The 144,179-nt window shown below is 45.0% G+C and overlaps 1 protein-coding gene and 2 long non-coding RNA genes across 10 annotated transcripts in view; all 3 read right to left on the bottom strand.

Moving 5' to 3' along the window:
- LOC128853163 (uncharacterized) overlaps nucleotides 1-15,933 on the bottom strand; it is a 27,280-nt gene extending 11,347 nt beyond the window's left edge. Inside the window, exons 1-4 of one of the 4 annotated variants that reach the window (XR_008451485.1) lie at nucleotides 15,802-15,933; nucleotides 15,061-15,164; nucleotides 13,170-13,226; nucleotides 11,742-12,565 (exon numbers count right to left, since the gene is read on the bottom strand). This is a non-coding gene — a long non-coding RNA (uncharacterized LOC128853163). Of the gene's footprint in view, nucleotides 1-11,741; nucleotides 12,566-13,169; nucleotides 13,227-15,060; nucleotides 15,165-15,801 lie in introns of those variants that run through there. The other 3 variants (XR_008451483.1, XR_008451484.1, XR_008451482.1) reach the window with 3 other exon arrangements.
- Nucleotides 15,934-23,122: 7,189 nt separating this feature from the next.
- LOC128853164 (uncharacterized) lies at nucleotides 23,123-54,022 on the bottom strand. Of its 4 annotated transcripts, XR_008451488.1 has the most exons (6): nucleotides 53,777-54,022; nucleotides 53,193-53,385; nucleotides 49,979-50,088; nucleotides 49,627-49,769; nucleotides 37,335-37,428; nucleotides 23,123-23,164 (listed from the first exon to the last, which is right to left on the bottom strand). It is a non-coding gene; the product is annotated as an uncharacterized LOC128853164 (long non-coding RNA). The 4 variants fall into 4 exon arrangements; XR_008451487.1 differs by lacking the exon at nucleotides 37,335-37,428; XR_008451486.1 differs by lacking the exon at nucleotides 23,123-23,164 and having other exon boundaries at nucleotides 33,694-37,428.
- A 14,084-nt stretch (nucleotides 54,023-68,106) lies between these two features.
- Nucleotides 68,107-142,942, bottom strand: LOC104069031 (gamma-aminobutyric acid type A receptor subunit theta). 2 transcript variants are annotated; one of them, XM_009572000.2, is made up of 9 exons: nucleotides 141,990-142,942; nucleotides 137,885-137,973; nucleotides 115,210-115,277; nucleotides 92,325-92,545; nucleotides 78,193-78,275; nucleotides 73,827-73,964; nucleotides 72,062-72,214; nucleotides 69,137-69,393; nucleotides 68,107-68,650 (listed from the first exon to the last, which is right to left on the bottom strand). In XM_009572000.2, exons 1-9 carry the CDS (start codon nucleotides 142,067-142,069, stop codon nucleotides 68,273-68,275), a joined length of 1,467 nt encoding a protein of 488 aa, XP_009570295.1. In that variant the 5' UTR covers nucleotides 142,070-142,942; the 3' UTR covers nucleotides 68,107-68,272. The 2 variants fall into 2 exon arrangements, with proteins under 2 accessions (XP_009570295.1, XP_009570296.1); XM_009572001.2 differs by having other exon boundaries at nucleotides 69,149-69,393.
- Between the last annotated feature and the right edge of the window lie 1,237 nt (nucleotides 142,943-144,179).

Raw genomic sequence — 144,179 nt, 5'->3', positions numbered from 1 at the left:
AGCACTGGCAGATGGATATTCCAATAAAGGCGTCACTAGAAGATTAGAAAAAATAGTACATGACACAAAAGCAGGCATCTCTTGCACACAACTTCTATTTTCTCTTCACCATCAAGAAGATTCTGTTGATACTTGAACTATTTCAGTATTTTCAGCAAAATCAAGTTAGTCAAAAATTGGCGCAGGCTTGTTGTAACTTCACAGGTTATTCATACTCTTGTGTAAATCTGTGCACATGAGGAGTTGTCCTATTGATGTTGTTGTGCAAGTTTTCTTCTTTCTAGCTGCATCCTACCTTAATAAGAAATCACTCCTATGTACAATTTCACAGGCATTTCCGTGCCCCCAAAAGAAGGAAAATTTTAGGCTAAATTATAAAGATATTGAACAGATAAGATCTCTGCTACATTTCTGTTGGAAAGGTAATTGCTCATTGCTTGTGATTCCCTCATAGATAAGGAAAAGGGAGACCATCTTCATGCTCAAGTGTTTATGCCTGTTTCTTTTCATGACTCAGGAACACAATGCTGAGTAATTCCTATTGAGATTATTGGGAGTTTTCCTTACACTCTAATCTGAGATATTGAAGTCAGCAACAATCACTGACTAATCATTAATCCTTCTACAGAAAAAAACCACCAAAACAACAACAGCAACAAAAAGAAAGGCAGAAGGAAAAAAACTCTGAAGAATTCCAGAATAGTCACAAATCACTTTACTATAATGTATGTTTTAAATGTAATCATATGAAATCATACTTGACATTAATAATATTGGTTTAATGTGGTTTGCCTTAAAATGGTCTTCATACCCCATGCTGTCTAGTTCACATTCACCTGGAATAGCCAGGGATAGACAACTAGTTTGAGGGGCAGCCAGATATGGAAGTTAGTCATACAACTTGGATTGTGTAACCTGCGGCTGTATTTTACATGATCTCATAAATAACAACCAGCTTCTGCCTGTTCTTTGTCCTTTAAATTCATATAAGACCTTATGTATGCACACAGAGGAAAGTAAAGTAAGAAGAATGTACTACAGGTGGGAGAAGTTTTGAGTGTATCGTGTATTGCATTTGCTTATGTAGAGGAACAGAACTATTTTTCTTCAAAAGCGTGTATCACAGATTTCAAGTGCAGGCTGTAATAGACACAAACAAGAGTTGTATTCATTCAGCTGTGGGTTTCTCCTGTTCACTCCTCTGCATTCTCTCATCACTCTCAAAAATGAGAAACACATTTCCAAAGGAGGGGGGAAGGAATGAGGAGGCACTGGGTTTGAGCTTTTTCTATGCAACCCTTGCTTTTTCACGATTCATTAAACCCTTTCTCCCTCGCGTGTAATTGGACCTCTCTCATTTACATGCATGAGGGATGCATAATTCTGAGAGAAGTACTGTGGTCCAAAAAAAAATAAAATACAAGAGGAGACGGCCCTTGGGCCCGGGGTGCAGGAGACACGGGCAAACTTGGCAAAAGCAAACCACATAGCGGTATTGCATGTCAGCAGTGAGCAAGCTGATCTCGCTGCACAGTGTCAGTGCTGTGTGGGGAAATGAAATGCTGCTGAGAAACCTTTGGGCTGCCTCAACTGACCCCACGACTGGGGCTTGCTTCAAAACCAATCTTTGCAGTGACCTCAGCTCCCCAGAGAAGTGCTGTTCTGTATCTGAGGCAGCAAACAGCTTGACTGCCTGGGATCCTCTGCATAGTGGCACCAGAGTAATTTATTATTACTGATAGAGCACTCGGTGCCGCTGTGCAGTCTCCAGGGCTTAAATCTCAGCCACTGAAGCTGAACTGGCAGTTTTGGGGAAGTGAAAGAAAAGATACTCTGCTTCTTTCTTTTTCTGCACTATGGAAAATAACTTTTCATATCCAATAGATTTGTCCTTCCAGGACAACATCAGAAGTTTAATAGCCTTGTTCGCTCTTTTTATTGTGGGGGAAAGTCTCTGGCCAGAAGGTGAGATATTTTAGTTGGCTTTTTACTCAGTTAAATTTCTGTTTACTACTAGTACTACACCCCATGCTTAGCAGAAACTTTTCATCTCTTCCTTTGCAAAAGCTCTATTTGGCTCATCTCTACCAGCTCTAAAGCTGTTGAGCTGAAGCTGAGCTCTAATATCGTGTCTTCCGCTAGTAACTACTGATTTGGCAGTACGGTGAAAATACAATGAAACTCGTTATGATCTAGAGACTGAATGACAAAGTTTGTTGTTTAAGACTATATATTGTGTAGGCCACACTGTGCATGGGTCAGACAAAAAATTAGGCACTGATACCTGCGGTGCAGGAGAAGAATTGCTGTCTCCCTGGGAATATCGATTCTGTCCCGTGTAGGCAGCTCTGCCGGTGGCTGTGCTTTCCAGCGCTCCCTCGGGGGGAACAAGCAAGAATTATGCTCTTCTGGTACAAAGAACTCTAGTGGCATTTTCTGACTGATACTATGGGCAAAGCATAACTATCTTCACATTTTGGGTGAATTTGTTGCAATAGAATCGGCAGGGCATGGAACCTAAGTAACTGACTTCAAGAGACAGCCGTTGGCTTTACGTGTCTTAAAAAATAATGCTTTATAGCAGTAATATTTGCTAATTTTCAAACCCTTAACAAAAAAAAAAAAAAAAAGAATGCGGTATTACCCTACGGTGTAGCAAATAGGATTGTAGCTATTGTTAAATGTCAAAACTCACTTCAGATTTTTTTTTTTTAAATATTGTTCTAATTATATTTTATGAACTAGTTGAGAATGTTTGATTTAAGTATTTGGCTTAAAGTTGGGTATTTAAACACCCTTGGGGTTAATAGTTCTTTGCATGTTGTGGATGGGAAAAGTTTTTTTAAGGAATGAAGTAGAAAAGCATACATAAATATATTAATGAGAATTTCTTCTAAGCTCTTGCTTTTTATCCTCAAGCCCATCTTTTAGCTTAACTTCTATTTAAATGTTGAAAGAAACTAGGAAATCCCTGCAGAGAACAGTCAGCCACACTTCTGAATTTCAATGCGTCCTTCTAGAGGAGCGCCTTTGATTTTAAATAGTAACGTTGTTGCTTTAATCAGGAGACAATCTTTATATATTAGTTGTACTGGCCTATAATTGTAAGAGCTAAATGATACACAAAACTGGATACACATCTTTGCAGGCCGATTAATGGGGAGGACTGAAAGCAAAAGTAAACACTAACCTTACAAAATAAAAGAAGTTAAAAGATAAGTGTTAAGGACCTTTTTCTTTTGGGAGAATAAAACAAGATTTAGTAGCTTTCCACTTAATTTAAATGAAAAGAATCGCTACCTTACATATTGCACTGATAATGCGGGGAAGAGAGAAAACAAAACCGTCTTTGTAGCAGTGACACCTCCCATAGTTGTTGTGAAGAAACTTTTCCCCTTGGTATCTGCTAACCAATTCTAATTAATGCTGCACATTCCTCCACTGAAATAATTTAATGCACAACAAGGGGGGTTAAAAAAAAAAAAAAAACAACAAAACACACAACAAACCAGAGGGGGAGAGAGAGAGAGAGAAGAAATTCTCAATGCTGATGATTGCCCTGTTCGAATTATGGGAGTGAAAGCCCCCGTCCCCCCTAACCTACTGTCTATAAAGCAGAGCTTTGAAAGAGAGCTGCGAGGTACAAAAGCTGTCAATCTCCCCTGCCCCGAAAGCCTGGGTTCACATGGATTCAAGTGACAGCCCTCCTCCTCCGCACACAATACATCAATCTGTCTCTCCCCCAAGCACCCACAGCCCATTGTGTGAGCCGCAGGTGCCTCATATAGCACCCACGGCCGCCCCCCCTGCGAACCAGCCCTGCACAAAGGGGCCCGCGCAGGGCGCAGGCGGCGGCGGGCAGATGGGCAGGGTGCTGCCAGCGTGGTGGGGTTGCTTGAGGGGTAGCTGTTATTGAAAGGGTGTCTCTGCTTCAGACTAGCATCTTCCCCTGGCTTGGGCAAATCTGGTCACCCGCCAGCGGCAAGGGCTGATGTGCGGTGTTTGGTGTTTTACGTTCTGGCATCTCGAAAAACTTTGGGTGTTGCAAGTGGATTGAAGTATTTTCTAAAGTATTGGTAAATACAGATGCACGGGTTGCTCCTGCACGGTGCGCTGATCTGTAAAGGGGCTCAAGCTCTTTCCCCATCTTTTTAATGGCAAACAAGCCCTGGCAACGTGTCTGTTCCAACAGCCACATCTGTTCAGCACAAGGGCAGTGTTAGCCCCCAGCTGTCCAGGCACTGAAGGATGGTCCTGGAGGGCTGTGCTGCTGGTGGCCCTAAAGGAGCTGAGTGCCCATGTGATACTGGGCTTTGGCTGGTGAAGATCTGGCTCTAATAGCATCCCAGGTTTTCTGTAGACCTCAAGTAAACTGCTTTGTCACTTGATGTCTCAGTTGTCTCTATGTAAAATGGAGTGGAGGTATTTTTCTCTTCTATTGACTCCTTTCGTTGTTGCTAGAAACTATAAATTCAGGGAGATGATGCCAGCACAGGACATTTCTACTATAAAAAAAACAAACAACAAAACCAACAAAAACCAGTGGCAACAGCAATGTAGATGATGAATAAGACTTGTATCCTGTGCTACATCCTGCTAATGGACAATGATAGAACTGATGCTGTTTCATCTTCTGCTGCTTTCTATGTCTGAACTGTGTATGTTTTTCCTTCTCTTTAGATCTGCACTATTGAGTCAAGTTCCAGATAGCCATGGAGTCAGGAAACTGCACAAGGAAACTGGATCTGGAGGAGAGGGATCTCATCCATGCACATGCTGTTACAAGTGATGTATAACTATTAATGTTTTTTTCCCCCAACACTTGAGGCACAGATGATCTATTCTGATCACCTTCAGTGGAAGTACATAGCCTGCTATGTAAATCAAGAAGTCTTGTAAGCTCAGAAGGTGCTCAATAACCTTGCCTTTATTGAAGTTAAAATTTGCTTGAAATAAATCTTTCAGTTCTCTTTCATATATATAAACCAAACAAGAAGGCAAACAAAAAATAACTGCACAAGCTTGATGGCTTTAAGTTCCTTTCCAGATAATTTTATTCTAAAATGTCCCAGCAAGTCTCTCTCATTGCCAGTGACACACATCCTCAGCCCAGGAAGGACGTGGAACTGTTAGAGCAAGACCAGAGGAGGGCCATGAAGATGTTCTGAGAGCTGGAGCACCTCCCTTATGAGAACAGGCAGAGATAGTTGGGGATTAGCTTAGAGAAGGCTCAAGGGAGACCTAATAGCAGCTTTCCAGTACCTAAAGGGGCCTACAGGAAAGTTGGGAAGGGGCTCTTTATCAGGGAGTGCAGTGATAGGATGAGGGGTAACAGTTTTAAGTTGAAAGAGGGTAGATGTAGATTAGAAATTAGGAAGAATTTTTTTTTTACTGTGAGGGTGGTGAGGCATGGGAACAAGTTGCCCAGGGAAGTCATGGATGCCACATTCCTGGAGGTGTTCAAGGCTGGGCTAGATGAGGCTTTGAGCAGCCTGAGCCAGTGGAAGGTGCCCCTGCCCATGTCAAGGGTGTTAGAATTAGATGATCTTAGATTGCCTTCTTACACAAACCATTCTATGATTATTTTAGAACCGTACCGTCACCTGCAGGCTTTGCTGAATGATGACGACATCCCAGAGTTCAGTAGCACGACTGTTATAGCAGTGTGACTCCTGCAGCACTGAGTTGAGTGCAGGCTAATTGCTGAAGTATTTCCTTTGCTTTTGGTGAGGTTTTGCTTCAGTGATTGCGAATTAAAGTGACACTGCAATTCAAGTCAGCAGAAAGAAATTATGCTCTCACTGCTTTGATCTTGGTCCTTAGATAGATAACTCCTTAAAAAGAAAATGGAACTGCTGACTAATTTGGTACTAAGCATCAGTCAGAAACAAAAAATTGTCAAATTGCAGAGGCTGCTTGTAGGTGTGATGATAACATCTGTCGGTGAGTACAGGTAAACATTTTCTGATTCTCCTGCACCAGCTAAACATGTTCCACTTTGCTGGCTGAAGAGCTACATTTCAACTTTCATTTCAGATGCATGTCTTAAACATGCCAGCCAGAGCTGTGGCTAAGAGGAACAGCGGTGCAGCACAAACAAAGCCAAGGAGGTGAGCCTAGTGGCAAAACTGTTTTGAGGGGAAAAAAAAATCACAGATGTAGGATGCCACCTCTGTTGTGGTGAAGCATGAATCTAAGCAAATGAACAGAAACAGTTTCATCGCTGTTAACTTTTTCTCAGTTTAGACTGACAGGGCACCTTCAGGAACATTTTGAGTCTCCTGTTAAAATAGGTGACAAAAGGAAATTCGTGCTGGCCTTGGCTTATCTCAGCAATTTCTTACAGTACACGATCAAATGATCATGTTGTCTGATGCCTATAGATTTTTTCACTCACCTTCAAGACTAGATGAGTGGGATATTCAGTATATCTGAACATGACAAAGCTCATCTACAACAGGTTTCTACTGATACCAATAGTAAATGTTCTCTGCCTTCAAGTGTAGGACCAAGTAATTAAATTGGAGGCTTACAACAATTCTCATGTTCACTTCTGGGAATGCTGCTGTCAAGTGGTATTTTTTGTTTCCTTTTCAGGGCTCAGTCAGCTCCAAAATACCATGCCTATTTTGTGTATATGACCTGTTATTGTTGTTACCTATTATTATTATGACTAAAGTATTTTAGTATTTAATATAGGTCATTAAAGACAGGGATGCCAAACCTTTTCTGGGACAGGGCAGCAAAATTATCTAGGTAGCATCAAGCTTTCCTTCTTGACCTCAATCTTAGCTTTAAATACTTGTGGCCACAAACGACATGTAAATGTTTCCGTGAAGGCAGTACTTCACTAAAGATTTTAGAGAGAGACACACCCTTTTGCCTTGAGCAAGGGTTCAAACAGGTGAAAAAAATCTGATGTGCCTGGCTTCTCTGTCCTGGTTATCTGCACAAGAATTTAGGGTCTAGCAGTCCTGGCTAAACAGCGCTCTGAATCAAGCTTTATTTTCCTGAACTTAAACACCTTAGGAAAAGTTTAAATCTATGCCTGGAATGGGGAAAAGCAGTCTAAATATGACACCTCTCTTTGAAGGTAGCTGTTATTGCTGAGCAACAAATTAAAAAAACTAGGCTAGCTCTTCCAAAGATCTATCTGCTTTTTTTCTTATATAAGCAACTTCTTGCGCACAAACAAGTTAAAAATAAAGGCAACAGCCTGGATGTGAAGATGAGCTTAACTCATTTGAAGTGTAATTCGCAGTAAGGAAACTGGAACTGAACTATGGAAGTGATCCATTAGCCATATATTCAGCTCCAGCACAGTGTTGCAGACAGTTACTGCTGGGCCTTAATTGCTTCTGTTAACATCATATTCTAGAGCTCATTAGTGATAAACAATGTGTATTAGTATCAATCAGACAAGAAGTAAAGATTAAGGTGGAAATCCATTTGCTGTGATGGCCATTAGTCAATTCAGAGCTGTTGAGTGATGCTTGAGAAGCTAATATGAATTGGGAGAGTCAGTATTTCCTCAGGCAGAGCTTCTCATCTTTTTGTGAAAATTTCTTTGTCTAAAAAAAGTTACTTAATGAAAAGTGCATGCTTGAAAAGAAGACATGCTAAGTACTGCCCTACTGGTATCCTCAACAATTTAAATCATAAAGGGTGGATTGGCTCTGATAGGAGCACGTCCACTTTAGGATGATTGTGATGCTTGTCACACTGGTAAATTTGGCCCAGTGTTGTCAACTTAAATGTTTCCAAATGTAGAGAGTTCTCAGCTTTAGTTCCATTTCTGTCAGGTCACTTGCTTTCTTTTTTTTGTAAGTGACTGAATGCTGGGATTTCTCCAGATGTGTCTGAATGAAAGCACAATCTGTAACTCTGTGTTCTTAATTCATGGTAGGGAGATCCCACAAATAGCCTACCATCAGAGGTATGAACATGAAATATGCTGCTGGCACATATAGTTATCTTCACACTCAGAAGCTGAGATAACTTCACCTTCTCCCTCCTTGCTCACCATTTCTTTTCTCCTGTTTTGAATGTCTTTTTCCTTAGGATGTAGAAGACCCACGTTGATGGCAGCCTGGGTGATCTGTGGAACAATCATGGTGTGGGCAGTGGAAAAACACAGGCAGCAGCTTCAGTCCTGCAGTGGGGCTCCTGTTCTTGGGTCTGGAAGAGTAAGTCACATCCACCCATCTGGCATTTGTTCTTCCAAGAAAAAGGATGAAGTAAAGGGAGGGAGTATATCTAGTAAATGTGGGGGGAATGGGGTCCTAGATATTTGAGTTTGAGTACAGTTCTTGTGTACACATTTGTTGCAGAAGGATCTGGAATATTTTGAGAGTTCAAAGGAACCTCAATAAAGGAACTTAAAGGCTTTAAGGTTAAATGTGGGGAAACTGCTTGGTTTTAGTTTATTAAAAAAATTAATAGAGCGCTTGATAGTAACTCAATATTTGAGTTCTGGAAAGGAGGCATTGAAATGTGTGTTTATAAAAGACCTAGCAAGATTTAACAGCTAAAAGCAGAAATTTGCTACCTTTAGGGAAGCTGCCATTCATTACCAATAAGGGGATTTGACATTGAAAGGTCTTGCTTGGGTGAGCTTATAGAGTATTATTGTTTGGAATACATCTCCAAGATATAAATTAATCAACTTCTGGCAAAAATTTTGCAACCTGTATATGCAGGAGGTCAGACTAGACGACCAAATGCTGCCCCTCATAGCCCTCAGAACACAAACTTCTCTGCAAGTCGTAGAAGTGCTAGAAGGTCAGCTGGATGTATTTGTGCAAAATTGCATGTGATTTCTCTTGACAAGTTTCACGTATGAATCGCCGGTCCCTCACCAAAATAACTCAATTTCTCCTACATTTTTTGTATTGCTAGTTGTGATGTGGTTAATCTAAAGAAATCACTCCTGCTGTGAGTCTTCCTGAGGAAGTCAGCATCTGTTATCAGAGATCACCTACTCCTGATGCTCAGTGTCTGCAGCGGTTGTTAAGTATTTAGGATGATAATTGCTAACGTCAGAATAATGGTCCCATGTTTAGCCTCGTTTCTTATTTATTCTCCAGTACATTAATTCTTTTCTCTTTTCAGCAGAATGAAGAAGCCCTTTCAGTTTACAGGAGGCAGCCCAACTGATCCACGTGGCTGCACTTGTCAAACCCCTGGACTGTCAGAACAAAAAAATGCCTGAAGTTACCTTTCTCCCTTTCCTTTCCACAAGGCTTTAGGTGTCCAACGCTCATCTCTAATCCTGCCTTTATTTCTCCCTGCTGAGAGCAGGGGAAGACACTTTTTCTCAGTGTTTGGTTTTCAGCTTGCACCCAGGGAGCAGCTCTCGTATTTGTAGAGAGGGAGCGCCACCTGCTGCAGATATCACACTGAGAAAGATGATTTGGGGCAGGCATCCCAAATGCATTAAAATACCTGTAGTATTTTAATTTAACTCCCCACCAGACTTTTTCAGAGCTCAGGTATAGCCCTCCTTATCTGTCACTGATGTCTAGGTGCTACAGGAGAAGAAGCACTGACGGGTTTACTACAGTTTGACTAGGAGGAAAAGGAATTCATTGCATGTGAGTCCTCCTCTGTTTTGAATTTTCAAATGTAAAGAATTAAAAAAAAAATATTTTAATTATATATATATTTTTTTTTTGAGCAGCAGCACTTTCGGATGCCTATAGTACTGCAATCATTCAAAACTGCACGAGCTAAAATGAGTACCAAAGATTCAGTTCTGCTGTTGTGTAACCTTAGCTTTAGGTGGATCATTTCAGCAGGTAGAGAGCAGCTAATCACCACTATTAATCAGGAGATAAATCTTAGCTTATATCAACTGGGGGTAATTTTCTGTTTGAAAGGCTGAATGTAAAAAAACCCCGATCTGTTAAAAACTGTGAGTCAAGACCCTCCCTGCAGCATATGGTCTTGCAGACAATTTGATCAATGACTGTCAGAGCTCTGAGGGCACTAATAGGCCTTAACAGCCCTGAGCAGCCTCACCTGTGGCTTCCCCTCCACACCCTGCCCATGGGCTCAGAAGACCATTTTAAGCCCTGGACTTTTGGTATCTGCTTGAGTTGCTCTGCAGGTCTCTGGCTCAGCCTGAAAGTGGTCTGAGAGATGAGCTAAAAGATAGTGGTTTATAGCTGCTTCATGTTACCAAATCTTAGCAGAGACCTGACTAACAGTTTTAATATAAATGCTGATGCCTCTTCATTCTTCTGTAGAACTCATCTCAGACAGTTGTGAAAAAGGAGAAGAAACTGTATTTCTGAGGTGCAATTTGACCACTGCTGTGGTAAGAAGCCAGCAGTTGTGCTGCGAGTCCTGGATCATCTTCCCTGCCCTGCAAAGCCTGCAGTTTAGGATGTACTGCAGCAATAACATGGCTGCATGAGGAGAAAAGGCAGCTTGCTGCATTGTTGCAGAGCAAAAGTGATACGGAAAGAAAATTACAAATTACAAAGCTCAGTCCAAACAAGGAGGTCGTGAGGACACCTCTAACTGGTCACACACTGAAGGATTGTAACACCTTGTCTGGGACCTGGAACTGTTTGGTCCATGGAGTAATTCAGGTTGGAAGGGACGTCTGGAGGTCGGTTATCTGACTGCCTGCACCAAGCAGGTCTCGTTCTGGCAGGTGGCTCAGGGTCCTGTGCTGCTGTTTTACAGCTGCCTCATGTTTTGAAATATTGGAGTTCTTTCTTCAGGCCTTTGTGATCACTGGACTGCATGGGGACTAGTAGGGGTCTTGTGTGATGTCTGGGCTATGGGATGGCATGATGTGACACCTCCTGCACGGAGAAATGAAGCTGTGACCTTCCTGTGGCGAAGCCACAGAGCAGCTGACAGGCAGCACAGCCTCTGCTGTCCTCTTTCTTTTGACCAGGACGGATTCCTGGTGGGGTCTGGCTTAGCACATGTAAGAGGCGAGGCACTTTTCACCAGCAGATCCAGAGGCAGATGCTTTCCCTGTTTGCAGCAGGTATTCTAAAAGCGCCTTGCAATGATCTTTCGTTCTTCTGCCATCGTGTGGTAGAAGGATGCGAGACTGGTTATCCGCTGTGCATGGTAACAGCTTGATTCTCTTAGAGGCAGCTTAATGAATAAAAGGTCTTCTAATAAGGCTCGGCTTCCTTCCTTGCCTCAATCCTCTGTCAGAAAAAAGGGGATTTACAAGATTAAGGCAGCTCTCCACTCCCTGCGAGAGCAAGAGAGTACTGGAAAGACTTCCTCAGCTTGGGATAGAGGAGTTTGGGACCCTGGCCCAGCAAAATCCAGGGTGCAAGGGCTCTAAGAGCCTCCAGCAGCTGAGCTGTGCAGGGTATTGCTGTGGGCTGGGCTGGTGGGGAAGCACACATACTTCCTTAGCCACCCTGGAGATGCAGCAGTGCTTCAGCTGTAAAGCATGGCTCCTGCGGAGGGGAGCCGAGTCCCACCCCATTGGGACTGCTACAGGGTAGGATATTAGAAAGCCAAGTCAAGGGAGTGCCTGCTAGTACAGCCCGAGGGAGGTGCCAAGCAGAGAAAGACAGAAGCCTTCCCAATGTTGAGGTTCTTGCCAGCAATATCAGGTGGCAATGACTGCAGTGTGAACAGTAGCCTATGTGAAAGCACAGGGAACAAGCCCTTAGGGAGGCTCATCACTGGCATCCCGATCTGTGTCATACACGAGTGACACTGGTTAAAAACATGGGCACTGGTGTTGGTCCTGTATGTGTGTAAATAGACAAAATTTGTGTAAGAATGCACGAGTGAATTAAACCATGTCATTTGGAGATACTGTAAATAAATAGCACTCCTACAAATGCTACAAGTCCCCCCCCCCACTCCTACAAAGCAACAAAAAGTAGATGGGGCCTTAAATTTCCAATATTTGTTCATATTACAACAGTGCTAGTCATACTGATTTATTACAGTGATTGCAAATAGAATGTATTAGTGTAAGTAGCTGGAGTTACACTTTTATCGCTTCTGTAGAAAGAATGGGAGAGCAAGGTGGCACAAGAATGTCATTTGTAAAGGGGGTGGGAGGTAGGGAAGGAAACAGCAGGAGGACACTTCCTTCCCCAGCTGTGATGGGCTGAAAGAAGGGGAGTGATGCAGCTGGGAGATGAATGAGACCGTCAGCTGCTTCCTCTCAGCACTGGCAGCACAGCAGTGTGATCTTTCCAACAAGGACCTGGGTGAAAAGCAGGGGATGAGGAGCCTTGTGAGCTGTCCTTTTGTAGGCTGAAAGCTGGGATTCTTCTGCTGTATCTTAAATTAATCAGGTGTTGCATTGTCTTAGCTGTGGCTTTCTCCAAATCTCATTCCAAAGAGTGGAGCTGATGCAGCATGTTGCTAATGTGGGGCTCGTGCTTACCTGTTCCTCAGGGACCAGCTCCACAGTGAGGGAAGCATAGGCTGCTGGAGGCAGAGCACGGGAGGCAGTCCAAATGTGCTGTGAGAATTATGTGCTTTAGGCCTGCGCTTTATCTTCTGAAGACTTTTACTGATTGGCAATGAATGCAAGCTCCAGCTACTGCTTCTTCTGAAGGGTTATCTGGAAAACAAGCTCAGTTACTCTTTGGTGCTCCACTTGAAGTATCCCCAGGTGGCCACAGCAAGTACCCCTAACATAAACACCCCTCCCAACCCATCAGCCTATGACAAATCATGTCCAGTGTGGTGGTACACCTCTTATTCCCAGTGCAGTGCAGCTTTGAGCCTCAGTTATACCCTGGATCCACGAGGTAAAAAGCACAGGGAGTTCATGACATTATCCTCTATAGATTCAGAAAAGTGTCTGTTGAACAAGTGCCTCTTTTTTTTTTTTTTGAAAAAGCTGTCCTGCTGCTCATGCCATACAGGGCATGGAGGGGCGGATCTCAACAACTTTGCAGTGATTCACAACCAGCTACAGGTACCCCAACACCAAGAGGCTTTCGCCTTATTCCCACCTCTCTGTCACCACTCAGTGCATAGTCTGTATATACGCAGACCTGCTCCAAGTACACAACAGTCACTGCAGAACTATGACTGAAAAAAAGAAAAAAAATAAAATAATAATAATTAAAAAAAAAAAAATCTTTCTCCTGCCTGACAGCCACAACTACAAGGTGGAAAGAAGATGCATGCCCTTCACACATCTATTCTCTTCATCTCACCTCTAGGATGTTTCTTAGTAAACTGAATAGGTCTGTTTTCCTGACAGCCTCTCTTTCCTGAAACAGAAAGTCATACAGTGCTTCAAACAACACAAAGAACCACAAGTCTTTATGCCTGAAACATTTAAGTATTTGGACATACAAGCACTAAAAGCTTTCTTTTAACTTCTTCACTCTAGAAGGTGAAGGATGGAAGACAGGTTGCAGACCACGACTTAGCTTAAAAGCAGCTCACTATTTCACCCCAACGAGCCTGTAGCTCCAGAGCCCCTCCCAGGCATTACACAAAAACACTAGTCCGCAGATCTTAAAGCTCTTCACAGAGCACTTACTGCCACTGTGCTGCAGACAAGAGGCTTGGCTCACTGAGCAAAAGAAGATCTCAGAACACAATTTAAAAGCTAAATATAGTATCAGGATGATAACAACATTCCTTTAATAAAAAAGATATGTTATTTGCCAAAAAATGTATAACTTTCAAATGAGAATTTGATACCTGATGATATCCTTTTCAAGTACCTATGCTTTCAATTCCTACAATTGCCATCTTGCCCACTATAAAATCCCAAAGGCTGTATTAACTTGAATTAAACTGAGAATCTTTGAATATCTGTACTTAAGTACAGGTACCTGAGGCACAAAAGCCAGTGATGTTGGCTCCCTCAACATCCTTGTGCTTGGCAGTGATCAGTAATTTAGCTGCTCAAAATGAGACGTAATAGTCCACTGCTGTGACTTCCTGCAGGACACAGAGCAGAGCTAGGTCTTCATTCTGAGTTTCCTAGCAGCCAACACACAGCACACCACAAAGCACGTTGTAATTCAGCTTCTCAAAGCAAGAGGGATCAGTGTCACAGGCTTGGCTAAAGGAAAGTAGAGCTCTTCCACCTCCCTGTGATAACTGCCTTCAATGGCTTTATTCTCTGCTTCTGGTTGGCTGAGCTACTTCTGTTTAGGAGGGCAGAGATACAACTGCCAGGACTATTATTCAAGATGACGTTTGCATCCTGAGTGTCTTCAGTTTCACCTTTCCTCTCTGCTGTATGGCCCTGCCTTCCCAAAATGCCCACTGCCTCTCATGAGAAACCAAGCTGACACACGTATGAAGTTCCCCATCTTCCACCCCAACTCAGCTGACATCAGTAACTGCTTTGCTTCTGAATACCTGCCTCTCGCTTTACAGTCAAGTGAACCCCTTGCCATGCAACAGCGTATTTGATGCATTATACTTTATGACAGAAATTTGGAAAGTGCCCCAAAGTTATCAGCTATAAAAGCAACTAATATGACAGTGGACGTTTATGCAAGCATTGCTCCAAGCAATGAGACTGGCAGCTCATCAACAAGGAACGGACACCAGGCACTGAAATGCTTCACATCAAAAACCACGTTCCTAAAGAGGATGCTAAAAATAGAAAAGCAAACCTCTCCTTCCAAAATGTACAACTCCCTTAGTGCTACTGAACATTCCATGTTCCCAAAGCCAGTGTAACTGATGGGTATGTGCACTGAAGTCAAATATGAAAGGTATGTGTCTTTCACCTTCTTTCTTAAGAGTCACTCAGCAGAGTGATTTGAGGTTCTTGAAAAAGAAAGTAGCCTGGACCAAAAACTCCCCAAACCTTCCCAAGCTCCTTCTGTGGGCCTAACAAGACATGTGTTCCAAATACAAATACTGCTAAGCTTCAGCAGCACTGGTAAGCCACCCAGGTAGGGGAGCTGAGAGCACCAGGAAGCAGGAGGGGTGTTTCTCAGGACAATGCCTATGATTCCCTCCCTACCAGAGGATGTAAGTGCAAGTGGAATGAAGAATCAAAGCTCAGCTCTGATCTGGACTTACTCAGCTCAGTGCCTAAAGTACAAATCAAGTATGTCTGAAACATTGACAAACCTTTTTCCATGTGTTCTTTGCTGCTGATCTCTTCTTCCCAAGTGTTTCTTCCTCGTCTGCTTTTCCATGGTTTCCTATAGAGAACTGCTCAGTAGCACAGGAAGCTGAAACAGAGAAGTGCAGATATCTGACGTCTTCACAGTTCTATTTCTTTTTTTTCAGGAAGTCACCCAATTTGTAGCAGCTATTTCTTTAACATTGAAGTGCAAGTCTAGGAGCACAGGCTCACGCTATAAAGTAACTGAGTTGGCACTTGTCAGCTGATATTTAATTGCTCACCACATACACAAAGCTTCCTACCACTGCCAAGATAATGCATCAGACTGCGTGACTGACACAAAGGCATTTTGCTTGATATCTTGAATTTGCACAGTGAATGACTGCCTCATCTGATGAGCATGGACCTGGCCCCTCAGAGGTGCAAGAAGATTTGTCTGCCACGGTGGGACTGCACTTGGCTGGCAGGTGGTTCTTCATTTTCTTTTTCACTTTCCCAGGCAGTTCACTCCTGGGGTATTCGCTGTGATTTCCATTAATGGCTCGAGCAGGTTCAAGCCAAGGACAGGTATGTTCAGATCAGATTGTTTCCAACTAAGATTATTTTTTTCAGTTTTAATAAAGTATGGTCACAGAACATGCATAGGATAATCTACTACTCTGAAAATGGACCACACACATATATTTTAAAGAATGGGACACAAATTAGCAGAAATTATATTCACGTTACACCTCAACTCTCACCTTGTCTGTCTGGAGACATATTCTTCACGACACAGGAGTTACTGGCTTTCCTCTGAGCTCCTAACTCACATTCACTGACACAGGCAAAAGTCTTGCTAGACCAGCAGTGTAGGTTTGAAGAAGTTTGTGCCTATGGAAGGGTAAGAATAAAACATATGTTCAGCTGGCACTATCTTCACTTTAGTAATTATTACTTTTTCTTCATCCACAAAAACAGGCAGCTTTCAGGACTAGTTTCTATGACCCCAGGGTCACTATACTTGCAAGCAGAGCTAAATTTAAGTCAGAGGACTCTTATTTAAAGAAAGAAAGAACAAACAGCACAGAAAAAAGGGGGGAAAAGTTTGGACCCCAAATAAATTCATTACTGTACTAACACAACAATCTACAGTGGTGTAGCTTAGCAGGAAGGGACCAGAGGCTCTAGGAGGCCAGTCCCCTTAACCAAGTCACCACTGCTGGCAGATAATTGAAAATCCCAAAAGGCTCCCACTCCCAGAAGAACCAGATACCTGTTTTCTGAAACCACTCAACACAAACCCTCTCTACGTAATGAAGGAAAAATTACACAGATTTTGACTTAAGAGATGCTAATGCCAGAGACAGTGCCCTGAGTTGCAGTAGGCCTGATAGAGACAGAGCAATGATGCCACTACTGCCAGGATAATGGCATGATGCTCCTGCCCCTATCCGGGACAGGTGTATGGCAGGAGTTAGCAATACCTCACACTGTTGAATCACAGAGACAGGGAAAATGAACACCACCTCCAACACCGTAAAAACAGATCTCCAGGCAAGAGTTCACATAGGTTACTACTAAAGTGTAGGGGTCTGAGTTTGGTTCATCTGGTTATTCCTAAATTCAGCAGATTTCAAGAATTTGAAGCAGCATGGACTTCAAAGTGCATTTGCTAAAGTAGCTAACATGGTAGGTCCAGTATTGCCACATCCTTTGGCCTTAACCTGCCATATGGGGCATGTCTGCACAAAACAGGGTACTGTTGTTGTGCATAAACCTGCAGTGGATGAGAGAGAACAATCCATAAGTACAAGACTTTGTGCTGTTTTTCAGTTGAAAAAGAAGTCTGGGAATTTGGAAGGCTGTTTTTTTTAAAAGCTGCCTAGCATGTCAGCAGAAAAAAAAAAGAAGAAAAGAAAAAGAGAATCAGCCTTTTGCATGTGATTCATGTCTAAAAACACCCACGCACAGCTCATCACGCTGACCTCAAAAGACAGAAATGCTGCACCAAGACACTTTCAGAGAGGGAATCCATGGGCACTAAACCACAGTGAACAAAGAGCCCATGAATTATCAGCTCTTAAGGCTAATCTGCAGAGCAAATATTAATACAATTAGTGCTGATCCTTGAGTCTCATTATTTTCAAGTTATACTGAATATTTTGAAGGACAGAAACTTGTTACTGCCTCCAATAGCTCTGAGCTGGGAGAAAAAAAATCTAATAAATCAAGGAACCATTTCTTTTCTCTCTGTGCAAGCAAGCATTAGCTCAGTACAGCCAGAATGGCTGAGATGATTCTTAGTGTTTTTTTGATCATGCTGTTCCAGAAACACCATTCTTCCAGCTTTCTAAAAGTGGGATTGCCCATGACTGCTTGTTCTGTTGTTTTAATCTGTTGTATATTGAGCTAGCCTAGAGTTACTGAAAAGGGAAGATCTGAAGGGCCTGTTAGTGTCCTGTACTCATGCTCTGGGTGCCTGCACAGTAAAACTGTGCTTCTAAAGAATTTCACATGCTCCATTTGTTGTTCTGCCCAACGCAGGCAGGAAGCTGTTCCTGTTTCCATAGAAGAGAAGAGGTTCTGTATCGAGCTATAACCTAGAGCAACAGGCCAGCCAACAGGCTTGTCTCATCTCTATAATTCCCACTGAATCCAGGCAAAGAAAAATCCTTTTTCTTCATCCCATCTAGAAAAATAAAGTAGCAGCCTACTGGTTGGAATGAATTTGCATGAATAATTATGAAATATTTATCTGTGATTTAGAGAGTAGTCAGATACCAAGGTTTTTCAATCTCTTTTCCCACTGTTCCATGTGTTCTCAGTCAGTTGCTGACTTCTCCATAAATTTTTGGGCTACGTGTAAGGTGAACATGTCCATCGATGTAGAATCACTGGAGAGTTTGCACACAGATGATCATTTGCTCAGTACACATCTGAGTTGCAAATTGTAGCTCCGCAGAAGGTACAACTGCTCTGCCAAGGACTTAACAAATACCAGGCTTGCTGAAGATACAAAGACTGGGGCTTTCCAGGTTTTGAAACACCCATTCCTCCATGCCAGCCAGTGCTGGGTTGGGAGTAGGTAGAGAACTGTTGCCAGGCACAGCTGTGGATCCCACAACCAATTAGAATGATAACAGATCAAACTCAACTGATATAAATGTGGTCCTACCAGAGACTGCCTTTGAGTGGTTCTTCTTGGAGCAGCAAGTCTATGACTAGAAACTCTTCCTTTAGGACTACACCACCACCCAAAGAAACTTCCCAGGTTTGCGTGACCTCACCCTTCTTTCAGCAAGGGATTATTTCTTCTGGATATATTCTTGAGTGAGCCCTCACCCCTTTGGGGGAGTGATTATGCCTTCTGGGTACCCTTGAGAAAGGGATTTTCATTTACAAGTGAGAGATTGTGCTCATTTTGAGACATCCTTCTAGAGGTTTGCTCATGAAACAGGAATTCTTAAGTCAGTTGTGTAGTAATATTCACTCCTGACATCCAGACTTGTGGCTTACTTTGTCAGAGTGCTAAGTGAATTTGGTTGGAATGAATACTCATTTTGAGTGGCTGGTTGTTCAGTTTGTGGGTGCCTCAATCCCTCAATGTTCAACCCAGCCAAGAAGGAGTAAACAATAGTAGATTGTAGCTATGTTATGCAAGCACTGTAAACAGTGGCATTGAACACATCTGTCCAGAAACAATGAGTCTGCTGAAATACACTGTCCAGCTACAAAATCCACAGCAAGAATATCCTTCAACCATAGCTTCAGCCCTTTGAAGATAGGGGGAACCTCCATATCCTCAGGCTACCAGAGTCACAAGATATCCATAGGTAAAAAGAAAAATCCTTACCATTACGGCCTAAGCACTGTCTCTCTCCTCACCTCCCAAGCTCTGCAAAGTGCACTTCTTGGAGTTACCTTGGAATGAGATGACTTGCATATCAGAATAACTAGCTCTTACAACTTATTCATACCTTATCTGAATCCATGATAGTTTTTACATCTTTAACATTGTTAAACTGGGAAATTCATGACCTAATAACAATTGTGGTTCAAAAACAATGTGTGCCTGAAGGTAAAACACTTTGTGAAAATATGGAACAATATCAACATGCAAAACTTTTATTCCAAAAGATGAGTGAAACCCAGTTAGCAATACCATGATGTATCCATTTAGGTGTTTTGTAAGAATTAATCTTTTACATTCCAAATACAAACTCTAAAAAGAATTTAAGATGTTTGTATAGAATAAAAATCAGAGGATGACATAAAATTCTAAGTTTGAGAGAACATTGTAATGAATCACATGACTGTCCAACAGTCCTAGTACATCGCTTCTAACAGGAGCTGCAAATAAATGGAATGTAAGGGCAAGGCAAATCCATGAGATACTAATAGTCTCTAATATTTTAAAACCCATCCAGCTCATGTGACTGTGAGGTAGATGTGATTGGTCTGTCTTTAACAGCCCTAGTAGGAATGTCTTTCCTTAATTGACTATTTTCCCTTTAATCCTTTGTAAACTTTTGCTACCTGCAATGTCCCTTGCAGCTTCCAGTCAAGTGAAGACCACAGCCTTTTCCTCGCTTCCAAACTGCTCCCATCAGTTTTATTTGATGCCTCCAGATGCTTGCAGTAAAAGAGAGGTCAACAGTCAGTGTCCAACCACTCCCTCTATTCAGCTCATGTGTATACATGCTGTGCACATACAGATGAGATATTGGAGTAGATATTGGATAGTATAACAAAATAGATTCTGGAATTCAGTATAATAATATAATAATATAAAGTCTTTTGGTAGACTGATAGCTCATCCTCCCCCCAAGTTGTCAAAAGGCAAGAAGTTTCAAAGGCTTCATTTTCAACATTTCTGCATGAAAAACAATTTAAAAATAGCAGAATTTCCTTTGATACAAAAAATCTTCTGCTTCTGCTAAACAGTGCTGTTGAACAAGCACGTTCTGTGGCACTTTTCTTCCATTGTTTCTTTGCAGAGACAAGCTCTGTGCTGTCCCCTTTCCAGGTGACGTCTATTACCAGAGAGAGGATGTGACAGGCAGTTCAGAAGTTTCCTTTTTCACCTACTCAAGAAAGGAGAGCTCTGAGGCTTTGCAGTGCTGAAATGATTTCTTGCCATTTTCTCTCTTTGTGTTTAGCAGCAGGTTTCACCTCTGGTCTGCAGCACCCCAGGGAAAATACATACTACTTGTAAGCTGTCAAGACAGGGTAACTCACTGAGGAAGTCATAATCAGGAGGCTTAAATTAGCTGTACAGGGGGCTGCATCTTCACTGGAAAATACTTAGGTATTACATACTGATCAAAACTGAAAACAGAGAGGCAAGCCCTAGATGCAGTGGCTAGCAGAGAAATAACAGAAAAAACATTTTTTCTTCTCCCTCTTACGTTGTGAAATACCGTTTCTCTTCTCTTAACTTGTGCATACTATTAGTCTCTATTCTTTTTAGCCAGAACAATGCAAAGGCTTCCCCCTCATGTTTGATATGCGTTGTTTGTTTTTTTTGTTGGGTTTTGTTTTTTATCCTCATTTGCCCCTTTTCCATTTCTGCAAAGAGCCTTCTTGCATGGAAAATGGCAGCCACCTGCTTCTATTGTGAGGATGCTCACATTTGCGAGCAGCCACTTTACTGAACACAACTGCCTTTGGGCAGAAGCAGGCCCAGCTGGGACCAAGATCTACAAGTGGACAATTAGCAGCCAAGTAGTGGACTAAAGCTGGTTATTTTTATTGCTGCCCTGAGGAGATAGGTCAGGCAAGGCAAAACATTAGTATAACCAGCAAACTGTAAGCATCTAAAGCTTCTGCAGGCCTTGAAAGGCTCATGTGCTATGTTTCTGCACAGCACCGCATAGCAGGAAAATGTTTTTATCATCATACTTGTAGCAAGAAAGCCATTGAAAGAGAAGCATGAAGGGCCCTCGATTATTATCTTTCTGTGCCTCTGTTTTAAAAACAGATTTTATATTTGTTCTTTGCTCACCATGGTATGATTTTTCAGCATTGACTGCCAGCACCACAGGTCACTGGTGATGGCAGCGTGGCACCTTCCAGTTGCACGTGGATGAGGTAGATGGTGACCCTCTGTGCTAAACCCACATATCCAGAAACAGCCCAGAGACATGGGGTAGATTCCAAGTAACCATCTGTTCAGTCCTGCTGCCAGAGGAGCTGAAAAGGAGGTGGCCACAGTTTTCTTATGCTTCTTCATGCATCAGCACCATCAAGCAGCGTTGTTGTTTGGCAGAGCTGGACTCCCCATAAGGTAAGGATGTAGATCAGAGGTCAACATGATGGAGAAGTAGCCTTAAGCTGTGGATATGTCAGCATGAAACTGCAAAACCTGCTGGCATGACTGCCCCCACCACAGATGTCTGTCTGGCTGGACTTCGCTTCTTTCCAATTTTTGAGTGTGTTTTATCACAGGAAACAGGACATTAGAGACTGAACTGGAACCTGCTCGTCTGAATCCTCCATGTACAGTTGCGACCGCTTTTGAAGCCACAGTGACACCACACGTAGTGCCAACCTAGAAGCTGAGTTCCCAGAATAGATGCACATGATTTTTTTTAAACCTATTGTGATTCAGAAAACTTCCCTTTTTAGGTTTTGCCTCATCTGTTTGCTATAACTTGCTCACGGTTGCTGAGACCCAAAGAGAGGCTAGCAGTTAACATAGGCTAAGATTCACAAAATCATTTGAAGTTAAAGATCATTAAGAGGGAGACAAAACCTTCTACATGGCTTTTATTGCCTTAACCTCATGTCAAGATGAGAGGCATAAAAATGTTATGGAAATATACAATATTTCATTGTAATGCAGAGAAGCTCTTCCAACATATTATGTATCTATCACTGTGAAAAACGTAAGGCACCAAGTAGATAAATGTTTTTGCTTGGCCTAAAAGAGTCAAAGGCTGAGAAGGGGGGGACAGACAGAGAGACTTGTACTCCACTTCAGGAGCATGACTCATCTCTTCCTGCCACAACTGCAAGGAATCAACTTGGAGAAATGGAATTTGGGTGAGAGCTTCACCTGAACATACCTGAACCATATGCATCAAAAGTGATATGAGGAATTAAAATCTACCCAACCTGTGGGTACCTACAGCTCCATTGGTAAAATTCCCCAGCAGCCAGGGTTCTCCTCACAAGCTGAAAGTTGCTGAAGGCCCAGGGTGAATTCAGACAGCACCCCCTCTCATTCCTAAAATCCTATGGGACCTCCTGAGCCCATGACAATCCGCAGGGCACTGACCATTTGTCTTCTCAGACAGACCAAAACTCGCCTCACTTCTAAACATCTGTTCATTCAAAAGATGAACATCTCTACCACAATCAATGAAGCAAAAACATCATAGAGTCCAAACAACAACAAGCATTTGGCTAAGAGGTTGGTGGAGATTATGTACATGTAAACCGGAAGCATTTATTTTTCTTTCTTCCTAGTTATTTACCGTAAACCAAGAACATGCAGTGATACAACACCTGCAGAAACACTCACGTGCATCCACTTCTCAAGGAACTTGCGAGCACACCCAAGGACTACCTACCACTCTAGCATTTGCAGAAAGCAGTGTTAAGTAGAGAGAGATCAAAACTTAAGCACAGAGCACAACACAAAAATACCCCAACTTTCCCACCTGCCAACCAACAGTGAAGCACCTTATCTTTTCTACTCCCATTCAGTTCTTCCCGTTTCTCCAGCTCAGAAATAGCAGCTTTGCTGAATACTCGGAAAGAAAGTATTAAATGGTGAATTTTGGAAAGCAGGGGGACTGCTTATTCAAGTGTTTTTGCATACATAGTGGTTTGCTTTATAGATCACAAATAGTGTGGAACACTCGAACTCCTTTACGAAATGCCTCTCCTTAAAGAGATGTACAAGAACTGCTCCCTGCCCACCTCAGCCCTCCTTCATTCACCTCCTTACTTTTTCTGAAATTCAGTTTATGCAATTTCAGATCACCCATTACCCTCTGTAACCCTGGGTCAAGCAGAGTGAGACAGAAATGAGAGAAAAAAAGAGCTGGGGAACAAACCTTGATGCACTTCATGGGATGCATGCAGCAAGCGTCTTCTGTGTGCAGCTGGAGGTCTGTGCTGTATCACAAGAAAAAGCAAAGGTCAGAGTTAGATGAGGGTTGGTATCTAAGACAGGAATTTTTCTTCTTTTAAAACTGGTTTGTCAACAGATGGTATTCGTCAGTTCCAGCTCCATTTTGCTTCCGATTTGGAATCCTCACCCTTTCATACCTATAACTAACTACAGATTTACTGTTCTATCACAGTATCTTTAGAAACAAGAATGTGTCTTTCACTTTCTTACTGTTAAATCATGGTAGTGTCCCCCCCCCTTTTTTTTTTCTTTAACTTTTTTTTTTAAATGGCTGATGTTGTCATGGTGTCTCTCACTCCTTTTCCAGCCTTGTTTCCCTAGTAGTCTTTTGTAAGAGCACAAAGTCACAGACCAGCCGCCTATTGCACAGTTACTTAGCTGCTATGATTTAATAAGCCGTCAACAAAATAGTTTGACAGATAAATCACATTCCATCAATCGGCACTTTTTTTGTTGGACAACAGAGTCAGCTATGGCACATCCTGTGCAGATGAAAAGAATGAAGGACGTCCTGCCTGTAAACCAGGAAATTCCCAAATGGATCCACATAGCCATGAAAGCAAGACCTCCAGAACAAGAGGAGTGAATGGTTTCCAGTGAACATCTCTGAAGCTGACAGCCTTTGGTCCTAAACAATTAAAGAGCAAGATTATAAATATTTTGAAAATGAAGCCTTAACCACACCTTTTCATTACTGTAGAACATGCAGCAAGAACACAGTCCTCTACCTAGAACAATTTCTTTAATTTCAAGAGAACTGCAGTGGGCTACAGGAGATAGTGCAGAGTTTATAGAAGTACACCTCTAGGATTATTTATCTCTGTGTTAGAAGTGAAGGTCTCTGCCTGGTGACTTTCATGTTGTTTCAGATAGGGATTCTTGGAAGATTTCAATTTCAGATCAAAGATTTATGAAATTTATATTAGTAACAGTATAGCAAGACTGCAGGTGATCTGTCCAAAGGCAAATGCTATTTGAGGACAAAACTATTTTAATCCAAAGGGGTTTGTTTTTTATAAAAAATATAGAGGAGATGTGTACATTAGAAATGCTTAGATACACACCTAGACTGGCAGTCAGGTTAAAAAGCAAAGTTCAGTACGTTTACTTATATGTTACACTTCAAAATTAGTTTTACTAATTGCAGAGATAGTGCTTGTTAACTTAAAGCAGTACAGAGCCTGCAGTAAGGTCAAAGATGGAACATTCCTGTGCTCTATGCAACTCCTACTAATCCCTGGCAGGTTTTCATCTCTCTGTCAGGGAATCATTTCAGGAATGGGGCCCATTCACCCCAAACACCTGCTAGTCCAGACATGGCAACATCATTTACAAGTCTTCCTGATTTATCTCAGCAGCCATCCGGTGCTGAGCAATTTGATCTTAAAATCCGATGTCAAGACACTGATGTCTTAGCATATTCTGAACCCCCAATCAGCTTCCTCTCTGTCTTAATTATAGGATAGTCTTCTTCCAGGATTTGTTTGCTGCCATCAAGCTATGCTTTCCAAGAGACTGAAACATGAAGGGAGCCATGGGTTGCAAAACAAGTACATGTAATCCTTTTCAAATGGAAATTCAGGGCTGAATTTGAGGGCAGCTAACAATTTGAGGCAACATAATTCTAACTCAAAGATAAAATTAGTGTGGGCAAATAAATAAATAAAGGGAGAGCAAGGGACTATGAGATTACATCATGCAGTCTTCTAGATTAGCTGTAAATCAGATTCAAGACTTCAGTTCCCAGGGCCTGCCACTAGATGGTAATAAAAACTAAAGTAATAAAACTGGCATGGCATTAACATCTCTGCCAACTGCAGCCCCAGGAGTTTCCCAACAGTACATCATCATCCCTCTATGCCCGTGAGCCCAGAAGAAGCCACTTGTCCCTTCAAAGTGCACCAGACGGATGTTACCTCCTAACCACAGCAGCTTGCAGTAGTTGGGCTCTTCAGCTGTGCCAGAAAAGCATGTTGCATAGGGGTACCTGCCAGTGGGGCTGTGGCACGGGCACAGCACAGAGCTAATCTCTGTTATAATCACCTGTAGGGCCCTGGCTACACACCACACAGGAGCTTTAGGCAAATCTGTTCCACATTCATGCAGACATCCACCTTCCCAGTAACTATCCACACTTTACACACTATTCCCAACTGAGCTGGGCTTCCTGACCTGCAGTTCAGAGAGGGAAACAAGTTTTCCCAGATATGTCAAAGAAATAACTAGGAAGGACTGCTAGGCTTTGTGTCATGTTAGTCCCTTCTAGCCTGATTGTGGCTCAGATAACCACTCTTCCACTGCATTTAGGGGAAATACACCACCTTTACTCTCTGCTCGCAAAGATCCCCATTTCTCTCAGATTACTTAATCTACTGATAAATATTCAGTAAACTAGAGAAAATTGCAGCCTTCAGCTTGCCTGGAGCAGATCTCGCACCAGACATTGAACCCGGCCTAACTGGACCCTTTAGTAGTGTGGTGTCCTTTTGGGGTCCAAGATCCTCTGAGACAGTCTGGGACAGAGACAGGCTTTAGGCATGAAGGCTCATGACAAAGCTTGAGGATGTCTAATGAGTGCAATTTGCTAAACAGTCCCCACCTAAACAGAGCTTCTTAAAACACTAGGTACCCATGGAAAAATATTGGATACAGCCTAAATGCCAGTATGACCTCAAAGCCAGTTCAGAGCTCTTCTTTCATCATCTAGTCACCAGTAAAGCCACCGCTTTGGCAGAGACACTCACATGGATGCACCTGCTTTGACACTTTCCTCACCAAAGACCAATCTCTTACATTTTTGTCAGGTTATTACCTTGTGGTTACCCAACTAGTTTGGTATCCTTTAGTCAGTTCTGGTGATAGGAGTGTAGGGTTCACCTCTCTTCTGCTGTCCCCTGTGGCCTACTCGTGGGATTTTTCCTTCCTTTACATATTTTTTGGCCAAAATCTGACCTTAGCAGAACCATCTGACTGAGAGCTTCAGGAACCTATATTCTCTTCAGATGCAAGATGATATGCATAAGGAACGGGAGAGATTTGCTGTTGCCAGATAGGGTCATTCATTACATTTCCTGTAGCAAGGCAAACCCAGTGTACAATGGTCCTGAGGGAGACAACAGAGGGGTTCCAGGAGGGAATACTTCCTTTTTCTCCTTAAGGAAGTTGGCCACAGAGCATCCCTCTCACTATGGCACACATACTCAGGCAGGGCCTCCATCTACTGATGCTTCCACAGAGATTACCATCTCCCTTTAGCATGACTTGAGTAGTCTGGAAGGAAAATCTTAAGTAGAACATTTAAAACATCGAAATAAATGGGACTGCTCAAAGCACTGCACTGCTAGGAAGGTGTCAGGAGCTAAATTATTCTAGAAGCACTGAACCATATGCTGTCAGGAGCAATCCTGTGTTGGCAGAGAGAGGATGGACAAAGCTGTCCTATAGATCCCTTCTTTCCATCCTAACATCTATAATTTCTCTGTTAATGACTTGTAATTGTGTCCTACATGTCAGGACACATTTTGATTCTTTGCTTGATAAAGCACTGGGGCCAGTAAGATCATTCAATTAACTGCACAGTCCAATACCTCCCCCAGTGCCAAAACCTCCGAACCCAAATCAGCCAGGATCGTCTTTCTGTACCTCTGCAAGGGCCCAAGGGGGAAGGGAGCAGAGCAGAGAGAAACATTCATTCTGCTCATTTAAAAATGTAAAACACATTCAGGACTGCGTGTAATAGTGTTGTAAATCTTATTTCCATAAAGTACCTCCAGGGCTAATTCACGAGACATTAATCATATTCCAGCTTCTCCCAGCTGTTAACTCATCTGCAGGGTTTTTAATAAAAGATTTTGTGTGCATTTTCAAGAGACAAAATCATACCAACAAGGGCTGGTCTACTCAGAGCAGAAATTTCCACCGTCTGCAACAAAGGCCACCTCAGAGGCTCCCAAACTCCTGTCTGGCAGCTTTCTCTTCACTACTGAGCCCTCCTCAGCTCCAATCGGGGTTGCCTCTCCCTCCATTCAATGACACCCTATGGTGATGAGGTTTGGCTAAGGGACAGCCAGTGATATATTTCCAGGTCACTTCCTTCAAGTGCAATCTGATTTATTCCCAGCAGTTCATTGGCATTGCTCAGTGGCAGAACCCTTAATTATTCCTTTAAATCTCATTTCAAATTCTAAGCACAGCCTCCTTCCTCCCTATAGCCTCCTAGAACTATAACCTGATCTGTGGATAAACACACTATTTCCTTTTATCCCACTTGTCTGAAAGCTCTTCTATCCAGGAAAGGCCTCGCTTCATTTGTGTCACATTGGGGAGGTGACAAGCTCTCAAGGGCATGGAGTCTGCTGCTTTGGGGACCAGGGGACAAAATTGTCCTTAACTGGAGAATGCCACAGCACATCCAGAGAGGTGGGGTACACCTATTTAAAATGCTGCATGCAGAAATTTCCCTCGGCAGGACAGCAAGTGACTCCGAATTGCAGCAGGTTGACCAAAGACTGGGGTGCTGCATTACAATGTCTTTTCAAAGTCCTCCTCCTCTAACATCCCCCACAGCCCCAATACACAGCCCCACCTGCATCCGCTCACTCATCCCACAGTCCTCATCAAGTTCTTGTCTCTTTTTGCTCCTCACAAAAGCAGCCACACAGACTGATAGGCTTGTGCCTCCCCATTTAACCTACTTTAATTAACCATTTTTCCTCCAGGTGAGCCCAGGAGAGTGGGTTAGGGCTGGCCTGCCAGGCACCAGGTCTCCCCTCAGCCCCTTCTTCGTCAAGCTCCTTTCCATATACAAAGCCAGATTTGGGAGGATTGCATTGTCTAAGTCCACCCCCTAAATCAGCTTGTTGTCTAATCCTGTCTTAAGTGTACTCCACATTCAAGGGAACGTCACTGTGGTTGCAGAAACCCCTCTCTCGCTTTCCTTAATTACACAGAATAACATTAAACAAACTACAGGAGCTCAGTTGTCAAAGGAAAGTGGCAGAGGCCCACCAAAAGCAGTCTCCTCTTCACCATGAAGGCTGTGAAAATTAAAAGCCAGGAGCTGTCTGCTTTCACCAAGAAGGGAGAAAGCTAGGCATCTTCCCAATATCAGGACAGGCAGTTTACAGTAGGGGCATTGACTCAAGATAATATTCCCACCTGAGAACTCAATTTTTCCTTGAGTTATTTAACCATTTCAAACAAAACCCCAACCCAACCAATTTAAAAATATAAAGTACCACTTCACACTGAAATGTCCAGGCACTTAGATCTTTTGTTTTCCAAGGGAAACATTTAAACATTTTCTTTCCTTTTCTCAGCTGAAGTTAATCAGTAAATCTGCCTCAATTCCTTGAGCTGTGTTTTTAGAAAAAGAAATCAATGGTGTCACCAAATCTAGAAAATTTTTCTTTCATTTTTAAAAAGGGATGTGGGTAATAGAAAGCCAAATTAAGCATAGGTGGGACCGCATTCAATTTAGACAGAGCCACAGTGAAAAGTGAGACATGTCTTAGATTTTATTGGAGGAGAAGAAGCGTATATGTTAGTAGTAATTGTTAGTGGGCAAATAAAATCTCCATATTTCAGCCTGTGCATCTCTCCTTGTAGTTTTTCCTTAAAGACCAACTTCAACCTCCTACTCATACCATAAGAAGTTGCAGTGTCACTGTCCTTATAATTCACCTCTCCAGTGATTCTGGATGTGGAATGGGACTAACAGCTCTTCCAAACTTCCCTACCAGCTCATTTGCCAGCTTGAAGAAACCTAATGGCTGGTTTAAGGCTGGGTGGGATTCCACTTGCTCATAAAATCCAAGCATTCCTCAGTCTTAAGTGAACTTTCAGGCAGCTCTATTACAAGCTATGCAAAAACAGCGAACACCTGGACAGGCCATTGAAACAAGGTATTGTCCTTACTCCTCTTGCAGAACTGCACCGAGGCTGGCTGCTGCTGTACAATAGAGACAGATGACCAGTATTTGCTGGGAACAGCGACCTGGTTTTAAGCTGCACTGAGCACACAACCCAGAGGAGGTCTAACCTCACCAGCGAGACATGCAAATGTGTGTGAGGATAAAACAAAAAAAAAATATTTGAGCAAATCAGAGTCAAAATGCTGATCGCTGCTGCATTTCAGGTAAGAAAGTACGATCAGTTCTCCAAACCTTGTCTGTTGACATCTACAAAACTCATCTCCTCAAGCTCAGCACTAGCACAAACGCATCCCCCTGGGATTGCACCTTTGTTTCTTGCTCTGTCTGCAACTCTCTCCTCAGAAGAGCTTGCACTGTCTCCCTCCTCTTTAAGCCTTTTCTTTCTACTTCTACTACTTCATCTTTTCTAAGAGCCTTCTGTCAGAGATGACAGTCCAATACTGTAACTATTCCAGATATGCCACTCTCCAGAGAAAGGGGAACATTTTCCTATTATTAGAAGCCTCTCTCCTACTAATCCATTGCCCATCATGCTGCAGGCCCCACTCTTCCTTCCTGTTGCACTTCAGCTTAATCTTTAACAATATAAAACAATGTTCCACAAATACCTCATTAAAAGCAGAAAAATTCAAGAGCATGCTATGTAGCACCCTGACTGTATCACAGCTAAAACGTGGTCTTGCAAATGATACAGACATTAAAAAAGCGAAAATCAACAACTCATGATTCCTTTTCTCATGTTTCTTTTGCTTTCATTCCGAAAAGATGATGGTTTTGTTCTGTAGGTTCCCCACTGTCTTACACAGCCTTTTGCTAGGAGAAAACAGACACTCCACTTCATTACCAGACAACCTATTCACACTCTGAATTTGTTTTCTGCACTTCACCTTGGAAAGTACCATTCGTACCACTGCTATTATCTGTGTACTTCTTTTGAATAATAGAAAAGCCAGCATTAAATGTCATTAAATCTATGTAATACCAGTAGTTACCTTCATGCTTTCCACCGCACGTAGTGTCTGCACTTCCCTTTTCCCAGCCCCCCCGAAGAACAAAACCGCCTCAAAAAATCCCAACCTATCACATATTTGTCTGCTCACAATAATTATTTCGGAGTCCCATGGCTGCATCTGAAAAGAACCACCACGAGTTCTGTGAGCAGCTTAATTCGGTCATCTTGGATAATCCATTTGTTTTCTTAGTGTTATGTAGTTTAGATTGATTTTGCTATTATTTTCAGCTCCACAGGAAAGAAAATTGGTAAATAACATTTTTTTTTTTTTAAATGGTGACAATCGTTAACTGTCAACAGATCATCAGACAATCAAACTGCCACCAGCAGAGATCAGTCTGTAAGGAGCGAAAAGACCACAAGCCACATAGGCACCCTCAGGCCAGACTCAAGAAGAGTTTGTAGTCAGTGAAAGCAGCAAAAGCCAGACAGCCCTCCCACTTCTGGCCCCATACAACCATGGAAATCCAGATTTCCTCTGCGAAAAGAGGCATTATGGGCCCATAAGGCTGCAAGATGTCCTTATACCACTGGAAGGGTGCAGGCACTCATAAGACATAACTCTGAGCCTAACCTTCCCCTGCAAAGCTCTAAAGCTGTGTGGTCAAACCCTGTACCCAGGCGTGCAGCAAGCTGCCAACTACCCCACTTGCAGATCACCTGTTGGTACCGCTCTGTACCGCCTCAGTAACACATCCTTGAGCACTGGTGGACAAAATCAAAACAGGCCCCCACTCCGAGTTCTGGACCTAAGACAGAGCCAAAACCAACTTTTCTGTTGCCCGAACCACTTCTTATTATGCTTTTTTTTTTTTTTTTCCCCCCTCCAAGTTTTCTTGCTCCTCCTGTTCCCCACTATCTACCCAACATATCAGGAAAATCTTTAGCTGCAGCTACAGACCCTTGTCTTCACACTGAACCCTCCTACTTCACCTAACTAATAAAGAAACACAGCACATCCCAACACCTACCTGAAAACTTACATCAAAAAAAGCACTCTCCAAACTCCCCCAGCAGCCTCCTCTTAAAGCAGCCTTGTGCCGGGCTCTACCCCTTTTTGCTCTAACTCACCCCAGCTGTGGCAGGCAGGGCTGACCCTACAGGGCTGCTGAACAACAGGGTGATGGGCAGCTGTGTCGTATGTGAACAGCAGTTGTTCTGAGATGAGGCACTCCATAAGCGTAGAGGGTGGGCAATCAAATCTTTTTCCTCTCCAAATTTAAGATTTCAGGAAATCAGGGAGAACTATACCTCCTGTTTAGAAAACATTGTTCATGCACCAGCAAGACAGGGCTTGATGCTCCTCTACTAAGTAACTGCAGGAATTGTAAAACAAGGCTCCTTCTGCTGCTTGCTCCCAGGATTAAAATCATTTAGGGACTGGGACATAGTTCTCCTAGCAACAAAGATCCTTCTCTGTACAGTTCCTAATTCATGAGATGTCACAGCTATTTATCTGTCGTCTTCTATCCTTCAAGAAGCAATCCAATCTCCATTTCACTCCAACCAGCCTTGCCATTTCATGGCTCAGAACAGCACACATCCCTTCACTTACTGTTGCAATCTGCAGCACAGCTGCACAAAGGACAACACTCTTAATTTCCCAAAAGATCATCTGAAGTCTTTAACCAGGCCAAATACTTTAAATAAACACGTGAAGACATGTCGCCATTCTGGGAATTCTTCAACACAAATGGATGGATTGATAGATGCAGTAGATTAGTTTGGGTACAATAAGATCCAAAATGATACTCAAGTGATTTAAGCAAGGAAACCACATGCAATGCACTGCTTAAAAAAAAAAAAGATTGTGTTCTTGTCAAGAGCATCAAGATATTCTGATACTAACTCTCTCCCTGCATATACTTCACATACAAATAAGCCCTGCTACCATCCATGGTCAGATGGCCACCAGTCCCTCAGTGTTTCTCTAAGGGAGTGTCATAGGGCAAATTTTGTTCCCATGCACCACGGCTTACCTCAACACCAGGGGAGACTCTAGTGGAACATTTCCAGTGAGGCCAGTGTAGGACTGACAGCACAACCAGCTTTGTCCAAGGAGAGATTTGTACACTGGGCAAGGAGGACAAGCACCGAACACCATGGCTTAATTTTATGTTCAGTCAGGCCTTCACATCTCCTTCTCGCTCAGCTCCATATAATAGTCTACCCTTTTCCTAAATATTGCTTTGAAAACAATTCCTGAGTTTATCCCGGGAGCTGGAAAGGGAAACTCTGAGGCTTCTTTATCCAGCCAAGCTGCCTGCTCTACCCCAGCCCAACTCTGTCTGAGGGCAACATCTCTCTCCCAAGGGAGACTTTTGAAGACCTTTTATACCGTGACATCTAGCGTCCAGCTCATGTGCCTTGTTCTCGGATGCCAGCCTTTCACTCTGTGAAACTGCAGCAGTGCTCCATGCAAAGGGGATGGCATCTTGGCAGTCGAGTGACCACTGATGACTTTTGTTTGCTTCTTCGTGGCATAAAGGTCATGTTCTGGCTGGGAGCTGACACTGAAACCTCAATTTACCTCCTTCCCAGCCATTTTACCAAGTCTTCTGCTCACTAAGTTATTGCTGGAATGTTTTGTGGGGAGAGGAAGGACTTACTTCACCCAAATGCCTGTGTGGCTTTCCCTACCAGGGCACTATCAGCATCCTTGCTCTTCCCTTGTAACAGCATCTTTTTTTGTAGCACTTATCTCTCTTGGGAAAACAACTAGTGTACATGCTGATCAGACAGTCTGATAAAGGAAAAATTACACATATTACACCAGAAAGGGAAATGAAAGATTTTTTTCCCAGGCCTCTGTCTGCACTAACAGGCTTTGGTTGCCTGGACCAGCCTCATCTGGGATCCACGCCCATCACCCGTGGGTTTAACGGGTATATTTCAGCTCTGGCACAGTTTCTAGCTCTGTCTTCAACTACTCCTGATTGAACTGCTGCATGGGAAATAGCTTCCCTTCCCTGACGGTGACCACAGGCTCACCAGAGCCTCTTGCTGCCACCAGTCTGCTTTGTGCAATGGGGTGAAGTTGCACCCTGGCTGGTGAGGGTACTGCTAGCACTGTGGTCACATTTAGCTTGGTTTTTCTTTACTTGGCTTTCTTTTCTTGATATATTTCATGGTTATACAAGACGGGAAAGGGAGGAAGTTAAGGAGAAAAACCTGCCCTTGTGCCAACACTGTCACTGAATAAACAGCAAAGGCTGAGCCAGGATGTGATGGTTGTTTGCAGCAAGCAAATCTAGAAATTAAAGGAATAAGTCACCTGGGGAGTGGGGTATACAATGAACCCCACTTTCTACTGTCCTGTGCAAAACTCTTTTACTGATTCTGGAAAGATGAAGGGGATTAGACCAGACGGCTCATGCTTGGTGGTGAACATACAAATAGCTTGTGGAAAGCTGCGTTTGCAGGGTGCAGCTCAGCTCTGGTGAAAATCTCTGGCAAACTCCTACTGCTTTCAATAACATGCATTGAGAAATCCAGAAACACCAGGCGCTTTATTGATATAACTTGATGGATTTGTCAAACATATTTTTGCAATTTTACCAGGGTTTTATGTGATGCAGAATCATAAGCATTTTCTGTGTTTGATACAGCCTAAATGCCTTGAATTGCGTATAATGGAAAGCTGAACTTTTGCATGCTGGTGTCATACCATATCACGTTGAGGCAGGGAGTCTGGAGACAGCACGTGCCAGGCCTAGGAAAAGAGCAGTACACCATGGTGGGACCGTACTCTGTGTATGAGTCTTGAGTTGGGCTAGTGGGGGGGCGAACTGTACTGGCTGTGTTGCTGGCTTTGGGAGGATGGGAGCACGTCACTGGGATCAGTAGAGCTTCCTTGTATTGGCTTTGCGAGTTGTCATAGGAAAAGTGTTCCCACCCCTTGGCAGACAGTGCAGGGTTTGTGCAAAAAGCAGTAGGGAGAGGAGGAGTCCTGGGCAGCAGGGGTGGATCACAGCAAGGAGATGGTTGCCTGCAGACTTTAAGGGATAAATGTGTCTTGCTCTGTCTGATGGTGCGACTTTGGGGTCTAAAGAGAAGAAAACTGTCCCAGAAGATATAGGGAAGGAAGTGTCAGACCTTGCTAATTGTCCTGTGGGTGAGGGAGGGGAGAGCAGCCATGCTTTGGAAGATACAAACGCTCCTGCAAAGTCAAATGCATGCTGAGTCCAGAGGAGATGTGTTTACAGTTCCATAGGTGAGATGCCGGTCCCCTGGGTCCATTACTTAGGGCTCTTCACAACCCAGCTCTGTCCCTAGCCCTCCTCATCCCTGCTGGCAATGATGGCCCTTCACAGAGAAGGTCCTCAGTGTAACTCAGGGTCAGATCCCTCTTGCAGGAGATTTCTTTTGCTTTCTGCATCTCCTTTTGCAGAATGCAAGGGTTCCTTGATTACTGCTGTATTTGAAGACTTGGTTGAAGAAACTCACTTTCTTTCAGCCAGTCCTAGTAAGACTCCCTCTTGGAGAAATTTATTTTTTTCCCCTCAAGTAAGGCTTTGGCTGACACAGCTGCTCTGCTGCCAGAGATGACAAGCGGAGAGGAACATGGACCCGGACATGAAGGAGGGGCAAAAGGAACAGTAATGGAGAGCGGCAGCAATGCAGTGGCTTGTTAGCTTTGGCATGAGCCAAAATTGAAATGGGTACATGTGGGAAGAAAGGTCAAGGGCAAGTGAACAGCACAGAAGCTGCTGAACATCTCTGGCAAGACTTTGTACAGTTGCTCAGAACTAGCACTGCTGGTGCTATTGAGAGAATATTTCAGGCTGTTATTAGTCCTTGAACCTCGCAAGCCTGGCTGCAGAAGTGGAAATGGGGCGGGAGCCGAGTTTCTCCAAGATACAAAGCAGAGCCTCTGACTGCTGCTTTCAGAAGCTGGTGATGGGTGGTTCTGGTCTCCTCCATGCCTGTGACTGAGGTCAGACCCTGACTGGGCTCCTTTACAGCCCATAACTAAGACCATCTATGTTGCATTGCATCTCTTGTCTCCACGGGTATGACAAAGATGTATATGCTCATAGGGCATGAAGTCATGGTCTCAGACATGCCTACAGTACACAGGACAAACCACTGCTCTGCCTTCTTGTCAGGGAACAAATGAGGACACTTCCGAACACATGTGAGGTCTATACTTAACACATAAGCAGACTTTATGAACTGAGAGATATTGTCAGTGTTCACAAGGAAAGGAACTGTTAACTGGGAACAAGCAATGGCTCTTAGGAAGGCAGAACAGCTTTATGCTGGAAAATCCTTCTGCATCACACACACATCCTCCTGGCTGGTCCCAGCCAGAGACTTTCTGTGGTCTTGATAATGCTCAGTGGAAAGCAGAAGAGTTGGAGGAGGCGTGGGTGGTCCCTGGACAGCAGCGCAGGTGTTAGGGGCTGTAGGAACTCACTTGTGCTCATTTCCAAGACTAACCCTGGCTCTTGGACTCAGTGCAAGGAGCCTCAGACATCAGCTACATTAACAAGTAGGCTTTAATGGTCCTCAGCAGGCAACCTTGGTCCTGCCAGACTTCCTGCAGCACGGTTGGGAAGATCAAAGCTGTCATGTGTGAGTTCCAACCTGACTGATGGTGATACGGGGAACAAACACTATTAAACAGGAGGGGTAAGGCTCTGCCTATGCCTTCCCTGACAGTCATGGGAGTTTGGAGAGCAGCTGGTGTTGATTTGACGTTCTCTCCTGGGTTGGGAAGGATGAGGAGCAGGTACAGGAGGAATTGGTCCCCAGCCCAGTTTCACACAGTGCTATGTGGGAGTAACAGCCTCATCTCCTGGCACTGCAGTTTTCAGTCCTTCCCTCTGCTATGAGTTCATGGGGACAGTCTCTCCTCCTCTCTCCAGACCCCACTCTGTAATTTGGAGGGGCATCACGCTGCACCCTGAGCTTGAGTTTTTTCAAACCCCTCACTGGGAACCCAAAATAGGGATGGACAATTTTCCTGCCTTGATCCCACTTCTGATGCTGACTTTGTAACAGGCACTTATCATGAATTAATTATGCATTATTAGCATCCATTATTCATTCCTATTATGTGTACATACACGTGTGGCACTGAATAATGAGGGAATTATGCCAAACAATTAAATGGCCCTCCACCAAGGAACAGCCTTGAGAGGAGGGAGTGTATCATAAACAGAGAGGGTTTAGTGAGGACTGGCATCAAACTGGATGGGGGATGGAGGCAAACAGACTATACAGGAGGAAAGCCAGGGCAGAAGGCAAGAAACTGGAAGAGATGTATGAATTATAGCTGGTTGAACAGCCATGTGAGTGGCTGAACCTAAAGCAATCTGAGGAAATTTGGGTCAACCATTTTGGCAAAACAAAATAAGACCATAGAGATGATTAAAGTCAAGCCTAAGTGGCTCCTTCAACAGAAAGAGAAAAATATACTTTATTGTGTGGTCTGGTTTTTAATGCTAGGCTTAACAAAATTTGCATTAGTTCTGAAATTTTTAAAGAGGCCATTTCAAAACATTTCAGTTTGATGTCAAAACAAAAATGTTTCACCATGTTCTGCATGCTGCTAGCTGAAACTGCCCATGGAATTTGACCCCAATTTGCACACAGGTTGGGTCTACCTCAAAAGGGAATGTTTTCAGAAATTTGGCATTTTTTTTGATCATTCATGGTGTGGTGGGGAGGGAAGAGGAAGGAATCATCCGGTGCTCAGAGGAGAAAAGCAGATCAAGCATCAGAGCTCAGAGCTGCAGTTTGTGTGCAAAACACTGGTGCTGCAGCAAAGCTGGGGAGGGGAAGCTCAGGTTTTCAGAATGCATCTCAATTGCCACATTCCCTATTTCTTCTTCCGGGAATCCTCTTCTTTAATAAACTCATTCTAACAAATTGATCACAGCCTCTTTGGTACTCAGCACACATCAAAGCCATTTTTAAGATTGAAGAGAACACTTTGTGTGAAAAATAGGAACCAGTGCCAGACTTTGTAGAGATCTAAATCTACCTCAGCTGTAATACAATTGAATCAACTTGTCTTTTCACATGCCCTCTACTTAATATCTCTATGGATGTCTGATTCTGAGCTTTGGTCAGCGCTGAAACTGAAGTCCAAACACCTCCAGAGACAAGGACCAGTGGGACTTTGCCTATGGTGTTCCCTGTAGGCTGTGTACAAGCAGAAGAACCCCTGGCAAGCTCAGATCAGAATTACACTGCACTTACCTACCCAATGCAACTTGGAGACATCTTGTTTCTGTGCTGTTTGGGGCTGACTTCAATGGGCTGAGTCCAGCAGGACAAGTACATTAATGTAAACCTGCAGGGATTTGGATAGATGAGTGCTTGGTTGGGTCGAGATTACTTCTCTTGATACTTTCCAGTTGTTTTTTCTGTGTTGTCAGTAATGTGTTTGTACGAGCATAATTCTAGTGAAATAACTACACAAGGAGTAACTTTTTCACAGAAGCATCCAACATGTTGAAGTCCTTGTTTTCTAAACCAATATAATTAAATCAGCTCCAAAAAGAAAATCAACAAATGTCTAGGTGAACTTTAAACCCACACTTTTAAGTGACTTTCATTAGACCTATGCAGATCCTGTAAGGATGGCCTAATTTCCTAGTGTAATTTAGTCTGAGCACATGAGGAAAACATAACAATTAGCTCCTCTGCCTCCAAAATAAACACTTCTTAACCCAAACTGAGAACACCCAGACTGGCATTGTTCACTTGAATCAGCTACCAGTACAGACAACTGGTGCAGGCAGAACCTGAGCTATGTGGATAAAGTTTGCTCTCCATACAGCAATGACCCACCCAGCTCTTTCACCTGGCCCATGTTCTTGCAACAGTCCAGGTAGTCAGCTGTACACAGGAAGCAGAAATATAGGGATAGGTCTTATCCTAGATTGTTTTCCTGGCATCCAGTTTAAACAACACTAAGTCTAATGTGTGCTTCCCCTTCTGCTCTGTCAATAAGGCTGTCACTGAGAAAATTGTTTGCTTTCTTCAAGGAGTTTGGAAAGGAGCAGCTGAGGTTTGCATTAAGAGGAACACATCCAAAGGGAGAGAGAGGTCCAAGGCTTAGAATGGCACATTTGCCTGTTGCAACTACAGCTGGGTTTTGTCACAGTCGAGTCCTGTGGGGTCTTAAAAGTCACTTTTCCCCAAAATGCAAGAGCTTTTTCACAGCTGCTCAAATTCCCAGGGTGATGAGAGCTGAATCAGAGATCCACACCCTCCCCTTTCTGTTCCTTGTGCTCTCCCAAACCTGCATCTTGCATATACCCTTTCTACACAGGATAAGGTCCATCTGCACGAAAAAGTTGCATCAGTTTTACGTAACATGGAGTTGAAGCCAAGTCAGACACCTGCACAAACCCTCTTCTTGGCACCTCTTGTGCCAGCTTTCAGTGCCCAGAGCATCTCCTGCTGCTCCTCAGCAACAGCATTGCTAGTCTCAGGGCTTCATAGCCAGCCCCAAGAAAGAGAATGGCTGCTCTGTATCTCCCCTTTGCAGTCCTACCTCCCTAGGTCATCAAGAATCTGGTACTGACTGGCACCATTTCCTTTCAGACTCAGGAGAAGGGTGCCAGGAGCATCTCTCAGTGTCCTCTGCTGTGTGGCTAAAGCAATACTGCTGCCACTGCGAGGGTCTGTGCAAGCTCCAGTCATGGTCACAACCGCAACACTACGTTAATAGATAGACAGGGATGCAGAGAGCAAAGCAGGAATCCATCTGCCCGCACCACGTGCCTTTGGCTGGCAGGAGGTCAGCACTGTGGGCAGATGCAGGCAAACCAGGGAGCAGAGTGCGCGGAGAAGCCAATGATGCCTTATCACCAAGATGTTTCTTGGGCATCCCACTGAGAGATCAGCTCTTTGTGGGAACAGCAGCAGCATTTTGCAGGCCTGGGACCACAGAAATGAGCTGCTGGCAGACTGCTCGTGCCCAAAGGGACTGCAGAGAGCTGGGTGGGTGGCTGACAGTCTGGGAAAGGAGCCATTCAGAAGTAGAGAGAAATAATTTTTCCAGTTCAGGTGTGGTTTTGATGTTTCATATGCATTTTTTCCAACTTAAATGAGGATGAAATTTTCAAATGGAAAAATAAGCTCTAAAATGAACCAAATAAGCACATTTGAGCTACCTGAAACATTGTCCTGGTAATTTTTGTGTTCCATTTCCCAGATGATTCTTTAAATGTCATGTATTTTGAGCTATGACTGGATATAGATTTATGGTAAAAGATTGTTCTTTTATTTTAGAGCATGTTTTTATAGGTTTTTTTGAATTTTTTTTGAAAATGTATACTTTATTGAGACCTTCCCTCTTTCAAATCCACTTTTATCATTACAGAATTGTCCTTTAATTACCAGAAAAGAAAAGAATCCACCAAGACACCAACAACCCCTCTCTGGCTTCCTGCAATGACTATGTAAGGCATAGACCTTGACTATATTCATCTACCCAAGGGACCCTACATCTAGATTCCCAAAGGAAATGAAGAAGTCAGAAGCCTGTGACTTGAAAGTCATCCTCAGTTAGTTCAAAAGTGCTTGGTAAATGAAGGCTAAATTTCAGCTTCATAATATAAGGTGAAGGAGGGCAGACATAATTTGCTCTGTGGGTTTTACTCGCTAGCAAGGATCAAAGGTAAAAAGAAAACCATGGTTAAAAGCAAAGCTCCCAAATCCAGGAAATCCTGGATTTGGTTTATAATAGGAGAGAACAAAGCTGGTAGAAGACCAGACAGCACATTTGTTACAGGGAACTGGTCTGCTTTTGTCTTACTGCCCACCTGAGGCTCCTTGAGAAGCATTAGAGCAGCTCCAAGAAACCAAGAAACAAATCCCAATCAGCTTGGTGCTGCACAAATGCAAAGGAGAGAGACTGCCTTTCTCTGAAAGGCTTGTGGGTGCACACCACTCGCTTTGCAGCAGCCACTGCTGTGCTGGGCAGCGCTCTCAGGAACACTGCATCCTCCTTGGTCCAACCTCAACATGGTGGCAGTCATCTCCCAATCCTGGTGGGGACAGCTGGAGCAGAGCAGGCACCATAAGCAGTGTAACAGTGGCATTTGGGGGTGAAAAAGCCTTTCCTGCTTGGCAGAGCAGTGCCCGGCCTTAGCGCTAGGTGCCTCTGGCAAGCTGGGGGCCTAAGAGCTTTTTCATATGTATTTATGGAGATGCTGTGTGGCCATTCCTCTGGTGACTTTCCTCACTATCACATTTATGCAGTCTCTGACCCCTCTTCTTGTACTCCCTCCTCTGTGTCCTTGCCACTGCCCTGCTGCCGGTCTCCCCCTGCACACCAGCTCCCCTCCCCACCCCAGCCCTGGGGTTTGGCTGATGGGGAGCAATACTTTTTAGTGAAAATCCATGAGACGGACGGCTAACGTCTCTGGTGAGGGTGAGCGCACAGGACACTGAGCTGTGCCATTTTCCCTCCAACCTTGCTGTACTTTTCATTTTTGGGTGGGGAGGGGGATCTGGGAGAATTTAATTTTGCTGCTTTAAATGCATGTAGGCTCATCTGCAGCGAGAACATTGCTGTGGTCATTAAAAACAAACAGAGTACGCTGACTCCCAGCATCAACACCACCACAGAGGGACAAGGCGAGAGCCAGCAACCCTCCAGGGAGCTAATGACTTTTCTGAGATGTAGACAACTGGCCTATTTGACCAAGGTGAAGACACTGTCCAGACCAGCCAGTAGGTAAGGAGCCCAGCCATCTCCAGGAGAACAGGGGAAAGACCAAATCATCTGTCCCCAAGACAGAAATAATCGGTGCAAGTTCCTCAGCTGGAATGAAAGCATTTTGTTCCCTGGTCTTCCCATCATCACTGTTATTTCATCAATTTTTCAAAGACAAAGCCACACCGACCTGGTCTAGTGATGATGGCAGCCTTATGTTGAGGTTGGCCTCTATGGCGCCCACATTCAGTGCCTAAGGCATGGAAACTTGGGGACCACCTGAAGGGGACCCTTCACCAGACCCTAGCGAGGCTGGCCAGGCATCCTCAGCACTGCCAGCAGCGGAGGGGCAGAGGGTTGCCCCGGGTTGGGCAAACCCTGGACTCGGTGGGTTCTTCTGTAAACCCAGTTTTGCTTGCAACCTCCTAGCAGAGGAGATCATGACTGAGATATAGCAAGTTTAGACTGTGGTGTGGTAAGGTCCCAGATTAGCAATGTGTTAGCAGAAATACACTGGCACCATGCAAGATCAAGCAAGAAAGGTCAGATCTATTACATCAGCTTCTATTTTGGTAGAAAATGTATTAGCTTTTAGCATTAAAAAAAAATAATCTCTTGAGGTTAGAAATTTTGTGGTATTTATGGGAAAAGCAGACCACCGCTGTCTTGCTTTTCAGGAATAATTTTGGATTTGTTAAGGTTCCTCGGGTGTCCAAAGCTAAAAATACTTTTTGGGTTTTGGCTGTTACTGCTGCCAAACATAAATCAAAAACAAGTCCTCCAACAGAATCTCATTAGGAGCTGTTTAAAGGTCAATTTAAAGAGTCCCTGCAGGAGGGATTATTAAGTTTGTGTTAGGGCCACCTGGTCTGGAGCTTGGCACTGATCCGGAGAGGTGTAAGTGCCCCTCCTCCTGCAGAGTGCAGGCATGCTCCCTTGTCCTGATGCCCACCAGAGCTGAGATCCATCTATCACTGGGCTGGAGCAGATAACAAAATAACTAATTAAATAATCTTGGTGCCCCACAGGGCCTGAAGCTGCTGCTTCCCCGGGATACGTGTCAGCACTGGCATTTGGAAGCAACATAAGCACGTGGAGAGAGAGCTGAGGGTAGGGAGGGAGGAAAAGTGACAGTGCAGATGAGCTGCAGAAGCCATGGTGGGACATCACAAGTTCCCCCGAACAATCTGGCATATGCAAAGAAACTCATTATAATGAATTCCAAGTCCCAAATTTACATCTTTGAAGCTAACATCGTAAGGGAAAAGGTTAGCGTATTCTTTATTTGTTTGTTCATTTTCCTAAGTGGCAGCTCAGACTAGAGTTGACACCAGAAAGGCAAGCACTGAATCTGGACTAAATATTTCATTTCCACAGATGCTGACATCAAGTTGGTTACAATTAATCTCTTTTGCATTGTTTATTTTTGCTGTTGTTTTATGTTGTTTGCAGGATTTCACTTATTTTTTTTATTATTATTTCTTGTTTTTACTCAACCTTCTGTTAAATTTTGGGGTGGACAAGGGAAAAGATGACTGAGCTCAAAAAATTGACTTGGAACTGGAACAAGGCAAGTTACAAGAAAAAAAAAAAAAGCCAAGGAAGTAAAACCACACTACTTTTGCCTTTCTGAATATTTTCATGTGGTCAGCCGATCCACCTCATGCAAAGGTCAAGGAGGGCTTTGCTCTAATTCACGGCAAAGAAGAAATTTTTCTCAAGTATCGCTAGAGATGAGGTTCAAATTTAGGCAGAAGGCACTGCAGCCAGGGACACGGTAGGCTTTTCAGCTTCTCTTCCCTGTGCTGTGACAGGCATCAGTGATGTCAGAGAGCCCACCTGGGACACACTTGGCTTTAACAAGACATGCTCTTCTGTGGCACTGTGCCTCAGACATGCAGGTAACACATTGCTTCTGGTATAATCGGCAAAGGGCAGCTGAAGAAAGAAACGATGCTGAGGAGCCACAGCTTCCTTTTGTTATATTTCAGAGAATCGCTATGAAAATTCACATGGGAAATTATACTTATGCTTCAATGCAGTGAGCAAAAGCATCCCATTTCTCTACCCTGCACTCAGGCTAAATTCAGCTCTCCCTGACACTGGTATCTTTGGAATACATCTACTGAACTTATTCTGGATTTCCACAATGGCATCTGGGAGCAGAACATGGGATCTTATTTATTTATTAAGGCTGTATGCATTTGAAACTTGTTATGGTAGGAGGAAAATTCCCCACATACTTTATGCACAGTTGTGGAGGATTCAGTGCTACATCCAGAGGAACAGAGCCAATTAGCAGAGACAGGGCTGCAGCCGTCTGCGCATTGCAATCCTCCTGTGCTGCTGCTGAGAGCGCCAGCTTCCAGGAGATCTGACCAGGGTCTTTCCTGGCTGAGGAGCCTTTGACGTCGGCGCTGATGCTGAGGCAAGGGAGACACGGATGGATTAAAATAGCACAGCTATTATCAGCTTCACTCAAAATTCTAGTTCAATTTAAATTCATTTGTCAGGAGAACAAGAAAACTGACTTTTTTCTTTGAGCAGCTGTTCTCCCTCCTGACTGCAGAAGAATCTTAGTGCCAGGAACAAAGGAATCCAAGGCCTCATGACAGAGGCACCATTTGGCTCACAGGGATGCTCCCAATTCTTTCCAAACACAAGTAATTGCTGATGGCTCTAGCTGCATGTCCCACTGGACAGCAGTGAGATACAAGAGGCCAACCCCGTCCTACTGCCCCAATTACTTTTGAGGTAAGGAACCAGCCCACACAAAGAGAAGTCCCATGGGCATGCTGCAGTCAGAAGATATTCTTTGAGCCAGGAACTGGAGTTCCAGTTTCACATTCATTTTGGGGCAAACGGATTTCTCTCTTCTGCTCTCTCACAATTAGGAAAAGTTTAGATCTTGCCTGAGCAACACCTAGTTTTGCAGTAGTTTGACCGGAAAAAGCACAGGAGGTGGCTTGCGGGCTTCTGAACAAAGGCAACCTACTCCCACGACTTGGACCTCAAACTTTGGCTCTTGTTTCAAGACAAATTTCCATCTCTTTGGGAAGATCATGTAGTAACAGAAGAAAACCTCTCCCCAGCCTCACACAGCCTACCTCCAAGTTTGAAGTAGGATAGGATCTACTGAGTAGCAGCAGCAAGGGCTAGGACCTGATTAATTGTTACACTGCTCCCTGAGTGCTCAAGTATCACTGGAGTGGAGAACGCTTCCAGATCTGAAACCCACTACCAGTCCTCCGTGTGCATGTGCCAGAGCCAGTTTCTGCAGCTGTGTTCAGACTATCCTCCCCACCAAGAGGAAGGCAGACTCAATGCTGGCTCTGCCCTCCCTCCTGCAGTAGTACAGCCCCTTCCTTGAGCACCTCAGACCCCAAGGTGCCAGCTGCTAAACAACAACAAAATGACAGAGAGACCCGCGCCAGCACCCATAATCTTCCTTCCTGGACATGAAAGTACTCGTTCACTGTTATCCCCAAGCAATGAAATAACAGGAATACGATGACGCAACTCAGAGACAACTGTTCCTGCTTTCAGTATGAGGTACCTTTACACCCTGTGCTCAGTGCTGGCTGCCTCCAGCTCACAGCACACGAGCAGGACTGAGAATTGCTGGCAAGAAGAAACCCAGCCAAGGAGCAGTAATGGCAGAGACACAGCTAGACTTGGTATTGAATGGGGTCCAGGCCGTGTACACATCCCACAGCCCAGCAAGGGGGCTTCACGAACACAGACGCTCCCTGCAGCAGCTAACACTCGGCTCAGGATTTGGGGTGGTGAACTCCTGTATCCCATGTGTGAAACGAGATCTGACAGTGGGGGAACAGGGAGAAGCATGGGCAAAGGGTAAGGAAAAGCCATCACAGACAACCGCCAGTGGGTTCACAGTACCTCTGCCATAATAGCTACAGGCTTCCTCAATTGCACCCCCTACCCCCAACTCCGCTTCCCACCCCCAATCCCAACTTCCAGATCAGAAGATATTTTCCTTTCTCCTCCCTCCCTTCCCAGTGGTAATTCTAGCTGAATTCATGAAAAAAAAAAGAACATGTTTCACACACAGCTGCCCATCTCCAGAGACCACTGGAGCGAGAGTGGGAGCTGCATCGCTGGGCACTTGGCAGCGGAGCCCCCGGGACCCATCCTCCCCTTCCTTGGGGATGGGGCTGTTCTGCTGACGTGCTCAGCTGGGCATGAGAAGGCCTTGTTAGGGATGGAAGACTCCCGCAGGCCTGGCCACGGCGCACACAGTGTGACCCCAGTGCACCCCTCACTCACTCTCCTCCGCACGTCTCTGAGGAGGGATCCAACTCCTTTCAACCCTTACAGAGCCATCCGTCATCTCCAGCTCAAGAAGGACCCGTCCCAGTCATGCACACCAGACCTACAGCACACAGGCAGCCTGGGCAGGGAAGGGGAATTTAAAATAGGAAGCTTAGGGTTTTATTTGATTTGTTAAGTGCTGCAACTACTTTCTAGTATGGAGCTACTAAGCATGAGAAATGTCTGTTCTCCTCTAGAGACTGTCATGAGGTTTGTAGAGAATCACTCCCCTAAGGATGGGTTTTGCAGGATGGTTTACCATCCTGAGCACTTGGTGGAGCAGCCCTTGACTTCCAGCATCCACAGTTCTCACTCTACCGGTCCCTGCTGCACTCTGCAAATCTCTTGTCTCTGACATGATGGTTATGAAGGTTCTTGCTAGATCTGCTCCTTGCCATGCTGGAGTCACCTTACTCACTATTTCTGATGTGCTCTAGGACTTTTCTCTCCATCAAAAAGGAGGGGGTGACATATCACCATGTCAAGGGGTGGTGATGAGCACAAGCAGAGGGCTATCAAGGACTATTCAGCTGCTTAAAAGATAAATCTGGCAGATGGCAGTGATTTTGACCAGGTCCACACCACCACTGACTACAGCTCTCTGTGGAGCAGAGCTCACAATGCAAATTTTGGGTGGGAATAGATGCATTTATCCATAATGGCTCGTAACACTGGCTTCTCTTTGTGAAGCCAGTGACTCAGTGTCCCTGAATCCTGATACAATGAGCTGGTCCCTTCTAGGTGGCCCAAAGTAGAGCTGGTATCAGAAGCAGAAGAGCACTGACTGCACTTGTAGCTAGTTAGTGCCCCAACACTAACTCCAGTGACCCTATGTTCAAGACTCTTCCCCAGATACCATCTTGTGCATAAAGAAGTCTCCACTATGTGCTTTCTTGCATGTCAGAGACCTTAGATTGTTCCCTTTCACTGGTCAATCAGGTAACTCAAGTGAGATTTCACCCTTTCAGGCACAAGAAGTGCCATGCTTTTTTGGTGCAACCTTGTTGGTGTGCCAATTGCCACCTACACCTGCCTCAGGAATGCAAGCCATGGGCTGCTAGTTGCTTGTATGAGAGTGTATGAAAAGATCAGTGTGATAGCTCTTCAGCTGTCCTCTTTAAAATGCAGGGACCTCACCCTTGGAAAACTCTCATTGGTGAAGACAAGGCCCCTGGCTGCTTCCTCTAAGGAACGATGCCTCGCCCCAGCCCACACACTTGCTGCAAAGCCACACAAACTCTTTGCCAACCCATCTCATTCAATTAAACCCCAGAGTTGTTGGGCCAGAGCTTAAGAAGTAACCAGGGGAGAAGAAAACAGGATTATTACACCCCTTTGGAAAAGGTTTGTTTCTTGTGCAGGGAAAGACCCATGCTTCCCTCCGTCATCAGCTTTGGAGGAATTGTCTGCACAATTTTGGTTTAGTATTTCCAACTTCTCTCTTTTCAAATTCTTGGGCCTGCCAGACCTTCCGCACTGGAAAAAAAACCCTAAAATAAATTAGAAGAGAAAGGGAAAAGAAAGCACACTGATCCTCCAATTAGCATGGAACACTTAAGCAGTCAGATCTTTGCATTTTAATTGTAATCACTCTAAACACAAAAAGCTGAAGCGACAAACCCCACAGCTAATTCCAGCTGATTAAGTCATCCCCCATTCCAACACTTGCGTATGCTTCTGGTTTAATTCCTTGGCCTCTGGACACAGCTTGCTGATAAAGGCAGTGTTTTATTTTAACTCTCCTCCACCCAAATCAGTTTGCTTCACTAAATCTTATTCTAGAGTCATGTCTGCATGCTGAAGTTCTTTTCCCTGGTCTAGACCACACCCTTGGGTCTTGTGCTGCCAGGGACATCCCCAGCACTGAAGGCTCGTGGGGTGGAGTGAGGAACAGGTGAAAGCAAGACAAGAGCCAACACAGAGTTCACAACATCTCAGAATAACTCAGGTGGGAAGGGAGCTCTGCAGGTCTAACCCCAAACCAAAGCAGGACCACCTTTGAAGTTGACTTAGGTCCTCAGGTCTCTCCAGTCAGATAACGGGTATCTCCAAGTACAGAGATCCCACCACCTCAATTGTGAGACTGTGACTAGTAAAGCGGGGACAGACATCAAGAACAGAAAGAACTAGGAAAGCTCTGTGAGACTCGTACAGAGCCCTGTAACACATTTGTTAAAGAGGACAATAGAGAAGCAGAAAGAAGGTGTAACTCTAACGTGACATTATGTAGGAAAGTCCCTCTGAAGTGGAGCATGAAGGGCAGAACACTCGGGGCCCCACTGCTTCATGACAAGATGTTGTTCTGGGGTAACCATGGCCCTACTTAGAAGGAGCTACTGTTGAAGGACCCACAGGACCTGCATGACCTCTCTAGTCCCCGTTATTCCTGTTGCTTCAGCACAGGAGCCAGCATGAAATGTCAAGTTGGTCTTCGAGTTTAGAAGCAATGAGGTGCTGTGACTGTTGTACAGAGCTCACAGAAGGGTTTTCTTTCTTATTGTTCCTTTGTAAATTAGTTCTTTTAATCAAAGTGTTCTTTCCTAAGAGCAATTCTTTGGAAGCAAAAGTATAAGGAGATGTGAGGGCTCAGCTCTCCTCCATCACACATCCCTCAGGTCCTACAGCTGGGTACAAAAGGGCTGGTGCAGCACAGTTCACACCAACAGGCAAGGGAGAAATAGGTTCCTGGTCATCACCACTCCACAGGACAAGGGATGTCACCTCAGTTCTGCCAGTTCAAATTCTGCAAGGGCTCAACTACACTTAGGATTAGGTATGTCAAACATGCACTTGAAAACATATTCCCTCTCTGCAGAGGGGATGGCTCAGACTCTTTATGCTTAGTATATTGTGTTCAAGAATGTCAAAGCCCAAAACCATGGACAATGCTGAACTTTCATTTCCTGTGTTGTGCTCACTCAAACACACTATTTTATGTTAGTCAAAGTAGAGGAGTGATTCTCACAGAAAACTAGATTAAGAATGTGTGGTTTTACACTGATTCAGTCATTTCGTACAAAAGGGTTAATTCTTTTTTTAGCCCCATAGGAAGCAAAGAAATGAAGATGCTAGCTAGACTCACAGAATTGGAGCAGGAGGAAAAGTCCTGATCATAAGCTCAGCAGTTACGGTCAGGAAATGGGCAAATTCAGCTCCCTCCTCTGCCCAAAAGGGTTTGAAGCAACAGGTCTCACATGTCTGGGATATGGAGGGTATACCAGGCTGCTCCACTTCTCTTATTCTGATGGCTTTCTAGTTACATGAGTAATAAAATATTCACTATTGCAGAAGGTAGGGGCCACAGACTGCACCTCCAAAGCAGTCCAGCAGTCCAGCTCTTCTCCAGCAGCAGGTGGAGAGTGGGTCTGACCTTGCACCTAGGAAAGGATTGAGAAATAGTAGGAAATAGGCAGGCTCAGTACTCTCTCTTCCATTCCATTGCCTGCCTTTATGACCTTTTTGGGTGTGTAACACGGAAATTCCTCACCTGTAGGAATATCACGAGATCACCCCATGCTTTACTTAGTAAAGGTCCTGACAAAAGGAGCTTTCTGACCAAGGAGAAAAGAAAAGAACCTGCATCTCCTATTCCTTGCTAAGTGGAGCAAGGGACATAGCAGGGCAAATCTCAAGATGTTCAGGAAAAGGCCACATATACTGAGCAGTTTTCTCGCTCCACAGACCAACTAGAGCCAGACCAGCAAGATATGCAGACTTCTACTACACATACTAAGTAACCACATCCAGGAGACAACTTCTCAAGTCTTTTTGCCAAGGTCTCCCCAAAAAGCTATTTCATCTACAAACAACTGAAGAGCAACCCAGGCATCTGGAAATACCAATCCTTCACCTCCAATTAGGCACTAAGTTAGGACTCCACTGTGAGCACGGCTGGGGTGAGGGAAATCAGGTATCCTTTCATGATCGAAGGAAGCCCACTCTGTTTCTCCAGTCTCTCTTAGCCACTTTCCTTCCTTCTTGGTATATACTTACAAAAATAAATCATTCAATTAATCAGCCTTAAAGGAGAAATAAAAACCCGAGGTAGGTAATGGATTTTAACGTAGCTGTGTTTCTAGGGACAGAAAGCCAAATCAATTACTGGAGCTCACCATTCATTCATCTACATTAGCAAGTGCATTTATCTGCTGTTCTAGGCCCTGACCACCCATGTGCAGTGCCTGCAGGAGTTAGGCATGGCATTTAGCAATGCCCACTGCCTTCACAATTTCCACTACTTCATGAGCAAGAAGACAACAGACCTCAACAGTTTCAATAGCAAGAAACACCCTGTGCAAACTTGAACTCTAAAGTACTAAACACCGTGGAGGACATTTGGCACACTGCAAGAAGTCCTTTACACATTTCAAGACTTCCTTAGAGAATTTCTGCCACGCCACCCCTTCTCCTAGAGGTCAGGGCCTCTTGCATTCCAGCCTTGAAAGGCAGGGCTTTCATCAGATGTGTTTTTGCTTTCTCAGGTTTTACCTTTTTAAAGTGAGGAGTTGTTCCAGCAGTCCTGTTACCAAATGCCACTAAATCTTCTGTGATGATGGGAAGAAGCAAGAGTAGAGCTGCTCCATGAGTTGTGACGAAGTCAACCAGTCACACACTATCCAAACAGAGCAGGGCTGGCAATGAGATCAATCACAGCCCAGTAACTGTAAGATGAGTGCGAAGCAAGGAGAAAAATCCAACACCAATCCCACCAGCAGCACAGCTCATACCAGAATTAGCTGCCATGTGAGGCAGTTCAGACTAATTAAATCCTGTTAGGCATGCATGGCCTTGACACAGGATAGCAAACAGCACGACTCAGGTGTGCATCCCTTGCAGGTACCTGATTTGCTTTGGTGGATTTCCCTGCTGGTCCCCAGCACGCAGCCTGCTGCAGGAGGGAGGCACCACACCTTCTGCAGCTCACTGGGGTAGCACAGTTGTTTCAAATACCTGCCAAGGAAAGAGAAAAGCCACCCTCCTTTCTTTCTGTCTTTTGCTTTAAGGTCCCTGTGCCAAAGTCTGGTGCGAATGAAGGCGTGGGGAAAAGGCAAAGCACAATAATGAGCTAAGTCCCTACACCTGTAATGGGGAGAGGTAGGGCTGGGTTCACAACAAGCTTCTACACCCTGGAGACCCAAACAAGAGCAAAGACTCCATGGGCAAACTTTGTATGTGTGTGAGTCCATCATGGTATGGAAAAATTCACAGTACATTAAACAAAACAAAGGTATCCAGCCTGCCAAGGGGCTCTAGCTGCTGCGGCCCAATTAGCAGTTACTGGTACCAAGTTCTTTCCACTCCAATATTACTCTTTATTTCTTTCTTTTCTAAGCTTAACTGATAACTGTACATCTCCTGCTTTGTTTCATTCATACTCTTCTCCTCTCTTTTATTTCTTCCACGTGTTTTACCTTTGTATAATGCATCCTGTCTTCTCCTTTTGGCTTTTGGCTGAAACACTTAACCAGCTGAGGTTTTCCCTTCCTAAGATATTTCCCCTCCTCCTGGAAAGCTTACAGCAGTGCTGAGGCTGCAAGCTTTGTCCCTCTTAGGAAGATGCATGGAGCAGGTAGGGTTGCTGTCCTGGGACTTTGAGATACTCTCAGGTTAATTTGTGAAATTAACTTCAGACTCAGCAGCTGCTGCGGCTGCTGGTACTTCAAGGGAGAAGGAAAATGCTGATGGTAAGAGCTGCCTCTATGATTTATGAGCCATATAGGAACATCTAGCAGCTTCAGAGAGCTGCATACGGAAGAGGATTTTCCTGCGAATGACCTTCTTTAAGAAAAGGTACTAGGCACATGTTTGAGAGGAAATTGCAAAAGAGTTCCTCAGTGGTGAGCAGTTTCATCATCCTTTTGCCTGTCAACACATCAACCCCCTCCCTGCCAGAAGGAATGATGACAAAGTGGTGATCTGAAGACACTTTCAGGGAAAAGATCCTCTTCTGTAAAACACTGTCCACTCACCTCTAAGGTCTGTGAAGAAGATGCTTTTCATTACCCCAGCACCTCAGCATGACTTTGTCTGTGATCTTTACGTAGCAGCAAGTAGGTCAATATATGTGCAAATATGTAGGGTGGTGAGAAGATGGGTGAAACGTCCTCTTCTGTTTTATCCCTCTTGACACCCTTCTGTGGAAAAACCTTTTCATACAATTAGGGTGATCCAGGGTGCACAACAGCTTCTGCTAATGGAGCACTCACATTGTCATCACAGGTTGTAGGAGTTTCTCTTCAAATTACACAACAGATACCTAATCCTGCCTCCAAGGACAATGCAATGATTCCCCTAATTCCAGCTGGGCATCTCTACCAGCAAAGAACGTTGCCTGGTTGGGATGAAAGCTCTATCTCTCTTCTTTCTGAACCATCACTGGAAAAGGAGCAAGTTCTTCACTGCAGCAGGAATCCTTGCAAATTCCTCACCAAGACAACAAATGCCCTCTGATTCTGTCACACTCCACTGGATAGAGGTCTGCACCAAGGGATCTGAAGACCTGAATTCTACATTTCTTTTTTTCTTGTTTATACCATTCTTGGGTGCCCCCTTGTACTCTGCTTACGTACCTCCTGGGGCATTCACATGCTCCTATAGTGTGAATTGTCATTACTGTTTTGTAACATGAAGCCAGGTGGAAACTTTATCCAACAAAAATGGAAAAATGAGCAGTCACGTACTTCTATGCCATCCTTGCTTCCACTGCATAAATATTTCTTCATCCAGCAAAGCTGATCAGAAGCACTGTTGCAAGAGTCTCGTATGATCCTGGAGGTCTTTTCCAACCTAGTAATTCTGTGATTCTGTGATACAAAAAAGCTAAATTCTCTGGGGGTGGGGGCGTATATGGGGGGGGGGTTACACATCTATGAATGTTGCAAGTGAGGGGAGCTCAGGAGATTTTGGACCAGGTGCAGAAATACTATTAGACACAAATATTCAGCTATCATTAGTTATTTGCTTTTTTTCTTCTCCAAAATCTTGATTTTGCCTTGAAAGCTATTACCTGATTAATAAACATTTAATGGCAAATTCCTTTAATTAATCTTCTGATAACAGGCTCCAGCAGTCATATTTATAAGAGCTTGTCTCTATGACAGAAACTTATTTTTTGTTTTTAAATGCAAACACAGCCCTGGATGTATTCCCATGAATCAAAGAACATGTTGTTGTTTTTTTTTGCAGAAGGACTTAGAAGTAGGCTCATGATTAATTCACCAAATTAAATTAAACCAGTTGGCAACTCTAATCTAAAGTTGGCTCATTTTCACCCATCTGACTTCAAAATGGCAGAATGGATTTTGCTCAAACTTGAGAAAAAATAAAAAAAGAGCTTGCCTTTGGGAAAAGTAACAGAGACCAGGAATATAAATATGAAATAGTAATAGTATTTCTGTATCCTCCTTGGTAATCCAATGTTAAGGAGAAGAACCATTTTGCCAGCAGCACTGCATGCACGTGCATGGCAGGGGAGGGATGTCTTTGTCACACAACAATGATGTCCAGGTGCAGAACTGAGATGTCACAGCAGCTCCTGCTCCAGCAGGAATGCAACTGGCAACACTCAGCAGAGTGCTGACTTTCCACCCCTCTCCTAAAAGAGGCTCCAGCTGTACCAGCAGCACCCGCCTTTAAAATAAGTATTTTAACAAACTGGGCGGTAGCTGCTATTGTGATTTTCACAGCTCACTGAGATGGTTGCATCTCCACATAACAGCTGAAAGATGAATCCAATTGAAAATTTACTCATCATTCACCAATAAACCCACAGAGTGAAAGCATATACAGTGCGAGGATGTGAGTGGGTAAGGATTGATCTACTCTGTGGGATCGACTACATAGCAAAAGGGCCATCTCTAAACAGCACTGCTGTGAGCTCTGTATCATGCCACCAAAACACTGACTTTCCCTGCATGGGGAGAATTCTTTCCTGAGGGCTTGTACAGCAGAAGTTTTAAACATGGAGCACAGGGAACACAACCTTGTATCTGCCATATTGGTGATACTGCTTCTTATTTTAATGACATACTTTCTAATTGGTCTTGCATGTTTACCTGAGAACACCTCCTAAGAGAGTGGTGTGAGTGCTAAAACTGAATTCTTCTGCTGTCACATGAGTGCAAACACCAGGGTAAGGGATGGGTACATGTTTTTCCATGTAGTGCATAGAGACTGAAGTCAGACCATTCCTTGAAACAATATGATGGACTTCAGGGAGCTCTTCTAAATCCTGACTTAGGACCTGACCTACAAATACACAACACAAATGATGCAGAAGTGACTTTTCAGTCCTAAAACTGAGATAACCACACAAAACTACTGCCCGTAATTGCCTATATAAATCACATTTTTAGATAGGAACTCATCTGGAGAATATTTTTCAGCTCCAGAACTTGCTGTCCTAATTTTTTTCTTCTTTATTGCAAGGCCAGATTCCTGCACTCTGCTTAGTATGATGTCAAAACTTCAGCAAACCCTTTAACCAAAGCTGGTGAAGACCCTGCCAGGATGCCTGTCAGCAATGTGTATCACTGGGTTGTTTGAGCCCAAGAAGGCTAACTAACTGCCTGCTGGTTTGTAGCAAGCAGGTTTTACAATATATTTTGTTTTCTCAAGTAGCCAAAGGCCTCTAACCTACCTGTTTTGAAGGTAATGGGTCTTCAGTTGCATGGACAAGGAGCCTTTATTCCTTCAGCAGACACGTCCCGGGATGCTGAGTTACTTTTCCCTTGTGTTTGCAGCAGCCTGCCCAAACAGACCCTACAGCCATGGAAAAGCCCTGTCTTCCTACGTAGCCCTTTTGGCATAAGAAACAGAGTGAGAGAGCTGGCTGTTGGAAGGGAACGTGGGCTATCTCCACACAGTTCGTGACTGAACAGCCCTGTTTGGGGGAAAAAGTCCAAGAGCAGGATTCAAGGTTGAATCCTCTGGCTGATATTGCATTTCCCAGGGGTTGGTGAGAACACATGGAACAGTTAATATTTAAACTGTTGACACAGTGCCCGATTTAGACAGCTGCTTCAGCGTCACCCTCATTTGGAGAAGTGTATTGTCTGGGGGAAAGCCGCATGATCTAAACAGCAAGTACAAAATGTCTAGGCTCCCTCAAACCACATGTTTGGGTTGCAGCTGAGCCCGCTCAACTCCTTCTCTCCAGCCAGAGAGTGACTTACAACAGTTTTTCAGCACAGGGTCTATTAGATGAGAATTCACAAGACAACCAACTATAAAATGTTGTTCTTATTTTTACCTTCAAAAAAATGCATTTTTTCAAAAACTGTTAAAAAAAAGTGAAATAATAGTCATTCAAATGAAATGCTTTTCAGCTGCCTTGAAATAAAATACTTTATTTCATTTAAGTTTGAGTATCCATCTCGCTCTCAATTTTTCTTTTTCTGAATTTCCTTCCTTCTGCCTCTGGTTTCCTGAAATTAGTCAATGAAAATTATCTTGATACAGGTCAAAACATAATTTATTCTTGGACACAAAATGCTCCAAAGATATATCAACAAAAAGTAAAACCTTATTGACACTGAAGATTTCATATGGATTAAAGACATTAGTTTGAAAATTCCAAACCAAATATTTTTTAGAATTTTTGTTCTTTCTCAAATTTAAGAGGCTATGTATTCACTTTAATGCATGATAATTGGCAGATAATGCACTAAACTCTGCCTTGTTACTACCTTCCAGGCTTGTGGAGGTTGATCTGCAGTGGTATTTCCTGAAAATAGAGTTAGGAGAGAGTGTGTTGATATGCTGTGATTGCATGTTGTTGTACGAACTGATCTTGAGAATTTCTTCCTTCCAACAGCAAGAGAGTTTCCAGAATAAACCAATCTGAAAATGCTATTAATGTTTTTACAAACTTTGCATGTCACTTTGGATATTACTATTATGCAACTTAAATGTCCAAGCCATTGAAAAGTCAGAAGAACTTGGATGCTTTAATCACTTAAGGGCCTTTGAAAATGTAGAGCTTTGTCATTATTTGAATATTCAATGTTTATTAGCACCGTTAATGATAACAATATCCCTTCTGTTATTAACAAAAAATCCTTTCAGTAACCTGTAACAGAAATGGGCAGGAATCAAAGTTAATGGGGTGTTTGTTGCTGTAGATCTACCCTATCTGGGCTTCCAGGACGTTTGGGTTTGTACTCTTGCCTCTTCCTAGGATATAGATTAGTATAACAAAATTGCTGAAATTCTAATCTAGGCAAAATATTCTTCATCAAAAGACAGAGGGAAGTTATCATGGGCAGCTGTGACCCCTGAAGATTGTCTATGGATGTGAAGCGATTATTAGCACCTTGTCCCGAACAACAAAGAAGAAATCGTTAAAGCCTTTTCCCTGTTCAGTATGACATCTTGCCATGGAAACCCAGGGGACAATAGATTAAACAGAAGAGAACAGGAAGGTAGAGTGAGAGTAACGGGGCTAAAATCTCACTTTAAATTAAATGAGATGGCTAGATGAGTTTTTCCAGCGGCTAAACATATACACATTTATCTCTTTAATAAAATAAAGGCAGGAGGGAAAAAAGTAACACAGAAACACTCTGGAGTGGCAAGTTAGCAGGTACTGTAATTCTCCATCACAGCTTGAAAAGATTTTAGTTGTGCTATTCTCCTCTGCCCTATTCTCTCATTACTTAAGCATAAACACAACAGATACTACGCACTTACTATTTCTCTTTTAAAGCTACCTAACAATTGGCTTCTGTTTCTATTAGGAGCAAAGCCTCTTCAGCTTTCATGTATGATTTTGGTGAGACAGACACCCCCAAGAGTTTGGATATCCAAGCCTGAAGTCTGGATGTCTATGTCACGTGTTTGGTTTCAAAAAGTTTCAGCTTTAAGCAAATGTGGTGTCAGTGGGAAGGAATTCCAAGAGAAGAGGGCAGCAATGTTCCCAGGGCCTCTCCACTGCTGTGTCTGGGCTAAGAAAAGGCAGCTTCTCAGCTCAGCAGGGCTTCAGGGCTTTTAAACACAAGAACTGTCCTAATAGCTGGTGAGGAGAGCTAAAAGTTGAATTGTCATATTTGAAGAAAACAAGGTCAAGATTTTATACTATATATGGACTTCAGTGAAAAAAAAGATGCAAAGGCAAAAAAGCCTTCCTCCCCATTACCTGCCAAATATCATACAGTCAGTTTGCTGAATAGGTGGTGGCTTCAGTGGGTGTTGGAGAGGGGAACAAAGATAGGTTTTCACATGTTCAGTATTGAATGCAGTTCCTAGCATGACTTTTTTCCTGACTTTTCTTCCTAGCACCAGCACTGATCCTACTGGCAGTAAGTCCTAGTTAAGAAGAGATACAGATACCTGAACGCAGAGCTGGAGCATATCAGGCACTGTACTTTTTCCTCTTTTCCTGCCTGAGTGCAGGGTAGACAGCACGTCTCTTCTTCAGGGATGCAAAGACGGTCCCATCAGGGGCAAGCAGACTTCCAGCATCCCAGCAGCATCCCTGCACTACTCACTTTCCCTGTATTTTTAATCTTTAGATGTATGCTTACAGTGTAAAGCCACAGAGGTGTGGAACAGACCAAGCTGTGAAGAATGCAGCCTGCATAGATCATAGACACCCAGTGCAGCTGCAGTTCCTCACCACTTTGGGGTGGTAAGACTACTTTACACCACAGGGAAGTGGAGTTTCAAAGCAAGCTCCCTCCTTTTACTTGCTGTCACAGCTGATGATGCATCCCACCTCTCTAACAGCATCCCCGTACAGCCCCTTGATGGGTGATGCTGACACACTCACTCACTCACTCTGCAACAGCTGTCCAGACAGCTTTCCTTGCACATCAGAAAAACTTCTAGATGACCTCAAAAGGCCAAGCCTTTTAAACTTTAAAAGGAAATTTTGAAGACTCAGCCTATTAAAATAAAATAATAACTCAATGCCTTACTGTAAGCACATCAGTCATTTCTGAAAATGCTCCTGTCTAATCCACTTTTGATTAGCATTGCAAAGTCTAGAAGTGCTTGAGTACTTTATTTGCTTGTGGAAATAAGACTCAAGGGCCTCTGAAAATGTAATCTTTGATCTTTGTTTTTCAAAGTCAGGGCAAGTTACTCACCTTATGGTGGAAAAATAAGAGCGGGGATTTATTCTAATATTCCCCTCTGCTCTAGGCAGTGTCACCGAGTTTGTGCATGTCCCAGCTCTTGGTTTGACCCAGCAGAACTCTTGGGTATGCAGAAAACTTTGCTTAAGTCTTAGCAAAGTCCTTAGGACACACATTTCAAATGGCATCACTACAGTTATGTTTAAAGTTAAGGACAAATTCAAGTCCTACGGATGGTACGGTTGATTTGCTTTGCAGAGACCACTAAGACAGATGCAGCCTAAAGACAGTGCGTTGAAGATGGAAACATGTAAGAACACTCAAACCAGCAGAAAAAAAAATAAATGACTGTTTCTCCTTTAAAGGCTGTATTTTATAAGTGTTACTTTTGTTCTGGGTAGGAAAAAAAAGCAAACCCAAAAGCCCATGAAAGATTCCTAACCAATCAATAATTAACAGCGTTCAAGTACATTTATGTCCACATACAGCATTTGTTAAAAAAAGAAATATTTTTGTGTTTTAACACCTTTCTGAGAAAAAAAAAAGAAGAGAAGAAATTAATGTACACAATACATTACTTTGGCACTGGTATGGACCATTTTTAAAAACATTTGTTGTTAGTATTTATAATGGTTTGTACAAAACTGTAAACTATTTTCAAGTCTGTTTGTTTTTACTTTTGCTCATCATCACCTTTCAAAAACTGTCACTGCAGGAACAAAAATACTCCAAACAAAGCCCCAAAATAAAATCAAGGCAATTCTCCTTGCCCCTTCCCACCCCTCCCCTTGCCCTCCTGCCCACTGTCCCTTAAATAAGATGAAGGAGGCAGTTTTTGAAAGCACCCGGCAGCAATTGGTGAGCACGGCCTTCCTGGGGATGCTCCCAGCTACACAGCACGGGCTCCAGCGCCTCGCTGCCTGTACTGAGAGCAGAAAGTGCCACCCACCAATCACACCTCCCCACCTCTAGAGTAGACAAAGATGGCTCTTTACGTAATTTTATTTTATTTCTTTGTTGTTTTTTCCCTTTTTAAAATTTTTCCCTTTTTTTTATACAAAAATTTCTACATCTAAATCACTTTGCTAGAAACATTATTTTTCTTTCCTTTTTTTTTTTTTACATTAGTTAAAGCAGAATCTGCTTTTGTGAAAAAAAAGACAAGAATCAAGGTCTTATTTCATGCAGAAAATGCAAATTAAAGATCATAAAAATGGGTGATTTGTTCTGTTTTTTTTCACTGTTTTTTGTTTCTTTTTTTTTCTTTGTAACACTGTACAGGATGCAACGCAGCCACTCGAGTATGTTAAGATGGTTCACAGCAGTCCCTTTCATAGTATACATTGACATTGCCATTGATCTCCCTGTCCTGTTGTCATTGTTGTTCAGTCAGTTGTTTGTCTGAATGTCAGGCTACATAAGAAGTCCCCAGTTAGAGAAGACGTTGACACTTCTTCATCTTTGAGAGGAATATGGTTTGGTGCAGTTTGAGAGCATGATACATTGGCATAAATGATCTAGATTTTCCTGGGAAAGATGCCCTGGCCTTCGAGGTCTAATCTTGTTTGCTTTCATACCTCTTGGCATAACATCCCTGTAGTGAGCACGTCGTGAGACGGCGTTTGTCCTTCAGAAACCAGTTTCTCTTCTGAAAGGGGATGTGATTTCACACAAAGACATAATATTATGACATGCCAGGCAATGGAAAGAAAAAATACCACAGACTGGACAACGGTCCTGCCACCAGTGTCATGTGTACTTGCCAACGGATGGGATGTTTCTGGGTAACTCTTGAGGCTTTTTTTTTCCTCAGTTTTCCTATTTACTTCTCCAGCACCTAGCTATTCTTCTTTACAGGTGTTAGAAACTCTTCTGTGACAACTGTTGAGCCTTTCTAAGGGGTTGCTCTCTGAAAAACTTCTCTTTAGGCCTGCCAGGAACATTGGTCCCAACCCAGTGAAGTTGTTGGATCCAGGCATGATTTTAAGCAGATGCACAATTGTCAGGACTGCTTCTGTGCTCAGACTTGAGCAAGAGATGGGATTTGCTTGACTGGGGCAGTGTGTGTGTTTAATACCACCATGTTATTCTGCTTTGCTCATGCGTTTCTTGCTTCAGTGCAATTGAAATGGGAGAGGGAAAGGTTAGGGCAACCTCACTTCCCTTGCTAGCCTCTTCGTTCATCATCACCGAGCCTTGGCAGGGGCTGAAACTCAGTAATTTCTGCCCAGTCTCTGCCTGTGAGACACTCCGGGACACATATTCCTTTTCTCTGCTTCCAAATTCATTGGACGTGAGGCTGGTGAGATCTCTAACCACAGCCCAGGAGTGCATGAGCAAAAGATATATTCCTGTTCAGAACAACCCTGATGGGTGCCCAGATGTCCCTGAGGCAGGTGGCAGAGGTCACCAGAATGCCAGGTCCTGTGGGCCACTGTCTCTGGAGAAACAAGATTAAGCAGTGCCAGCGATACCAGTGCCAGATCTCTCACAAGGTGCACCTCCTCTTTGGCCTCCCACGTGACACGTCACGTCACGATATCACGCAACAGCCAGCATTGCAGTATGAGCAACCTGCTTGCCTCCTGCACTCAGCACTGAGACCCTCTGGTCTCTTTGGGAATGGCCATTGCCTCGGCAAGGCCTGATGCTGCAGCAGCACAGGCTCCGTGGCCCCGGGCACAGCCAGGGAATGGCAATGAGAAAGAAGAGATCAATCAAATACACTGTCTCTTGCCGGTAAAAATAAAGAGGACCTTCTCAAGTATTGAGTGGGGTTGAGCAAGCCCATCCCAGTGTGGTGCAGAGCATCCGTCAGCGAAGAGGCAGTGCCAGTTCCTTTCTCTCCAGAGAAGAGTTGAGATCAGTCACAGAGAGAAATACCTCTGCTAACCTGATACAGGGCATTCTGGATGCTGAAAAACAGGCCACTGCCCCTTGTCTGAGTCCCCAAGAGGCATCAGCATCACCGCAAAGGCAATCATATTGTCCTCGCTGGCCTGGCTTCTCCTCAGCCTGTTGGCCCCCAAGGCCTCCTCACCAGGCTCAGCAGCTCCAGGGCTATCTGTGCCGCTGACCCACATGACAGGATACTCAGCGAAGCACACTGTGGTCAAAGACATGTCCAGAGGGTTAGGAAAGTCAGAGAAAAGATCTTTGACTCTCCTGCCTGGTCAGTCTGTCCACTGGATGCCCAGCAAGGTCCCCCAATAAAACCTGGACACAGCATCTCAATATGGTAATTAACCCTGGAGTTGCTCCACATAATTGAGCTACCACAGCATGGAGAGCCAGGAGGCATTAGCCTTTACAGAAGGCAAACCAATACTGATCTACCGTTTAAAACACATACTGGAAAAGAAATAATCACCGTCTTCAAAAAAATAATGTTACTCACCACTGTGCTATCTCATCCTTTCTGGGGGAAAAGTCTGCCAGCATAAATGCCAAGCTCAGCTTGTGCAAATGATAAAACGTGCATGCCTGTATCACAAATGGGTCCCCACTTTATTATACACATATTTAGCACTACTCTGTAAGTGCTTTCTGCCTGTGACACAGGCAAGTTCTGGTTATCTTAGATAGGAGCAGGCAGCCCACAGCACGGAGCTGGGAACTGGAGGTTTGCAGTGGTTTGAGTCCATTGTCTCCACGGAGGGATAATTGACAGCATAAGCTTTGTTGGAGCAAGGGACTGCATTTTCTTCCAAGGTTTTCGAGTCTAGAGCACAGTGAGGTACAGGAGCTCACGCTAACATGACTCCTCCTTGTTTTGTCTCTGCAAAACACCTGCCCTTGCTTTCCCACCAGTCTTGCTTGGCCTGTTTATTGGCTAAAATGGCTGAGACAGGGTTTTATGGCTGCATCATACTGATGCACTCTACCTGGAGTGGCAGCTGCAGCTTCAGTCTTGCTGCTGAAGAATGGCCTTTCCTAAAAAGACTGAGACATCCCTCTGGTCTGCCTTCCATGTAAAGTTTTTTTTTTCTTTTAGCCTCACTGCAGTACCGTAACACAAACAGTACAACATTCATTGGCCCAGCTGCAGAAAGAAGCCACACTTCTGCCCCATGGAGGCAAGACTTTTCCAAAGCACTTCTCCAAAGCGCTAAGCATAAGACAAGACAGAGAAGCAAATTCTGATATAGCTTTTAACCTTCGACACTCCTCCCAGTCCAGACAAAAGTGAACTATAACACAGAGGGTTACCCATATGTCTCAGACCTACTATCATCATCATCCTTGGCATTCCCCATCACTCATTCCTTCTCACTAGAAGCTTCATGGAAACCAAGTGTCCCTCAGCCCAAATTCAATCAGTGCCTTACACTTAAGCCCACTTATTTGTACTTCTGACCTTCTATTCTTCTGAAGATTTTGTCTCTGCAAGGCCAATGGCCACTAAAACAGATACCTAAGCTTAATGCAAAGTCGCTGCTTTGCACCCTCTTCCAAACTCATCTTTCACAAACAGCCAGGAACTTACAGACTCTATTGAAATGCAGAAGGTCTAAGATAAATCTTTTTATGTGGAAGGCTTTCTTTTGTACCTCTTCTAAGCAGCTGGGCATTTCCTAGCACTTATCACTCCAGACTAAATCATAGGCTTGAAAGTAGCAGCAGCAACAATAGCTTCTCAAAGAAAGTTCCGGCTCATACTGCCTTTACTGCATCTGCGCTTCTTCATTTATGCAAGTGATACCTGATATCACCTTCACTCCCTTCACTACATCCCAACATACGGTGAGGCTTAGTGCAGGCTGGCTCTGCAGGGAGAGACCATGTGCACAAGATATTAGGGTCTAACATACACAGCCTCTTCCCATTGGCTTCAGGGACAATGGGGTCAAACACTGAAAAGTTACTTGCATACCATTGCTTCCACCTCTACTCTCCACTGCTTTACTGCGCTTGGAGATGGATCAGGGAGCTAGTCCTGGTGGGCTGCACCTCCATGCAAGCACAGGCACAGGTTTGCCCTCCAAGTCCTGTGAGAAATGTCTGTGGAAATGTGTTATACTATCAGCCTGGAGGACAGTGCTTCTTTATTACACTTGTCACCTTTCAGCTGCTCTTTACGTCTGAATGTACAGAACCATTTTTATTTGGTTTACATTAAGACATTAGAAATCAAACATTTTTCTTTCAAAAGAAAAGAACAAAACCAAACAAAAAACAAATGAAAAATAAAACCCAAGCCCAAATACTATATACATCTTCTCCTTCCCAGTCTCCGCTCCCCTCCCTCCCACCCTTTTTCCCTCCCTCCCAGCATCTGCGATAGGTCCTGCTTCCAACACATAGTTTGCACATCTCTCACCCAACCCAGGTCCCCGACCCAATTTCCACATCTACTGTAAAGACAATCCACCCTGCTTGATAAGCCCAGTCCCATCTCCAAGAAAGCATTTGGTGTCCCGCATGGCATTTCTTGACCAGTTGGCTCTGATCTCTGACACCAGGATAAGGGTCAGCTGTTGCCCCAGCTTGGCATGGCAGTTGCTCCCCTATGTATCCCAGTCCAGCTCCTGCAACATTGTCCAGATGCAAATGATTGTCCCTGCCTAAAGCAACTGACTTCATACTGACGGCAGAGCACCATGAGTCTCCCTTCTATTTCCCTTGTTCCTGACCTCAAAATCTCCCAGAGACTGTGGTCTCTGCCCTCTGGGGACTGCTGCCATGGCTGGGATTCCTTGAGTGCTGCCTGCAGCTGTTCCCAGCCTGTCTGACTCCGTAGAGGTCCCCTGTTTTCAGTGCTCTAGTTCCTTCAAACCTATTGTATTGCACTTTTATTTTCACTGCTTCTCTCCCAATTTGCTCTGCTTTTGAAGTTACAGCTCTCTCCCAACAACAACCTCTTCCTCGTCCAATCCTCTCCATTAGGATTTCAGTAACCACCTTCCCTAAAGCCACTGTTCTTTGGTCTGCAGCTCCAGAGGTTTCTCATCTGCCTGATAACAGCTCAGAGATTTAACATCCCTTCCTCCTCTCCACAAAAAAAGAAAACAAACCCAACTTCCTCTGTACCCCTTATCTCCCCCTGACAGAGCCTCTGGAGCAGATCTGGTCAAACAGACCAGCCGGATAAGTTCCCTGCATGGCTGTTTCTGGGAAGTGGATGTGCTGTCCACTGGACAGAGGAAGTGCCAAGCCTTGGCAGGTTTCCTACTTATTTGCAAGACATAAGCTGCTGGCGTGGTGTCAGATGTGCATGCAAGAAAGCTGGATGCCAGTTAAGACCTACAGTTCTGTTTGTGTCATGCACTGTGAACTTATCCTATATACATTACGGGCTGGTTTATGCCTGAAAACATGAATATAAAGGTATATATTTGCCTTTTACCTTAGTAACCAAAGCTTTACTTTCACCCATGGAATAGCAGGGGTTTGCTACCAGGGCTCTTATTTTCCTCTTTTGCTCTTTCTCTCATTCTCTCTTGAGTTCTTAATATTCAAGGTGAAGGGGGGATAGGAGGTGGACAGGTAGGATTACAGTCCCAAGGTCCTAGTTCCTAAAGGTCCCTGAGTGACAGCACTGTACAGTATCAGAAAATGAAGCAATAGAGTTGTGTTGGCCATGTATATCCTGAGAGAGATTTCATTTGTATTTCTCCTCTTCCTTGTCCTCCTCCACATGCCTGCCTTAGGCAGGGAAAAGTGCAAAACGCTCTTGCCCCGGCCCAGGTCCCTCAGTCAGCCTAGAGTGTCCCTCATTCTGGTGTTACAGCCTCTACTAAAAAAATTAGGATCCAGAAAGCACTTATCCTGCCCCAAGCTGCAAACTGACCAAGCCCAGATTAGAATTGCCTCCTGCACCACTGCAGCGAAAGACAGACACAGCTCCGCTTTGGAACAGCACTCACACTCTTTCCTCCCCCTTTCCCCACTGCTCTTCATGAAGAAAAGGTGGACAGTAGCAGGCACATAAACTGCAACATAGAAACCTATCTTTCCAACAACATGAGCTTTGTACCCACTGCATAAGAGGTTCATGCCTTTCCTTTCCTCATTCTGGCGTCGGCTTGAAACCTCTGAGCCTTGATATGATTAAAATGCCTTTTTTCCTGCACTATCTCCTTCCTGGATCACTGGACCTAAAAACAAGACATGGGTTTGTTGCCTTTCCTAGAGGTGAACACAGACAGCTATGGAGAGGGGAAATGGAGATGCCACCTCGAGTCTGGAGGAGGGCATTTCTAAAGGCCTTCAGCTTTCTCCCCTCACCCCTGTACAGGAACTAATTTTCTATTACCCATCTGACTCACAGGACATTCATTTGTTCTTCAGCATTCTGCCCCATCACCAGAAATTATAAGGCAGTTCCTGAACTCTGAAAAGTCCTGACTGCACACTCTTTGGCAAAGATTATTGTGTAGGACCATATAGTCCAGATGTCTGGATATACTACGACTGACTCTATGAAGTAAAACTGACCTGGTAATACCAGCTCAGAAACATTCAGAGAGAGAAACTAGGATAACTCCTGATAAGAAAGAGAACCCAGCCAACAGAGAACAGAGGCAATAGCAAAGGAGTCTGGCTTCCAGTACCAGCAGGTGAAGAAATCAGCTGAGCAGTGCTTTTTCCCTGGAAAGCTTTTGGATTGTCACTATGAAATTCCAGGCTCAATCTCTGATTGAAGCCTCAAATATTAAACACATACACCCTGAGCCTCATCTCCAGCTGCTGGAGGCCCTAGGCTGCACCTGCAGGGCACTGGAATGGGTCAGTCAGGACCCCATTCTGTGTGGTGCTCAGCACCCGAGCAGCAAAAGACATATGTGGGGTTTGCACCATCTGTATGCTGCTGCCCCCGCCAGTCTTTCAGACCAGCTGAGAGCGCTCTCAGGTGCCTAACTCCTATCACAAAATCTGTCAGGCTTGTTCTACAACCATTAAATTACTGGAGTTCCTGAGTCTCCTCCCTCAGATTCATAATTTCTTACCACATGGCCATTTGTACTCATTCCAATCTTAACAAGTTTCTGATAACTACCTCTTTCCTTTCTAACATTCCGACCACCCTTAATCACATGCATAAAGGGTAAGTGTTTAGATGTTTCAATTAATCATCAATCTGTTGGTTAGACTCCCCTTAAAAACTGAACCTGCTGATAGGCAGTGTCCATCTGGGAATTGCAGTCACCCGACACGCATATACATCCACCTACATTACACTGCTGATGTCATACACAATTTTATGACTTCTATTGAAACTTTTAAAAGCCATTTCCAAACAGAATTCCACTAAAAAGCAAAACTTTCTCCATTGGCTTTGTCTTCCATCTTCTTTGACTTCCCATGTGTCAGGTAGAAAAAACTACCCAACCCAGTCCTAGCCCTATCATCCAGTTGCATTTTCTCATCACTGTTATTCCTACACAGACCCATCTAGACCATAAACTACGATAACATCGGGAAAACCCATTTTCAACAGCATCAATTTTGAATTTGGAAACTAGCAAGAGACTGTTCTGCAGGGTAGCTAGGAATCTAAGTCTGATTTAACAACTGTGCTAAAGCCTGGACTTGCTGAGTCCAGGGAGGTCTGGACCAAATGTATGCATGCATGAACATGAGAGAAGGAGACAGAGATTGGGGGCAAGTGAGAAGAATGGATGCTCTACTTTTATGCTTAGGATTCTATTAGTAGAAAATGTATAAGACACATTACTGATATAAAAAGAACAATACTTATTACTCTGATGAGTCCTGATCCTGCTTCATCCAAGTCACGGCAAAACTTTCCATGACTTCAGTGTTATTAGGTCAGGCTTACAGTGATTCACATTTTCTTAGCACTGTACAGATGTAAATTAGTAAACAAGAAGATGTGCATTAGATGAATCTGTCATCTGAAAAAACAAGAGTTTCCCTGGTCTCAAAGGGTCACTCTACTATCCCAAGCAGTGGGAATCTAGGGAAAAGGAAGAGAATGCTAGCAGGAAAACAAAGGGGTGATTGGATTCAAGGCAGTGTGTAAGTGCCTTTGTGTTCGGCACGTGAAAATGTCCATCAGGTAAGAAAAGGTTCTCATCATTACTCCAGGAATGGCAGAATGACCCTAGGGTTAAAGTTATGCACTTGTGAATTAATCATTTTCATGGCTTTTTTTTTAATATTATACGGGAGATTATCACTCATCAGTGATTGCCAAAGTGGCCAATAATTCAGCGATTTTCCTGAAAGTCTCTGACTCCTTTGGAAAAAGTTGACCTCGCTGTTCAAGGCCAAATTACCCTTCTGTACCTTTAGAATGAATGCCTGTGGATGGAAGCTGCTACAGACTTAGGGGCTTCCACAAGCACCGACAAGCTCAGCATTTTCACTGCAACCTTCACCCTAGGAGTCTTTCAAGTCCACCATCTTCCAGCAGGATGATGCTCCACAGAACTCTACTGCATCCTTAGTTACATCTTCTGCAGGAAGGGACACGGGGTACTTTTCTCTACACTCTGGATGTGTTAGCAGACATAAAGCAAGGCCTGATAGAAGCAGTAGAGATCAGAGGGTGCCAGCCCACTATTTGCTTCTGACCTTCTTAGGAAAGGGAATGGTTATAATTTCTGGATTTTTTTTTTTGTCCAAACACAATAAAGTTAAATGACTTCCACCCTTTCCCACATCTTGCCATTGGCTGGAGTGTCAGCTCCTGTGTCTGGCACAAGGAACAGGTACAGGGGTGGAAAGGCTGAGTTTTCAGAGTCCTGCAACTGCTTTTCTCCCCAAACTCAGTAAGAAAGAAGCAGGGTGGGCATGATTAGGAACAACCCCTCCTCTCAGGACTGAATCAGCTTAGTCTAATAGAGATCAGATGCCAGCAGCGTACAGCAGCACTGTCCCATTGCTGATCCTCAAAGCCCTCTCTTTCCTCAGCAAATATATATTTGCACAATCTATCTCCCCAGCTCTGTCTCTCTAATACAAGCTGGGACTCCAACCTCAAACCTTGCAAAGTTGCAATGAGCAAACATTGCAAAACCCTGCTGTTCTCCCCAAAACACTGCCAGTTAAATGTCATCTGTGTTCTCTTTCTACAAAAGACATTACAAAACCCCCCTCCCCAGCTCCCCTCCCCAGAAAACATGCTTGCACACACACATCCATACCTACACACATGCACCACACACACACACACATTCATACAGGAAAAACAGCTTGCAAACTCCTGAAGGTGGAAAAAGGCAACTTGCAAATGTGCCTTTGTTTTTGATAAGCTCCCTCCTCCCCCCCTCCCGTTACCCCACATTGCCCCTTCCCTCCCAAATAATTGCCCTGTCCTCCCCCTTTCCCAGCTCTTCCAAAATAAATATTCTTTTTATTTGTTGGTTTAAAAGATTCTTTTAGGCTTGTAAGCAAGAGAGAGGGAGAGAGAAAAAGAAAGGAGAAATCCCATAGCATGAGAATGAAACCCCACCATCTCATGAATCCATGAAAGAATAAATATGAAGAGATTAAGAGCAGTGAAAGAGGAAAGATTAAAAAATATAATAGTACTGAGAAGAGAAAGATGAAATTCAGTAGCGAAATGGAAGTGAGGATAGCACATTAGTGAGCACAGCCAAAGATAACCTATCTTCCCCACTGGTTTTGATTCAATCTCTTTAAAACTCCTTCCCCATTTTTTTCAACTTTTCTTGTTTGGGGTGGTGGTGGTGGTTAGGTTTTTTTCTCTTTTTTTTTTTTTTTCTGTAATTTTTTCTTTTTTTTTCCTTTCATTTTTTTGGATTTTTTTGTTGTATTTTTTTGTTTTGTTTCTTTTTTCTTTTTTTTTTTTTTCAATGGTTTAAGTCTTCAGCAGGTACCCAAAATTGAGACAAACACATCCCTCCCTGAAACCAAACCCCCTCCCATATACCCTTCTCTCCCTACCCCCCCCACACTCCGTGGTTTTACATGTGCTGAAAAGAGAAGAGTATGCTTAGAATAAGTCTAATGAATCAAAGGAATAAATGATAATGATAGCAAAGAGTAAAACTCAAACCCAAAAGACCACAACACTCCTGTGTTGTCATTGTCTGAGTGTCTGTCCCTATCTCTCTCGGAGGCTGCAGGCATCAATTTACATAGTACAACCAGTAAACAAGGTTGAAGAATCCAAAGGTGATTGGAAAAATGATTCGTGACCACTTGTCAATGGTGCTGACATCTGTCAGGTCTGGGATTTTGAGCTTCAGCTTAGATGACCGCCGGCGGAGACGGCAGTTAGCACGGTTGCGGGCCGCGGCATGGTGGGTCAGCGGGACGTGCCGGTCCAGGGTTGGGTGGTGACCAAATCCATCCCGAGAGGCCAGCTGCTTTCGGAACTGGATTCCTGAGCCTTCAAAGGACATGACAGAGTTTCGAGAGTCGCCAACACTGCTCATCATGTCTGTGGCCAGCAGCTCGTTGTTCATCTCCAGAGTACTGAGGAGGATGTTACCATAAGGGTCAACCTAGAACAGGGAAGACAGACAGAAAGGTAGCGGGGGTATCCTGTGCACAACACACACAGGCCCACATCATCGAGGATGATTTTGAACTGTTTTCTGTGTAACAATACCTCTGACTAGGTAATTTTGAGCTCTGAACCTGGACATCTGCATTTGAAAACATTGTTCACTGATGATGGAGTTGAAGGACTACACATGTTGTTGCAGCAAACTTTTGAGTGGGGTACTGTGATTCTGCCAACACAGTAGGACCAAAAGCCACAGGAGTACTTTTGAGTACACCTGCCCCGTGCAAGGGGTGTCCTGATGAGGTTGGCTTGAGGATGGTGACAAAATTATCAAGGAGGAAAAAGTCCCAGTAGTCACCAGACAAGGGAACTGGAGTTCATCACTTGTGATGAGGAGAAAGGCTGCTCCACACCTCACCCAGGACTGAATGAACAGTGGAGAGTCTGAATTCTCCTGCCACAATGAAAGAAGGGGACAAACCTGCTCTCTCACCCTCTTCTCCTCATAACGGTGGCGTTCATTGTTGGCCTTGCTGATCCGTTCACTCTGCTTCTTTTGCTGCCGAGGGCCTCGCCCGAAGAATATGTAGTTGACAAAAGCATACTCCAGGAGTGCCAGGAACACAAAGACGAAGCAGCCCATGAGATAAACATCAATAGCCTTGACGTAAGGGATCTTGGGGAGAGTCTCCCGCAGATGGGTGTTGATGGTAGTCATTGTAAGTACCGTGGTGACCCCTGTAAAGAGAGGTGCTCTGTTACCAACGTTGGGTGGCTTCCTGAAATGCAGCTCTCAGCTTCCCCATCCCTCCTCTGAGCTGGACAACCTTGGGAGGGATGAGAGCAGTGCAACTGGGAAGAAAATTGTCATTATTCTAAGCCCAGCTGCCCAGTACAAATTGCTGCAGAAAATAAACCAGTTGTCAGCAGTGAGAGAGAATGTCAAAGCTGAGTATCATAAGGCTCTGGACCTCAGTTCTTTAAGTCCTCCCTGATCCTCCTTCATTTCCTCAGTGTGATAGGAAACATTCAGTTTTGCCCTCAGTCTCTCAAACTCTTCTCTTTTTCACTTCATGAACTCATCGGGCTTTCTTGGACAGTACTGAATGCTTCAATATCCTTGACATGAATTTATAACCTGCTGTGTCTAACCAATGCCACGAATAGGAGAAAGAGTGAAGAGATTCCCTCTTCATGGCACTCTCTTCTTCTGCCTGCTTTATAGGCTTCTGTCTACATCACTGACCCCATCAATTCCCACCTTCCTTTCAACAGCTTTGCCACTCCCTACTTCAGTTATCATCTATACACTCCCATGGTTCTCATGCTTTCTTTTTTAGGCCTACTAGTATTTCCTGCATCTTAAATAAATATTGTTTTGTCTCATTGAGCACTTTCTTCCCCATCTACTCAATCTCCAAGGGTCTGGTGCACCATGATTACTCTTACAGCTTCATTCCCCTTCTTCAGTTTCTTCTCAGTCTCTTCTTTCTCTGGACTCTCAGAGTGGGCTCGGATATGTCTCATTGACAGTCTTCTGCCAGCTGCAAACAGATGGCAATGAGCCTTCATGTTTCTTTTGGAGGCAGTAACTTTTCCACTTCAACCTAGTTACCTTTTCTCACTTCTCTAGCTCAGCTGTCCTGTTTTTCTTACTGTCTTGCAGACATTATTTTCTGCTGGTGCCCCTATTCCTCCTCTTTCTGTTGGCAGCTCTCTTAGTCTCTATGACCTTAATGTGCTCTTCTGGTTTCATCCCTGCCTCTACAGTGATGTCTCTCAAACCTCCCTCTACTTGTCCTGTTTCCCCCCTACCCTTATCATATCTTTAGTGTCAGACCTGATAAAAGCTTCTAAGAATTAATAATCTTCAGTTCACAGCAGAGTAAACAGAAGGGAGATATATTTATATACATAAAATATATTATGTTGTCTAAATACCCAGAAATCTGGGGTAAAAAAAGAGGCAATGGAACATTCTCCATGTCTCCTTTAAGAACCGAACAAACTGTGATGGAGACTTAGGATAGAGGCAAAGAAGAGCTTTTTGACAGTACAAGCAAGTAAATCTGGAGGAGGTTGGGCACTTTGGAGCATTTTAAGGACGAGTTAGATAGAGAGCTGTCAGGAATAGTTTAGGGAGAGCTGTTCCAGTTCTGATCTACAGTGTTTTTCTTCTGTCTTCACCTTTGAGTCCAGATGTCAGCAGAAATTCAACAGCTGTGCATCACATAGCCACCGCTCTGCTTGTACTTTCACTGTGCCAGCAATCTCTGCCACAGTCTCTTTTTCTTCTTTCACTGGTTATTAACTTGTCAACGCAACTTACCTTTTTAATTTACCACATTCTTCTTTTCCCACTCCTGCTCCAGCCACTCCAAGCAAGCCCAGCCAAATTATCTACTTTATATCTTTGTACAAACCATCCATCCTCTGAGTCTTCTCAAACTCTATCTTCTCTTAGAGCTAATTAAAGCCCCTAATGTTTTCTGTAAGACGCAGCCACTACCTGTGCTCCATTAACCCTTCGAACCTTTTCCCACTCACAGATGATATCCTTGTTCTTCCTTGGTTCTCTTATTTCCTCTGAACTTTCTATCATGTTGCACAGCCCAACTCTCATACGCCAGCCATCCCTCCTTTCTCCTGTTCCTTCTTCAAAATCCTCATCTGCAATCCACCCCCACTTCCCTTCTGTTGCTTAAAAGACCTCATTTTTTTCCTCTTATAGGAAAACATTCTTATTTAGGGAAGCACGTGCTTAAGAAGAACTTGGGCTTTACTGTCCCACATTTGCCTTTCTTATGAAGGTCTTCAGCTACGAAAAGTGTCTGTATGGGTATTAAACTATTGTGAAAATGTGTAATGCCATTTCCTTTATGCTTTTTCATTTTTTAGCCATTCAACGTCATTCTTCCTACTCTTTGGCCACTCAACCTCAGCATTTATTATCCAAATAACTGGCCCTGATATACCTGTTGACCAAGAGGTGCCTAGACTCTGTTCTTGTAAGAAAACAAGTACAAGTTAGGGTGAAGGAACTGGTGGGTTCATGGCATGTCAGTCTCACATGTCTGAGAAGCTGTGACCATTTTATACTCTTTTTATAGAGTTTAAACTTGCACACACAGAAATCTGTGGTAGAACTTTTACTGATTCAAATAATACAGACCCAAGCTTGGGAAGTACTGATACTTCTGCACACACAAAAAAAGGAGCTCTTCTGGCTGAAAATTAGAAGTTTGTTCTTAGAAAAAAATGTTCTTCATTTGGGACAAAAGGTTTGACCAACCTATGCTTCTTGCTTCACTGCTGCCTCATAAAGAAAAAAGTATTTCTTACAGCTGTCCTAGATTATCTCCCTCAAAAAACCCACTTTTTAAACGTGTAATGCAAAAGTACATACCCAGTGCCACTCGTGCAGCAGAAGCATCATAATTGATCCAGAAGGAGACCCAGGACAGGATGGTGATGAGAATAGATGGCATGTAAGTCTGCAGGATGAAGTAACCAATGTTCCTCTTAATCCGGAAACTCAAGGATAAACGCAGATATGAACCTGTAAATGAGATATTAAAGAGAGATGTTGTTTGACAGGAGGGCAAGACTGTATTTACGGCAAGAGCTTAGGTTAGGAATTGAAATTTTATTTGGAAAATATTCTCAGGAGGCAAGGATAATGAGAAATTTATCCTTTTTTATTCATTTGGTTTTGCAGATTCATCAGTTTTTGGATAAGGGCTCTTCAGAGTCTGCTCAGCAGGCTCAGAATATTAAGAAAGGAAACTACATAAGTTACATTTTTATATCAGACATCATAGAAGAATGTCTGTTCAGTGCTGAAATTGGTTTATGGTATGTGCCATACAGGCATTTGATACAGGCTTACACTGGAGACTTTAACCCTACATTTGGATGTAGTGAAATGGTTTTCTTAGCTTTTCCTCCAAACAGCAATGAAGATCTGAATCATATTTTTCCCATGCTATTCTAAAAATGGGTTATGGTCAGACTGGGCAAATTCATGTGCAGATAACGTACTGTTAGTTAATCTGTAGGTCTTATTTTTTCCAAGTTTTTTCCAAGCAACTTCCTCCTAATCTTTTAGCAAAGCTAATGGAGATAGCGATGACATTTTTTTTACAGTTCTTCCACTGGAGCAGGATCATTTTGACAGGGACAAAGCAGGGCTTCTCTCATTGCTGTGAAACAAAGTCCGAGCCATTCCTCCTTTCCACCTCCGTTCCTTAGGTAACACAGCAGCCTGAAATATGGGTGTAATCGTGGGCTGGCAGCTTAATTAACAAGAGAACAACAGCCTTTAATGATCAAGGAGGTAGACTGGGATAAAGGAGGTTATGTTCTCTCACCATTATGTGCCATTTGCATAGCTTGAACACAGTATTTCGCCAGTCTTTTTTTGAACATCTTAACTATTTAGGCTGCAGACTTCTTTTGGAGGAATATTGCCTCTTGTTGTGGGTCTCAAGATTGCCGTTGCAATGGGACCCTGCTCCCAGCATGTCCCCAGGGCACTACTGTAATAACATGACCATCTATCACCACCGCTGATAGAATCAGGGTGTGATTTCATGGCAATTCTGAAATTGTCCTCTTTAACAGGTGTGTGGCTGTTTTGGCAGTGAACTCCATGCCATATAGAAATGAAGACAGCAATTAAAATCCAAGCCCCTTGAACTTACCAACTGGCAGTATCTGAATTGTCCAAGGTATTTTCTCCACATCTTTGTATTGCTCTATACAGATGGGTTTGCATTATTTCATAGACCACTTGCTTTTCAGTTGATATATTCTTCTGCTTACTAATGTACCTACATTAGCTTCAAGAGCCAGTTGCAAACCACATAAAAGTAAATTCAAGGCTGAGAACCTTCTAAAGAGGTTCTGTTTTGAGATCAGTTGGTATTTTGACTAAGAAACGAAAACAACTGAAGCAAAAATATATGATCCCATGGGACTCTGAAGAGAAGCAGTCAAACAAGAAGCAAATTTGTTGGGCACAGAAGATGCCTCTTTTCCAAAGAAACAAGACCCTAAGTTGAAGCCTAGATCCTAAGTTAGGGCTGCAGCATCAGAATCACAGGAACGACATTGGTGTTGATCAGCAGAAGGTTTGCACATTCCATCATATCCCTTCAGCAGAGACTCACCGGTGGTAAAGACCACTTCCCTGCTGACCAGCCTCTGCTCAATAATGGTGAACTGGGGCAGTTCTAGCACCTCCATCCCCGTGACAGCAGAATCATTTCCTTGCCAGAAGAAGACAATGTCATCAACTGTGTAACCATCTGTAGAGACAAAACACAGAGAAAGAACTAAGCTGACAAGCTGGAGCAGATGACACCCCCATTTCACTATGATGATCTGGAAGAGAATCCAAAGGAAAGCCCACATCATTGGATAGGAAGCATAGCCCTCCCTGCTGACGTACTTTTCTTCTTCAGCTGAGCTTGGCATTACATTTCCCAGGAGAAGAGAAAAAAATTGGTAAGAACTTCCACTTCTGGCTAGAATTCAGGAGAAAAAAGTGAGAAGTGGCCCATCAAGCCTTGGCTCGAGCTACATAATCTCCATGGCTGACATGACAGGGACTTGTGCATCAGAAGCCTCTATCAAATGCACCAAAGACGGTATTTTGCTTTCTAAAAACTGCCTCCTTTTACCAGAAGGGGGAGACCACACAATACACTCTAGTGGGGACTAGGTAAACAGAGCATCTGAGTATTAAAAATTCCCAGAGAGAAAAAAATTTACAACAGCAGTTGAAAAGAAATCTGAGGATCAGAGCACCTCTCTCTTCTAAGTTCTCTCAGTCAGAATTTGGAGACAGCAAGCAGACAGAATTCTCTGAGACTGGGGACTACTTTTACCAAGTGATGGATGAAAAGACAAGTAACGGAGGGAAAAAGAGTGAGAAGAGTCTGGCCGATAACAAATACTCATCTCTTATGATTCAGGGCACTGGATTTATTAACTCAACCATGGGTACATCTTCTCAGACTCTTACACTATACAGAGCTGCAAGGGCTGGAAGTGCTGATGAACCCAAAGCCACAGTCCCAGGAGAAAGACTCCTCAGAGGTTCTGGACTCAAGGGGAATGAGGCCCAGGGGATGAAATTATGCAGTTCCCATTACTGTTATGTTCACAGCTCTGACCATTGCCCTTGTGGAAAAGTATTCATCACCACCTGAGAACAAATGCCACTTGCTGCAAGCTGGGTTTTGAAGCACTGTGGCTGTTGCTGCACAAGGGATGGCCTCTTACTCTAAACAAAGTGCCAAGCGGCACAGGAGGACCTCTGTGTGCAAAGAAGCCATAAGATACATACAGGCTTTGGTACAGCATGGTGCAAGGCTTCCTTTAGAGCATGAACGTTACCTATGCACATAAATAGCTTTTATTCAGAACCTGCAGTGCAGCAATACAGTCTGCCTTATCCACAAGCCCTCGCAGCAGAGACGCAGTTGGCTAGCAATAACATCTGCTAGAGAGAGCTGCCACCAAAATCAGCACCAGTGTATTAGTTGGATTAGGGGAATGAAGAGCTGTTGAATGTACCATGCAGAAGAAACTCTTCTACCTAGCCTCAGGGGCAAAGGGTTACTCAAATCAGAGCTGAACCTTTGAGCAGGTGACATCCTGCCTCTCCTGAGTGGACAAAGACCTGAGCAACCTGGTCTGATCTCATAGCTGACCCTGCTTTGATCTGGGGGATGAACTAGAGACACCCTGAGGTCTCTTCCTAAACTTAATTATTTGATGACTGTATAGTCTCCAAGCCCACATCTCACACTCTCAGTCATTACTGCGCTCATTCACGAGTGCTAAAAAATCATAACCGTCTTCCAAATGCCATGCCAGATCTCCTTCTGATGTAAATCAGCTAAGCCAGGGCTCCACTTCCTCCCGCCTAGGCAGTAAGTGCTAAAGCACTCATACCCACTAACCCAGAGAGATTCAGGACCCTTAGGTTATAATGTCATCTGCTGCAGACCCTGGGGTGTTGCAGGCTATTGCACTGCCTTGAGTACCCCAGCCTTGCATGCAGGAACTGGTGTTTGCACCTGACTGCAGTGTCTCTCCAAAAGAATACAGACCAAGTGTGGAAAGCAGCAAGAAGCAGCCAAATCCCCCATTCCTCCCGGTGGTTGTTTCCAGCAGCTCAGACACTTTCACAGTTAAAAAACACGGTGTGCTATTTTCCATTTGAATTAATCTGGCTTAGACTTTGAGAGTCTGGTGTTTATTCTGAATTTTTCTGGGAGGTTACCAAGGCCTTTCCACACAACGCTCCCCCTCTGCAGAGGTGCATCCAGCTTGTAAACAAGTCACCTCTCCACCTCCTTTGCAGTAAACAAACCAGATCAAGCTATTGAGGTTTCTCACCGCAAGACATCTGTTCTAGCCCTTGAACCACTTCTTAACACCTTTTCTCAACCTCTCCAGATTTCTCAACTTCCTTTCTAAATTTTGGAAATGAAATATAGACAGAGCCCTTTTCCCCATCCCACCAGCAACGTATTCAAAGGCCAATCGATTCCCTCCTCTGACTCACGGTTCCCCTGGTTTATATAACCAAGGCTCACTCCAGCCCTTTTTGTCAGAGCCCTGCTACGAAATCTCCAGCAGCGGTGCTTGGGGCTGCCATCCCTTCATCATTCCCCTCAGTCGATACCCATGCGGATAAGAGTCCTTCAGTCTGGCAGCCTGGACTGCGCTCCCGCATCCAGGCACAGATCTCCGCATTTAGCTGTATTCAAATGGATTCGGGATGTATTCAAATTGGGAGGTATTCAAATGTGCAGCAAGCAAGCCACGCAGGCTGCTATCTTCATCATCCACAAATTTAACAGCAGTGACTTCAAATTTACTTCCTGATCAGCAATGAAAATGTCAAATTACAGTAACTAATTTTAGGAGATCTCACTGTTAACTACCTCTATTCCATTTATTCTACGACCTGCTGGTACTGGGTACCAGTTTTGGTATTTTTTTTTTATTATGGCATTATGCAATATGAAATTGAACATGTTTTTCAGGAAGCCATTTTTTAAAGTAATTCTAAAGGGAAAGGATGTTCAGTCTAAAAATAAAAGCTTCACTTTGATTTCTAGCTTTAAAAAGAAAACCAAATTTCCATTTTACTTTTAAAAAGCAAAAGAACTTTTACAAAGACAAGTCATTTCAACCTGAAATATCATAAAGTATTGATACGACGTCGTAAAACGTCAGATTAACAGCCTGTTTGCTGCCTGCCTCATCAAGTTTTTGTTGAATCCTGGCACACAGCTAGGCAGGGGGATGCGCAGTGAGGGCTATTTTGAGGATGGAGGGCTGGGATCAACAGACAGTGCCAGCAGGTATGTGCCCTGAGCTGCTGTGGGGAAAGAGACCCCAGCTGGCTGCTGCTGCTTTACAAACCCAGCACCCCTGCACTGCTAAAGAGCTATTAGGTGGTTTGGTTTGGCTTTTTTTTTTATACTTTGGTTTTTAAGCTAGCCATAAAAGGGTGGTTATTCCAGAATTGTGTGGACTTGGAAGCAAACAAAATGGAGCCCTGCAGATTTCGAATATGCAAGTGTATGAAAGACAAAGGCTCTGAGGAAAGAAATGATCGAATCTCTTCATCTCTGCATGGATCTTAGAAATATTGTAAGGAAATGTAGCTTCGGCTAACAAATTGGCTTGACATGTCCCATTAAGAACAAAATCGCAACATAGTGAACTGTGGGTAATTCTCTGCCTTCTGTTTTCTTGGTTGTACCGTAAACTATTCTCAAAATGCTAAGGAGTGCCAAAAATGACATGTCATTAGTGCTTCCAGCAGAACCTAATTTACATCCTATTACCCACCACACCAAGCACTGTGACGGCTGTGCATCCCGAGCAGCGAGCGGGAAGGGGGCTCCCAGGCGCAGGCAGGGGTGGTAAGGCTGCACAGCGCCTTCCAACTATGGATGCTATGGGACCTCTTTTATGAAAAAAACAATTCTCTGATAATCACCACTGAAACTGCATCATCATTACTGTGAGATCTGCTGCTCTGGACCGCTCCTGCGGGGATGCTGCGGTGCATTTTTATGAGGGAGAGCTGGACCTCCTCTGCCAGTGCAGTCAGGAGAGGCTTTCCATAGGAGTCAAGGGAAGATCTAGATGGGGAGGAACTGTACGAGGGCTCAGGTCCCACCTCCCACTCAAAGCAGGGCCAGCTAAAACGAGGGCAGGCTCCCAGGGCTCTCTTAGGGCTAAAGGAAGCTTCAATAACCCTCTCGAAGGTGGGAGTGATTTTAACGCCCAGATTGCTGCTACAGCTCCATTTCCAGGGCATTTCATCCATGAGGTCTCTTCAGTAGAGAGTTTGGATGAGGGAACCTGGTCCTACTCCAGGGGACATTGTCCAGGACTGGTGGAATTAACACCCCTGGGAGGCACCCCATGAGTGGAAAGCCGCTGTCGGGGCGGGTGGCATTGGGTGGCATCGCATGGTAGAGGGCAGGAGTGAGGCATACGCACAGCTTTCAATCTCCAACGTGCAGTTCTGCTGGTCCAGGGGGTACCTCCGCAGGTCCATCATGCAAGCGGCTGTGGTGGTGATCCTGAAAGAGAAAGGGAGAAAAAAATAATCAGTTGTGTATTCTTTCTCAAAAAAAAAGGAGAAATGAAAGGCAGATGTGAAAGCCAGGCAGCATTTGGGGCTGCTGTTTCCCTGGAAACCAGGGAGAGCCGTGGTGGGAGGTGTAAGGGGCACAGGGTTGGATGCAGCTAACCCTCAACTGTATGGCTTAAACCCTTCCTGACTCATGTCAGTAAGGCAGTATCTCTATTAATGGGGTGGGGAGGGATTTGTGTTCCTTCTCTGTCTCTCCCCGAGAGAGACAAAGAAACCAGGAGCAGGCAGAGCTAAGAGTGGGGCGAAGAGGAGAGGCATATCAGTTTGTAAGAGGGAGACAGCAAACCTGTGCCTGTAAAACAAAAGACATATTGATTAAATTGCCCTGCAATGACCTCTGGAGAAGAACAGCTGATCACATTATCGCCTTTCTTTCCTCTGGAGTTGCCCTGAAGACTCTACTTGCAATCACCCCCCCATCGCAGCCACTTTGGCACTATCAAATCCTAAAGCCCAGACCCTACCAATGCGTCCCTTCCACTCCTGCAGGCTCACAGCTCTAGTAGCAGGTCACTCTTGTGCAACCAACAACATCATCAAGATTCATGAGAGACACATGGAGGGGGATGTATCCCCAGAAAAAAGAAATATGGAAGAGAATGAGCATCGGTGTTTCTTTGGGGTTGTCAGAGCACGGGGTGGGGGCAGAGCAGCACAGTGCTGGTGATGGCGTTCATGTGAGGGTGCGAGCAGGATTTGTATGTCACATGTTGTACATAAAGGAGTATCACTCTCTGGCATGAGGAATTTTGAGGTGGGATAGATGGAGGAAGGGGTCACAAAGCAGGGACAGAGCAAATCAACAGCTAACTCGGCAGCCTGGCAACGCTGCCCTGGAATTAACAAGCTGGCCCTATTTCTCAAATATATTACTCCCCTCACCCTTTAATGCAGTTTTCTTTCTTTGCAATGTATGTGTGCAGAGTGCTGAAGAGGGGAGAGAAATTGCTGCATTCACCCCCTCTTTTTTTCAATTAACCATCTGGAAGGCATTAATCAAGCTACACATTTTTTACTATGTAGGCATAACCAGTGAACTGTTAACGAGAAAGCTTTATCTTCTGCATCCTGTGGCCTGGGAGAGAGAGAAAAAAAGGAGGGGAAAAAAAGAAAAACAAGAAATCAGAGAGAATGAGATGGCAAACCAGCAAAAAAAAGAGAAAAAACATCAATGAAAGAAAGAGTCGAGAAAGGAGGAGAGAATGGGTAAAGCCGGACAAAAAATTGGAAAGAAGAGGGGGAGAAGGGGTGTGTGGGGGGGCAAGTACCCACAGGAGAGGGCTACCCCAGTGGAGGTATCGGGGTGGAGGCTGTAGCAGGGTAGGCGAGCAGCCCTGCAGAGCTACTGGCTCTTTAAGAAATCTCGTGTGCTAAATTTATCTCTCTGCTGTCTGTGAAGACTGTTTGTAGGAGATGAAGCCTTGAGGAGAGCCTTTGCCACTGCTTGCCGTGCTATAAATAGATCCAAAGAGACGGAGGGAATTTATATATATCCTCACTGGGTCTAGATACAACATTGCAACTGCCCTCTCTCCGAGCAGGGGGCCCAAGTGAGCTCTTAACCCTTTTATCTGTAATGCGGTTGGGGTGGAAGAGAAAGCTCAAAGGGGGAGAGGGATAACACGACAGGAGCCACTTAAAAATGATCACCACGGCTTTGGGATTCCATGCATTGCTTTTACAGCCTCCCAGTTCGACACGTCGAGGGGAGCTGCTGGAAATGCAATGCCTCTCCCACCCTGGGCCAGGGGAGCTGGGAGACCACAGTGGAGGAGCACACCTGGGGGAGCTGCAACTTGCCAGGAAAGCCTAACGTGGCAGGTGCAGAGTCCATTCTGGCCAGGCGCTGAGACCAAAGAGTCACGAACGGGTATGACTCATCCTGCTATGCCGCACACGGCATATACTGTATATATTATACTGCACCCGTGGGAAATAGCAGTTACAAATGCATTCTTCTGTTTTCCCTAAAGTGTGAGATGCAAAAATGTACTAAATGAAAATTTTCCACCCCATTTGTGGGACCCTGCGGGCTAAAACTTTTCCACAGTGTCCCTCCCAAATTTGCAGCCTGGCTGGCTAACTTGGCCACACAAAGGACATCCAGGGGAAGCCTTTTCTGGTTCGAAAGGGACTGTCTCACCTTTCCACAGAATTTGCTTATAACCTGCAGTACTGGTTGGAAATGCAGAGCACGACACAGTGAGCTATGGCTACCACACTCCATGCGCCAAATCCTGCTTGCAGTAACAGCCAGCATAAATCCAGAGCCACTTCAATGATTTTTGCAAGATCACACCAATTTGTATCAACAGAGATTTACATCAGGGCACAATTTAGCCCTGTCAATTCAAAAAGAGGAGAATGTCAGGACAGGTAGGAGTGAAAGGAGAAAAAACAAGATTAAGAGGGCATCTGTCCTCAAAAGCCAAATAATTCATCTTTCCTTCCAACTAAAGGGCGGGTGTATCAACACTGTGTATTTCAGCACCCTTTAGAGACACCCCAGTTGGCTGCAGGTCCCACACTCCTGATGATCTGCCCACGTAGTGCCATTCAGGCGTGTGAGGTTTTGTTTGAGGGTGAAGGTTTTGTTCTGTGTTCAGAGCAGAGGTAGCACAGCTATAGGTGGCTCTCCTGGGCTGTGGACACCTGCTTGTCTGGAGCATTCCCACTGTGGTGTCCTGCCCACAATGAGGTGTGCCTGGCAAGCCCAGGGACACCAGCACCACAGGACCGCCTGGTTCCTGCAGCATGAGAAGGTTGCAGGGGGGGGGGGCAGCATGGAATTGGGTACCAAGTTCAGCTCAGGTCTTGCATCTGGGCTTCCTAAAACCTGATAAAACAGCTCTACTTGGGGTAAAGCAAATGCTATCCCAGAGAGGAAGGGGATGTTGAATCCTTTAGATCCCCAAAAGCGTCCTGAACACTAACTTCTCCTTGCCATACCCTGTCATTGCTTTATACAGCACCTGCCACTGCTGGTGAAATGTCCACCTGAGGCCACTATGACTGACTTAACATTCACTTGCTCCTAGAGATGCCAACAAGACAGTTCTCCATCTCCTTTGGTGTCTGTGTACTATGGGCAGGAGGGACACACAAAGGGATGAGAGGGTCCTCTCACCTCACACAGCCAAAGGGGAATGGGAGTAAAACTCAGGCACCCCAGCCACCTTGTAGGGTCACAGCACACTCCACCTCTGGTCCAGAAGGACACAGGATCAACCTCTGCCTCATACATTGAAGCATACAAATGCACCTTGTTATGGTCTGAGCTGTTGTGTGAAGAGATGCATTTGCTTTGCACATAGAAGACACATTAGAAGGACTGCATGGAGAGATACATGGGGGGGATTTGACACTAAGAAGCTCCTGGATATCTCAATGGGGTTAATAGGCAATAAAGGTGGAAGGAAAGTAGGAGGTAGAAAAAAAGAGGAGAGAATCAAAGAGCGATGACAGCATGAGCACTGATGGGGAAGGCAGGAGTGGGTGTGGGAGAGAGGAAAGCAGATTATGGAGGATGGGAGGTCACAGAGGTAGGGAAACAGAGGAGAGAGAACAGGGGAAGCAAGGGTTAAAGCAGCCTGGAGAAGGAAAGCTGGAGAAGAATGAAAGGTTAAAAGACAGAAAGCAGAGGAGGAGCAGAAACTCACTCTGTGATAAAGAAGATGAGGAGACAGAGAACAAACCATTGCCCTGTAAACAGCTCTAGACAGAGTGCGCTGCCTCCAGGAGATGCGACCAAAGTGAAAGGGAGCAGGGAGCGGGAGGGCTGGAGGGCACGCCGGGGAAGGATGCCACCTTCCCCATGGCATTAGCAAGAGGCACTGGCACCCAGCCAGGCTGTGTCTTCTCCCTTCCCCTCCTTCTCTCCCTGCTTCTCTACCCACCTCCCTCCTCTTCTAAATTCAAAAATTTGTGTGGTGTGAAACTTCATCTGCTTTGATGGTGATTCACAGAGACACTGCCCATTGGAGGGGAGAGGCTCGCCTGCGCTTTGCACAATGCGCTCAATGAAGCAGTCCTGCTCCTTCCAGCCGCCGAGTCCAGCCACCACCACCACCACCCTCTGTCTGCAGCTCTTCTTTCCTCCCTCATCTCTGCCCACCTCACGGGCCTCTGGGTCAGCCCCCTCACATGTCACAAGCTTCACACCTCCTTCCCCACAAACAAGACATACGTGCCCTTGCCCTAATAATTTCTGCGGAGGTCTATAGGCAGTCATTCTATCAAGCAGCCAAGTCCTCACTGCCCTGCTACTCTGCTACACAGCTGGCCAGTGGACACAGTTCAGCTGGGGGGAGACAGGGCTGTGGAGAAACTACCATGCATATAGAAAAAGAAAAAAAAAAAAAAAGAAATGCATTCATGAGATGTTGAGCAGCTCTGGCAGGCTGTGGGCTGATGGAGATCCCACTTCTCTGCCAGCACCCAGCAGATGCCAAAGTAGCGTGGATACCTCCCTTCAGAAAACATCCTTCATCCCCAGGAGATGGAGAAACCATCTCAAGAAAAGCAACAACAAAGCTCTAAGTCACACAAAGCGAGTGCTATATCTCTATTTGTTACAGCGAGGAAAGCCTTTGACACGGTTTCTCACAATATTCTGCTTGAGAAACTGGCTACTACTGGCCTGGACAGGCATACCCTCCACTGTGTTAAAAACTGGCTGGATGGCCAGGCCCAAAGAATCACAGTAATTGGAGTTAAATCCAGTTGGAGGCTGGCCACAAGTGTCATTCCCCAGGGCTCAGTGCTGGGTCCAGTCCTGTTCAATATCTTTATCGATGATCCGGATGACGGGCTTGAGTGCACTCTTATTAAGTTCATAGATGACACCAAACTGGGAGGAAGCGTCAATGTGCTTGAGGATAAGGAGGCTCTGCAAAGGGATCTGAAAAGACTGGATCAATGGGCTGAAAACAACAGTATGAGTTTTAACAAGGCCAAGTGCCGAGTCCTACACTTGGGACAACCCCATGCAACACTACAGACTTGGGGAAGAGAGGCTGGAAAGCTGCCTGGCAGAGAAAGATCTGGAGGTCTTGGTTGACAGCCGGCTGAATACGAATTAGCAGTGTGCCCAGGAGGCCAAGAAGGCCAATTACATCTTGGCCTGTATTAGAGACAGCGTGGCCAGCAGGACAAGAGATGTGATTGTGCCCCTCTACTCAGCATTAGTGAGGCCACACCTCAAATCCTGTGTTCAGTTTTGGGCCTCTCACATGAAGAAAGATGTTGAGGTCCTGGAGCGTGTCCAGAGAAGGGCAACAAAGCTGGTGAAGGAGCTGGAGAACAAGTCTTTGAGGAGTAGCTGAGGGAACTGAGGTTGTTTAGCCTGGAGAAGAGGAGGCTGATGGGAGACCTTATCACTGTCTACAACTACCTGAAAGGGGGTTGTAGTGAGGTGAGTGTCAGTCTCTTCTCTCAAGTGACAGGTGATAGGACAGGAGGGAATGGCTTCAAATTGTGCTAGAGGAGGTTCAGATTAGACATTGGGAAAAAAATTATTCACCAGAAGGTTTATTGGGCACTGGCAAAGGCTGCCCAGGGAGATGGTTGAGTCACTGTCCCTGGAGGTATTTAAAAGACGGGTTGATGAAGTGCTTAGGGATATGATTTAGTAGTGGACAGGTACAGTTGGACTCAATGATCTTAAAGGTCTTTTCCAACCAAGCAATTCTATTATTTTATGATTCTATGACCACCTGAAGCTTGCACTGGAAAGGCAGATGCTGGCACAGAAAGTGTAATGCAGACTCACCCTGCTGTTCCTTCACTGTTGCCTGCTCCGCAAGCTGAAAATGGCAGTGGTAGAGAACTGTCCCACTGCAGCTGCAGCCCAAAAGGGAATGCTCAGTTTTCTGCAAACCATCCCCACTAATCTTTCGATTCTCTGACATGAACACCATCAGCCTTTTCATTCTCATTCTGATCCTCCCCATTGTTATTTACTTATTAATAGCTTCTTCTGTCTTATTTAGAATGATTATATAAGCCCACAGACACAGAGCATCATCGAGTTCTGACCTGGTATTAAAACATGCTGTAGTTGAATGTCTTCTTTCCATCTCTTCCTTATCCTTTTGCTGGGCATCTCCAAGGTAGCTGCCATTTCGGCTCCTGCCTCAGTCAGTTTTCCCTCTACCAAACATCAGCTCTGAAAGCCCTCAGCCACTCATTCATCCTTTAGATCATCTCCAGTGTGTTGGAAGAACCAAAATCACCAGTTACAAATGTGAGGGGCAAAAAATGACTTCCCCAAGACACCATTTGATTCCAAAAGGAGCAGGTCTAGACTTTCTAAGAAGGGCTGGGTGAGAGAGAGCAGAAGACCGTTACCTTCAAGAGGTTCCTAAAGCAAGTGAGGCCCCTTTCTCCCTAAGCTCCTCGTTACAAAATAAATTACTGCACTGTCTGCGTCGTAACTGTGTCTATGCCAGCAAACTAAACATGCCTGGCACTGGTTTCCAGGGCCAATGTCAGTTGGTACAGAGCAGCTTTTGTCCAGATTTAAATTCATATGCTCCAGAAAAAGGGTCTGGTTGTATGCAAAATGCCTGTCGAGAATGGTCACCAGCCTCTGCTGTGCTCCAGCTGGGAAATGACCAAGAGACACAGACCAAACCCAGGAGAAATATTTTCTGCCCAAGTCATTGATGTCCAGAGCCCAGGAATTCTCCCTGATACGTTTGACTTCAAAAGAATGCTGCCTAAATTCAGTATAGATGAGAATAGGAGTATAGCACAAACACTTCCACTGCTGTCTTCCTAATTCGAAGGGAGACAAAGTCAGCATTTCCGGCACTTACTTTATTTTGCAGGTATGGATTAAGTGCCATTATGCAGTGACTAAGACAAACACTCTCACAACAAAAGGTAAACATTTTTATAAGTTTCTAGCTGCCACCGTTTTAATTTCAGATCTCCTAAGAAGCTGAAAAGACCCCTAAAGCTAACAGTTTGAGGTAATAAGGAGAACTGATGGAAGCAGCTCAGGTTTCACAGGACTTGTGCAGGCTCATCCCATGGGGTAAGTTAGACTTGTAAAGGAATTCCGCTGCTTAAGAGTAAAGAGAGAAACAAAATTGCTGTTTTGCTGAACATAGGAAAAAATCAAAATTGATTTTTTTGCTCTATGTATCTCAAAGTCAGTCATAAAAACACACTGGCAAATGTCACCTTCTGCCTGGCAGTAAGCACAAACTTTGAAGGGCCTGAAGGGATTTGTAAACCCGTGGTGAATTTTGCCATTCCTTTAACACAGTCTGATCTTTGCAAAATCCTGGAGGTCATGTTGGAACCAAGAGCAAGGCAAGGATATGGAATATTTTCCCTTTATGTCTGTTTGCCTAAAACTGACTCCATAATCCTTGGCACAATCCCCCTAGGGTCACTATTTCCAAAAGCATCTGTGCTTGCATAGGCATCCTTTGATAAATAACAGTGTCCACTGCACTCAGATGAGGGTGAAAAAAAAAATTCTTCTAAACTAGTACTCAGGATACCAGCCATCTAAATCGACTATTTTTCTGCCCTAGAAGAGTACAAAGCAGAGTTGCCTTGGTTGCAATGTTTTGGTTTTCTGCCTCTTTATTCTATTCCAAATGCACTGTGTGTCTGGCAAATTGTCAGCTGGATTGGGGGACAAGAGAGACCCAAGTGGAACATATTGAAAAAGAGGTTCCTTTGTTATGGTTGCTTCAGGCAACAGTGACCTGCATGTAACAGAGCAGGTTTCTTCCTTCAATAGCATCAGACTGGGATGAAGTTGAGTTAATAAAACAGTAACCCATGACTCAAACTTGCAAGATCTGGTGAAGAATAGTCAGGGTCCTGAGATGGGCTCAGAACGGTGCCTGGGATAGGATAAGCAGGAAGACTAAGAGGTGCTGTGAGGGTGAGCTGGGGGTTCAGGCCACACAAGGGGTTTCAGTGATCTGTGAGAAGATAGGGGGGATTAGCTATTTCTGGGTACTCCCTGACCTCTATTTTTGCTAATAAACAGGTCACACTTACAGGAAATACAGCACAGGCATCAATCCCAGCCACACCCTGATGATGCTTGACTGTTCTTGCAGCATTAAGGATGGAGAAGCAGCTCTGGCTTGCTGCTTTGTCCTGATTTAGTGAGCTCAAATTTCTTCCACAGCTTCTAAGATTATTCTGAAATTTCATATTATTAAACTTCCTTCCAGTGTCTCCAGCTAAGTCTCTTGTACCAGCCGAAGGAGTCAAAAAATGGAGAAGGGGATCTGTCCTTAGCCTCAACCTGGGAGCTTAGCTCCTAATTAAACTCTCATTTCCTCTCATCCAACTAACAAACCCTTCCCCCACTCCCAAATCTTTGTGCTAAGTAACTGGCCCAAAGAAGAGCTCCATGGTGGGAGCAGTACAAGACTCCAGGACTAGCTCCAAGGAGCTGGCTGGACATAAGCCCAACTCTTTGTACCCAAGCTGCCATAGGAGAGATTTCTGCAGTTTTTGTCTAACCTCGGGAGGAAGCAGGCAAAGCCTGCAAACCCAGACAAAACAGGGTTAGAGCCTGAATCATCTCCCACATTTCCAGAGAAACCTCTCTCATAGAGGGAAAGGGAAGCAAAAATTGTGGATATCTTCTTTTCTGGCCTGTGAGATGGGAGAAGAAAATTGCTCAGTGGTCTCAGTAGAGAAAAAAACTCCTCTAACTGAAACCATCAGGCCATCTTCTCCTCAGAAAAATCAAATAATGCCCATGGAGGGAACAAGAATATGTCTGCAAACAGCAGCTTTCAAGTGAGACAGGAGCAGGAGAAACCTTTCTACCGGTTGGAGAACCCAGTAACCCCACATTGGGACCTGGGGAATGTGATACACACAGGGCTGCATCCTGATCAAGAGGTAGATTGGAGATGGGCGCTAGGAAAAAGTCCCTAAGATGACATCCGGCAGAATTCCAGCTGTAGGGAGCAGGCAGGGCAGCCCTGGGAGCACCACAGAGCGGGGTGGCAAGGGGGCTCTGACAGCATACTTTGTGCTGGGTGAGTGAGCAGGTGGGATACATCCATTAACATGCATTGCTTCCCTGTGTAAGGTAAGATAGAAGCAGTGCTCTTGCTGTTGCCTTGCCCAGGAATAAGGTCTTGTCCACAAGCAGGTTAGCAATAGCTTGCTGCAATGCGAGTGCTGACATCCCCCAGGAGCTGCTGTCTTGCGAGGAGAGCAAGATGACTGACTGATGGGAACTTACCCCCACGAAAAGCAAAAATAAGGTGCTGCTGAAGCTCATGCATCGAGCTTCTCTCAGTTTAAAACTGCAAATTTTGAGTTGTTTGAGGTATGACAATTCTCTCTCCTTTGCTTTAAGCACTGAACAGGTATTTACACTGATGAGGATAGCAGGAGTCTGCTTCCCCAGGAGAGCATTCACTGGGCTCAAAGCCCCACCATGCCTTGGCACCTTTGCACGAATCCAATCTGCCTCATCTCTAATTGCAGTGACTATCATGGACAGGAATAAGGAAAAAAAAAAAACCAAACCAAAACACATGCACATGCTCCCACCACCACCACCACCTTCGCAGGAGGAGATCCCTCATTCTCTCTGCACAAGATTTAATCTCTGTCATCAAATTCCTCTGCAGTTTTTCAGTTGCTCAGTTTACATTGCCTGGGCTCGTCGCCAGCCAGGCATTGCATCTCGCTTGTTGTCCACCCAGCTTCGCGCCTGCTTCTCAGCATCCGAGCCCTCTTGCTCCCCTGCAAGCTCAAAGATACACTCTAGGCTCCTCAAAGCACCTATTTTTCCTGGAATTGATTTTGTCCCTAATTAGAATGAAACCAAACAGCTCCAAGATTTCCCTGAAGGATGTTTTAAAGCTGGCTTCAAATACAATTTCAAGTTACCATATGAGAATTTCAGCATTGTTACTGTTGTTTCTATTTTTAGGTCTCTGGAAACAGATAGCTAAATACCGATGACATCAGTATGTGATAAGTGTCAACTTGTTACCCTATCAAATGGATGCTGCATGGTCTAGAAAAGGAAATAAAAATCTCAGATCTTAATGTAGCCTGTGTATGTGATAACGTAAAGCTTATTGGATACTGTGGCAGAGGTGGACTAGACAGTCTCTGGACTGGCAGAGAAATCCTTTGATGATTCTCTACATTACTCTAAAATGCCAATAGTAGTAGTAAAAGAGCTTGAAATAGGGAAATATTGACATAAGTAAAAAATACTAAAATTAGGAGCGAAATATCAACATTCTCTGAAATGCTTTTTCTTAAATGAAAAATTTCTCCCTATTTTTTTTTGTTTAAAATCTGGTGAAACCAACGCAATTTCTGACAGTCATTAGGAAGAAAAATACACTGAATTCAGCCCATGCTATCCAGCTCTTCTTCACTGCTTTATCTACCTCCTTCCACTACCTAATAGGTGATTGCTTTGTCTTTGTGGGTAGCTCCTTTAAGCCTCCCTTCACACGGCAGACTTTCCACATCATTTTAGCAGTTTTCTGCTGTGTGCCACAGCTTACCAGCTCTCCCGTGCTTCACAGGCACTTTTAATTCCTGCAAGGTGTTTGGAGGCCATGCCAGGTTACACCTCCTAAAAACGCTGTGAGCTCTGCTGGTTTGCATCCTCCCACCACACTGTTTGTAGAGATAAAGTGCCCTTTGGGCTAGATCTGAGCTCCAGGCCCCCATTTGGATTTCTGGGATTTATGCCTTCTGCTGTCTCTTAGGGGAGGGCCGTAGGGAGCACCAGTGCCGACCCCAGCCCCGCAGCAGCCCAGCATCACCCCAGCACAGCCCGCTGCTCTTTATGCATTCCTTTTTGTTGGAGACCTGGCAACCAGCTTTTAATCTGAGCCCAGTATGAATTAATTTTGGAGCAAGCTTTTGCACAGAATGCTTCCCTAAGATGTAGCTATATTACATCTGCTGCACTCCCTTCATCCAGTAATTTGCTAATTCTACCAAAAGCATGTGCTTTTCTGACACACAACTTTCACAACAGAGCAAAGCAGAGGAAGTAAAGGCTTCTTTTACTCATGCAACCAAGTTATCTGAAGCCCAATCTTGTTCTCACTGAAGTCAGAAACCAAATACCCCTTGACTTCTGTGCGAGCTAACTTGGATTTTGGGGTCTGATCCAGCACTCGACCTGATCCCGCTGGCCGCTTGAACACTTGCTGAATTGAGGGGCCTGCTAGGGTGCCATCCTCCCCTGTCTCTGACATCAGAGACTGCTGGAAAGAAAAATGACTGTTGTGCTACAAATAGCATGATTGAGTCACTGTGCTACAGGATCAGCTCAAAGGAGGGGGAAGTGACTGGCGAGAAGGTAGCAGAAGAAGGAGTGGAGCTGTGGAATCTCACTTAGGGTAAAAGAAAAAAAAAAAAAAGAGAAACAGAAATTGCCTCCTTTGGCCTTCTTCCATCAGGGCAACTGCATTTTATGAATCCTTCCAAAAAAGCAGAAAAAAACCAAGAACAAAAAACAAGGGAGAACCTGCGCTTTTCTTCCTGTTTGCAAGACAAGCATGGGTGCATTTTTACAAAAATAAAGGGCCCACAGGTGACTATTCAATGAATATTTTCTTACCTGCTTACATGTGCATGCACGTGTCTATGTATTTTTTAATCGGATCGGTTATTTGCACTGCAAAACTGCACCTAAGACAGCACCTTTGTCAGCAAAATCACAGGTGCAGGAGTACAGAAAGCAGCCCTAGAGGAAACATTGTCCACACCACTATGAATAAAGCTGGAGGGACTTCAAGCATTCAGAGCACCTGGCTTGTCCCCCAAAACCCCAGTGTTTGCAGGATAGTAAAAGCCAGCCATTGTGACCTGAGGTGCAGCTTGGGAACAGAAGCTGCTGTTGCTCAGTGCTTCATTTTTGCAACTGCCGTTTTCTCCAGGGGCAAGAGAGCAGCTTCCAGGAAAACCAGCCAAAAGTTAAAACAACACAGGCAGCTCTTACTGTGGCCCTGGAAATAAAAGGGGCAAACAGCTGTCATTTTCTTTCTTTTGGCCTAGATGCAGTTTTCCTATCTCATCCATTTTCACAGGTCAGGCAAAGGCACTGAGTTCCGTTCCCCGCACTGTCGGGGTCCGCAGGAGGGGAATTGACAGGACGGTGCAGGAGGGTCTTGTGCAGTGTCCTAGCCTGAGCCAGCTCAAGTACAAACCCTACAAGGACTTCCACTGCCTATAATCTGTGCTGCAGGGTTCACAATGCTTGTTATTTGAGTTGACTAAATGGTATCTGATAGAAAGGCACTAGCATTTCCTCCTCTTTGCTGTGCAGGTGTGTGCAAAGATTTCCCACCAGCCTCAGGGAGGCAGCTTTATGCTCAGGCAGGCTGCTCAGCAGCAAAGAACAAGCTGATCTTAACAGCACTCTTTCTCCACTCCTTCTCAACAGACTGAATTTGTGCTCCTACCTATCCCAAGTAGGCATATTCTCACCCAGAAATCACTCTTGTTTTTAACACAATGAAGAAATGTGGAGTGGGCAGCTGTGGGAAGGCTGCAGTCTTTCTGGTGGGTCAGAAAAGCTGGCTCAGGGCTCCCTCGCAGGATGAGCCAAACAACATCACTGGCCCAATCTAGAGAGATGGATGTACCTGTCCCGGGAAGGGAGAGGCAGAACTACGACAGAGTCACACAGTGGGTTTATTGCACCACCTTTTGTGGTCTTTGGGCCTGGAGTAAGAAGCAATCACTAATTGGGAGGAAAAACTAGTACGTACATCACCACACATACCGCAGCCTGTGTCTCAGCACCAGAAGCGACTGCTGCTTTTTTGGTTTCCCAGGGCTGTGCCACAGGGAAAGCACAGAGCACAGCCGCCTGGCAGGATGATGCTCCGGGCACCCTCTTATTTTGCTATACCTTCACCTAGTCCTACCTTGCCCAAAAAAGCCCTGCTACTTAGAGAGAAGAGAGAAAAATAATCATAAAAAGTAAGACTGCCACAGAACACGAAGCAGCAGAGGAGCTGATACTGTAAATGGGAACGGTGGGTGTACCTTCTTTGAAGGAGAAAGGTCTTTCCTCCCCCTTTGCTGCACTGGGATGTAAGCCCAGATCATTTGTGAATGTGGAGGCAGGTCTAAAAAGCCAGCTGTGAATTTTGGTAGTCAAAAAGACAGAAAAAAACCCTAGGAATAAAACCCAGAGCAGACAAATACAGGGTTCAGAAAACTGTTGTCCAGATTTCAGCTAGCCTAGATTTCACCCAATACCTGCACACTTGCCTATAGTTGCAGATTACATTTTTTAACCCTCTGCTCCCCCCAATAAACTTAACCTACCCTGGCATCTCCACACATCCAGGTAAGACAGTAAGGCCAACCTTTGCCGCCTCGAATGCACACAAACACAGCATTGTCAAAGCCTGTGAACTTGCCCACATCAATTTATTCCAGACACCACAAAAATCCTCCTCATCAAGGACCATTCCCCTACTAGATATCAACTTTCAAGCCTCAATCTTCAGAATTGCTCTGGTAAAGAGACTTTTTTTTTTTTTTTAACTGTACAAAAACATGTCTCCTATCTCATACTCAAAAACGACTAAAGTGATTTGACTCAAATGCTACAGAAATTCAGTCTTAGAAAGGAGAGTAACGAAGTTTCATCTCCATAGGCCAAACTTGCAGAAAATTATAAGCAACTGAAAACAAATGTTTCAAACAGAAATGTTATGCAACATGAATGACAGTGACCTGAAGCACTCAGAGCAGACTATTACCATCTCCAACATTTGTCTATAGCAGCCAAGGAAACTTTGGAGGCCTAAAGGAAACCACCATTTCCAGTTTAGAGAAAGAACAGACACTTAAAACTGTGCAACACTTGAGTATCTCTTGGGCTTTGGGTTGCTTGCATTACCAGAATATCCTTGAAAATAGTGAAAGTCTAGAAGAGATGTTATTCTCAACTGCAACCATCAAAGATTCTCCTTAGACTTACCTCAGGCCATACAGGACAGTCCCATCAGGATGGAGCCGAATCATGCGATTCTTCACTGTCACCCCATGCAGAAAGGACTTCTTGTCATTGAGGAAATAGGTGTCAGGCAGCCACAACTGGTCAGCCACCCGGTTGTCCAAGGTTAGGTTAAGAGGAAGGTCATTGTACGCCAGGCGCTTGTCCCGCCAGCTCTGCTGGAAGTACATGGTGATGGTGTAGTCCTGGGAGAGAAATGCAAACATCAGCCTGGCTGCAGGGTAAGGTTGTAACTCAGCCCCTTCACTACTGCCACTGCAGAGACCTCTCATGGGTTTCCACATTCCTTGGCACCCAAATGTTTGGTGTCCACACCTCCACCAGCTGGGGTGGACTGTGCTTTATTCTGGGAAAATGGAAATGAGCTTGAGCTTTGTAGGGGACAAAATGACATTACGTGACTCCAATCAAGTGAAACCGCATGCTTCTCATATTGTGCTAATCTCCTTAGAGTTTGGCTGCAAAACTAGTAGTAGTTAAGGCTATGATAGCACCGAAGGATGTCAACCAACAGTGGGCTACAGCACACCAAAGACTTGAAGAACTGATCTCCCAATTAAGTCACGTAAAGTTCTCTGGACACAATGCAGTCACGTTCAGCCTCTGCTCGTTACCACACCATTGGTAAAAGCCAATTTTATTTTGAGTAGCAACTCAGGAGGTTCCCAAGGGCACATAGAGAATCTTACCTCAAGGCCAAGGTTTCAAAGTCAACCCAGGCCAGCCATGACAAGCTATTAGCACTTGCCTTGTTATATGAGCTAAGTTGGGAGTTCATTGCAATTCTCAGGAAGGGACATATGTGGAAGAAATCTGTCATCAGTGGAGCATGATCTACTGGTAAAGGGGCAGTTCCCTAACCATCCTCAGATAGCACAATGCCATATATATCTCCTGCTCCTCTCCTGTTCAACAGTAAAAAGTTGATGCTCAAAACTGATGCTAAGATAAGAATTTTACAGAGGGCAGGAAGAGCTCTTTGGTGGCCCACAGCTTTAGCTCTGCAGAAACCATATTAGTTGCTGCACAGTAACAGCACACCCAGGGAACACCCAGAGGCCCCAGGTCAGCTTGTTCAGTATTGTGGCACCATACCAGAACAATTATTTCTTCTCAGATAAAAGAACAGTATAGGAAGGGGCCTTGTACAAACCAACGACAAAAAGCATTCTAACAATAGGTCTGAAAGGGGTTAGGAGCTAAGATTTTTGGGGGTAAACCAGCTAGCATTAAAATAACAGGATGTGGATTAGGAAATGGGCAAAAGCCTTGCTGACAGTGCCCTTACAGAAGTCAGTGATTTTTTACGAGTCCTTAAATAAAAAGCATTTTTGCAAGTGCATGCAAATTATGTAGAAGAGGTGGGGCCAAAGAAACATTGTCTCTTCCCAAGCAGATACCTACAATACCACAGGAATCTTCCTGACCACACAGATTAGCATGACAGGCGTTTCTCCTCTGCAGAAGGGGCTGGTGAGGATCTTGCTCGTGCATTAACATCTGGGCCGAGCACATAGGCATCCTGCCTGTCTTCTCCCACTGACTTCACTTGATGCCAGGTTTGATTAGCACCTCTGAAAACAAGCTCAAATAACCCCACGTAATGGATACGCCAGCTTTTGGGTACCCACGATTCAGAAATCTAGACCCACATGCATATCCGAAAGGTCACAGAGTAAATCTGTGATGTAGACTGGATACAAAAGCTATATCTGTCACTTTCTATGTTATGTTGAAAAGAACAAAAACATAGTGACAGCTTTCTGGCCAAGAAACTGTTTTGCTTTGCTTTTTAAAGGACTGCTAAACTCCTGCCTCAGAAGCCTCACAGTCCATCTCTCAGGGGCACAAACATTTTCATTTTGGTGAAGACCTTGCAAAGGAAAATATTCTCCCTAGTACCCCTCCCAGGGTGTTTGAACCTGCATTGCAGTGAAGGCACAGAGGAGCAGAGCAGTGGAGTTCTTGGAGCCTCTTACCCTTCCTTGGTAACAAACTTTTCCCCTGCCTGTGGGAAACTGCTACAGAGGCATCATTTCCATTCTCTCCCTTTGAGAACTCCACCCACACATCTTGGCAAGCTGCTTCTCTGACCTGTGTTTTCCTAATCCTTGACAGCAGCCCCGCAACACCTCACCCCTAACCAGGCCACCCTGCTGTCATTGAAGGCTCCTACCAGCTTTCAAGAAGCAGCAGCAGATAAGAGGTGGCACAGATCTCTAGAAGTTAAAAGGGCAAAAACTGCTTACAAAGCGAACAGTCATCAGTACCTGAGAGATAGACCTTCAAAACTCATCTTTTGTATTTCTAGGATGAATGGCAACAAACTCAGAAGAGTGCAAGTGAAAGCCCACACCCTAGCTATGGGGCTGATGGTGTTCTGCAGGTGCAGGGAGCTCCATGGGGAACAACAGTCAGCCCAGCCCTGGGCTGAGCTCTGTTCTCCAGTCTTCCTGGAATTCTTGGCACAACAGATTTCTTTGGACAGCATCATGGAAGTCTGGAGTACTTGATAATCATGGTTCATCTAGTGCCTGATGTTTCCTGCAGCCCGTCACTCTGCTGATTCCTGTACTGCACTTCTTTTTCCTGCTTTACCTGCCCTATCACTATATTGAAGAGCGGGCAGGATTTCTGGGCAGAAGGGAAAGAGCAGGACAAATGTCCACTTCACAGACTTCAGTCCTCCCTTGGGAGGACAGGTGCCACTGACACACTGATGGGCACAGCACCAAGCTATGGGGAAAAGGGATGCTCTGACTCCAGGCCCCTGGGAGAGGGCAGGGCACAGAGCAAGAGTCTGTGGGAATCACCAATATCGATGCACTAGAGTCAGAGAGAGAGACCAATACTCAGGAGGGAAAGCAGTGAGTTTGACTTCCCTTTATATCCCATAGTCTGGTCAGACAATTATGAAGTACACATGTGGCATCCTAACATCACCACCTGACCAGGCTCCAGAGCTGATGAGATCTTAATCTTAGCCTTCCTTTCAGAGGCAGATAAAATAACGATGAAAGGTGACATGGTTCTGCAGAAGCAGATTGGCCAGATAGAGCCAATTAATGCAGTGGTTCAGAAGTCCAGGAATCAGAAGTAAAGAGTTCAGTTTTCCTCCAAGTCTTGAACGGCAAGTCTTTGTTGTAAGGTTTTATCTGTCATTGGGCTAATACAAGGCTTTTCCAAACCTCCCACTAACCAGCGATATTCACAAGCCCGTTGATGCCACAGCTATACCACAAGTCGGGTTTCCCACCATCACCAGCAGACAGAAAGTTGGCCCATTTTCCAGGCTCAATAAAGAACTTCAAAACCAAACACCTGTAGTTCATGCAGTCCTCCGGCTCTTTCTTTCAGCTCACCACTGAAGAACTTTGTGGGACAACACAGCTGAATTTCCTGACCACCTGTGCTGGGGATATGCATGGGGGCTCTCTCTGTCCTTGTGTATCTGGTAAGCAGCTTTCTCCACTGCCACTGCAGCAGGAGCAAGCTGGCAGCGCTGGCGAATACAGCTTTCCACTTTGCTCTACACTAGCAGCCTAGACACTCTCCACACTGCACCGGTGCAGCTCCAGTAGCAACAAAAATGCTTCCAAATTTCCTTTTATGGATTCCACTTGGTCTTTCTGGAGGACCATACAATACTTGGACAGGGCCAGAGTCTGGCCAAGACAAGTCACTACTGTGGCAAGAACGGGGAGATCTTTACACAGAGGTCCCATCTCACCCTGCCAGGTACACCTGCTGCACTGGGTAGAAAAAGCAGGACCCATGCTAGGAGGAATATACGTCAGACCACCCTGTGCAACCTCCTGCTTCATCTAGTGACTAATGGGTGAGTAGAGGCAAGCATGGAGGAAGGGAGATACATCATCAGAAGCTTCATGAAGGCTGCATTGCAAAGCCCTCTGCAGATTGTTCACTTCGGATTTTTTTTTTTTTTTACAAAACACAAGATGGGACAAGGAAAAGGGGGCCTTTGGAGGGTGGACATAACCAGGAATTATGTGCCTCCACCTGGACCTCTGTTTTCCACCCCCAGAAAGAACAAGTTTTCTAAAGATACTTGCAACCCTCCTCTAGCTAAGCTTTGCTACTGTAGCTTAACTGGCCATGTCAGCCTGTACCTATCCTGACCAGCATCCCACTAAAGGAAGCTGAAATGCTGTAGCCAACTGCAAACAGGGTTGGCAGGGGGAAAGCCTGTTTCAGACCCAGATAAAGCATGCTGGGTCTCACTGACCTATAAAGCACATGCCCCTTATGCCAAAAGAGCTTGTGTTTTTTAAAACTAGTTGTTGTTCCCTCCTTCATCTCTGCTAGCCCAGTGGTGGCCAGACCTCTTGGTTTGCCCCAGACATCTGGTACTCAGTAGCTCACAAGCTGCACAGCTCCAACTCTGCTTCCAGCCTTTTTATTTACTGCAGCACTCCTGCACTATCCTCCCTGCCTTGCAAAGCAGACCTCACAGCCCAGCTGTGTGCAGGACCGCACTCAACACTACAGCTCCCCTCAAGCCCTTCACAAAGCCAGGCTGGCACCTGAGCCCACTGGAAAGCTGGTTAGCATGACCATCCCTGTGGGACCCCCTCTCCACGTCTCCATTCAGTTTGCTCTACCAAGCAGCATCTTGTGAGCTGTCAGCCCCAGCCCCCCTCACCTCCCCCGCTCCCAAAGGTTTTGCAAAGGCTTTGTTCTCTTTTTCTCTCCTCCTTCATGCTGCACGTGATGCACACAAAACAGAGGTGAGAGCAACACATGGAGCCAGCAGAGACTCATATTGCAGAGGTGCCTCCCTATGAGAAGGGGAGATAGCTCACTTAGAGGCCCACTAAAGCCCCAGAAAAGGAAGAGGACCTTACCTGGGGGCCTCACATGCTGCAATAACTGTGCACCCTACCAGCTATTGCTAACAAGAATGCTAGCATCCATCTCAAGACAAGAGAAAGAGACTGATAATTACGGCCTTCCCTGAAACTCAGAGACCCCAAACCAAACATGGTGTATGAGGGCTTAACAGTGAAAGGCTGAAATGTTGACATGAGAGGGGCACGGAGGGAGATAGGCATTTCCTGTAGAACCCCCATAGGGAACAAATTCAGTCAAGCGTGCATAGGGATTCCCCAGTTTCTCAGAGGACAGAGTAGGTGAGTCTAAAGGAATAGCATCTGGGGCAAGAAGGGAAATAAGCCACCACCACGTGCATGAATTCAAGAATGAATTTCCACTGGATCACGTTCCAAACACCTTTATTAGCATTTATCATACAAGCCTCTCTACTTCCATCTCACAGATCCCCTTTGGGAGTGTAATGCTCTCCTATCCTTAGAAAGCAAACCTGGACTCACTCTGGACCCTTCCCAACTTTGGATCTGTGCAGCCTGGGACCAGAAATGATTCCACCGTCACAGGAGACCAAAGCTGCTTCTTGGAGCAGAAGGGTCCCAGGAGGAGCAAGCCAGATCTGCGCCTAATGGGTACAAACCCTCCTGTTTGTAGGCCAAGTTTAAGGAGGCCAAGCCAGTGAGAAAACATGTGGGTCCAGGAAAGGGGACTAACACAAGAGAGTGGGTCACCCGTGGTACAGCGAGCACAGGTTTGTTTCCACTGAAGCACTGACAAACCAGAGGACAGGAGGAAGTTGGAGCTCTTGGGGGTAGCAGATGCCACCTGAAACCACCACAACCCAGGGTGGGAATCTGAATTCCCTCGTCTACAGACCAAAGAACTGTGAGGGGCAGAGCAGGAGCAGTTAAGGCACCCCAGTAAAAGGGCAAAGAGCAGCTTCAGTCTGTAACTGAAGTGCCCCGCGGGGCACCTCTCCTTCCCACAGTGACACACTGTTAGATTCCCTAGGCCCAGGGATACTCCTTTGGAGGGCAGCATAGTGTGCTGCTTTCTGCTCACTGCAGTGGCAAGCGGTCCAAAATTAAGGACCCCCCTCTTCCCCAGAAAGAGTTTCCCTTCTCCTGCACGTCTCTCTGTCAGCATGCAGAACACCAACATGGTGTATGTCCCAAGTGATATTGTTACAAGCATGCTTGTGCTGATTTCGGAGACACAGTTGTACTACATCAGATCTAAAGTCTTTCTACATTAGTATACTGTCTTCAGTAACAGTAAAGAGAATAGCAGGGAGGAATACAATCCACTGAGGGTCTGTATTGCAATTCTTAATTTGCCAGCTATTTGAGGCTTAAGCATCTCCTGAGCCAGAGCTGGTACCTTCTTAACTGAAGACACTCAGTTTCTCTTCTGAAAGTTTGTCTTGTCTCTCAGAGTATTCAGCCTTCGATACCTGCTATCTTCACTTTAAAACAAATATAAATCACTCTCACGCTTTTATGATTCCCTTCAGTGCTTGCATTAAATCAGTAAATAATCATAACACTATGATTCTCAAGATTACAGGGTCCCACCCCCTTTTAGATATTTAAAGGTTACTGAGCAGAATACAAATAACTACATGCACTCTCAAAAGTATAGAAAGGCCCTGATAGAGGCAGTAAGCAGCCAGGGAAGGGGGCAGAACTGTTTCATGTATCAAACACCGAACAGAGCCATAAGATGACAGTATCTGATGTTCTGCAACGGGTTGTTGCACAAGAACAGATTGAAGGTGTGGTAATGGAAATAACTTTCCATACAGCCTGTGGAATTTGTCGTTACAAAAGCATAAAGTCAGAAGCTTAACGGTATTTTGGGAGATCTAGGCATTAATGTGGAAAATACAGTCCAAGTCATAAAAGGAAGGGACTAACAGGAAAGAATAACCCAAGAACACAAGTTCCATCTTCCAAAAGAAAGTCACCAGAAGCATCCCTCCCAGGGAGGCTGCTTCACAAATCCTAAGCAGAGCTCCTGGGAGACATGAATCACTGGCACATTGGGTCAGATCATTTTCCTTTGTGCTGTAACCAAGAGCCCCCAGAACTAAACTTGTGCAGGGGAAGAAGTGTGTACGCTTATAGGGAGCTACACTAGACTCAGAAGCCAGGATTCGAAGTGGAAGGAATAATGTATATGAAAGGGTCATATCTTTGTTCAGAACACAGTATTTCTGGCAACATGGATGTCTCCTGTGCCTAGTCCATTTTTGGGGATGACAAATGACTCCGATGTCTTTTGGAGGGGCTTTGAAAGGGAAGGTGACTATTCCAGGCTGCTAGTGGAGGTTTGTTTCACCAAGCACTTGTAAGGTACTGGAAGCAAGGACTTTTCTGCAGAGTAGAGTGCACACTGCTCTTCTGCTGCTGCATGATTTTAGGCATGAGGGGTAAAGGAGGTTTTGCAACTTGCCTCTAGCACTAGCTGTGCCACTTGAATTTTTTTCCTCCCCTCACATTTCCCCTTGACCTTGACTTTGATAAAGCACCTTGTTTTGGAAAAGCGACCAAATGAAAGTCCATCCCCATAGAAGCAAATGACATATGGTCTCCTTGTCCAAGATCACAAAAGAACATTAGGAAAGCCAAGATGCTCCAGAAAGAGGGAGAAAAAAATGGAACATCTGACTTAGTAAAAACCAAGCTGCCACTGCCAGAGACTAATGAACAGTTTGTTGGCTTCAACTTCTTTGATGATTAAACACCATCTCCTGTTCCCATCATTCTTAGGAAAGAAATTAAAGGACAAGGGAGTCCTCAAATATGTTTCATTTTCAGGAGAAGGTAGGGGAAATAATAGGAATCACTTTTAAGAAGAGGAGACAGGATATGCCCACAATCAGTTGCTAAGAATTGGAGCAGTGTAAAAGGTACAGGAGACTACAGGAAGGACAGAGCAAGACGGCCACGGTTCTTTCTTAGCAAGCTCATTTAAGGAAAATATTTTGCCCTCATAAAGAATTGTCCATTTCCATGCAGATAAATCAATGGGCCCCAGACTTTAATCAGCATCAGTTAATCTGAAATATATCAGTACCTGACAGCAGTCTTTTCAGCTGTAAGACAGAATGAAGTCTATTCAGACTCTCACCTTTGCTTAGGGCAGGAGGCAGCAGCTCTTGTACTTACTGTACTTTATGTGGAGAGATTATTCTGCCAAAATACTGCTTTGAAATTCCCTTTTGATGCAAGTCAGTGCCCAGTTTACGAGTGTGAAGGTCTTTATAATAACTGTTATGCATAAAGCAACAACAATTTTTGTTACTGCCTTTCTCCCTATATTCCACCTTAGCAGGTGAGAAAGCCACAACATCTTTCCATCTCCCCTATTTCTGAATAACCGAATATCAGTGCTGACTTGGGGATTCCACCTGCAATCTCTCTGCCCGTAATGCATGGAGACAAGACCATGTTTGCCTCTAGGACATCCTCCACGCCCTTCTGTGCTGCAGGTGTTTGTGTTCTTGAACTCATTTTCTTTAGGACCTGAGAAGTACTTTGCACGGAGATGTCCCCCTCACTAATCTGAACTACTTTTGTACTAATTTGCATGTGTTTAATTGCTGAATGTGTGTCCGGAAACTGGGACAGATAACAGCCATATCCTCAATGACTAGGGGTGTAGAAGTGTCGCTTCGTTGCCCTATTTCTCTCCTGGCATGCCCTATACGTGAAGCACCTGCATTGGTGCTGGTCCAGCAGGTATAAGGTAGAGGACATACCTAGCTGGATCCTAAGACATAGTCTGCTCATGACAAGGCTTTCAGACTTCTGAGCATGTATATCAATGCCCTATCTGAGCAGGAGGCAGTGCTGTATGTCATCTGCTTAACAGCCCCAGTCATGCTGGAAGCAGAATTCAAGAGGAGAAAGCCAGAACTTATGGGCACAGGGATGAGTGTCACCTGCTCTATGAGCACATGTAAAACAGCAACCTGGTTCAGCGTTCCCAAAAAACCGTTCCCAGGCAGCAATCCCAAAATTGCCACCTGCAGCACGACCTCTTCCTCAGGCAAGCTCTTAGAAAACAATGCCAGGCAGTTTCTATTCTTAAGCCATAGAATCTGTGAGCTACCACATACCATTTCTGCCGGTCAGATCTCCTCTCTCTCGGTTCCTCATGAACCAGTAGCTGGGCAAAACCCAGAGCCCGTTGGACCTGCAAAAGCAGGAATGTTTGTCCTTCTCATTTCTGCATCACCAGCTAGCTTTCACTCCAAACTCATTATAACTTGAAAAATTGTGTTTCCCAAAGAGGAACTACTTGACAAAAAATGGTAAAAGTAATCTTCGGTTCCTATGCATTCCCATGCCAAAGCAGCACAGAAGGTCATGTTTTGTCCAGACAGTAAACTAAAGTCAGAGAAGCAAGGCCACACATTAAGTTCAGAAGAAATTGATGCATGAATTTGACCAGTTTTCAGGCAGGAAGTCAAAAGGATGTTGCTTACACTATCCTCTCACTGATAGATGGATAGGGAACTGGTAAGGACTCATTTAGGGAGCTAAAGCCAGGTAAGATGCTCACCTAAACAAGAAGGAACCTCAGGCAACAAGTCCCCAGCTCAGCAATTTATTCCAGGAAAATAGTGAGTTAGAGGAGTGACTGGCTTGAGACAGTGCAAGGAGGGCAGCAAGCTGACTTCCCTCCTGCATGAAATATGATGCATGTTTTCCCAAGTGAAGTCTGTGCCAGAAATGACATGGGTCCCAGACAGTGCACGTAATATGGGTTCTTCCCCCTCCTGGAGATCCTTAAAGGCTTATTGCTTACATCTATGTTCTTCTAGTGCATCAGATGTCTTCAAATGGCTTCATCAAACCTTCCCAAATCCTTTCTACCTTTTAACATCTTAAGGAAAAAATCTTGACTTAGCCCTTTTTTGTTGATTCTCTTAACCTCTCTCTAGGTGTGCACAAGGTCACCCATTACTGCACTGTGAGACACACACATTAATGCACTATCTCTGTGGAGTCTCAGAGAAGTGTTATGCTCATGCATTGCCTAGCTGGGAAAGGGAGTACCAGGGCATGCTTCTTTTTGTAAAAGCTTTCTGGTTTGAAGCACTTGGTAATTTAAAACAGGTTATGCTGCCATAAGCTTCTGCTGACCCACAACAGGAAAACATGGTGCTTTCAGAGAAGCCATCTTTACTTTCCACTGTTTGCCTGCACTGATCTAGTATGTTATACAACCACCTTCTGCACCTACAAGCCAAGGGACAGTGCTGGTGCCTGCATTCCCCCTCTCTCCCAGCTCATGTCCTCGCACCTTCCCAGCAATACTCTTACTGCCTTACAGCATGTGTTGCCCGTGCCCTCCTGCATACCCATATGGGCATATCTAATACACAGCGATTAAAGCTCAAAAATGTTTCTAATAATCACTTTGTATTTAATTAAACATGCAACAACTAGCCTATTAGAGTAAATTAAATTGGAGTGAGGCATTTGAACACTGACTAGTGAAGATATCAGTTTCCAAAGCCCTCAGAAGGATGAGGGAAGAAAACTGGATTATACCAAGAGAAAGGTGATGATGGGAGACCAGTGATGCTCCCTAAAACTTTTCAAAGGGCCTTTACAGCCTCTGCATGTATCCTCAAAGACTTTTCACCTCGTAGTGATTTCCTTACCTCTTGCTCGCTGAGAGGTGCTCACTTCAAGTAGGCTTTCTAACAGTAACAACCTGGCAACAGAAAAATGTAATTTCTCCAAAATATTACCAAAACTCTTTGCTCCTCTGTACCTTTTTTATATTTAAATGAAACATCCTCTTCTCCTTTCCTAGAGTTTTACTGAACACCAATCCAGACAGACTCTACCCCAAGCAGGAGAGGTTCTGCAGCCCTCCATACAGTCGGTAGTTAGTAGAGATCACAGGGGAAAAAAAAGCTGAAGGAATGAAGAATTAAAGCAGTTAAAGAGCTTAGAAGCCCATTGGAATTAGGTACTCTAGAAAACACATCTGGATATCAATTTCAGTTCACTTAGTGCTAATTTTGTAGGAGACTTTGGGCACTTTCACCTATGCCTCATTTTCTCTTATCTGTAAAAATCAGACACTGATGTTAAATTGCCTCCATCCTGCAGTTTGGGATCCCCACATCTCTAGGCAAATGCTAATTGTGTAATGAACAGAAATGACTTTTTCTCCCTGGGGCAAAACAATTAAATAGAGCTTGTAATTCCCTGTGGCAGTCAAGACCACCAATGCAGATGAGGCTCCTTTGGTAGGAAATCACGTTATGAATGAAGCAATGTTACTACTTTATATAGCAGAATAAAATCCTATACATATAGCACTGAAACGATGACACTCTGCAACAATATCAAGGCATCTAGTGCTTTAAAGACACTGTTTTACCTCTGAGAAGGAAGGCTTGACATTCCTGGTTCTGAGAACTGCTGCAAAGATGTAATTTCTCAGGAGGCAAACAACTCTCTTAAATGATGTAAGACAACTAACATGTCCTGGTTGGAACGCCCACATCAACTAGGTTAGCACAGATCAGCTTGACCAAAAGGATAGATTCGCATTTATTTCCAGCAGAAAACAAAGTCTGGTCATGTAAGAAGGATGACTGGGAGTAAGCAGATAAGATGGTGAAATACAGAAGAGAAGGACATATTTCTAGCAATAAGGCTCAGTTAGGTTAAGGGTGGTCTCCCAAGGGTAAAGGATGGCAGCCCTGCAGTTCGAAAAACAAAGCCTACTTTTCAAGAAGTCCAGGCAAACTGGGTGCAAACTATTGCATTTGAAAACTGTTGCACAGAGTCCCAGTTCTATATCTGGGGTCACTACTTCTACGTATGAATATTCTGCACAGCTGTTTCTGTGGCACCTAAACTGATAAACTCTGTAAGACTGAGTTATTGTCAGAGAAAAAGGCTAGCAATCAACTATCTCATCTGTGGTTTGAACAGAACACTGTATAGTCATGCTAGCAGAAACAAAAAGGACAGGAGCATCAACTGGCCTGCTCTAGGAGACAATTTCCACTGAAAAGGGTACTGGCTAGACAGTGTATCATCACAGATTTAGTCTACCTCTGCCTCCATCCAAGGGTTAGCCTGCCCTTCGCTATGCTGGGATAAAGCCAAGGGAACTAGTCCAGGCTGATACTAGTGGGAATGCACAAAATGTGTCCCATACTATCATTCTTCCACTTTAGCAATCCAAGTCTTGGCTGCAGGATCATAAACCTGACGGACAGGTGCAGTGTACTTAACTGACAATAGCATTCAAAACGCAGCTGTATGAAACACTTCTGATTCTGCTGAACAAGTCAAGCTTATTACAGGATGCATGAAGAAAAAGCAGATTTCAGCAGGCTGTGGAGGTCCACAAGCAATCAGGCTTTGACTTCACGGCCAACTGGATGGTGGAGAACAAGCTGCAGTCTCTGTCCATGCTGAGTGAGTGCTCTCTGCAGTACGAGGACCAACAGTCCTGGAGCCAAGGAGCTCTATTTGCAGAGCTGGCTGAAAGTTATTGGCAGGAAGCCCATGTGAGCTCGGTAAATAAAGTATCCAGATAATAAAAATACCCAAAGGCACTGTTTAATTTTTCTGAGAGTTCTGATACAGCCAGTAATATTGAGAGGAAACAGAGAACTTGCAGATAGAACAGGAAAAGAGGGCAAAGCCATCCTTCCAGAAGAGTGGAACACGAGGCACCTGGTAGGTCTGATGGCTCACAGCCTGTACAGCTAAATACCTAACACTCATTATAGGGGGGAATAGCTGAAAAGGAAGAGGATTTGTGTTCAGGAACTAGACTGGGACTCGAGAAACCTAGACTCAGACAGGAGCTTGTGTACTGTGAAGCCTCATGTCCCCTTGAAATCTAGCTGCAAACTCTTGAAGGATAAAAGGGTCAATACTTTGTGCATCCACAAACTAGGAACGCATCAAAGGGGACCAACAGGGAGACACAAGCAATAGGCTGCCTCTCCCTGCAGTTATACTGAAATTTAAGGAGATTGTGTGGTAGCAGGTTCCTGCAGAGGAAAAGTGAGATGTGTCCAACCTGTAAGCAGTGAGTAAGTTTTAGGTTTACTCCCTTCTTCACTAGAGCCTCAGATGGGAACTCAGTGCGCTCAGCAAAGAGGGGGGAAAGGAGGTATAAGAGAGCATACTCCAGCTTGGTGACACTCTGCAACCCTGGCACAGACAGTAGGAGGCCAGCTGTGCACACCTTGCAAGCAGTGACACAGAAGGGGACAGCGGATCTTGCCTTTCACTCCCTCCTCTGCCATTTTTCTGTCTGGAGCTGGCCTGAAACTTCACTTTATCAGGGAAGAATGCATTTCATCCCACATGCATGGGCACCCTCCTCCCTCCAAATGATCCCCTTTTATCTGAAGAGAGGACCTTTCTGGATCACCAAACAGCTCAGCAGATCCTCTTCCTTTTACCATCCCTTCTTCTTGAATGTTCATTTTTCTCTGTAGCCTAGCAACTCAGCACAGACTCAGAATATTAACAACTCCTGTCCCTACACACGATCTTCTCCGGAGGCCTGAAAATGCAATAGCAGAAAGGCTGAGAGGGGTTGGAGCAAGCACGAGAGATGTAGCGAGCATGCAGGGAGCCTCTACCAGCATTCAGAAACAGCCAAGCTATTCAGCTGTCATATCTGTCACCTTTGCTTAACATGTACATAACATATAGAGCTATATATAGCCCCATTTATTTACATATTCAAATAGCAACATGACAAGCACACACTTGTATTTGGATCTAGGTTTATATTGAGGTGCTGGAACTCTTGCACACATACACTCCCCCCTAATGCTAGATGCTTTAAATGTATATATGACAGGGTGTCAGAAGGTCAGAACCTCAAGATCTAATTTGGTTTTCAATCAAACCAGATGAAGCTTTTACTTGTGGGGAAGATACTTTAGCATTCTGCAGTAATCCTCTCTAATGCTGCAGCATTGCCATTGAAACAGGTGGCAGTTCAGAACATTGATCTCAAATACAGACAGCTTTTTAATATATATATATAAATATATACAAAGGCTGTGGGAGTTCTGCCTGTGTAAAACCTGAATAAAAACTCAAGCAGGAAAAAAAAAAAAAAAGACATTTTTATCCTGGGCAAAGTTTTCTGCAGTAGCAATTCTAACTACTACAGGAGTGCTGGGGTGCAAGTTGAAGTGGTTCATACCACTGCCATACAACACTGACATGTTCAGATCTAAAGATAACTTGGCACATACAGGAACAGATGGAGCACTGCAATACATAGCCCTGTTCAGCAAAAGCATGCTGCAAAGAATAGCCATGGATTCTCATCCTCTCCAAGAGGACTTCTCTCCTGCCATGAGGTGGAGTCACCTATGAAATGTAGAGTGAACTTAGCCTCCTCAGTGAGAGCACAGAAATGTTCTCATTTGGGAAATCGCCTAGATAGCAAACATGTGAACTCTGTTTCTCAGTACTGGAGTGGGGTTGACTCAGTCCTCCTGAGGCTTGAACTTGTGATACTGGAGGACTTGCAGAGCTGCTCCTTAGGGATAATAGCATTATGGAAAGACGCACAAGGGGTAGTCATTTGCAACAAGCATGGCTACCGTATTTTATTCATGCTGGGAAAGTCAAGGTCTAGGCTACGAATCAGTCAGTCTACCCAACAGCTTTTCCATAACCAAGAATTTCCAGCTAGGCATACAAAGATCTTTCTGCAAACTCTCCTATTAAGATATTGTGCGAATATCACAAGATGCCTATGAAGAAAGCAGAATGGTAGAATAGAAAGTCTCATGGACAGAGAGTCATTCTCTACTCCAGCAGTTCACAGTCTTTCTTCAACTGAGAGTTTGTTTCGGCAAGGTTTCCACAGACCACTATCTACTGGTCCATGTACACAGCAAAATCACGCAATTCAACCAACAAAAATACTTAATTCAAGAACAATATTAATCTTCAAAATATCAGAGCCCTTTGCATAGGAGACCACTTTATAGGGAAGCAATAAAGATTCCCTCTCTCACATGAGGACACCTCCAGGCAGTTTAGTGATAGAGATCTGACAGGGCTGCTGCTTTGCCAGGCTGCTCTCTGGTACACATGCACGGAGTCCTTGAGACCTCTGTCTCAGAAGGAATTGCTGGTGCTTTGTGCAAATCCTAGCTTTCAGCTGGCCATGGCATTTGAGGAGACTGTATGGTGATCTTTGGATTGTTACTTAGCAACCTGACTCTAGTAGATGTAGTGAATTCACTGGGCTGCCTCTGCAGTCAAACAGTACCGGGACCAAGGGCACAGGGAGAATTTTGTCATGGGAATAGGATAATCTGTGAAATATTATGGAAGACAGATAATATTTTTTCCTTCTACAAGTTGCCATAAATGCTGTAGCTATTGACATATGAGTCACAGTGACCTATTTTCTAGTTTTAATCCGGGACAATCTCTTTGCAACCAATTTAAGAACCAATGAATGGGGAGTACTTCAGGTCCCTTTCACAAGTTTGTTTTATTCTTATTTTGTGCAAGAACACTTCCTCTCCTTGAAGGGCCCATTCCTGTCTTTCAGGCAGAAAGGGGACCACTGCTTGTTTAAACCCGAGCATCCACTCCCCCACAGCATCACATTGCAGAACGCCCCTGAGGCCAGATGCTTTACTTGTCCTCATGCACTACATTAGTCCAAGGGATCTTTCAGCCCCACTAGTGGGATTTCTGTTAAAGAAAAGCATAATGTGGTGCAAGCAGATATGCACATCTGATTCTCCACTGTATAAGCGCTAGTGAAAGTAACCCTGAACCTTAGCAGTTGCAGGATGTCACCACTGCAAGGACAGACAAAGTAACCTCAGAGCAATGAGATAACCTCAGAGCAATGGCAAATGAGATGGGGTCACGATATCTGCTTTGTTGCAAAGACGTTTCTAGGAGTTCAGTAGATTTCTGCTCTCACGATTTATCTGTATGAGCTGCAGAGCAGGTTGTTGTACCTCCTGCCTGCCAAAGAGACCAGCTCAAAGCTGATATGTTTAGAGCAGTTTGGAGGTTATTCTCCAGCCTGCTACAACCATCTTTTATTTCTCCAAGCATCCTTCTAGCAGAAGGAAAAAGCATCAAGATGCTGTTGCTTTCCTTCAGCCAGCCAAGCGGTTGTGCGTTTAAGCACAAGCTACCTCCTACTGCTGGAGAAGCAGAGCCATGAGAAGGCCACCAAAGTGACTACATGTAACTGGTGGCAGTGTGCAAGGGACACTGTACACAACCATTGTGCAGGACTGCCCTTTGCACCCCTGGTAACTCTCCTCTTCAGGAAAATGCTGTTTCACAAGCACAGAATTGCCACTGCTTGATTTCCCAAGCAAAGAGCCATCCAGTCCTTTGCAGCCCTGCACACCAGGACTTGAAATGATCTAAGTTGCACTGAAGCAATCATTGGCAGAAGAAGGTGCAGACACTTGCTGGCTCTGACGAAACCTTGCTTCTCAGCACGGTGTTTGCAATACCTTAGTTTAAATCAGAGCACACCAGATCCCCTACCATGTGAAAAATCACATAAACCCTAACTGCCCTTCTTCAGCACCGAGGATCCACAGCATCCCCTGCTACCTGCAACTGTCCCAGAAGCTACAGCAATCTGACAGGACTACAGTCCCTCCAATACCATTACAGCATACCATCATTAGCTCAGCACCAAAGATACCTTCTAGTTTTAGCATATTTTGGCAGTTTTCAATATTCAGCAACCTTAAACACAAGGATGTAATGTGCATACACACTCTCAATTTAGGTAGCACGGCATCACAGAGCTGGAGATACCCTGGGCTATAGGGAAACATTTACAGCAGTGGAGTGTCATGTCATACTTGTATCTCTTAACATAAAACTCCAGAAGCCTCTGACTGTAGGATATAAATGTTTTAACCTGTTTTTCAAAGCCTTTGGATATAGACTAGGCTGACTGAGAAATACATTTATGTCATTTCTCCATTGAAAAGAGATGGCAACACACCAGAACACCTTCAGTTAAAAATAAGAAAAATGCTGATATATTTGAAGAGAATATGTGGTACCATAAAGTGCAGTATAATAGTAGAAATGTCTTCTTAAAAATCTTGGGGTTTAAAGCTCAAGACATCTATACCAATGGAAAATCCTTTTCAGGGGTGTATTGCAGCAAAGTTGCTTTTGTCCGGTATTGCAGGCATAGAGTATCTGCTGAGGGTCCTCAAAGGCCAAAGCTACATCAGCCCCAGTGAAACCAGCAGTTTGCAGTTTGACAACTGATTGGACATCATGTGTCTGGATCAGCAATTCCATATGAATATACATTTTCCTGCCTTTCTCTTCCCCTTTCCTGAAAGGGCCCAAAGGTGAAGAGCTCTGACCAGGAGAACATACAGCCCATGAGGCTGCTGTGTTGTGTACCAAAGAGAGCCTCTAACGTGGAGCCTAGCCAGCCACACTGCCTCCTTTCATCAACTATGCCCACTGTACAGCAGAGTCAGGCACATATTATCGTGATTGGCTTACACTGAAAGTGAGATTCAACTGGTCGGTGTATACCCATATTCCAGTGGAAACAGCTGCAAAGCCTGATCTCGACAGATACTACTTCAAAGGCTATTTCAAGTACACCTAATAGATGGAAAATTTGATGTAGTGAGAAGAGTGATACCCCACTGATGATGGCATAACAGGTTGTAGGACAAACTGTCCTTGTCAGGAACACCCTTACACATAACCTGATCCACTGTCCTTTGCCTTAAAAACCAATGTAAAACCCTTGCAGCTCATCGTAGTCTTGGGACACGCTTCACATCTCGCATGAATGGGGAAAACTTTGCCAAACAAGACAGTTTGTTTTTCAAGCAAGGTTCAGGAAGTTGGGAAATAGCAAAGATGATGGTTTTCTCTATAAACCCCAAGAGACCCAGAGCAGTATGCCAGTGCAAGTGCAGTCCCTTTGACCAGACAGCAGTGTGGCATAGGTGATACAGGAGTAGAAGGCAACAAAGCAAAGCAGCAAGGTCAGCTTTGCTGAGCATCCTGCACCAAGCTCTAACCTAGCTGCACTGCAGACTGCCCCACAGCAAATGGTATTACTAATTCCACAGGCGTCATTCCCTTAACAAGTACATTTCTTCAAACATTTCTATTTGGAAGCCTTGTTCCTTGCACTAGCCCTCTCCAACAATCCTTTTGTAACTTTTCAACTTGTCACCAGGTTTATAAAACTTTAAAGCTAGTGCTATAACAAACTGAAACAATGTTATTGCAGATGTAGGAGAGCATTTTAGGATGAATAAATTATAGGAGCCACAAAGAAATCACAACTGTAACGGCTGGATGCTCTCAGCTGTCTACGGTGTGCAGATACACAGGAGGGAGCAGGTTTAGGACTGCACACATCATGGGGCAGGAAAATTGAAACGTTATGAAGGATAACCGCCTCTTATTTCAAATGCATACAAAGCTTCTGGTTGTTTTCCTCATTGAAATAGTTCATTAATGCTTGAAGGAAGCCTGAACTGTCTGGTACTAGAAAAATATGTCCCCAAAGAATACTTAGAGAGAGAGAAGGCTACAGTATTAACCTCTAGTCCCATCATGCAGTAAGTACAATATACCCTGAGCGAGCGAGTCCTTAGCTGTCTGTTGAAAGGACATGCAGGAGTCGGGGAAGACTTCCAGCTCCCTCTGAAGCCATTGGTGCCGGATACCGCCAGAACTGAATGCACCAGAGCAGGTTAGTTGAACCAGTCCATTAGGATGATAGTGACTTTGGGCAGCATTCAGGCCACGAACAACACAGACAAACCTGCGTGCTCCTGCAGCTGCAGATCGGCTTCAGCTCCAGGCTGCCAGTGCTCGTCATTCTTTTGGGTCACAAATAACTGCTAGATCCCCCAGCAACTTGGGTACCATACCGAGAGGTCTGAACACAGTACCGTCCAAGTACCAGTACACATTCAACCATCTATAAACAGCTGAATGCTGTTGCATGCTTACCGAAATTCAACCCCATGTAGCAAAATGGCATTTACCAGATACCTTAACCAGCCCATTTCCTTTGAGGAGGACTAGGAGGTACCGTGCTTATATCCTTTGCAGATCATCTGAGCTGCTGAACAACAGTATGAAGACGTTACTCCTTTCAGTCTGCCTTTAAATCCCCAACTTGAAAATTTGTACAGGATATGAAAAGACTCCAACTAGGCCTTTCATCTTCATGGATCAGCACTTCCCAGAGGGTCTGCCAGTCAAATGTGCCCTCCCCAATACCTATTTGGCCTGGCCTCTGGCATCATTTCCCAGGCATTTCAATTGATGTCACTGATCTTGGCTCAGCAAATAATCCTTCTAATCACTGACAAGAACAGAGGCTGCAGCTCAGCGTTGCTTAGCAAGGCTAAGAAGTATACACAGTAATAAAGCATTGCTCTATCAAGTGAGCTTGAAAGTACAGCTGACCACACAGGCAGTAGCTATGATGAACAAGAAAATGCCTTTTTTTTTTCCAATAAGGACTGCAGTTTTGGTTCTTCATCATTGAGAGATCATTACAAAGCCAGCACTGTACCTATGAACATACTGCATCTTGGCATGACTCCATCTTCTGCGCTGTAAAATGGCACAGTATCTGGGCATGGCCCTCAAGGAGATGTAGATGTATAAACTTTGTGTAGCAGAGCACCAGAAACACAGCATATATAGGCAGCTGCCAAACATTCTGTATATCAGTCTAGGAACTTACAGCATAAAGACATAACTGTGTTTCCTTTGCAAAGACCATTGTATGCTCTAGGACTGAAATGCCATCGAATCATCACTTTGGGAATACAGTTCCCATGGGAATGACAGCAAAGAGTGCTCACCAGATCATGGGTGAAACTGTGTTCCCCAACAGCACTGCATCCTGCTGGACTCCTGTGGAAAACAACTTTTTGAATCGAGCAACAACTAGTCACTGGCAGCACTTGTTCCCTGCCATCATGCGGTCAACAGATGCCAAGAGTCCCAGGGAAAGGCATGGGAGAACTGAGGGATCTCCATATGCCCAGCCCCAGCACCAGGGCCATTGTTCCCAAAAGGATGTCTGAGAATTAATTAATTATCCTACAAGGGGCAGTAAGTAATAACACTCCTTGTGGAACAATAGAAGCTATTTGGTTGCCATGACAACCTAGCTTCACTTGTGTGCTTTTAATTTATTCATTGCACAGTCCCTTTCCCAATAACACATGATGCCAAAAAAATGCCTTGTTTTTCTTGTTATCCATGTCCAGAGCAGGGGTAAGACATAGCCCTTTCCCCGGGGCATCTCTCACACAGAAGAATGAAGCACATGAAATCCTTTCAGCTTGGGAACTTACAACACATGAGAGCTCTTCGGCTCCCTAAATATTCGTTCTTTAAGATTATTCTGATTTTTTAACCCCTTTTTGAAGTTGCCTCACCATGATGCTTATAGATCTTGAGTAGATTCCCGCAAATAGTCACTTTGTCTGCAATTCCTCCCCATCCCAACATATGTAGGAAGGATGGGCAGGAGGTTATGCTCATCAAGTTGAGCAGAGAGCCAGGAGGGATAATCAAAAGCCCAGAAGTGATAAGCCTTGGCAGTATCAACAGGAGCAGGGCATGGACAGTGCCTTGTGCCCAGCCTGATTACAGCCATGCCACAACCATCAAAACACAAAGTGCATCCTTTGGCAGGGGGAGGCAGGTCACTGCAGAGCAAAAAGCATCACACTCACATGGCAAAGACTGAATAGTGTTGCTAAGACAATGGCTACTAGCCTAGGACACAGCATGCCTGGCCACCGCTGCTCACAACAGGTGTATGACAAAGCACTTGACCAGCCGTTACAGTCTGTGGACACATCTCCAGCAGGAGTTTGATCCTAAACCAAGCCTTTACAGTGCTCAGCTACCTTCTCAAGTCTGCAGAGGAAGATCAGGGTGGTTTGTACAGGTAAGCCGAGAATCGAATCCCTCACTCATTCCATTATATTTGTGCAAGATGGGGTCTTCATCTACAGATCCAGACCCCAAATTGTTCATGTTGCCTCTAGCAAGGAAGCTGACAGCTGGTTCAGCACATTGGAAAATTCAGGTCCAAGTTCAGACCGGGGAGGAGATGACTCAAAATTGAGGTCTGTCCTGACAGGCAAGATAGATGGAACTAGGTTAAGCCATCTGGCTCTTCTAAGTTGAGCCTAACCTCAAGCACAGCTACCTAATGCAATGGGGACATAGGTCTGCACCTGGATTTCTGGTTGTACACACTGTCCACACTGTTACTAGACTGAGGTGTAACATGCCATGCAGATAATTACAGTAATGGTGGCATGATAGAGTCCGCAAAAGAAACTATTCCATAGCAGAACCTGAGGATTAGTGTTGGCCCTTCACACTGGGTCATATCAACATATTCATTCAGGATTTTCAAGCAGTTTGGAAGCAAAAACGACAAATCTTACTGTCTCACCTCCTCTCCTCCCCCCCCCATGCAACAACAGAAGAGCTGGTGGGCCAGAGAAACAGGGCAGGAGAGTCCAGAAACGGATAAATAGGACATGAGCATTGGGAGATTGAGGTTTTAATTTACATGAACAGCAAAAGCTCTAAACTGGCCTAGGATTCTTCTGCATGGGTCAGGAACCAAGGAAAAGAACTGCTGCTGCCACAGGAGGTTCCCTCCAGCCTTTCACTGCCCTTGGTCTCTCAGAAAGCAGAGGAGTTTGAAGGAAAAGCCTTTGGGCAGAAGAGAGGCAGACCGGCTCAGATAACAATCAGCACAATCCATGTAGTCTGCTAGGTGCTAAGGTCTTCAGAGATAGAGCTAGCACAGGCCTGGATGTGCACCCAATCCATAATCAAAATTATTAACAAATTTCACCCCAAATCATTGTTCTCTGAAATTATATTTTTTTTTCTTCTCAGCCATATGAAAAACTCCAGTCTATTAATGCCACCCAAACACAGAATTCCATCAGATGCCTCTCTCTCCAGTACCGATCTCCAAAGAAATGCCAAGTTACCACCAGCATGCATTAAATGCCACTGTTTTTCAACTTGGTATGTACAGACTGCCCACCTGGCCCAAAGCCACCACTGTTTTTGAGTCAAATGAAAAATACAATTCACATCTACACTTTCAAGGCATAAGCATTAATGGCTCACATTAGTTCTGCAACCAGCACAGAAGAATAAGGTATGAGAACACACTCTGGACAAAATGCCACTAGTTCCAGAGATGCCAGCAGGGATCCTCAGCACACATGTTCAAAGATAACACCAGTGATACTTCCATGTGCCAGTATAGACACTAAGTCTACTAGAATTTAGCCCTCATTGGTATGTGAAGTCCAGTTTTTCAGCATGTCCAACCACAGCACAAGTACCACCAGCAGAGGTAGATGCGTACCTCAGAGGTCTCATTTGCCACCAGCCCTGCCTTGCAAGTGTTTTTTCGGTGAGTTCAGGATTGTTCCAGTCTGAGGCTGGGCTGAGGCTCTGGGGACAACTGAGAGGCAGTCCCAGTGATGCAGGCCACCCAGCAGTGGAAGGAGCAAGGCACACGCTGAAACCAGTATGCTGAGAAAGAAATCTGGAAAAAAACCCCTCTTTCCTTATGTCCCAGTTTAGTGTTTGATTTTCTTTTTCATCACACTACACATGGAGAACACATCCTTGAATTCATTATGCTCCTCAACATTCTGTGTCCAAATCAGTAGGAAAAAAAAAAATACTTCTTCAGTACCCGACAAATGTCACTTTTCCTCCAACAACTTCCCAGCCGCAGGAAGATCTGTAGTAGGAGGTGAAGGAAGCAGGGGTGTGACTACCCTGCTTTTCAGAAGCACACGCTGAGATCTCAGGCGGCTCCAAAAGCCATTGTCTTGGAAGTACATATCAATCAGAAAAATGAAAGAACAGCTTATTAGGCATTTTTCTTTTTAAATTTACAAGCTTACCATGTTAACTTCAGAGATCTGGTCAATGCTGGAGATGTGGATGCTCATTCCCACTGTGACAGGGTTACCTGAAACACAAATGCACTGGGTTAGGACCATATTCAAGCCCTCTTCCTTTATCTGCTATTAAATAATTGCCTAGAAATGCATGGGTATGATTTGAAGCAGCCTCACATTCCCCAAGTATCAGGGATTTCCAAGTCACGTGTGCTGAAATGATTAGAGTCGATTTCTCCAACCCTCAGCCTTACAGACTCACCCCTAGGAGTAGTGCAGTCTAAGCTTGATTCTTCAGTTCCTGGAAGTTAATTACCCCTTAGTTATACAATTATCTCTGGTTATTCCAAATAATGCCTTCAGAGACCATCAGCAGGCTCCCAGTGGGCTTGCATAAGGTGTTACTGATTGACCATACAAAGAACACACCAATCAAGCTCATGCAGCACACGGGCAGGAAAGATACTCTAGCTCACTCCTCCATCACTCTGTCAACTCTGAATGCTCAGTCTGAAAACCCCAAGTGAATTTTAATACCCAAGATACCAGACAAGTACAAGGACCAGATCTATGAAGTGAGAAAGCAGCATTTGTACAGAGGCTTTTCAAAGCAGAGCGGTGCTTAGACAAGAGAACAGATTCCCCATTTTACCATGGGCATCAGGACACAAGTTTCCCCAAATCATTTTGCCCACAGCCACAGAGCTGTAGTAGACAACTGAGTACAGGTTTACCGGGAAATTCAGCTATTCCCTTACCCAGTGACCAAGCTATTCTCACACTGCAATAAGTGCCACTGACTACAGCACACGAGATGAGTTTATGAAGAAACATCACACAAGGGCAGTCCAGCCAGACCTACTGCCCTCTCTTGCCCAAGTGCAGCAAGAGCTGTATCACTGCTGCCCACAAACTTGCAGAGTCAGGGCAGAAATCAGACATTTCAGCCAGCCCTTCCAGATGTCCAGACATCCCAGCTCAATCCAGACTTGTACCCAGTTCCACTCTAGCCCCTCTGACTATCAGCTGCCACAGCCAGGCAACAGGACAGTCCTTTAAGTGCTGTTTAAGCCACATAAAACAATTTGCAGAGATACACATCTACTACCAAAACCAGCAAAAAAACTCCTGCGGCTCGAGATGGAGTTTCTGTGTGCTATCCCTCTCCTGGCATTCCTCAGCCCCAAAGCCAGAGCACAAACCCAATCCCACCACGAGCAAAGCCCTTGTTCTTCCACGTGCAAGGTGGAAAATGGTGCCTTGCAACACAGTACTAGAAAAGGAATGCCAAGCAGTTATACCATTGAAGGTATTAACTCTTCCATGGACTCATTAGTAGATCTAAGTGCTGAAATATTTACAGATAATCATGAAATGGCTTAGAAAGTAATTAGAAGATTGGGGGAGAGGGGAGAACAACACAACTGGAAATGAAGTGATTTTTTAATTATGTGTTACCAGAAGTAGGGAAGTAGTGTCATTAGGGCTGCCTTGTGATTGGGTGTACTGTTAACCAAGACCCTCTACTGCAAATTAAGCAGCATTATCCTTTAATGGAATATGAACAACACTGAAAACATCAAAATCAACAACTGTAATTAGGCCCTGCTATGCAAATCTCCTTAAAGAGGCAGTGCTCTTCTCCAGCACTCCTGGCTCACTGTCAGGGGTGCCGGAGGCAGGGGTGCTCTGGAGACCTTGCAGAGCCTCTGAACATCTCTACGTAGGCACACTACCAGACATATCTTTGCTCTACTGCTACATTGATCTTTCACAAGGGAATTGGGTGGGGAAAAAAATAGGAATTCCTCCAGGGAGAGCCAACTCTTTGTCCTCTCATGCACCATCGGCTGACAGTGGCAGAGGAAATCTTTTAAGGGTGTCTCACTTTGGAAGTTTGTCTTTTTTTTCTCATGAAACCAGGGCTTTGTTATAGAAGCCATAGGAAGTCACTGCTGACTTGCGGATCCTAGAGACTGACTGGTTAGGGGAGGGAAGGCAGAGCCATGCACAGTGTTGCAGCAGATCTGAGGAGAGAAGTCAGTAACTGACTCCTGAGTTTTTCTGCCATGTAGCGTTGTTTCCTCCGAGAGCTGCCCTGCTACCTGCTTTGCCTCCAGTCTATCCCCATTGGTACTTGTATCACTGCAATTACGTGTGGCCTCCTTCAGTGCAAAAATCCCGCTGTGTAAGAGACCCACTGAAGACTCCAGGCTTGGTGGTTATAACAGGGGAGCACTGACCATGGCCATACACAAATATTTGTCAAATACAGAGTCCATCCGATCTAATCTATCTGTCTAGACATTTGTGCTGTGTTCATCACCATGGTATCTGAGCGCCTGAGGCCATGCAGTGACTCAGTGTCAGAGCAGTGGATAAGATCCAGACTTCCCAACTCCCAGTTCCAAGATGAAAGCTGGAGTGGAAATCAGCTACAGTGCTCCCCATCAGCCCATGCTCAGCTGCACCCAGCTCCCATGCAGTCAGCAACGTTCCCTTGGCTGCTCCGGGCACTGTCACCACCTCTTCACCCCATCTATTGTGGCAAGTAGGAGGTTGCACTGCTCACTTGCAACCCGTGGGAGATGTGGCCATCAGCCCACAGGCAGAAGCATCTGATTGTCATACAAACATTCCAAAGATGAAGCTGCCTTTAGTGGACCTGGCTTAGCTTGATCATAGTGAAGCCATTTCACTTTCTCCATCCCTACTGTGAAGACTGGCTCACAGTATCCTTAGGACAGGGATATGGAAGAGCACGTACAGAGCCAACAGAAAAAGCATGCTCTACCTTTTTTCTGCAGCCAAATGAAAAACTAGACCAACTGGTGTCCGGCATTCAGGCTGCAAGCAGTACACAAAAAAAAAAAACAACAGACATGAATTCTGCCAATGTTAATAGCTCTAGGCAAGAGTGATACAAAAGTAGGGTATTTAAAATATGGGATAACGTCATCTGTAAATTTGTCTAAAAAGGCAAAATTCCGCATTTGTGGATCTGAGACAAGGCAAAAGACGCAAACCTGATATTAAAAGGTCCATGCTTTTATCTGTGACTTGTCAATAAGTGCAAAAATCTAGAAGACCTCTCCTTTAAAAAAGGGCTTATGCCTATAAAAGATTTGTAGGCAAAATCACAAACGAGGGAGTGTGAGAAATACTGCCACTTTCACCAGTGAACAGCACCCTCACATGTCCTCATTTCTCACCACCACTGGAGAAATCACTAAGATTTTGTCCTGAAAGTAGTTTGATGCCTGCAAGAAATGTACTTGGGAAGTTGGAAGGAAAGCAGATAAAAGAGTTATAATAAAACCTGTCCTTTTTCTGCAAGTGATACTTGTCAAATATAAACCCAGCCAAGGTAGAGAACAAGTTGTGCTAATCTGCAATATTTTCCAAGCAACCAGTCATTACTTTCACATTTTATTTAATAATGCTTAAAAGTCCCAGAACTAAGAGACATGTTGCTACAGAAGTAATTCTTATGGCACAACTGCAGAGGAAGGGTTGTCTTTCCAAGCCTGTCTCTCTCTACTCTACACAGACAGGGCATCTCTTCCAGATCTCAGCCTGGTACGTTGGCTGCAGAAATCGGCAAAGACAGTAGTACAAAGTTCAGTAATAGGTCTCCAGAGAATGGATACTCACTTGGGCAACTGCCCTGTACTAAGGTCCAAGCTGTCCCCTCTCCGTACCTGTGCAAGAAAGTTAGACTACAGCAAGTTTGGGTTTCTCTGCCATCAGGTCTCCAACTGCAATACAGACACAGCAAAAAAGGCTCAAAACCAGCCAGCAGATAAACAGAGCTTACTTTATATTATCATCCACTGAAGCCACACCATTTTTATGAACCAATGCTCTGAGGAGGCAGGTTCATGCAATTCTGACCACGTGAACTTGGCAATGCTGGCAGAGCCTAGGCTTGTGGTTGCTAAGGAACAGGCATCAGCCTCAAACCTACCCTTTACCCTAAACTACAAGAACAAAGGCTCTAATAGGAATCTTGGGAGGTTGCACAGCACACATCTTTCATGGAAGCAGATTGGAGTTTCTTTAAACCACTAGAAATTCCACAGCTCCCCTGGACAATCTTCCTGTGCTGAACTAAACAGTCTCTGCAGTGTAAGTGCAGTTTTGTCTCATCATTTCCTCCTAATGATAGTGAAAGAATAAATCAATCATCCTTTCTCAACAACAGCTTTTATGTACTGAGAAACCATGACATCCCTCTCCCTCCCCCACCAATGCTGTCTTGCCTAGATTAAATGCACCTGATTTCTTCAACCTCTCCTCAGAGGTCATGTTTTCTAAAGCTTTGACAATTAGTGCTGCTGTCCTCTGGCCTTTTGCCAATTTGTCTACATCTTTATTTTAAAGCGTGGTATCCAGAAACCAGCCACTGAAGCAAAGACAACATGTCACCAGTACAGAGAAAAGAAAAAGGAGCCTCCCATGTACAGCATTCCCATAAAAACACAGAAGCCTCTCCAAACCCATTGCACCCATCCTGGGAGCTGCTTACTTTGTATTAGAGGTTTGAGTCATTAAAAAGGGTAGCCTAACTCTTGCCATTAGAATGCATCACACATGCAGAAAGAGAGAGTACAGCACTGTCTCTTTTGGACAAGAGGGAAGATTATTCAAGACAGCTTTGTGCATGAGCCTCAGCGTTCCCTGCTTGTACCCTGCCTGTGGCATCACCAGTCTCTGAGATCCCTGCAGCAGCAGGAAAGCTGCTTTCAGTTGTTCTGCTGAGTAAACAAATTCAAACAGAGAAAATGAGTGGTTTCAGCCACTAAACCTACATGTAGAACAGGTCTGTGTCTTACCCTGCAATGGTGAATACGCACAGGCATAAGACTATGTCCGTGCAAAACCCTTCTCCTCATTCCCAGCTCTTCAGAAGCCAGAGGACAGCAGTGGCACTAAAGCTTACAGACAGCAGATCCCAGGCAAGGTTGCCCCACACCAGCTGGCAGAACTGTTTCCACAGATGCAGGGCAATCTAAACTGGCACGGGGAGGGCGAGGTTTGCTGATATATGTAACTACAAGACTGCAGTGTCTTACACGCATTTTCGTTGACCCACACGCCAAACAAGATCAGCAGTTAGGATATTCACAGACTTGCCAAAGGCATGACCAGCACAAAATATAATCTCACTCCCCAGACTTTTCTTCAGTCTTATCCCTGCTTTCCTAAACAAGGGAGAACTGTTCAGTATCTACTTGCTCTCACTGCAGAAAATGGTTTGGCCAAGCCACTGCCTCTGCTTTGTTCACAGCGCTGAACCTCAGGGCACCCGGGCTTTATGTTTACAACTTAAAACCACAACCCACGTCACTGCTACATGCAGCAATGAGCTGGTTACACAAGGGCTGACAGACATGGTTAGTTAGGAGGCAAGAGCTCCCAGGTAATCAGAAGTGCAGAAGGCAGCACTTTCAGCATGAAGCTTGTCACTAACTGCTGCCTGGATGGAACCACACAATCTTTTTAAAACACTCTCTCTCCCAAAATAGATACTCTTGAATAGTTTTCAGATGATGGACTAATTAGTACCGGACAGTAGTTTTTTAAATGATTACTCAGAGGGCAGCCTACTGTCCAGACACTGTGGAGGAGCCTATGCCTAACCTGCAGAACAGGGAAAATGGAAATGCTCTGGGGTTTTCACTACGCAGGAGGATTGTAAGAGGAGTTAATGAATTGTTTATCTAGACCAAGGTTCTAGCAGTTAATAGGAGAATGTCCAAAAAATGCCATCCTAGCAGACTACATACAGCACCAAATCACAAAGGAGTTTCCCAACACTCATTTTCCTCTTGCTTTGCTTTTTTTTTTTAGCTTAAGTACATCATCAAGCACAAAGTCAGTGTTAATATTGCTTCAGACACAAGAAAAGTTGACCATGTATCATGAAAGCAGAAATGTTTTGGGAACTGCTTTCATCCAGCATCTCTGATTCGAGATGACATCTAGAAGTGCCAGGTTCAGCCGGGTCTCTAAGTACGTACTTAAAGTTTTCCAAAAAAGTCTAGGTTTTGTTACTCATTAAACGTTCTCCAACCCTTTTTCCACATGTTTTTTTACTCTTATTTCCATGGCCTCTCCCCGACCTGCAGCCGATGCTGTGCACTAAGCTTGCCAGACTTAGCACAACAGCCAGGAAAAAAAAAACTTCCAGAGGCTGATATCAAAGCTTTCACCCTGTTCTCAGCAGGCTGTTCAATGACATCCATTGGATTTAAAAGAGCAAAGCGTACCATGATATTATGTTTTCGGCCACTGTTTTACATTACCAGAAAGAGAGATGGTCTCACAGCAAGTCAGCAAACACGACATTGCCTTCTTGTCTGTGGGGAAACAGGGAGCATGAGGGACTTGGTGCTGCTGAGGAATCTCTTCCACTTGAATCAAGCATAGTGTTTTGGAGCAGAAAGACAGGGCCTCCATTGCCAGAATACCTAGGAATGTCAATGCCTGCTACTTCCCCATGGATTCATTGTTCTGCAGGGGCAGGAGGCGTATCTGCCACCCCAGATCCTCATGGACGTTGCAGCTGGTCTCCAAAAAGAAAGAAGTGTTTTCTGCCTGACAAGTTTCCTGCTTTTAGCCATATTTCTTTAGGGGGTGCTTGGCACCTTTTAAGGCACTGAGCTTGTGCACAGAACAAGATCGCGCCTAAACTTACTAGGCTTCCCATCCATCCACATCAGAGCAGACACAGCAATACACTGTGCAAGGAGGCTAATGAGGATTTCCTGCTTGTACCATTCTGCTCTCCTGGCAGCCTGGGTTTTCACCTGATCCAGTCAGTCAGCTGAGCTTGCACTATTCATTTAAGAAGGGAGAATACCAGGCATATAAAGAGAAATTAAAAGTTACAGCAAGATCTCACCAAGATGGTAATATCAAGGACAGCAGACAGATTTGAAGGGACATCTAAGGGAGGGTACAACCATAGCATAGCAAGTCTGCTCTTGAGCAGACCTGTGCTATGTCCAAAGACTGAACAAATCAAGAGCTTCAGGAAGAGACAGGATTTTCTCCAAGCAATGAGGCCAGTTCTTCAACAAGGAGTCAAGAGACATAACACTTGCAGAACAGGCAGAACCGACCACTCAGCTACTGCTATCCTGTGATGCTCTTTGCAAACACACAGGTTAACCTTGATAACAGCAGCCACATTTCCAGCATATTGTCAAATGAAGCTGTCCTTTTAGATCTAAATAGATAAAGAGGATTTTCGCAAGCAAGCTGTGCTGAGGGATCCTTTTGGAGGAACAATGCTTTCCCAGTGCAGATGTAGCATTCATTCTGTGACGGTTTTAGGGAAAGCAGAGAGCTAAGGAGCACAATCTGTGAGGCACAATGGATTACCTAATCTGTCTCATGGGTATTTTTAATGGATTTAGTAGGTATTAGAGTGGGATATTGCAAATATTCCATGGAAACATGAAAGTGAGAGAGAACAATCAACTGGCTACAAAAACAGTGTAAAGGTCATCCCAGAGGTATTGAAGGATTGCAAAGGAGACTAAACCAAGGTTGATTTTAAAAGATGTTGGTAGACAGCTACCCAAGCTGAATAAAAACAAGATCTCAGATCTACAGTTTTAAAAATGGAACAAAAGAATATACACCAACCTTTACAGCATCTGTGCTACTGGTGGACTCAGTTCAGCGAAGCACCTGTACACACACACAGGGCTTTCAGCATTAATAAAAGTCTCTGACTACTCAGAATACTATCTGTTCTTTGGGGAGGCCTAGGTCAACAATCAGGAGACAGGTTTTTAAAGAGGCTTCATCCTCAGTGGCAAAGATAGTTTTCCAAAGTCTCCCATATGCATATCTCTTCCTGGGCAATGCACTCTTGGCAAGGTTACAGCAAAGTGAGGGGAAAATAAGACCTTAGGTTTGTCAAACTCCATATTCACTCTCATTTACAGACATACACAACTGTATCACTTTACCAGACCTGATCATTATCAGCTTAGCACCACCACTGCGTCCCAAGCAGTCAACTAAGAGTAACTTAATCAGAAACACCAGTTCTCAACTACCATCCATTCCTTGAATTAGGCAACACCCATCTCAGACCACAGCCAATTTGCTTTGCAGAGCTGCCACAGCCATCAGTTTCTTTGTTGGAGAAGGGTGGTTGCAGAAGGCAGATCCAGATCTGACCATCAGGAGATGAAGGTGATGCCCTGACCTCCTGGTACACTGTGCTGATAGAGCAAGGATTGGTCACTTGCCCTCGTGTTCCAGGGACATCCTTCCCCATGTCCTTCAGGGAACCCGCACAGACCTGCTCCCTGGCTTTGCAGTCCACAGGGCTCAAGCTTTGTGCTTTCACTTACACCTATGCCTGCAGAGCAGGGCACTTCTACGACACATTACATTTCCCTGTGCTTCCACCGAGCTAACCCTGGGAAAAGCAGAGGTGCTGATCAACCCAGACTTCTTCAGCTCTTGGTCTCTACTAAGAGTAGTAGCAGGAGGCCAACAGGGCTTCCTGAGCAAATGTATGTTATAGACTGACAGCAGATCAACAAGCCAGGCACTTTTTTCCCCAGCAGGAATTTGAAGCAACAGACCCACATCGATCAGCCACCCCTGCATTTCTCCACCTGAGAATACTTCCCTCCTACCTCTGTGAGGATCCTGGCAGGCAAGTGCATCGCTCCTGTGGTCCTCCCTAGTGCAGCCATGGAGGACAGCTCTGCCCACCTGGGAAGCTGTAGAGAACTAGAGAGGAGCCCAGTCCTCTTTTTTTGACTCAGGCCCTCAGAGCTCACTTTTTCTCTATCTTCTCAGTCAGCCTGAACACTTCTCTGCACTCCCAGAGCCATTAGTGTCCTTCTGCTCTGCTAGTCACCACTATCCCCTCAAAAGCCTTTGGCACCCTATTGTTCCTCACTTCCTAGCCCACCACCTGTTACTCTGCTTTTTAAGGCAGATCTTCAGAAAGGTTTGAAAACAGACAGTAAGTATTTTAAACCCCGTAGGTAAATGTGCAAAACGGAGGAGGATATTTAATCACATCCTTACAGCTTTCCACCACAGCACACTCACCACAAGTACCAGCACAGGCAGCAGACCCTCCTGCTTCATCTCCGGTTCACCAGGTTAGTCTCAGAGCAGACCCACTCTTAGGGTTCCCTCACAGCCTGGAAAATCGTCTTTACAACCCAGAATGCTAGACCTGGTCCTACAAGGTCCACAAACGCACATAGATTTTTAAGTACCATTAGGGCTGAACCCTTGGAGCTGGTAACCCCCAAAGCAGCCCATGAAGTAAAAGTGCAGCAAACTACATAGGAAAATCACAGCACCATCATCCTACCCACAGCCAAACAGTTCCCCCTGCTAGGGGTGGTGTTATATATGGGCCATCCCAACCTATCACAGTGTTTGCTGGGGACTGAAACAAGATCTGACTGCCTGGCTTCCCACAGGAGCGTCCATCCCGCTCAGGTGGGGCTGCCAGGGTAGCACACAGGTGAGGGCATTTAGCAATTTTTCCTGTATGTCAGCTGTGGAATTTTCTTCCATTTTGCCTATCAGTCTATCTCACTGCTCATCTGCTAACTCAGGGTACAAAGGTCCAGACCACCTTCTCAAAACCGGGCTTTTCTGGTACATTACCCATAAACATCTACTATGTGGCGGAGCCTCTCTCTTATGTGCACTGGAAGTTCATCCCCTAAACAACTGCGGACCTGGGCTGTGCTTGAGTATGTGACCTATCTGGGAAAACACTCTCACACATTACCAAATCCTGAGCCATCTAATCCCCTTAGCTGAAAATGAGCTGAACTAAATTAATTTAAATGGGTTAACAGAAGCTTCTCCGTTCATATCAAATCCATTACTATGTCTTGGAAGTATTTATAACAACAACAAAATATCTGGACTTGTCATTTTTATCAAAGACAATAAGACGGTATTTCCCCCCCCTTTTCAATTTTTAATGAATTAGTCACGCTTCCTCATCACTGTTTACAGACTCTTGTCTTTAAAGGATACCAGAGTATCTAATTCCTGGATTGAATCCAGTTGGGCATACACAGCATGCAGGGAAAAAAATAGAAAAGAAACAAGATGGACAGGTCAGGACACACTAGACTTGCACAGGTATTGAAATCAGAGCTGGGATAACCCAGGAGCAGCAAGGGACAGCTGTGCTGCAGCATCTTTCCCATACCTCCATGAGATGAGTTTTTGATGGTACTGAACATGGTTCTTTGTTCCCCAACATAGGACAAAGTTAATGCTTGGGGACTCCAAGGGAGAGAAGGTCACTCTTTTCTTGTAAATTCTGTCAAGTCCTTTGTGGACACATAGCCCTTTCCCAGTGCCCACCTTATCCTTCCCAAAGGAGCCTGATATTAGGGCTTTTGTTGACACTGATTTCAGATGCCTCCCAACACTGCCTCCCTGTAATGCATACCCGGTCTTTTCCTTACTCTACAGAGTGCTCAGGGGCAGAGTTTTTGGCATTGCACAATGCCCAATGCTTATGCTTAGTGACAGGCACGACAATTTACAGTGCAAATGTTGAAAAAAAGGAGGGAGTCAGGCCTGAAAATATAATGACATTCAACGTTAAAATAATGAGTCTGAGTTAGAAATCACGAGAAGCAAAGAACACACACAAACAAGGCTGCCCCTTTCCAAATGTTGTACTTGGGATTATATGTTTTCACATTCCAGTTTCTGAGTCTCTTCAGTGTGCATTGTTCAGGTTCTGCTTTTTTTCTCCACAGTATCAAGACAGAGGAAATCTTGCAAAAATCAATGATGACTGAGACTTGCAAGCGTTTTTTTGGGAAGAAGAATTCATGTTTGTAAGTTGGTCACCTTTGAAAGATTGACCCCTGTGTTGGTGTTTCCATCATTTCAGTAATGATCAGTTTGCAAAAGTGTCCTGGAAATTCAGCAGGGAAAAGTTACCAGATTACCTTTTACCCCAGCACCTCATATTAAGAGATAGAACTAACTGCCTTTTGTTCACCAAAATAGTTGCTTTCACTCAGGATGCATGGATGAGGGAATCTTGCAGAGCTTTTACATATATAATCTCCTGCAATTCATCAACATAATAATCACGCATTATTAACTTGAGTACTCATCAATTTTTTTTCTCTAGCTTCAAATACTAACAAGGAGCAAGAGCGCAATAGGGAAGAAAAACATGTAGGGGAACTTATGATGAATGTTCTATTTTTGCTATGAAAGGAGGATAAGAAAAATCCAGCTCATAGCCTACCCTCTCCCTCACTTCCAAAAATTTCCTACCAAGATGAGACCCTTCCCCAGAAGCCAGCAGATTGGGCTTTCCTGCAGAACTTCTCCCCAGCTGAAGGAGATTTTCTTCTTCAGGTGACGATATCCCACCAGTAAGCTCCCACCTGTATCCTTGGTGGCCTCTTGGTGTGAGAGTCTCTGACACTCAGAGCTTTGCCACCTGCAATTCATTCCCTTCTGAACTGCCTGGTGCTTCCCTCAAACCTGGCCTTTCCCACGGCACAAGTTTCCCCAAACCTGGATGAGTGACCTGCTGTGGTTCTCACCAATGCAAAGCTCCTTAAAGAAAGAAGGCAGCAGGTAGATTATCTCACTGTGATCAATGTGTAAAAGAACAGCATGAAGAACACCAGGAATCTGCCTGGTAGCTGAGGAGATGTGTATGGAAATATCTCCAGATCAGACAACCTGTCCGGGTTCTGCAGCACAGCTGCCATTAAGACCTGTGGAAGAGGAAAGGGCAGTTTGATGTTCTCACTTCTCAGCTGACTGATGGGTCTTGGTCTCAAATGCAAGCACAGCACGATGAACTGTCGTAGGAACCACGTAAGGCATACTGCTCCCTCTTGGGAGGGGTTGGTAGATGAAAGCCTACCACAGCCTTTAGTGGCTGAAATGACCTTGTAGGCTCAGAGAGCAGAGTCTCATACTAGAACAAGGAATGTTCTGGTGTCCCTTCTTGATGACAGCCTATTGTGAGATTCATTACAGAAGCACAAGAGAGAAGGTAGAAACTAGTGCAATAGCCAGGACTCTCTTCCTACTTTTTCTGCAATTTGACAGGATTATATATAGTGAATATACTATCTGCCATTATAATTTTGAAATATTCAACCAATGATCAAATTTTCAAAAGTTCAGTTTTTCTGAAAAGGACAGTGGGGAATGCCCTGCTGCTCCATCCACCAGCAGGGGAACTATTTGTGAACAAAACTGATGCCCACCACATGGGAGTGCCTTTTCTATGGCTATACCCCTACCTCGACAGAAAGAAGTGGGCCAAACTGCCTGTCCCCTTTGCAGATTTCACAGGCTACCACAGCTGAAGGAAAGGTCATGGTCTGATGACCAAGCAATTGAACAGAGCACTGAAGATGCAAGTCTGTTTTCATGCATAAAGAACAATATCAGGAAGCAGAACATTCCAGTGTTATTCCTTGCACTGCCATAGGTTTTCTGTGTCATCCCCAATAAGCTGCCCCCTCTGGGTGAGAAACAGACCTAGCGGTGGCCCACCATCCCACAGGCAGTTGGGAAGATCTGTTAGTCAATATTTGTACAGCACAGAAGCCTTGCTGCTATCTGTCACACAGAGCCCATAATACTATCTGAGAACAAATTATATTTGTGCATAATCAAAATCACATCCAGCTCAGCCCTGATTTAAGAATCCTTTTTGGCTGGTGATGATGTCCAGAGCAAAGAGAGCACAGCTTGATTTCCAGAGCCCAGGCTGAGCTGGCAGGTAGAAATATCTTATTTTGACTGGTAAACTGAGCAAATTTGACATGGAAACCACTGAGGGAGAATAAATATGGAACAACAAGATGTAATTTTTACAGAGGTTCTTTTCTAACTATATCTGTACTCAGAGTCATCCCAGACTTGAAGTAAAAGGTTCTGAGATCTGGGGAAGGAAATTCAAGCCATGCCAGGTTTGGCTGAGGCTCATCCCCATCACAAGCACAGACATCTATAAGTGCACAATTACTTAAAAGCACTCCTCCTGTAGGACTGCAAAGAGCAGGAGAAGCAGGAAGGGGAGGGGGGAAAGATCAGAGAAGAAAAAAGTTCTGACACAGAACCAAGAATAAATGCCAAAACCGGAAGAATAGCCTATAGGAACTCACGATCAGCGTTCTCCAAACCAGCCTGAAATTCATACCCCACTCAAAGCAAATAGCAGCCCTCCTCCAGTCTGGGAGGAAGGGATGACTGAGAAGAGCTCTGTTTCTTTCCATTGAATGGGAATGGGATAAATCACTGGATCTCCAGAATACCTTTTTATTTGACAGATATGTTCATGCCATAGGGCTCCACTGTCCAACATTTTTCTTTCTCACCTATGTGATATGAATTCCTTTAATGGATTCTGTGCCATAATTAAGCACATCATTTGTCTTGTCCATGTTTCTAGTCATGTTTTAACAAGTGCATGATATTTCACATAAAATATCAAGATATAAATAGACACTTAACAAACCCCACCAGGGGCTATCGGCAAGAATGGATCTTACAGTCTTCTGCACCAAATGCTGTCACTACTGCTGAAGAACCGCATTACATCCCTTCGGCCTGACACTTTAGTAGCCTCCAACTTTTTTCTTTAATTCAGACATAGGTGAGAAAAGTACCATGCACACACGGTCTTTCATGTAGCAGTAAAACTACAGCATATCCCTTGCCTTTTTTTATTTCATGCTATGTGGGTTAAAAACATTTTTCTGCCTAGCTGCGATATTGGGAGTCTTAGGAAATGAACAATGCAGATATGTAAAGCTGCTCTGATGAACAGCTCTAGGGCTGTGGGAATATATTTTGAGTAATCAAAAGGACTTGTACTAATGGGTTTTGCACTCTTTTTACATTTTGCTTTCAGTGACAGTCCCTTAAAGGCAAGTTTACCAGCAGGAATAGTCTCAGAAATAGTGAGTGTTATGTAGATGTTAGTCAAGGAGAAAGATGGATCCAGGTGAGATGACAAACATTCTCCAGACTGGCTATAAACAACAATCTATTTTTAATCAGTTAATTAATTAAGAAACATTGGAATTTTTCTACTGATCTGTAACTTGAATGTATTGTGTTTGGTTGTAAAAAATCTATGACTAAGAAAAGAGGCAAAATTCATGGAATAAATGTTTTGTTAAAATATGATGGTGACATCTTTCTTTTAGAAAGACATCTCAGAGCCCCTCGCTAGCCATGGTGCACTACGCCTTATTAGCCACGTTGCACTACTGTGGACTACCTCCAGCAGTCCTGGAAATCGTCTGCGTCAAGGGCCGAGTGGAGTTGTAAGGAAGGACTGCAATAACCAAAGGTGAAAAGGAAAGAGAAGGGCAACCAGATATAATTATCCTACATGGGATTTGGCACAGACATGACAATCAACATCTTCTCTAGTTCCTGTGAACGTATGGTGGCTTAATGGATGACAGCAAGACTTCACATCCTCCACCAGATAACAAATCCAGAAAACAATGTTTGGTACTGCCAAAAACACAGCTCTAGGGCAGACACACAGAGAATGTTCAGAAACCTAAGCCCGGTTTAACTGTGGACTGAGACTCAGGGGAACTCACCTTCATTTCTTGTATTCATCACACCACCCAAAACTCCCCCCACAGCTCTGTGTTAGAGCCTCCTGCCTCTGAACTAGGATAACAAGGACTTTGTGGGGCCACAGATGAATACACAAATATGTTCAACATGCAGCAATAAGTTTATAATCTCTATCACACTGGAGGAAGTGACTGGTCTAATGTTCTAAAATATTATTGAACTAAAAGAAAACGCATGAGAAAACAAAATGGATGAAAGCTAGGTGGAAGGATGCCCACTGAATGGATGTCTCAGAGCCAGTTTTTAATTAAAAAGTCCACAGGATCCTTTTTCATTCCTTTTCCTTATATGACAGAGGATGAGGTTGCTCTGAGGAAGACGCAGGATTATGTACCAGAGGATAGTGCTGACAGTGGGGTCCCTGCATGATTTGCTGAAGAAGCTGATAGCCATGCAGTGAGTGAGGGGGAGGCCTCCAGGAAAGGAAAGGAAATGTTTGTGTAGCTGTGTCCTGTTCTCCAGAAGTGGATGTGTCACAGGGGCTCCTGCATGCTCCTTCCTACGCGAGTCACCTAAACCTCACAGGTTTTCGTGAACTCTGTGTCTGTCTCTTGGGGCACTGGGGCTGAGCACTCACAGCTGTGGCTGAAATCAATAAGAGCTGTGCTTTCAACATGCAGTGTGCTGACTACGATGCTGCTAAGTATTCTGGAAAATCCGGTGTTTTGGCTGGGCACCCCACAGCAGGGGATACTTTTGACTCCTAGGAGGGTAGGTGTGAACATGTGAACTGGTGTGCTTGACAACAGTTATAAAAACAACTAATTCTGTGCTATGAGCCAGCCTGAATACAGAGCATTCAAGAAAACCTGAGTCCAAGATAGTCTTTGCCTACTCAGTCCCAGGCTTCGTACTGGACATGCATCTCACCCAAACCGTCCTAATTGCTTGCTGTGACCACCTCAGCTAGTCCCTACTGACATTCCCAGCCTGTCCCTCTCTTGAATGAAGGGAACAAGAAAGATCAACTCCATGTGTAGATGACAATCATGTCTTCTGCAGAGGTGTTCAGGAGGAAGCAATCATCAGACCTTGCCTCCTGATGCACCCTCAGAAGGGGACCAAATATAGATCCAGGGAGCAACCCCAATTCTGGCTTTTCTGAAGTCCTGAGTGTCTGACTTTACAGCCTCAAAGTCCTTTTCACAGCATGTATTTCCTATAAAAAGAGCAAAGTGAAAAAAATAGAAATTAAATCATGTGGCAATGTGTTAACATCCACATATGTCCCAAGAAGGACTGGATCCTTTCATTTCCTGCCACTTCAGTTAATGAAGTAAGACACAACAGCAGGAGGTTGTCATCTTCCTTCTGGATTAGCCCTAGAGAGGATGTGACCCATGGTCCGGAGCCAGAAGTCACGTAAATGGGGGAGGAAATGGGTGCTGCACAGCTGCAGCCAATTTTACTGACCAAACCCATCCTTTTCTTAACATCCTTTTCCCAGAAAACAAAGTGGGACTACTGGCAACCCTATTGGCATATTCACCTTTTCTTTGGCCCCCGGTGACACTGAGGTTTGCAGACTTCTCCGGGCAGTTCCTGCCTCTCCTTCCTCAGTTTACCCATTTCCTCCTCTCTGATCCATATTCACCCCTCTGCGTTCAAATCCAGAGATGTTCCTCTCCCCTGCCTGGATGTAGGGAAGAATGGGTGGTATTTCCCACTGCAGTAAGTCTCTGTGAAGTGCAGAATTTCAGGGTAACTCTGTCTAGCATTGGGCAATTTCTCCTGCAGACAGTGAATGAGATGATCCTGGTGGGCAGAATGACTTCCAGCTGATTCTCAGTTCCCTGCCCCAAAGCACGCAAAGGAATAGGCTCAAGGTGTCTCAGAAATGTAGTGGAAACTGAATCTGGCTGTTCTGAGATTTAAACATCTTTGCTACCCTAGTGGAGGGGAAGTGAGCTGAAGAGCTAAGGACTAAGCCCTAGAAAGGCAAGTTTACAGCTCCTATTGCCCTGGGGCAGGCAGCCCATGAGCAGAGCCTGGCTCCATGCTCTGGCTCTCCTGCAGCAGCATCACCACTCTGGGATGCTGCACGGGCACTGAATGTGGTGAGAGCAAAGCCCTTATGTCAGCCAGGTCACTGGTGGCACTGGGCACCTGCCTGCTACACATGCTCCTGGGCCAGCCCAGAGGGAGGTGCTGCCAGTTTCACCCCCCGAACGTTTTAGGAGAGGGAAAAGCCCAATACGTATGTCCCTCGGCTTGTTCTCAGAAATTTCTGAATCATTTTGCCTAAAATTCCCCCCTTCCCTTCAAAAAGTCAAAGCAAGCTGACTGCATGGAAAAAACACAAGCACTGCGGCTGAACCACATACACAGTGGAAAACAGAGACATTTTCAGGAAGCCTTAGCAGTGTGCGGTATCACCAGGCTTGACTACACAGGAAACCAAATTCCCATTCCTTCCAGTACAGGACCACTAAGACCAGCTGTTTCCCAGTTATGCAGGGCTGGTGGGCTCGGGCCCCACTCCGCCTGCTGCCGCATTCATGCCAGCCAACACAGCCGCTCAGCCTGCCAACCCCGACAGTTTTGGAGCCCTGAACTACAGATGATGCTTCACTGCAACACTTTATGCATCAGCAATCATTTATTTTTACAATTCTAGGTTTCAAGTGATGCTGTTAGGCAGGAAAGAGCCGAGGATTCCATCACCAGGTCCACTGAATTTGGAATGGCCTTTGAAGAAGAAATGCTGGGGAACAAGCGGGATGTGGGGACAGGCGGGTGTGACAGAGCAGAGGGGCAGAAGGCAGGATGGGCAGAGGAGAGGAAGGAGGGATGCCAAGATATTGCAGCCAATTTGGGTGTCAGAGGAGAGGGGTGAGACTGGACAAGGATGATGAACGCTGGAAAGCCAGTTCCATGCCTCAGAGTACACGAGGACAAGGGCACAGGCTCATTTCAAACTAAGACACCCTAAGTGCTAATTCTGCTTAGGGAAGCTTGAATGAAAATGGGGTAGGGAAAGCATGGAAATGTAGAATTTACTGTGTAATTCTGAGCGCTTCCTGGTCATTCCTTTTTCACCAGGCATTTTCAGACACTATGTACACCACCCAGGAGAAACACTAGGAACCTTGCACTCTAGGTGGGCTGGAGGCAAGGAACAGAGATTGACTCCGCTTTGCTTTCGGATAACAAGATCTGTAAATGATACTGGGAAACTGTAAAGGCTACCCTTGTCGATCCACTCGTGAGAAGCAGAGCCATTTGCTTGAAACTCTTGCAAAGTTTTGGGCTGAAAATGTTGCACCAACAAACAGCAGCTGAGTCACTGAGCTCAAGTAGAATCCTCCTGCCATTCCTTCATTGCCTTCTCTACCCTGGGGCAATACAGTCTTCCGTTTGCTTTCTTTTTTCCCTTTCTTTTTTTTTTTTTTTTCTCTATCTCCCCTATGGAACTAATGCTTCTGAAAGCGAGTGCCTAAAAGCACTTACAAGAACGAGGGTGCTGCTCTGAAAGCTCCGTCTCTCCCCAACCTGTGGCCCTGCAGTGCTTCCCAGATCTGATCTTTTGCAACCTCTGCTCATCCAGTCCTAAATTGTGAGCACTCTGCTTGCTTTACTGTGGTCTGGCTTGCAACATACCCACCAAACATTGCCCCCCATACTGTCCATACCCCAGACCAGAGACAGCTGGATGACACCTACCTGTGATTTGATCTCCCTGTGAGATACAACTACCCTACTCCCCCCGAGATTAGCATGGTCCCCTGCCAAAAGACCTTGTTCTGCATCATCGCTGATCTTGCTATATCAGGACAGAGATCTCCATCTTCAGCAAGCCAAGATCCCTGGATGGATCTTCCACCCTGCAGATCCCTTCTCCAAGTCTGTTCCAGATGCCCATCTCAATCCTGGTCAAACCTCTTAGACCTGCTTTGCAATGATGCCCTGCCCTTGCAGTCCCGGGTCATCTCCTTGTTTGGTCTGTGAAAACTGGGCTTTGTGGTCCCTACATGTCCCACCCTGCCACTGTCCCACACCTCTCCATCCCAGTGTGCTCCTCTAGGGCTTGGGGAACTGTGGCTGAGAATTAAGACGGGAGTGCCCAGGGCTCCAGGCTGGAAGATTTCAATCACCTGTGTCCCAAGGACTGATGTACTGCTGGCCCTTCAACACCAGCCCCTCCACTCCACCTCACCTGGTGCCTGACCCCCTTGGACTGCCTCTACCGAGCCGTGCTGGGTTCCTGGAAGAGTTACTCCCCGATTTTTCCATCCCCCTTGCATGGCTCCGGCTTTTCCCTTCCTCCCGTGTGTCCCTCCATTCAGCCCAGCTCCCCAGATGAGCAAGTCGCACTCATTGCCACTGCACCACCCTAGAGAGCCGACCTGCTCATCGGCCTAATGGGTTTCCAAAGGGGTGGGGGAGAGGGGAGGAGAGCAAGTGGCTGATGCTTCTCAGCCACTCAGCTCGGCCCAGAGCTAACGAGGCATCTCAAAATTAAAAAGTGAACTGCAATTCCCAGCAGGCCTGTCCTCCTTTTGGCATTAGTCGGAGTTCTCTTTCTCTCTCTCACCAAAAAAAAAAAAAAAATAGGGCTGGGGAGCTGCGAGTTGCATTTGGAGCCACTGAAGCACCATATCCCGGGCACAGTGGGGTTGCTGGGATGAAGAGGGAAGCCTGAGGCTGACGTGCTGTCGAAACACTGGCTCTCATAGAAAGGTTGACAGGCACAAAGTCTTCCTCACCATAGCAAGGAGCACAAATGGTACAATGAAAAAGGTTCTTCCAGTGCCTGTACACACAATGGTCCCAAGCAGCGGTGGGTATGTGAAGGAGTCTCAGGAGGTGGAGGTGGTACCCTGCCTGAAGGGCTGAGGTGGAGGGGTGATTGCCACCAGGCACCGATGTAGGGAGAGGGTGGCAAGAAGGAAATAGTGCTCCTACAGGAGGGAGTGATGGGGAAAGAAAGCAAGGGAAGAGCTGAGAAGGGAGGAAGGGAGGGCAGCCTCATTTAGCACTTCTGAGGGTTGCATTTCTTACATGGGAATCCATTTGGGAAGGACCTTTCTCTGCCAGCACCTCCAAGGTGCCCAGCACCAGCTGGTCTGATCTTCCTGCCACCAATGCCCTCATTCCTGCGCTGCTGAAAGCCAAGGGCTCTGGCTTGTAGATGTTGTCTCTGGAGCAGCTCAGCCTGCCTCACAGGAAATTGAGAGCAGCTGCTTTGCTCTAGTCCTTCCACTGTCCTGCAGGCAGCTGCCTGTCCAGCCAGATCCCTTGGTTACTGACCTGCCAGCAACAAAGGCAGCCCCATGCTGTTCCTCTTAAGTAGATGCAGGACCTGTTACCCCTTCAAGATGCTGTCTCAGCTATTTGCAGCTCACTCTAACTGATCTTCCTTAGGCAAGAGCATAAGTGCATGGAGAGTCATCACCCCAGGAGAGATGGCTTACACCCATCTTGCCCAGACTGGAGGGCAGGATGGTCCAAGCAGGGACTGTGGGGCATCATGCTGGAGAACAGCCCAGTCCTCAGGGTGCTTGGACTCCCAGGTGTCTCCCAGGTGTCCCTGAGACACAGCAGGTCTACATACACACAGTTTCCAGGGCTTTGCCTAAAGCGTGCTTTTTCGAGCTGCACCCAATATATTGGGGGAACTTCATCCTCTCCACAGCAGGGATGTGAATAAACTAGAAGCCACAAAGGGTTAGATTCATCCTGGTGTGTTCCTGTTGAATTTCTCATAGGAATGGATTTGGCCCAAAATCTCAGAGAAATGGTGAGCTCTGGGGACTGCAGTGAGGCAAAGAAACTTCAACCTCTTTCTCCTGGGCTTGTAATGCTAATGCTCTCCAGCTTTCAGACTCACCTCTCAGCCCACCCTTGCCTCATCTGTAAAATGCTGCAGAGGAAATTTTGTCCAGATAAGCTTATCCCTAGGGGGAAGGGGCAGACATACTGAGAGTTATGGCATCCCTGTCCACTAAGTACAAAGGCACCGTCACTGGAGCTGCCAGAGGGGGCTTTGCACTTACGAGCAGAGGAAAGGACAAGAAAGGGTGAAAGGCACGTTAAGATGAGTTTAGGAAAGATGGTTATCATGGTCTTTCTATTTCTCAGCTTGAGTGAGGGAAAAATGCAGTTTGTACTTCGGGAATTCACAGTAAAATCAAATGAAATGCAATGGTTGTCCAAACCCATCCATTTTCCAGTCAGGAAGGATGCAATGCCTTCTGAGCCCAGCCCGTTCACTGCACAGATCTGGCAGGGTCAGCAGCACTGCCTGCACCACGCTCCAAACACCCAGGATGAAGGAAGAGGCGGACATGTCCTGGGCAGGAGAGAGGTGTGTGTTTTGGTGGTGGATGCCCTGTGGACCTGTCTTCAGAGGACATAGCCTGTGAAACAGCCCTGGGCAGCTGGACCGCCAGCCCCACGGCTCCCGCTGGACCCTTCTGCTCTGTGCCTCTGTGGAGCCAGATCACCTACTGTTTTACTGTATCATAATCATCTCAACGGCTTACAAGATGGTTTTCTTGCAGTATTTATGTCATATCTGCTGTTCTGCCCCTGATAAAATGTGACTGCACCAATTCCTGTGATTGGGGCTGGTCAGCTAATAGGGACATTTCATGTTTCATAGGCAGAGATGTTAATTCAAATCCTGTATTCAAAGGAGAGAAGGGAGAGGGAGTTCCACTGTTACTTTGCAGAGTCCTTGCAAGCCTCTCCAGAGCGTTCCCCACTTCACTGAAGTGACCTGTGTGCTACAGAGGGATGAGCATCTCCCCCACTCCACAGTCTTCTGCGAGGCCAGGGCCCAGCAGCACTTGGTGCTGCCACCCGAAAGCCCCTGCTCCACTCCAGGGGACAGTGAGGATGATGAGCACAGGAAGGGAAGGCAGTCTCAGCCAAAGGGCGAGTGGCAGTGAGTGGATGAGGGAAGGTTTGGGTGAGGTGCCGGTGAACAAGAGGTTTCAGGGAGAGATGAGTTCATTCAAGGGAAACTGGAATGCACTGGGATGACTTCAAAACCTGATGAAATCAGTGGGGATTCCCCCACCCCCAGCTTCAAGGAACTCTGTATCAGGCCCTTTGGGAGAAAACTTTCCTTTGTATAACAATGGACTTGACCCTGGCTTTTTCCCCCTCGAGAACACAAACACAAATCTGCTTCCCAGCAGTCATCTGGAGAAGGACATTTTGATGTGTTTCCTGTTCTACTGCAGGCTGAAGATCCCCTAGTCTCACACATGTCCCCATGAGGAGGAAATCACCCAGAAAAAAACTGGAAACAGCCAAGCTCAGCAGGCTGAAGCCAGACATCCTCCAAACCCCCTCCCCATGTGGTCAGCTGTGGTTCTCTACTGTCTGCCCCTCTCCAATAAATGGACTTCAACTGTACCCTGGAGTCCAAAGATACCCAAGGATTATTTCATGTTTCATCTCCACCAGGACGACAAAGTGGAGGCTCTTCCCATTCTCCTTTTTGCTCACAGGACACAAGAGGGGAATTCCAGATCCTCTCATCTGCTACTGAATTAATAGAGAGGCCACCAGCCCCCTACAGAGTATTTTATCCCATATTGCTGCTGAGGTGGCAGCCTAGCAGTCCGACCAACAGCCCTGCCAATGGACACCTCAAGTGTCTGCAGGGAAAAGAGCTAAAAAATCTGGGATTGGGAATGGAAGTGGAACAAGGTGACCTATTGCCACGATGGAGGAAACTCTAGAGTAGAGGAAAAGCAGAGTGTCTTTGTCCCAGTAAAATGTCCCCAGAAATATCCCACCATGGACAACCTGGCAACTGTCAGCAGAAATTGGTTATGGTAGGAGGAGAGGAGTTGGTGAGAGGAGGAGGGAAATCAGGAAGCAAGTAAGAAATGTGAGGGAGAAAGCAAGAAGATAGGGCTAGCAAACAGTGCAGGGGGGAGAAGTCAAGTGGGAGCAGTTTGTGAGGTCAGTGCATATTATAAACAGCCAAGTCAGCAGCACAGACACAGAATGGCCCCCCTGCTCTGCTCCCCGCGACCGGCCATCACCATACCTCCAAAGTCAGGCCTGAGGCGGACGTCATAGCCCTTCAGCAGTTTGTCCACAATCTCTTTCACCACAGAAATATTCCCAGTGGATGGGCTGAAAGACACAAGAAGAAAGTACTCATCATCCCATGTGCTTCCAGCCTCGCAGAAGGGGGTCCTGGCTGGGTAGCACCACAAGAGTACCCCTTCCACCCCAGGACACCAAAGTGTTTGCATGTGCTACACACACCCCAGCCATGGGCACAGCCTCCCCATGTCCTTTGTCACTCATATTTTCTGTCTCTGAGGCAGCTCCTGCCCTCCGCCCTGCACACAAACCCTACAGGGCTGCCAGTGGTCCTGAGCTGTCCTTGGGGTTGGCACAGGACTGTCAGCAGGTATTTTGGCTCCTCTTTCGCAGGTCGCCACAACTCCTAAGTACTCCAAACTCCATCTCACTGCACCCCTGCCTGGTGCGTGCCTGCACCCCAGCAGTTCTGCTGGGCTCGTAACCCCCTCAACACAGGCACTGCTGACCGCACGCAGCCTCTCCCCAGCCACCGATCTGCACACTCAGGGTGGTTCTCTGCACTCTGCCCAAAGGTGGGTGCACATACACACACATACACAGGCAGGAATTATCCTTTCTGTTCCACCAAGGCCTCTCTCTTGCAGGGCTTGCTCAGTTTTCTCTGCCACACTGGGCACTTGCTCCTGGTCTCATATAGCACAGCACAGGCTCGTCACACAATGAGGTCCCCACTACTCAAGTCGCTGCCCACTGTCACACATCTCAGTGCATCCCTTGCCTCTCAGTGCACTCAGGTATTTCTTCATGTTATTGAAGTAAAAGGAAAAACCACACTCCTTTTGTCCTGTGGCCTCAACAAACAGCTGATCTTTGGCATGTGAAAATTCATCTTCTGTCACTCAGCATCACTGTGACTTCTTAGCAATGCAAATCAAGAGACATAGACAGAGAAGAAGAGTCCATCCTTTACTCTCTGTGCCAGGGCAGCGATCCTTTCCATCCCAGACCTGTGACTTGCACATGGGGCAGGAGGGGAAGGCAGCTGTCCTCACTAACACTGAACTAGCTCCTCCAGCCTTTTCAGCAAGAAGGGAGCTCCCTCTAATAACAGAGACCTAAAGCAAAACTCAAGGTGGGAAACCAGAAAGCAGAGGATGCTAAAAATATTGAACCTATTCAGTGCTGTGGGGTATACAGGTTTTCTGCCTGAAAACCCAGCCTCTCTGTGCCACCCTCATCCCCTGCTTTGCATGAGAATAGAGACCCTGCTGGTGACAACTGCTGCTCTTTGCAGTCACCCACCACAGCAGCATGTCTCCCTGTCAACACTGCCTCCCACATCCATCCAAGTCAAGCTGGAAAGCTGCACCACAGCACCACTTCTTCCAGCCAGCCCCAGACCTCACTGGACACCGGGATTTGTTCTGACATATCCATGTATCTGCATACACACTCTCCCTGCACACAGACACCCATGCTCTCCTGATTGTATGAAGGATGGATGGAATTCCTGCAGACACATGAAAACATTGGAGCTCAAGTGTACAGCTGCGATATGGGCACAAACATGCGGTGCATGTGTGACCACATCGAAGTCTGTGTGGAGGTGGTTGTGTGTGCAGATCTTGCTGCATCGAGTTATGACGAGACACTGGGCTGTGGACAGGTTTTATCCAGGACAGTAACCGGCACTTGTGGGTGCCTGAAACTGGGTCTCCAGGTGCCCAGACTCGGTATAGGTGTGGGTGGAGGCATGTGGGACCACTGGGGAGTCTGGGCATGCGTTAAGGCTCTGAATGCACAGACTGTGTATGTGCAGGGATTTCTCAACCAAATGGGGATGTGCAAATGCAAGACAGAACACTTCCCAGGCCCAGCTTTGGTGCATGGACAAATTGTTCAGCACTTGTGCTGGGGGGAGCAAGTGTCTGAGCTGCATTCCTGAGCATGCATCTTACAGGGATACAGCTCTTCGTTGCATTGCTTTATTCACTGTAAAAATCCCAGAAAGATGTGCACAGGTGGACAATTCCACAAAACTGTGTCTAGGCTTGCAAGGTCCACTTGCACCTGTGGATTTCTATGCAGGTATGGGAGGTTTTGCAACACGCTTGTGTGTATACTCTCACTGTGGATTGATAGTGTGCACCAGCACTTGTTCAGCTCTGGACAGTTATTCCTAGGTATATAGGTTCTCATAATCATAGATTTCCATATTCATAATATAGACACTATCTATTTCTCTAGGGCCTTAAACACTTCTGTTTAGCTTCACACTGGACATAAAATCAGGAAGCAGTGTTACCTCCTTAATATAGGCAAGAAAATTGAGGCAGAGACAGCAAACAATCTGCTGGGGGCCCTGCAGGAAGGGCCACAGTGGGAAGTGAGATATAAGGGCTCTTCCCTCCTCATCAGCTACAAGTTGGCCAAATGAGGGCATAAACTGGCATCATAATTAAGGGCAAAGTCTCTGGCCTCTCAGTATGCCTTTTAATCCAAAAAAAGCATGTCCCGCTTGCTGAACAGGCAAGTTGTGCTTTTGCCCAGCTGTGGATGAGCAGCTGCGTGTAAGTGCTATTCCTGGCAAATGTGGGTCTGCATCCGCTTAGGGAGCACGTACATCCAGCCTGTGAACTGAATTTTTGAATACTGTGTCCCTGACTCTGTGTGGGTGTGCATGTGCTCTGCATATACACGTACACTTGCAGTCAAACATCTACATACATGCTGCTGGCTGGGATGTGTGGGAGTAGCTGAAGGCATGTGCACATGGGAGAGTATTTTGTCTCCAAGGTGTGCACAGACATACATGCAGACTAGAGGTGGATATCAGTCCTGGACTTAAGCAGATACAAACACACATGCAAAGACACATCTCAGTAAAGGCTTTTGATATGGTCACTGCTCTTTACACACTTGCTTGGACACTGCCTCTAATCATGCCTGTATATATATTCATACACAGTGGATCCATACATGAATGAAATGGGTATGGTGGGCATGAATCTGCATATATACATGTTTATAACTACAGGAACATAAATCTCTGTGTATACAGATCTGTAAGCCTGTGCAGGTACCTGCATGTGTGCATTGGGAATGCATTGCTCAGTGTGCATGGCCGAGCAAGGAAATGCCACAGCTCCCTCCCAGCAGACTTCATGCACACCGTCATCACAGAGGTACAAACCCACCTGTCCGCATGTGTGAGAAGGGAGGGTGAGGAGGAGTAGGCAGCACTACTCCTGTGTGTGAAGGCAGTGGATAAATGCCTGTTTCGGAGCAAACAGGTGTGCTGTGTACACCTTGTCCAGGCTGGATGGGTACATGCACCTCTGGTTGTTTGGCTCACTCGGAATGCTCAAGGCATATACCAGGAATAGCTGTAGCTTGAGTATATGGAGTATCTGTGCAGACATCTACGTGGCTACGTGCAGAGCAGGTAAAGCATGCTGTGCTCTGTAGGTATGTTGTGATACACTTGTGTGCACCCAAATAGGCATGGATGAATGCGCACATGCAGGGATGTATCAGAACAGATCACACCCACAGATGATTATGTTGCATGCCATAAATCTGCATGGAGGCACAGACGTAGGCACTGCTTCCCGCACACTGCAGAGCTGGGGCTTTGGTACAGACACAGCACACTTGGATGTGAGTGTGGCTGCTTGTGTACTGTGCGTGTGCAGACGCAGGCATGGCCAGGACAGCCCTGTGCCAGGATGCGTATGCCCACAGCTCAGTGCCATGCACTCCATCAGCTCCGATGGACACCATGTTCGCCAGCAAAATGCTTCATTTTGCCATTTTCCCCCAGGTTGCATACGGGGGGGGGGGGTTGGGGAGGCGGGACGCGCTGCAAGTGGGCTGTGAGGTGGGCTCCGTCTGCAGAGCCGGCTCCACATCTCATGTATGAGCATCCCTCCTCCCCCTAAAATAACACGGACTGGGAAATAACAACAGCAGGGGAAGCAATTTGGGGAAAGAACCCTCTCCCCTTTCTCACATACGAATCAGTGGAGAAAACCCCAAGCAAAACAAGCAAATCCTGTATCAATCCCCCTGTCCCCGCAGCCTGGGATCGCAATCCTTACCTTTGCGCACAGCAGGCGAGACAAAGAGCTGCTAAAGCAGATACAATTCCACTCAATCTGTCTGCCTGAAATGTCCACATTTCCACAAAGACGAAGGATGAAAAAAAATCTTGGGAGGGGAGGGGAAAGAAGGATGGATCTTCTGAAATCCCCCTCCAAAAAAAGGGGGGGAGGGAAAAAAGAAACCAACCCCCCCCAGTTAATGATTTCCTAGAGAAAAAGAATAATAAAAAACCCTAAAAAATGTGGGGGAAAAATATCCCCCCCCTCCTTCAGTGCCAGTCAAAGAATTCGTTTCTTCTTCCTTTCAGCATCCTCTCAGCAAGAGACATCCTCTGGCAATGGAGAAAATCCCAAGAGAAAGAAAAATAAAATGCCCCAAAATGGGCTCAGCAAAATGTGAAATCGAATCTCACAGGTACGCAGAAGGAGAAAAAATAAAAAAAAAAAATTAAAAAAAAAGAAAAAAGAACTCGGTGTCCCCTGAGCACTCCACTTGGATTATTTTTCCTCCTGCTTTTTTGCCATCCGGTTCTGCAGATGTTGCATGGCTCCTGCTACCCACCTTCAGAGAAGAGGAGGAGGAGAAAGAGTGTGTGTGTGGATGTGTGTGTGAGGGGGGAGGTGTGAGTTATCTAGCAATATGATTTTATTCTGGATTTTACCTACTTGCTCCCCCCTTCCCTCTTTATTTTCTGAGGGAGAAGGCAAAGCAACCCAACCCCACCGAGCTGTTATTTTAGAGAAATCTCAGGCTCCTCACTTGCAAGATTTGGGGCTTTTCCAAAAGGGTTAAAAAAGAGAAAAAACACATGCAACCCAGTAAATAAATAAATACATATATGCATGTGTAGAAAATAAATCCCTGTCTGCGGAAAGAGCTGCTCTCTGAGGGAGAACTGGATGTCTCCCTAGTGCTGTTGCCGCAGCTCCTGTGGAGTTTTGCTGCTCATTGCAAAGTCACAAGAAGAGGGGAGGAGAGAGGGAGTTCATGGATGGGGAGGGGGACTCTCTGGGCAAACTGGGATCCTGACGTCATGGCTGACAACATTAACCCCTGCAGACTTGCAAAAGGGATTTTTTTTCTCTCTTTTTTTTTTTTCCAAGGGAGGTGGGAGCAGGGGAGAGGATGGGAAAGGTGATGGCACTTTGGCAAGCAGACGGATGCGCCTGGACAAGAGTGGCTCAGCTGCAAGCACTGCTGGGTGCTGTGGTTGCCTGAGATAGTGTGATCAGCAAAAGCTGAGCTTCTTCCTTCAGCCACAGAGATAGAAAAAAAGGTGATTTACTGAGATTCTTTCTATACCACAGGGCAGAGTGGCCTGGTGGCCTCCTCCTGGGGAGCTAGGGAAGATCTGAAGCCTCTGGTGGGGTTGGAGGCTTTTCCCGGCCAGGGAAGCCCAGGCCAGCTCAGCAGAGAGGCTCAACTTTTGCTGGAGGGTACTGTGTTATGGGTACAATACAATCTGTGAGAAAAAGGAACCTGAACTTCCATAAATGTTGCTGAGGATCAGCCCCTGGTGCTGTGGCTTTGTCTGCTGAAATAGTAACAGCCATTGAAATCTTCACAGTCACAATCTCCTGTGCATCAGCTGCTGATCTTTATCTTAAAAAAAGTAATATAATTAAGGAGCTCTACATCCAGTAATGTATTTCTACAGAGGATTTTTTTTTTCCAGGAAAAAGAAGAGATCCAGCAGCATTTTGAATGTAGAGCAGAAGCTGTAGCCAAAGGAAGAAATGTCTGAGCTCTCATAACAAGGCCAGCCTGGATGCCATCTCTTCTGAAGCTGTCTGGCAGCTCAGAGCAGACCCTCTGAGCAGGTAAGTCACTCCTCCCCTGGCACTGCTGACACCTGTGTGTGGATAGTCTCCAAAGCCACCTGGGTCAGGAAGGCAGAGCAGTTGTGTCACTGCCGCTAGGCAGGATGAGGTCCAAAATGCCTCTCTAGGGACACAAGACAATGCACAGTGACTGCCATGCAGCACCCTCATCCTGCCCTTCCCCGCAGGGAGATCTGTCCCAGCCTGGCAAATTTTGGCTCTGGAGTTCATAATGCTCCCTCCTCTCACGCTGGACGTGGGCTTTTCATGGTTTCCTCATCAGAGGCACACCTTCTCCCAAAAAGGGAGATGGAGAGTGACCATTTTGAAGAGCTTCCCCGTTGCAGGCCAGACTGAGATGTTGCA

The sequence above is a fragment of the Cuculus canorus genome, chromosome 10 (assembly GCF_017976375.1).
Source record: "Cuculus canorus isolate bCucCan1 chromosome 10, bCucCan1.pri, whole genome shotgun sequence".
Classification (NCBI taxonomy): Eukaryota; Metazoa; Chordata; class Aves; order Cuculiformes; family Cuculidae; genus Cuculus; species Cuculus canorus.
Note: the sequence above shows the minus strand (reverse complement) of the source record. Positions and strands in the feature narration are given on the sequence as shown.

What these genes read in the sequence shown, in the direction of transcription:
- LOC104069031 (XM_009572000.2), bottom strand. Translation starts at nt 142,069, where the DNA reads ATGTGGACATTTCAGGCAGACAGATTGAGTGGAATTGTATCTGCTTTA. An exon ending in AGATCTCTGAAGTTAACATG is followed by an intron (nt 92,546 to 115,209) that starts GTAAGCTTGTAA and finishes TTTCTCTCCCAG; the next exon opens with GACTACACCATCACCATGTA. An exon ending in AGAAGAGGGTGAGAGAGCAG is followed by an intron (nt 68,651 to 69,136) that starts GTTTGTCCCCTT and finishes TCCCTGTTCTAG; the next exon opens with GTTGACCCTTATGGTAACAT.